Genomic DNA, 144,179 nt, shown 5'->3' on the forward strand with positions numbered 1-144,179 from the left:
ATCTTGAGGGAATCTAGGAATTCTACATAGTGGAGTCAAAGAAAGATATATCCTAAACAAGAAGAACTAGAACTAGAACAAAGTTTTGAACAAAATAGATTCTAGAATCATGTATTTGGAACAGCAATTAGTACTGCTGGATCACAAAGAGTAAAGCATAAAATTAGAAAAATAAGAAGGAAATTTTAAAAAGAACCTTTGTGGTTATTCTGATGGAATTGAATGGTGTTACTAGGCTATTCAGAATTGCAAATAAAGCATATGACTGTTAGAGACTCATCTATTTTATAACAATTAGCTGGAGATAAAAAGGCAAAGACCCTAGGTCACCTTTAGAAACTTGTACTTGGTCTTTAGTGAAGACAAAAACCATTAATCACTCTTTGCATTGCTTTCCCTTTTTCTAGTGTTCCTGAAGAAGAGACAAGCACAAGCTTCTTGTTACTGAATTCTTAAAGAACTTTCCAAGCTCCGGATATTGTCAATGTACACCCTTTACTCCTGACTTTTCTATTTAAAAAAAAAAATTCAAACTTAGATACAAAATGAGAAAAGAAAACAACAACAAAACATTGCCATGTATAAAATCGACCATAAGAGAGAACTCAAGATAAAATAATAAACTTCCATTTCAAGAAAACCTATATAATATAAACAATACATATTGTTTTCAAAGCTGCCCAGCTTTTCTTCACTTACTTGTTGGTTTTCTTTTGTTCTCTGCTGTTCACTTTTTACTTTATTTTTCCCATTAATTAAGCATGGATATATTTATATCTATGTCTTTATATAGATAGATAATACATAAATACATATATATATGTACATATATATAAACATACACATATATACTTAAACACATATATGTAAGATCATACTAAGTTTATTTCCACCTTCATCTGTTTTTCTGAAGTTGGATAACAGAGATTCATGTCCTTCCATGTTTTCTAAGTCAACCAGTTCATCATTTCCTACACTGCTATAGTGTTCTAACCCAGTCACATCTTATCTGAGAGACTGTTTATGAAAGTTTCCTCCAATTTTCTGCATTCCTTATATTTTTGGTTACATAGATTTTATTTATATAAGAAGATTTTAATTTAAAATAATCAAAATTATCCTTTTTACACTTTAACAATGCTCTCTCCTATAATATAATTTAATACCTAATACTTCTTAATTTACTTCCTTTACTTTTTTCTCCTTGTTTCTTTGAATTTCCTAATATTTTACTCTTTCAAATGAACTTTTCTATTCTTTTTTTCTAATAGTATTTTTTAATTTTTGGTACTTTAATTGGGATGTCATTGAATAAGTAGATGAGCTGGGTAAAATTGTCATTTAAAAAAATAGGCTTTACCTATCCATGAATAATAAATATTACTTCAATTATTTAAATCTGACTTTATTTGTATAAAAAATGTTTTATGTTTATGTTCATATAATTCCTGTGTCTGTTTTGGCAGATATATACTCAGGTATTTTTACTGTCTTGGTATTTTAAATGGACTAATACAATATTGAATAATATTGCTGACAGTGTAATTTCTCTATTTTTCACTTTTGTTTAAATCTATTTTAATTTTCTCTGAGATTGTAGTTATCCCATTCACATTCTAAACTATTATTTGTTGTGTATTTTCATTTTTCCTTCTTCTCCTCACTATTCTTATCACCCTATTTACCTTGTTTCTCCTCACTCTTGGGCTTTACTCTTACTCTTTACTTTGCCTTCTTATTTCTTAACCAATCTATTCCTTTAAGAATCCCTTCCTTATCTTTTCCATATCTCCTTGTCCTTTATTTCTTTCTAAATTTAAAAGTATATGTGTACACACACACACACACACACACACACACACACACACACACGCAATATTTCCCCACATTACCCCAATCCCAGTGAAAGTAAGATTTCAATAGTCTTCACCCCTGCTCCTACAAGCTTCTTCTGTATCAATTTTTCCTTTTATGCCTTAGTTGTATGAAATAATTACTTCTTCTTATTTCTCCCTGCAGTTTTATTTTTTTGAATCACCCTATTATACTCAGCTCAACTGGTCTTTCTTTCAAACTATCCAAATAATGACAATCATAATAGTACTAATAATATTTTTACATATATAAAGCAAACAATTTAACTTCATTGAGCCCCTTATAATTGGTCTTTAATGTTTCTCTTATATTTTTCCTGGATATTTTATGTTGAATTTTCACTTAATTTCTGGGTTTTTCCTTCATAAAAAAACCTGAAAGTCTTTCAGTTCATTAAATATCTTTTTTTCTTCAAGATTATTCTCAATTTTGCTTGGTAAATTTCCTTTGGCCATAATTCCAGCTTTTTTTGTACTACACTCAACACGATATATATCTATGGTCCTTCATTAAAGTATCTGCTAGAACTCGTATAATACTTGTTATATCTCCATAACATTTATTTGCTTATTTTGTTGCTTTCAATATTCTTTCTTTAATCTGGGAGCATTGAAACTTGGCTTCTGTAAGTATTTCTCCTGAGATTTCTTTCAGGTGGCAATTGGTGAATTTTTTAAAAAAAATTTCTGCTTTGTTTTCTTATTCTAGAACTTCGGGGAAATTTTCCTTAATAATTTCTTGCAATATTGTATTTTTAATCATATTTTTAAAGTAGTTGGACTATTCTTATTTCTCCTCAATTTGTTCTCCAGATCTGTTGTTTTTCTATTGAGATGTTTCACTTTCTTTTCTATTTTTTCATTCTTTTGATTATATTTTATGATTTCTTGGTGGCTTAAAAATGTTATTAGTTTCCTTTTGTCCAATTGTAGTTTTCAAGGAATTATTTTCTTAACTGTTTTATTCTCTTTTCCAAGTTGGTTGACTTTCTTTTCATGATTTTATTGATTTTCTTAGATTGCTTTTATTTTATTCCTACTTTTCCCTCAATTTCTTTTATTTGACTTTTAAAGTCCTTTTAAGTGCTTTAATGAACTCTTTTTGTGCTGGGGACCATCTGACATATCGTATTGAAAAATGAATAACTTTTTAAGCTCCATTATCTTCCTCTGAATGCGAACACAAATCTTCCCTATCCCCATAATAATTACATAGAGTTGGATTCTTTCTCCTTTGCTTACTCATTTTTACTTATTTTTTGTTTTATTTTGTTTTTAGCAGTTATTACTGTAATCAAGTTATAGAACTGAAGTATGGGGAATGATGCCCCAAATTTCTAATCCTTTTTACTGTTTGAAGTCTGTCTTAGGGTCCAACCTGTGGTGCACCTCTTCACTCCTAAACTATGGGTAGAGCCTTTAGCCATACTGTTCTGCAATTGATCTTGCTTCCTGTAGTCCCTCCAGTGGCTGCAAACTACAGCTATCTGCTCTACCCTTTAATTGAAATTAGGGACTTCCATAATGAAACATCCTTCAATCTTCTCCTATTTACTATCCCACCCACATAAGCACTCTGCAAAATTTATGTTTGTAAGGCTAAGGCTGCCTCCCAACCCCAGCAGGCCCCAGGACTCCTTGTTTGTTGATTCTGCAGTCAGCCTAGAGGTATTTGCACTTCATTCAGGCTGAACCTCTGATCTATCAGGTTATATCTTTGCTACCATCTTTTTAAGCTGTTTTAGGAGCACTTGTGCTTTTACCCTGTGTTTATTTCTGCTTCTGTGAGGCAATGTTCTATCTTTTTTTTTTGAGGAAAAAATTTGGAAAACTAAAAGTTTTCTTATGTATTCTGCCATCTTTCCCCCTTCTGGCTTTTCAAGCACTTTGAGAATGCCATTAATTCTCACAATACTTCAATGAATTAGATCATCTTTGCCAAAGATTACTTTTTTCAAGTAACCTGATTTTCATTAAGTTGTGTCACAAAGGAGATCCTCTAGCTGCACAACCTTAAGAGTACTGGATGGTTTGAATTGACAAGGGTTTTAGAAAAAACTTCTTCATTTTTACAAAGAATATTGAACTAACTAGCTAAAGTATTACAATATGGTCAATTATATATGGTGAGATTTTAAGCTAAGAAGGCTGACTTTTTAGCAAACACATACAAATGAAAATCAATTTTGTCTTCTTCAATGTGAGACTATATTCTGATTCCAAAAATTCTTTCTATAGAAGAAAGATCAGAAATAAAAATGTTCTCTGTTGTCAGGCTATACCCTGATTGTGACAATTCTTTCTATAAAGAAAGAATCGGGGGGAAATTTTTTTTTAGACTTGTTCTCAGAGATCACAACACAAAAAAGCAAAGAAATTTAGACTTGGACCAGACTTTAGAGATTAGCTCATCCACTTCAACTCCACTCCTCCCCACCCTATCTTATTATATAGTTTTGGAAACACATACCCAGATAAGTTAAGTGGCTTGTCCATGGACAAATAGCTGATGTAAATAAATCATCCCACTCTTCAAAACCTTACTTGAGCATATGCCAGAATAAGGTAGATCAAAATAATCTTTATTTTCTCTAGCCACTCAAAAGAAAATGAATTTACAGTTCACATGTCATATATGATTTTTTCCCCCTATCTATATCATAAAATTAGCATGGAGGTAATAGTAAGAGACTTCTGTATAACATAATTTAAGAAGCTGACTTCAAAATCCATATCTCTTTCCTGAATGTATGTCACTCCCTAACTCACTAACTAGCAAAAGTGGTCTTTATCTCTCAAAACACTTGACAAGTAATGGATTTAAGGTAGGAAAACTTGGCTAAATTTCTATGTGGGGTGACATTAGCTGTTATAGTATGTTAATCTGAAAATAAATAAATAAATAAGATCAGAGTTCCCTGTTTTTCCTGACAAAAGTTTTAGTTTTCTCTAAATGACAAGAAAGCTGTTGAAAACTGATGGGTCTCTCTCTGCTTTGATGGTTTCCTGGTTACCTAGGGACGTATAAAGTTCCACCCACCAGTAGTAGTCAGGTCCTCCAACTTGATAAATATCTGAAAACCAGTCAGGCTACCCATATATCCTATCGGGCTCATCAGCTGCATTCCATATCCAGAGTCTAGAGCTGCTAACTGCTGCCATATTCTTCTTGAGTATCCCGATTGTACTAGGGCAAAGTAAACTTCCTCTAGCTGTTAGTTGTCTTATATGCAACTTATTTCAACCCCAAATCAAACCTGATCTAATAATAGGCTGAGTCCTAAAAAAAAAAGGGGGGGGGGAAGGTGGTGCTGAAAGATGGGATAAAAGAAGTTTAAAGAAAAAGAAAAAAATAAGTAATCTTTGCACAATGTTCTCCAGAGCTAACAAAAGTATATATTTGTTTTAAGAAAAAAAAAAAAAAAAAAACAGAAGTTAGGGGCAGGTAGGTGATGCAATGAATAGAATGCTGGGCCAGGAGACAGGAAGACCTGAGTTCAAATCCAGCCTCAGACACTTACTAGTTATGTGACTCTGAGCAGATCATATAATTCTGTTTGCCTCCGTTTCCTCATCTGTAAAAATGACCTGCAGAAGGAAATAGTAAACCACTCCAGTTTCTTTGCTGAGAAAATTCCAAATATGACCATGAAAAATCAGATATAACTAAAAAATGACTAAACAATAAAGAAACAGTAAACTTACAACTAATCAAATGGAAAAAAAATAATATTGAAGTATCTTATATATGAAATAGCACATTTCTGTTAGAAATACTTTGACCTGTAAGAGTTTATTGCCTTATGACTATATCCCTGAATCTCCCTATTAGTGTGCCAGGGAGAGTTGTCTTCTTTTCACATGCTATATGCTTTCTACAAGAATAGAATAGGGAAAAGAAATTGATGATAGACTTTTCTCTCCTTAAAGTCTACTAGTCAGAATGAATTACTATGGCAAAACCTATAGCAATAATGTAACTCAGAAAGGGAGTTATCCCTTAGTGCTTGAAAGGTTAGGAAAATGAAAATTTAAAAATGACCCCGAACAGCTTTGAAAGTTACATGTTAAATTTATTATATACTTAAAAAGAAAAGCAAGCTGTACATACTACAGACTCACAGTTTCATGTATAATCAATCCTTCTTTTCATTCTATAGGTTTAGTATTAAGTTCAGAGTAAAAATTTAGTTAAAAAAATTAATGGACCTCAAGTTGCCTTTTTTTTTATTTGAAGACTATTACTTTAAACTTAATGGACACAACACAATATCATTTTATTTATTATAATTACAAAGAAGTTGAATTGAAATCTTATGTTACTCTCACAAAGTTGATCATTTCACCTGACCAAAGCTCTCAATCTTCCACTGTATTATGGTATTGCATGATTTACAGTCATATAACATCAATAGGCCACCCCACAAAACAATGAAGAATAGAGTATATTTGAGCGAATATCGCATACTATAAACAAAAGTATTATAACATAAGAGAAGTTCAGTATAGGATGTCATTGATGAAATGTATGGTTAAAAGAAATGGCCAGTTACATAGCAAAAGCAAGATCATCAAGGGAATAGCTCTTGTACTCCTTTGGAACCCACTCAGTGTCCAGAGAATAGAAAGAAGATCCCTAATACACTGATGGAGCTTCTATGGCAAACATGTTAGAATATAGGTCAGAGATGCATAGGATATGTTGAATGCAGCTATCAAAAAGGCTATATGTTCCTGACTTTATAGTTGGAGCAGGTTTGAACCAGTTGGAGCTGGTCTTGTGGTTACTTTGAAAACTCCCTATTACTGCATCTGGGGCCTACTGTTTTGACCAGATGTCACCATTTCCAGAGCTCAACTTTCTCTATGGATTTTTGGTTATTTTACAAAACAACTTAAGCAACAGCTTCAAGAGGCTGTGATTTCCATAAGACTCTCTTCCTATTGAAGTATATTTAACCTTTCTTCTTTTGCTTCTTCTTCTAGACACTCCAGTATTTTGGTATTACGTGGTATTCTGAATTGCAATTCCCTTGTTTTAAATAAAGACCCTTGGTGCTTTCATTTATTTCAATTTGACAGATAAATATACCATGGATTGACCCTTGCATTATTGGAGGAAATGCTCACATTGATAAAGTCTCAAACACTGGAATACAACAATTTCTAGATATCAGAGACTCATACCCTTTTTACAAATGTTGTGTGTCACTGACTAATTTCGTTAACATGAGTATCTTCCACAGCAATTTATGATACTGAAATCTATACTTGTTAGCTATAATTTTGTATAGACTAATGATTATATAACTTGGATAACAATATAGTTCGGGGTGAAAAGTGCTAGATTTGAAGTCAGACAACCTGGGTTCAAATTCTACCTCTATTATTGATCTGTATGAGAATGGGACAATTACTTGATTTCCCTTTATGCAATTTTCTCTTCTCTAATATTAATAATTAACATTCATATAACACTTTAAGCCTTGAAAAACACTTTACATTTTGTTTCATTTGATCTTTACAACAACCCTGCAAGATAGGGGCTACTATTATCTCAGGAAACTGAGGATGAGAATGGATAAGTGACTTTCACAGTAGTTACTAGGTATCTCAAGCAGGATTCAAACACAGGATTTCCTTACACTACATGTCCTTTGCTCTATACAATTTACCTGCTCAAAATGAGAGGTTGGTCTATTTGATCTCTCTTTTAGCTCTAAATCTTGTGATCTTTCTCACACTTATTCTTCTTCAGACAATCAGGTTACATTCATTTTATTGTGATTTGGATCAATAGATACATTTAAAAGGAGAACACTAGATTTGTTTGAATGATTCCCAAATGAACTTGCAAGTCAAGGCTCAATCTTCCTACTTTGCTTTAGTCTTTTGTAGCATTGTAAACTCTGTGGAGAGCTTATTTAAGTTTTTAAAATTCCTTTCCATACACAGCATTCTACAGAATTAACATTTCTTTTATTAAATTTATCAGAAGATGATTGAAAAACTAAAGTTAAAACCTTCATTTCAGATAGGTTCTCTCACCTGACTTTGAGATTTGAATCAAAGAAAAGTTGTTTCTTAAATCTGGGCAGAAAGATATAGAAGTTGCCTATGATTCACTCAAGAGAGAACATTCTCTATTGTAGTTTAGAAAATTAAAAAACAAAACAAAACAAAAACTACTTTATTTTCTAGGGATGTTCGCTCTGTTGTTCCCAAACGCCATCTAGTGTTCCTTTGATGAATAATGATCTAAGCTATTTATCATCCATACAACACTATCTTACAAAAATTAGGGCCTTTATTTTTAACATTTTTATTATTAACAACCACAAAACGAATATGCCAATTAAATATAATTAATAGAGGAAAAATATATTAAGGATGTAGAAATAGGCACTCAAGAGTTTGATCCTGAAAGTGATCAAATGAGCATTTCACCAAAAAGAATTCCTCAGGGGCTCACAAACACTTAACTATAGATTACTGCCTGTCAGGAAAAGTCTAAAACTGTTCTTTCTGCTCAGTGGATAAACAATTTTCCTCTTAATCATTACTATCTCCACTCTGAATTCACATGTAAAGTTTTATCTGTATTTTAAAAAGAAAGTGTGTTGAAAATTATGCTATAGGAGATAAGGTACCTTGCAATGATTGCTAGGCTGGGATTCAGTAGTCCAGAGACCTAAGCTCTGGTTTGCCATTAATATTTGAGTACAGCTTTTAAAGGAGAGTTATAGCCTATTACTATTGACTGAATTAAAATTCCATAAATATCCAAATGCAAAACTGCAGACTTCTAAAATGAGACTAATTTTTTTCACAATCTATCAAGTGGGAATTAATCAAAAAGCATCTCTACATTTTAAAGGAAATCAACATAGACAGTTTATGAAGTGTTTTTAATTGGCTTTCTGATAATTGATCAATCATCTCTATCATAACTACTGTTGTTTGTTTTATTGTGGGTAAGTAATATAATTCAGCAATCAAAATTTCCTTGGGAATACTACATACTCTCACCTGGTTTTATGGGTATTCTATATTTAACTTACATTTGTATTTGTTCAAATTATACCTCAAATAAGTCCACTTAAAATTCTTTATATAGGTTTCAGTATGCCCTATTATTTTACTAAGACACTCAGTAGTATTAGAAAAGGTTACTGATTTACAGTGGATAGAGTTTTGGGCTTGGAATCAGGAAGACCAGAGTAGCACATACATGTTTATGTAATCCTGGACAAGTCATTATTCTGTGCTTTAGCTTCTTCATTTGTAAAATGAAAGTATTGGACTTAACAGACCATAAAATTCCTTTTAGCTCTTAGTAAATCACATTTTTTCCCCATCTAGAACCATCTTCAACCATCATGTTCTCTATCTGTCCACTGGATCCAGATGGTTCTGGAGGGGAAAGTGAAGCAGGTGACTTTCCACAACCTCATTCATTTAAATCCAATTCACTTGAATGTCATGGCATCACCTCCTTGATGTCATGGTCCTCTTCAAGAACAAAGGACAAACAACAATAACAAATGATATGATCCTAAATTATTTAACCTCTATGTCCTGATATGCTTCAGAGAACTCTGTTAATCTTTCATCTTAAAGCTCACCAAGCTGAATAATTCACAGATTTGTGGGCATCTTATAAGAGTTATTTAAGATAATTAACACATGATGATAATAACAATTTTTGTTGTTATTATTCAATCATATTCAATCATATCTGATTTTTTTGTGACCATATTTGGAATTTTCTTGGAAGAGATACTAAAGTGGTTTACCATTTCCTGCTCCAATTCATTTTACAGTTGAGGAAACTGAGACAAACAGGGTTTGAGTGACTTGCCCAGTCACCTAATTAATAAGGGTCTGAGGCTAGATTTGAACTCAGAAAAATGAACCTTTATGCCTCCAGATCATCATCATCTATTTATTTATTTATTTGCTTAAAAGATAAATAAACGCGCTGCAACTTTTTGAATGTGCATTTTTTTTTCATTTTTTTGAGTCAATTGACTTTATCTTTAGGAGATAAAAAGGAAGAAAACAGCAGAAAAACACTAACCCCCCCAAAAAAAATTTCCCATAAAACTATTGCTACTGAATTTTGGCAAATTGTACAGTGCTGGCATAATGTCTGCTTGCAATTTTCTGGTCTATCCTGAAGGCCAAAACCAAATTAGGTTTATATATGTAAACATCGAGATACTTCAATTATGCAGGTAAAATAACAAGTTCACAGAAACCTTTGAATCTCTCTGTAACTCAGTGATAGGAGAGAATTAAGCTCTAATAGAAAGCAATATAACAGGATAGGAAAGATAATGTGAGAGGAATAGCAAACTAATACTCCCATATCATTCAAGAGAATATTCACTATCCACCCCAATTTTCCTAATCTTTAACCTCTTCCACACACCCCCACTCCCACCCCCACACACATATCCACTGATTCATTGTCTGTTCCCTACAAATATGCCCAAATTTCCCTTTCCTTAAAAAGAATCTAAAAAGGTCTAACCAATCTCTCCATTTGGCCCTGCTTAGTCCTAGAGCTATTATCCCTACACATTTCTCCATGTTTCCTCTCTCTTTAACGGTCAGAATTTTATTAAAAGCTATCTACTATGAGAATGCACTTATTTCTTTTCTTAGTAGCTAGGAGGCACAGTGGATAAGATTTAAATCCAGTCTAACTGTGTGAACTTAGGCAAGTCACTTTTAATCTTGTTTGTTTTCTTTTCTATGAAAAAAGGAATAATAAGAACAGCTTCCTCCTAAGGTTGTTGTACAGATCAAATGAGATAATACTAATTTCTTGTTTATTTAATAATTAATTAAATATAATAACAAATTAAATTAATTATTATATTATTAATAATAAATTAATAATTGATAAAATTAAATGAAATAAAATTTAAAAATAATTAATTTCTTATTTAATACTCTTTCTTTCCTTCCTTCTTTCCTTCCTTCCTTCCTTCCTTCCTTTCTTCCTTCCTTCCTTCCTTCCTTCTTTCCTTCCTTCCTTCCTTCTTTTCATTTCTAGTATTTTCCCCCTAGTTGGTTGCAAGCAATTCAATATAGATTATACATGTGTAGTCATATATTATAAAAGAACACATAGACCAAAAAAATTTTAAAAGACCTCAAGAAAAATAAAGTAAAACCAGTATGCTTTAATCTGTATTCAGAAACCATCGGGTTTTTTTTTCTCTGAGGATGGATAGCATAAGTCCTTCAGAGTTGTCTTGGATCATTGTATTGCTGACAATAGTTATATCATTCATGGTTGATCATCTTATAGAATTGCTATTACGTTGTACATAATACATTTTGCTTTGCATCAACTCATGGAAATCTTTCCATGTTTTTCTGAGAGTATCCTACTCATTATTTCCCACAGCAAAATAGTATTCCATTCACATACCACAATTTAGTCAGCCATTTCCCAAATGATGGCTATCCCCTCAGTTTCCAATTCTCTGGCCTCAGAAAAGAGCTGCTATAAATATTTTTTTAACACATAATAGGTCTTTTCCCTTCAATTTTCCATCTCTTTTAGGATAAAGATCCAGCAATGGCACTACCAGGTCAAAGGACATGCATGGCTCTATGGCTCTTTGAAAACAGTTCCAAACTGCTCCACAGAATGGTTGAATCAGTTCATAAGTCTCTAATATTGCACATCATTTTTTGGAAAAGTACTTTTAACACAATGCCTGGCACAATAGATGGTTGTTTTCTTTCTTCTTTTCTTTGAAGATATTGGCATGTATAACTGTCGCCATCTCCTTTTATTTTTCTTTAAGAGATGACTATATGACATGGGAGAAGGAAAGTGTTGGGAAATGAAGGCGATTTAAAAATAAAATGTAACAATAAAAATGAAAAAATGAAAAAGAAAGTCTTCTCTTTGCCTCTTCTTTATCTCCTACTCTAATCTCAATCCTTTGCAATAAGGCTTTTATTCTCATTATTCCTAATTAGGTTAGAAATTACTAACCTTTCTTCAGTCTTCATCCTTCTAGTCTTATTTGCAGATTGACATTATTGACCACCTTCCCTCCTGGCTACTATTTCCTCCCTCTGCTCCTTAAATCAACTCCTGCCAGTTTCTCCTCATACTTCCTCATCACTCTGTGTTTTATTTTGTGGAATCATTCGAGCCCCAATTCTAATTGTGAGAATACTTGAGGCTCATTCTGGGCCCTCTTCTCTTTCTATATACTTCTTTGATGAACTTGTCAGTTTCCATAGATTTAAGTGGCCTAGTGGATAAAATACTAACCCTGGGGGGGAAAGACCTGAATTTAAATAGAGCATCATACATTTATTATTTGACTCTCAACAAATAACCTCTTTCTATCTCAGTTCCTCACCTATAAAATTAGGATAATAATAGCATCAATTTTACATGCCCATTATAAGGATCAGATGAAGTAACATCTGTAATTTGAAAACTTTAGAGCAGTATTTAAATTTATTTACTACTTTTATTGACTTCTCTAAAAAAGATGACTCCCAGTTTTTTTATATCTAGATCTTATTTTTTCTCCTAAACTTCATTTTAGCATCACTATCTGCCTGCTAAACCTCTCTATCCAGGTAGGTATTTTAAATGCAACATGTTGAAAACAGAACTCATGTCCCACCTTGAACTCTTCAACTAACTTGTCTATTGAAGGAGCTACCATCTTTGAAGTCATTCAAAATCGCAACCTTAGTCATCTCCAACACTTCATTCTCTCTCTCCTCTCATAGCCAATTGGTTGATATATACTATTAACTCTCTCTTTTTTCTCAATCATTACCTTTTTTAGTTTCTCATTGCCTCTTACTAAGACTCCTACTCTATCCCTTTAATTGGTCTTGTTTCTTTTAGCTAACTTTCTCTGCAATTAATCTTTCACATGGCTGCCAAAATAACCTTCCTAAAGTACAAATCTGGCATTGGCACCCATGTGCTGAAAAAACAGCATGGTACAATTTTTAAAAATGTAAAATTTAGAATTAAGACCTTAGTCCAATTCCCAACACACTGCCACTTAACTAATTCTGTGATCTTGGGCAAATCATTTCACCTCTGGGTTTCAGCTCTCTAATTTGTAAGTAGAACAGATTGGACTACATAATCTTCAAAGTCTTTTGAAGGTTCTTATGGTCTCTAAACTAGATTACAAAGTCCTTTGACATTTAAAATTCATCATAATCTATTTCTCTCTTATCTTTCCAGACCTATTCTCTATCACCTTCTCTCAAAAATCTATCCAACAGACCATCTTTTTATTTCCTTTCGATGACATTTCATTTCCTGCCTCAGTAACTGTGGTCTATGCCTGGAAAGCTTTCCTTTCTTGAAATTCCCCTAGCTTCTTAGATACTCAGCTCAAGTTCCATTTTTTACCAAGGCTTTCCTGGATTCATCCTTACTTATTAGTGTTCTCTTTCCACCTCAAAATATAAAATATATGCAATGAAGTTTATTTATGTATCCTTGAAATCTCTATTATAGAATGCAAACTTATGGAGAAAAAGAATTAGTATTAGTTCAATTTTTGGACTTTGTACACATAGCATCCAGCCCAATACCTTGTACCAAGTAGAAGACTTAACAAGTAGAATTGAATAAGTTACAGTCCCTGAGCAATTCTAAATTCTTTTTCCTATAAGATCAATGGGCTGAATGGCTAGGTAGCATTTTGGAATTAGATACCCCAATAAATTTGATTCAACTAAACACATTTCTATTTTTGAATGAGAACCAAGTATTCCTTGTTTACATTTCTTTTAGGTACTAATCAATGGATTAATTATTAAAGATCTGTCCCATCCCCATACTAGGGGCAGCTAAATGGTGGATAGAGCACCAAGCAGGAGTCAGAAAGTCCTGAGTTCAAATGTGGCCTCAGATCTTACTAGTTGTGTGACCCTGGGCAAGTCACTTAATCCTATTAGCCTCAGTTCCTCATCTTTCAAATGAAGTGCAGAAGTAAATATCAAACCACTTCAGTATCTTTGTCAAGAAAATCCCAAATGGGAGTTGGACAAGACTGAAATGACTAAACAACACCTCCATTCTAGACTGAGCTCTGAGTGCAAGCATTTAGCAGTGTTCTGTACACACTAGATATGAATAAATGTTTGTTGAACAAAAAACAAAACAAAAAAACCCAAGTTAAGCCATCTAAAATATTATCTTTAAAAAAATGTTATTTCTCACTTCAACTAATTCAACTAATATGTCTAAACAGGACCACCATGATATCATAATTTCTCCTTTCCTCTACCAAGTCTCTCTATGGTTGTGCTTAAAATATCAATGAAAATGACTGAGCAAATTAACTTTAATCCTCTTTTAGTATTGGGGTCTTCCATGGCTCCATTCTTTCTTCTCTTATTAAATGTCAATTTCAATAGCCTTTTGATAGGATTACCTCTAATACTTACAAATAAATAGGAATAAGGACAAAAAAATTGAAAAAGGTGGTTGGGCCTCAGGCTCAATATTTGAGGAAAAAATTGGTGAGGTGTAGTAGTTCAGGAAGAAGAAAGCACAACAATTGATTTTTATCTCTACTAGATATAGATTTGAAGGATATTTTTACATGCCTTAGTTTTTAAACACCTTAATAGAATACTAAATAATGACAGTTTCGTTGAAGGCAGTTGAGTTGAAACTTGCATTTATCAACCTCTTAATAAGTGAACTCCTCCACATTTTGGGATATTATTCTTGTTAAGCCTCTTGACAAATCTCTTATTTTGTATTTCATGTTGGTGATCGTCAGGAAGATTTACTTGCACAATATGGTTTCGTGTAGTTTTGAGAGCTTGATGGATATTTGGTTCAATGAATGTATGTCAACATAATTACTGCTGAGGCACTTCTTTAAAAGCCTGGAGAAAAAACTATGAAACTTCATAAAGAGTATCCCTCTTAGATTTTTGGCTTCTGAAACCCCAAATCTAAGCTTTACTTGTAAAAGTATAACTATCCTTTTAATTCCTAAAGAATAAAAAACATGCAGACACAAAACTATAACAAAAATGCTATCCTTTATAAACAGCACTATATTAGAAAATTTCTTTGTTTTGCTTAAAAGTGTGAAGGTTACTCTATTAACTGCCAAAACATTTGTTTCTTCAGCCTGAACTATTTCTCTCTTGTTAATTTTTTTTTTGACTAAATTGTTTTCTGACAAAACTTGGCTGCAGAATGTTACAAGTAACAATTGACAGAAAGAAAATAAACATGCCCATAAAATCCACTGCTGTAAGAAAGGGGAAAGAAACAAAAGCTTGAACAAAACATAGGTTTTAAATTGTTTTAAAAACACCTTAAACAAATGCCTATTTTTCTCTGCAAAGGAAAGAGGAAGAGCCACAGAAAAACAACTGTGTAAGGCAAAGGGAGAAAAAATCAGAAGGAAGGAAGATCATGTTAGTCTTATAGCCATTTTATAAAAGGTACATGTACATTTGAACTGGTCACAAAAAATTGAAAAAGAATCTCAAGATTTAAGTCATTTTCTCCCCACCTTGACATCAAATCCTATGAGGCTCCAATGGAGGAGAAACTAAGAAAAGATATCCAATCTAAATATATTTGAGTATTACAATCACAGCAGACAGACAGACAGCAGATGACTGGTAATTGTAACAAAAGTCACAGATAGCTAACATTATTCTGATCAAATTTACCATGAGAGACAATCTCATTTCTCTCAATCTGCCAGTTTCCTTAACCAATGTAGGATATTTTATCTCTACCACATGAGTTTTAAAAAAAAAAATCACATTCCATTGCTGAATAAATCAAGGAATCCAACCTGAATTTCAGTGTGGTTGACGGCATAAAATTGTCACATTTTTTTTTCCCTTAAAACTTGCCATTAGATGAAATTTGCCAATATTGTATAAAAGTTCTAGATAAACAATCTGGATAAACAACATCTCACCAATGCAGGAGTCTTAAACATCTTCCATTTAAATTTTAGTATAAATTCCAGTCAAGGTGAGTCAATGTCTCCTTCACAATGGCTACAATTGTGCAAATTATTCAGGATAAAGTAAGATAATTACATTTATTATTTTATACAGTATATCTTACAACTTTTTACCTCTTCAAAAAAGATGCAACATAACATCTTTTAGCTATAATCAGTTGTTTCACTTTATTTGACATTGTGTTTGAATGTCAGACTGAAGTATTTCTGAAGACTGAAATATTTAATTCCTTAATATTAAAGTACTTATATTGAATATTAAATATATTTCTGATTATTTATTTTTCAAGTCTAGCCTTAATTATAACCCATAGATTTTTTAAAATTAAATTTTATTTTCAAATGAAGATTTACCTTTTATCCCTCCTGCTTCCTCCATCCCTTTGAGAAAGTATGAAAATAAAATCCATGTTACAGACATGTATAGACATACTGGACATATATATATATTTTTAAAGTCTCAATCTGTATTTTGAGCTGAGAGCTGTATAACCACTCTCTATCAGAAGCTAGGTTTCATCATGAGTCCTCTAGAATTTTGTTTGATCATTGTATTGATCAGAATGGCTATCTTTCAAAGTTATTTTTACAGTATTGTTGTCATATAAAAAGTTTTGCTGTTTTGTATAAATAATGTAATTTGAATAATAGATAATAGTATATTATATAAGTTGAGTAAATAGTTTCTAATATTCTACTTGCTTCATTCTATATCAGTTGATATAAGCCTTCTCAGTTTTCTATGAAATTACTCTTTTCATCATTTATTAAAGCACAATAATATTTCATCATATTCATATATCCTACCCTTGTTCAACTAGTCCCCAGTTGATAGGCATCTTTTTTTTTTGAACCTTTTTGTGTCACCAAAATAAAAGACTGCTATAAATATTTTTTGTATAAATAATTCTTTTTTTTTTCTCTTCCTTTGATCATACTTGGAGCATAAACCTAGTAGTGGTAGTCCTGGGTCAAAGGGTATACATAGTTGAATATTTTGGGGTATATATTTCCATATTGATTTGGCTAGATCAGTCCATAGTTCTATCAATTATGCAATGTGCCTATTTTTTCTACAGCTTCTTCAGCATTTGTCACTTTTTCTTTCTTTCTTTTTCTTTTTTTTTTTTTTTGTCAATCTCATGGGTATGAAGAAGAATGTAAGAGTTGCTTTTATTTGCTTTTCTCTATTAACAATTTAGAGCATTTTTTCACATGGTTTTCAATAGCTTGGGCTGCTAGGTGGCAAAATGGATATAGTGCCAGGCCTGGAACCAGAAAGATCATCTTCCTGAGTTCAAATCTGGCTTGACACTTACCAACTGTATAATCCTGGGTAAGTCACTTAACCCTGTTTGCCTCAGTTTTCTCATTTATCAAATGAATCAGAGAATGAAATGGCAAACCACTACAGTATCTTTGCCCAAAAAAAACCCTCAATTGGGGTCAAAAAGAGTTGGAAACAATTTTAAAAACAACTGATTAATAGCTTGGATTTTTTTTTTCTTTGAAAACTGCCTGTTTATTTCCTTTGGCCTAGTCACTTAGGGAATTAATCAATAAGCTTATGGTAGGGTTTAAATCTGGTCATTGATAGGACTTTGAAGCATTTTTATCTCTATCTCTTAGCTAAATTTCTTAACTTTTTTTGTGACATGTAGTATGGTGCAATGTCATGATGTAGCTTCAATCTCTTTTTGGGAAATTTTGTAATTCTAAAACAATTTTGTTTCTCAGTGTGCCAATATATTTATCAGAGTCCATCACTTCCTCAATGAGAATAGAATTTCCAAGCCCATTGATTTCTTTTTCTTTTTCTTTTTTTTTTTCTTTTTTTTTTTTTCTTTTTTTTTTTTTTTTTTTTTGGCCCATTGACATTTAAGAAGCCACAAGACTTTTTCTGGTTAATTTATTGTCTGATAAAGATTCTTCTTCTTCTTTCTCTCTTCTGCTTCTTTCTTTCTCTCTTCTGCTTCTTCTCTCTTCTGCTTCTTCTTCTCTCTTCTGCTTCTTCTTCTTCTCTCTTCTGCTTCTTCTTCTCTCTTCTGCTTCTGCTTCTTCTCTCTTCTGCTTCTTCCTCTCTCTTCTGCTTCTTCCTCTCTCTTCTGCTTCTTCTTCCTCTCTTCTTCTTTTTCTCTTCTTCTTCTTCTTTTTCTCTTCTTCTTTTCTACTTCCTTTCTTCTTCTTTTCTTCTTCTTCCTCTCTTCTTCTTCCTTCTTCCTCTCTTCTTCTTTTCTTCTTCTTCCTCTCTTCTTCTTATTCTTCCTCTTCCTCTTCTTCTTCCTCTTCCTCCTCTTCTTATTCTTCTTCCTCTTCCTCCTCTTCTTCTTCCTTTATTCTTCTTCTTCTTCTTCTTCCTCCTCTTCTTTTCTTCTTCTTCCTCTTCCTCCTCCTCCTCCTCTTCTTCTTATTCTTCCTCTGTTTTTCTTCTTCTTCTTCCTCTCTTCTTCTTCTTCTTCTTCTTCTTCTTCCTCTCTTCTTCTTCTTCTTTTCTTCTTCTTCCTCTTCTTCTTCCTCTCTTCCTCTCTTCTTCTTCTTCCTCTCTTCTTCTTCTTCTTCTTCTCCCTCTCTTCTTCTTCCTCCTCCTCTTCTTCTTCCTCTCTTCCTCTCTCTTCTTCTTCCTCTCTTCTTCTTCTTCTTCTTCTTCTTCTCTCTCTTCTTCTTCCTCCTCCTCTTCTTCTTCCTCTCTTCCTCTCTTCTTCCTCTTCCTCTCTTCTTCTTCTCTTCTTCTTCTTCTTCTTCTTTTCTTCTTCTTCTTCCCCTCTTCTTCTTCCTCTTCCTCCTCCTCCTCCTCCTCTTCTTCTTCTTCTTCTTCTTCCTCTCTTCTTCTTCTTCTTCCTCTCTTCTTCTTCTTCTTCCTCTCTTCTTCTTCTTCTCCTCTCTTCTTCCTCTTCCTCTCTTCTTCTTCTTCTCTTCTTCTTCTTCTTCCTTTATTCTTCTTCTTCTTCTTCCTTCTTCTTCTTCTTCTTCTTCCTTCTTCTTCTTCTTCTTTTTCCTTTCTTCTTCTTCTTCTTCCTTCTTCTTCTTCTTCTTCTTCTTCTTCTTCTTCTTCTTCCTTCCTTCTTCTTCTTCTTCTTCTTCTCTTCTTCTTCTTCTTCTTCTTCTTCTTTTCTTCTTCTCTTCTTCTCTTCTTCTTCTTCTTCTTCTTCTTCCTTCTTCTTCTTCTTCTTCTTCTTTCTTCTTCTTCTTCTTCTTCTTCTTCTTCTTCTTCTTCTTCTTCTTCTTCTTCTTCTTCTCTCTTTCTCCTCCTCCTTCTGTTTTCCTCCTCTTCCTCTTTCTCTTCTCTTCTTTCTTCTTTTTCTTGTTCTTGATTTTTTCATCATTCTTCTAACATGAATTGCACTACAGGAGGATTAATATCAGATCATGTGGACTTAAATAGTCATTGAAATAGTTAACTCTCACAAATCAATAGCTAGTATAAAGGCAATTAAATAATACAATTGGTCAAGTACTGAACCTGGAGTCAGGAAAAGCTGAGTTCAAATTCAAGCTTACTACCTGAGCAAATCACTTAACATGTCTGCCTCATTTTTTTTAAACCTGTGAAATGGGTATAATAATAGCATTTAACTTATGAGGTTATTGTGAGGATAAAACGAGATTAGTAGAGTTCTTTGCAAACAAATCTCTAAGTGCTAGCTATTATCATTGTTATTGCTTTTTTATTATTATCATATACTATTCAAGAGCTATAACTGACACATTTTTTTGGAGTAATATCCATTCTCAAAAAACTATAGACTTAGAAACACAACAAAATAGAGCAATGGGACATTTGCATATGGCACAAAATCATCTAACAAACAACTAACTAAAGTTGGGGAAGTTAGCTCAGTCCAGTTTCATCTGACCAAAACTAAAGTTTTTTTAAGTTAACCTAGAATTAGAGATGTACACAGTAATGACCATTGTTTTGTTGCTGGATTTTTTTCCCCTGGCATATAGTAAATACTATATAAATATTAGTTTTCTCATTATTGATTGTCTCCTGGATTTATTACTTTGCATACTTTTTTTTTTCTCAATGCCTACAATATATTTCTTCCTTCTCTCTGCCTCCTGGAATTTCTACCTTTATTCAAGATTCATCTTCAAGCAGACTCTCTCAATTTTTTTAGTTTGAATTGCCCCTTTCCCACCAGAAATGACTTTATATTTCTTTTCTTTTCTTTTTCTTTTACCTGAGGCAATTGGGGTTAAGTGACTTCCCCAGGGTCACACAGCTTGGAAGTATTAAGTGTCTGAGACTATTTTTGAACTCATATCCTCCTGACTTCAGAGTTAGTGCTCTATCCACTGCACCAACTACCTGTATTTATTTTCTAGATTTTTTGTGTTTACCTGTATGTGGACATATTTGCCTAAGAGAATGAATATTGCTTTCATTTTTGTCTTTCTATCCCTAAGATCTGGCACAGCGCTTGACAGATAACAAGCATTTAATAAGTATATATTGAATTGATTCCTTTGATAGATGATAAGTCCAAAGTATTTGTCCTTCATGTACAAGGATAATTTACATTCTCAACAAGGCATGCATGCAGTATAAAGTGATGACTGCAGTAATGGCAGCCATGAATCACTTTCTACTATTTTCTGGACCCTCAAAAGCATATTGGCATAGTAGTTTTACTAGCTATTTGTTTCAATATAAGGCAAGTTATTTTTTCTTCTCAGAGTCCTGGTTTCTTATCTATAAAAAAGGAAATAATATTAACATTCTTATTTTTAAAATTTTCAAGTGATATATAAATATGGACTGGTCCTATTATTATTAACAAATTAATTTTTGAGGTATTTAATTCTTTATTTTGTGTCAAGCACTGTGCTAAATGATGGTGACACATTAAGAAAAATTGTCAACTAATCAGGTCAGCAAATAGCATGTAACGCACTGTGCTTAAAGTGCTAAGGTTAAAAAGAGAAGCAAAAAGTAGTCTCTGCTTTCAAGAAACTCATAGTCTAATGGGAGAGGCTATATATAAACAACTATGTACAAGCAAGACATATACAGGATACACTTTTGATAAATCAGAGGGAAGGTACCAAGATTAAGGAGGAAAATCTTCTTGGAGAAGATAAGTTTTTTGCTGAGACTTGGACAGAATCAGTAATCCAAAAAAAGACAATCTATCCCTGCCTAAAGAGCATAAATTCTACTTTATGGGGATTCTACATAGGGTAGTGGTAGAGATGAGCCATGCTGAAGATAGAGAACACTGAAAAAGAAAGTTCAGCTATGAAGAAGATAAAAAGGCCCAAGTGTATATTAGTGGGTCACATGATAATGCTTACGAATCTCCAGAGTTAGGAACAAGTCTGCAGCAGTTGGGGAGATAATCAGTAATAATATTAGCTATTATTTATTTGGGCTTTAAAGGTTTACATCATAATTTATATACATGTTGCTAAACATGATAATAGTAGTAGTAAGATGATTAGGCAGCAGTGACTTTTGTTCTCTTTGGGAATTTGCAACAGAGAACTTCTGCACCTAAAAAAAAAAATCAGATATTCTGTACAAGGCTATTATATGGGACATTTGTCCATATAATATGACATCCTGAAGCAAACACTCAAAATAGAATGTCTACTTATTTTTCATTAATAGTATATTTAATTAGTTGACCAATAGTCTACAGACAAAAATTGACTAATATAAAGAGAAGTAATTTAATAGTGTTCAGTGTTTTATAAAACACACCCAATTTAAAAACCAGAATATTAAAGAAGAAAAAGAAATGGGTACATTAATGTCTGTTGGAAGAACTATATTAAGGAGATTAAATATCTATTTCATTCCCTGCTTAAACCTCTAATTTAAATATCCACACTGCAAGATATACAGTAAATAGAATTCTGTCTTGTTCCGCTTTCCTGTAGAATATCCTCTAAATGAAGAATTCTCTTAGACTGATATAAGTCCAAATTCATTTTAGCCCCCAAAACTGGAGCAAAGGATTGTGGGCAGAAATAGGCTAGAATTGATCAATTGTTAAAATCTCAGAGTGAGCATTTCATACTTTGGAAATGAGCAAATGTAACAATCAGGGCTTTATGGTTTTGCTGATTGTCTAGACTTAAGAAAGTGATGGAAAAATGTTATTATACAAATTAAACCTTTTCAGGGAGCTGCTTATTAAATATTTTACCAGCAAATGTGTAGATCTGAGCCACCTCAGTTCTGGAAGACTCCTCAGTTCTGGAAGACTCCTAAATCTATATTACTTCCAGCACTAATCCACCTAATCCCGAATTTTCTTCCAGAGCAAGAATATTAGAGACAGAATGAGCCAAGGCTTGATGAGTTGTCAAAGATTCTTGGAGTACCTATCCTTCATTCCTGACCTCAATACAATTTTGTATTCTGAGGGTTTGGAACTGGCTCGTTTAATTCCAACACTGGTAGAATTAGACTTATTTATATTGACTTCCCATGACCTTAGATCTATATTTGGTGGGGACCCCAAAGGCCATCTAACTATTCCATTGTTTTATTGGGAAGGGGGGAACTGAGGGCTAGAGAAGCTAAGTGTTTTACCCAAAGTCACACAGGTAGGGATTTGAATCCCATTAGAGATTTGAATTGAATCCAGAGGCAGGGTCCTTTCCATTCTAATATATTACATGCAAAAAGTAGTGTTCTACAAAAGAACTTTCAGGACTTCCTGGCAGATATTTTCATCTGAGATAAATCCTAATTCATGAGGTCATAGTCATTTTTTTTTAAACAATAGCTTTTTATTTTTCAAAATACATGCAAAGATAGTTTTCAATATTCACTCTTGCAAAATCTTGTGTTCCAAGTTTTTCTCTTTCTCTCCCTACCTCCCCCATCCTCTAAGCAACAAGTAATCAAATATAGGTTAAACACATGCAATTAAGTTATTTTCTTATAGAATATGAGATTCAGCATCGAGTAATGTTGGGGAGATCATAAATATGTCAGTTTTTAGGTCTGAAAGGTCTTTGTTAAAAAAAAAAACTTTCAAATTCTTTTCATGATATTCATTTGTAAATCAAGATATCATCTACTTGGTATTATTGGTCCTCTTTGAGAAAGAAGGACTACCATCACCAACAGATCATATTTGAGGAAGAAGATGCTTCCAAGAATTGAGGGAAGAAATCAAGCATGGTACCTTGAAATCAGAGTACATGAGTATCTTATTGTAAAATAATTTAATCAATCTAAATATCAAAATACTAGCTAAATATATATCTACTAAAGTGCAGAATATTTTTAGGATGGGGCTCTTCATCTTGGTTCTGTGAACTTGTTTAAATTATACATATATACATACATACATAGAGCACCAGCCCTGCAGCTGAAGGATCTGAGTTTAAATATGGCCTCAGACACAACACTTTTTGGCTGTGCAACACTTGGGGAAGTCATTTAATCCCAATTGCTTTGCAAAAAGCAGAAAAAAATACATACACATATATAACATATAAAATGTTATTTCAATATAATTGTTTCCCTTTGTAATCATGTGTTTTATTTTCTGTTTTAAAAAACATTATAAAAAGGTTCCATGGGCTTTCTAGATTGTCAAAAGTGGTCTGTGACACAAAAAAGTTAAGAAGCTCTGCTCTACAATTTGGGACTATGCTCAAAAAGTTATCAAACTGTGCATACCCTTTGATCCAGCAGTGTTTCTACTGGGCTTATACCCCAAAGAGATACTAAAGAAGGGAAAGGGACTTGTATGTGCCAAAATGTTTGTGGCAGCCCTGTTTGTTGTGGCTAGAAACTGGAAATTGAATCAATTTGGAAAATTGTGGAGTAAATTGTGGTTTTTGAATGTTATGGAATATTATTGTTCTGTAAGAAACGACCAGCAGGATGAATACAGAGAGGACTGGCGAGACTTACAAGAACTGATGCTAAGTGAAATGAGCAGAATCAGGAGATCATTATATACCTCAACAACGATACTGTTTGAGTATGTATTCTGATGGAAGTGGATCTCTTCGATAAAGAGAGCTAATTCAGTTTCAATTGATCAAGGATAGACAGAACCAGCTACACCCAAAGAACTCTGGAAATGAATATAAACTGCTTGCATTTTTGTTTTTCTTCCCGGGTTATCTATACCTTCTGAATCCAATTCTCCCTGTGCAACAAGAGAACTGTTCGTTCTGCACACATATATTGTATCTAGGATATACTGTAACCTATTTAACATGTAAAGGACTGCTTGCCATCTAGGGGAGAGGGTGGAGGGAGAGAGGGGAAAAATCAGAACAGAAGTGAGTGCAAGGGATAATGCTGTAAAAAATTACACTGGCATGGGTTATGTCAATAAAAAGTTTAAAAAAAATAAAAAGAAGCTCTGTTCTAGAGGAAGTTACTTTGTTAATTATTCAGAATTATATCAATAAAGAAGAAATATTTTCTAACCTAACCATGGTTAAAAAAGACAAGCATGTCAGTTCTAAGGTCTGAAAAATCTTTATTTAAAAAAAAAAAAACTTTTCAAATTTTTTTCATGATATTCATTCACAAATCAAGATATCTTCTCCCAGATGTCATTGGTGTTCTTTGAAAAATAAAGACACACAGCAACAACAGATCAGTATATTAAAAATCTACATATTTATAGATATGGGGGCCTATGAGTATATAATTTTGCATATGCTGTCATAATGGTTGATGAGCACATCATTTTTATTTATTGGGGGAACACATCAACTTTGCAGAATTATTTTTTCCCTTAAAACTTTTTTTTGTTGTTGTTAGGAGGGTTTACTCATAAGTAGTAGAAGAAGAAGAATATATCTGAAATGAAGGCACTGTAACAAGCAATATTATTTTCTTCTTTTTAAAAAATAACTTTATTCAGTATTTTATTTTCCTCCAGTTACATGTAAAAACAATTTTAGCCTTCGTTTTTAAAACTTTGAATTCTTTCTCTTCCTCCTTTCTCATCCCTCCCCAAGGAGAATGCAAACAATTCAATATAAGTTACTCATATGTAGTCATGCAAATCATTTCCATAATAATAATGTTGTAAAAGAAAACATAAATTTCACACACACACACACACACACACACACACACACACACCAAAAAAAAAAAAAGCCTCAAGAAAAATAAAGTAAAAAGTAAGCTTGCTTCAGTCTGCATTCAGATACTATCAGTTCTTTTTCTAGGTATGGCTAGCATTTCTTTTAATCCTTCAGAAAGTCAGAAAGTCCTTCAGAAATGTCTTAAGTCACTTTCTAGCTCAGGATAGTTATACCATTTACAACTGATTGTTTTTACAATACTGCTGCTATTTTGTACATAGTACATTTTACTTCATATCAGCTAATGGAAGTTTTTTCTTTCCAAAATTTTCTGAGGACATACATCATTGTAATTCCATTATAATCACAATCCACATTTTTTTTTCAATTATTCCCCAGTTGTAGGACATCCCATCAATTTTTAATTCTGTGCCCCCAAAAAGAGCTGCTATAAAATATTAATTTTAAAAAACAAATAAATGTGAAAGAAAAAAGAGACAAGAGACACAAAAAAAGGGCAATTCTGGACCAACTAAATGAGCCATTTAGAATAAAAGTTATTTTACATATACTGATATAGTTATACATAACTGACTATATATATATTAGTTTGGCTTTCAATGTAGACAAATTCCATTCAGAAATTAATATTCTACTTGATTTTTATCTCATTACCAAGAATAGGATATGGCAAGAAAAGTTGAAAAGCTGTAAGTTTTAGGAATATTCAGATTAAATTTAGCATTGAAAGACAAATTAAGATGAATACATGATAGCTAGGATTTAAACATTTCTTTGATCTTTGCAAAGCCCTTTATAAATATTGTTTCATTTTATCCTCACATCAACCCCAAAAAGTAGATGTATCAATATTTTCATTTTATAGATTAAGAAACTGAGGTAGACAGAGGTCACACAACTAGGTCTCACAAACATCTGAGGCAGACGCAGGTCTTCCTCACTCCTAGTCTAATACTTTATTTGGAATGAAATGGAATTTTATATAGAGGGGACAGCAGTCTAATTCCACTTTCCACCTCCAACACTCAGCAATGGGATCATATGGCCAAGGAATGAGAGACTGACCCTATCATAGTTTGTATCTATCTAATTTGAAAAAAGAAGGGGGGACAGAATATTACATAAGGGATAAAGTAATTAATTCATGGATCTGGTTTCAATTCTGCCTTCAAAGGTTTACTAGAAATATGACAAGTCATATAATCTTTGAGCTTGTTTCCTCATTGGATAGGGAGAGGATATGGTATTACTAGATGGCCTCTACTGTACATCTAGCTTTAAATTTAGAATATTATTGTGATCATATGATTAGGGGTCAGAAAATGTATCTCAAAGTATAATTATGACACTCATTAGCATTATGATCAAAATATGGTGTGGTATGAATTTAGTGAAAATTAATAGTGGATTTGTATAATCAGAGGGGATCCCAGTTAAGTTTGTTAATTGTGTGACCTTAGGCAGGTCATTTGGGGTCTCCAATTTCTTATCTAGAAAAAGAAGGCACTTAACTAGCTAATCTTTATTGGATCATTTGAACTTCAATATTCCAAGACTCCTTGATTGAGTGATTTCAGAGATGCTCATTAGAAAATAAGACAATTCTTTATCTCTTTCACTATAAAACATTTTACAAAGGAATAGAGAATTATTAAGGACTGTTCTTTTCCTGTTTTTCAGAGTGAGTAGAATCTCAATCTCACAGAAGTTATTTCTTATGTTAATTCTCAATAAAAGAGGCCATATATAGAATAAATAAACCTGTTCTCTGCTAAATAGGTCAGGCACATAAGAGGCCATAACAAAGACAATGGAAGTTCTTGACTCAGCTTTTGTTCTGCAGCAGGTCAACTAAGAGACTTGGGGCCAATAAAATATATATACTATCAAAGTAAAGAAGTAATAAAATGTTTCCTAAAGAGTCTTCCAGAACAATGACTAAGGATGATTAGGGTCTAGGTAATAAAACACAGAAAGCCTCTAAACACAGAAAGCTTTCTAAATAAAGTTAGGTTTTCTTATTAATTAATTCATTTATTTGCTATGTGAAACAATACTAATAATTGGCTCAAAATTTTTAAATTGGATTGAGTGTTTCAAAGGTGAGGAATTTCTATAAAAGATCCTCAGGTTTGTTTTTTCTTCCCTTTACTGTCTTGCATTGCAATGTCTGAGATGAATAATTAATAATACTCAAAGCATTGCTAGTAGTAGTGGTAGTAGTAGTAGTAGTAGTAGTAGTAGTAGTAGTAGTAGTAGTAGTAGTAGTAGTAGTAGAAAAAGAAGAAGAAAAAGAAAAAGAATTTAGTATTACTGATATAACACTGGTTTGAAAAGCTCTTTTATTTATTATATTTAATTTTATTTTTATTATATTTATTATATCACTTTGTCCTACAACAAAGATACTATTGTTATCTATATTTTTTACAGATGAGGAAGTTGAGGCAAACAGAAATTAATGACTTGTCCAAGTTACACAACTAATAAGTGTCTGAATCAGGATTGATTTAAACTCAGCTCTTTCTGACTCCTGGTCCACTGATCCACCTAGCTTCTGTTAGCTAACCAAGATTACTTCCAGTCCTTTTAATTAGGCACATTCAAAGACTGGTGAAACTTTTATCAATTCTATTTATATATCTATCTGTAAATATATTTATCAAATGATTTAGTTTCATTATTATAATTATAAATGCCAAACTGTGCTATGTCAGGAACAAGTTAATGAAGTTGGGAACCTCTAGCAAGTTTGTTTTATAACTTCTATTCAAATTTTGCTTATAGAGATTTTTGAAACTTATTCTAAAAACAACATGTGCCCAACAAGGGAACCTAGACACAAACCCAAAAATTTATTAGACAACTATTTAAAAATTTATTCTTTTTCCTTTTTGAAAGAATTTGTCTGGCTCAAATTCTGGTCGCTTACTATAATCATGCTAACATTTTAAAAAGTCAGATGTGGTGGGGGAAGGGTGGTGATGGATTTTTATCTTTTCTCCCTTAACAGTATTCTTATTTTATTTTAAAATTTAAATTAAAAAAAAAGCTGAACAGACTTCTTCTTTGTTATCTAAGTTTTGCCTTTCTGTCTGCAAAACTTAATTCAAAAGTTGTATCTATTGAATTTATCCTTAGATTTAGCACAGTGCTGTTCATGTAGGAGCTTCTATATAAAAACTTGTTTTCTTCCTTTCTCCTTATCTAGACTAGATAAGTTAGGGAAAAGTCTCATTTAATGTAATATAATATAAATGTAAAGTATAATAATGAATACATTTTCTTTCATTTACAATTTCTTCCAAATAATCATGACAGGTATATAGTAAAATTATTACTTTTAAAGGTATGGAAACTTGATCTTGGTTAAGTCATTTAAAGGAAAAAGAATAGCACCTACTTCACAAGGTGGTAATAAGGTAATAAGGAGCGAAATAATATATGCAAAATGTTTTTAAAAACGTTAATGGCTGCATTAATGTAAACTATTATTATTCTTAAATCTCTAAGGACATCAGTTTCCTTAAATATAAAATGAGTTTTAAGGTCTCATTCAACTCTAAATATGTGATTCTACTTTTCAGATAAGGAAATTGAGGCTTAGATAAGTTAAATGATTTGCCCACTGTTCCTAGCTTGTGATAGATTCAGAATTAAAATTCTTGTTTTCTGATTCTAAAAACAGTGATCTTTGAATAACACATGTCCTCTGCCCCTTCTTACCTCCAACTGGTTAAAACATTTTTGACATTTGGCACCATGTTTGGCAACATATTTTGGTTGGTAAAATATTAATCTAATACCATTTATTGAGGTGTCATTTTAAAAAAAGATATTTCAGTGGACCTCAAAAGATGACTAGCTTCATGAAGATAATATGCCTATATATTTTGAAATTGTATAGTGTTTTCAAGGATCCCAAGCTGTTCCCTGTAACAAAAGTGCAAACAAACCAATATTCTCCCAGTGAAGCTGCATACCTTTGAATTTTTGAACTCTATGATCTCCAAACAATTACAAATTACAAGATGAACTCTCCACCCACTCAATATGACTAATATAACACAATGGAAAGAGAAAATGGGGTCAAGAAAGCTATATGCATTAATAATCAAAGACCCCAAAAATAATTTAATGTTTAAAACACTAGGATTATAATAAAACACTCATATTTTTATACTGTTTGTATGAACTCCAAACACAATTCAAGACAAACCTATATTTAAAAATTTTGAAACCATATGTGTCATAGCCAGAATTTTCACTTGAAAGTATCCTTTTGAAATAGCTCCCCCGACCCCCATATGTCTCTGTTTCATTAAAAAAAACCTCACACTAAATTACTCAATATCTAAAGGAAAATGATAAGTGATTATTTTTGCCATTACCCTGTACAATCTCATACTTAGCATGGTATCTACCTCCTCCTGATAGCTCTTAAATAAGTAGTTTTGCTACATTCTTTTCCCATACATTTTAAAAGTGAAATTCATTGTAGGAAGTCTGTCTGAAAATGGAACTTGATGTTCAATAACACAGGAATAGTTTTGCCTAAAACAATTAAGTGCTTTATGGAGGGGCAATAGCAGAAAGGAATTATGTCTAATTTCAACAGCTCCAAATTTTTTCCTTTCTTCTTCTTCTAAAGAAACAATTATTATCTCTAGCACAGATATTACCTGACTTTTCAGTCAGTTTTTAGTATCGGGAAGTCCTTCAGAAGCAGTTTTAACCCCCTGCCTGAAGGGATATGAGAAGGGAAAATATCTTTCCCTAAATAAACCAGAGATAACATCTTGCCCAAATAAAATAAATCATGTACAGAAAGGTCCTCTAAAGTTCCTGGCTCTCCTTGGAGAGCACATCTATAGCTTTAGAAGAATTTTTTTCCTTAGTCACTTGAGAAAACCTAGCTCAGTTGTCAGTTATCAGTTCTTGAGATAATAGACCTTTTCCCAGAGAAAATACAAGGATGCTTACTTTCTCTTACCTGAAGTGAAAGTAATGGACCAGCCTGGTTACTACTGTGACCATCTCTTCCAATTCCACAATAGGCAAGGAGTGTCAAAATCAGAAACAGAGAAGGAAGCAAAAATAATCCCACTTCCCCAAAGAATCCTTCCAAGGAAGTTCCTTTATTTTTCTCCTCTGCACCTCCTCTTCCCTCTAGACATAAGAGTTCAGTGGCTCTCCCTGCTCCATCTGTGTAGCAACCATAATCCTGTCACTTTTCTCCATCATTATGGCAGCCACCAGATCAGGACAAGGCTGGAAAGGGGACAGAGTCCATTGTAGGAGCCCTGAACAGGGGTTGGCTCTTGAGCTGTCTGTCTCTTCAGGCTGTTGCTATTGCTGCAGCAGCTGCTGCTGCATAGAGTGACACTGCTGCTGCTGCTGCTGGGATTTCACATTAGATTTCCAGGCTCAGATTTAGCACCAAAAGAGGCACTGGCAGGGTTTGGATTGCCTCACCTCTGTCCCCGCTGATGGAATACGGACAAGAGCTTCTCATTTGTGAATAAACCTGACCTGTTTACTGAGCATGCCCAGCTTCACAGCTGGGGACCTTGCTAAGGGTGGCTTCTCCTTAACCAGGTTTCAGTAAATAAGACAGGAAACAGGGTCAGGTGGGAGATACTCAGGGGAACTGGTTTAAAGAAGAGTTTATAGTTAAAAATGTGAAAGGACAAGCAAATGCTTAGCCTGGTGATTTGAACATAGCTGAGATTCAATAGAAATTTGTTGACTGATTGATTGAAAATTGGCTCTGAGAAAAACATTAATAGCATTTGTCAACCACTGTTAATCTCAATCAACAAGATAGGACTGAATGGATCTCCTGTGACTATCATAGAATCAGCAGATATATGTTTATTCATCTGTCAGCTGAGAAGCCAGTACTAAGACCAAGTAGGAATGAAAGGAGAGTTATTAAATTTGAAGACCCAGTCTCTTTACCCAAATATGTATCCTGTGCTATAAAAATCAGCTTTCATTTGTTTTATTTAAATGGATATCACACAGGTGTCCCATATATAGGAATTCTTATTATGTTAAGGGGCATGAGTTCCACAAATTACTGAAATAATTTATGGTGATTTAATGTCTGCCCTTCCCTCCAAGGTCCCCAATTCATTTTTTCCATTGTTTATCCTTATTTATTTTTAAGTTTCTCTATCCTCTGAGGGTTTTTTTCCACCAATCAAGAAATTTTTATTGATCATCACTGGGTTGGGGACTGTACTAGAAACAGAAGAAACACAAGGTCTTCAGAAAGTCTTTGTAAAATTTAAAAATTTTTAACAATATTGTCATGGTGGAAATTGAAAGTTGTATTTAGAGATCAAATTAAAATTCTTATTGATATTAGAGATTTAAACTCTATTAGCCACAGCACAGATTCATATATTTGTTTATTATTTAAATTATAGACCTTTTTCTTTGTTTCCATCTTTCCTGTCTCTTTTGTCTTTTTCCTTTCTTTTTTTCTCCCTCTCCCTGCTCTTCTCCATCCTCCTCTCTCTCTGTCTTTCTGTCTCTGTCTCTGTCTCTGTCTCTGTCTCTGTCTCTGTCTCTGTCTCTCTCTCTCTCTCTCTCTCTCTCTCTCTCTCTCTCTCTCTCACACACACACACACACACACACACACACTCACAGTCACAGGCACACTGATAGACACACATTTGTTTATAAAAATATTTATTTGACCTTTTTCTAAGCCCCATCTAGGCCCTTCTTTTTCTTGTGTTCTTTTCACATCTTCTACCACTATATATACTATGAACCAGTGACATTATCCTCCTTGTTGCTCTACAGGACAATCTTACAGGCATTTTTACATCTATGCCCATACCTGAAATTCTCCCTATGGCCATCTTTCACTTTTTCATGTCAGCTAAAATCCTACCTTCAATATCTTTACTGATTCTCCTTAAATCAGTGCCTTCACTATGTTGATTATCTCCAGTTTTTGCTCTTTGTACCTTGTTTGTATATGTTTAGGTATTTTTTTCAGTTATGTCAGATTCTTTGTTATCTTTTGGGGGATTTTTTAAATAGATGTACACATATATACAATAGTTTTACACATATGCATGGGTTCAATTCAGTTGTTTCTAATTTTAGTGATCCTGTTTAGGTTTTGTTTTGTTTTTGGCAAAGTCACTGGAGTGGTTTGTCTTTTCCTTCTCCAGTTCATTTTACAGATGGAAACTGAGGCTTATAGGGTAAGTAACTTCTCCAAAATCACACAGCTAGTAAGTGTCTAAAGTCAGATTTAAACTCAAGTCTTCTATCCAATGCACCATTTAATTTTTTGCATGTTGTATTCCCTGTTAGATTGGAGTTCCATGAGATCAGGGGCTGTTTTTGTCTTTCTTTGTATCCTCAGAGTTTAGCACAGTACCTGGAATATAATAGGCTCTTTATAAATGTTTATCATCTCATTTTCTGAAATCCCCAACTGTCTGCCTTCAACAACAGCTCTACCTGAATGTCCTCCATTAGTTCAATCTCAACAAGTCAAAGCTAAGTTTATTATCATTTGCCTTATACTTATTTTTCTTTCTGATTTCCCTATTTCTATAGATAGCACCACAGTTCATTTGGTATTTCTTTTGCAATTTTATTTTTGGTTTCCTCATCTGTTGTATCCAATCAGGTCCATTGATTCTATCTTCACATTTCTTAAATCTAGTCAACTCTATTTCTACTATCATCATTTTCTTGGTCCACATCACCCACTTGGATTCCTGCAATCACTTCTTCACAGGTCTTTCTACTTCTCTCTCCCTGCTCCAATCTATATTTTATTCCAGAATAATTCTTCTAATGAAGAAATCTGGTCACACTTCTCTGTTCAAAACCTTCTTAGTAAATTCAGCCTCTTTTGTCCAACATTTAAGACTTCTTACCAGCTAGCTGAATTCTACTTTGGAATATGCTTTTTTCTTTCATATACTCAAAATCACTGCTAAACTGAACAATTCCCAGTCTCCTCAACATGCACTGGGATGTCACCTTGCCATACTGTTGCTCATACTGTTCCTTATGTCCTTCTTCCCCTTCTTTATCTGTTGAATTTTTCCTTTCAAGCCAAACTTAATGCCTTTTCTTAGATATATTTCCTGATCCTTGGAAATTATTTTTTTTAAGTAGATTGGCTTTTTTGTTTTGAGTAACTTTTTAATGCCTATCTAATGTAATACTGTGCATTACAGTTACTTATACTGATATCTTATCCTTTTGGTAGATTTTAAGCTTCCAGAAATCAAGAGGAGATTTTTATCTAAATTTTTGTATCTAACTCCTGCTATGCTTAGTACTGTACTTGATCACAGTAGTAAGAACAGACATTTCAAGTTTGCTTTATATTGCTGTTGTAGGAGTAAAATCCTAACCCCCTATACCAAGTTAGGTGGCTGTTTAGTCATTTTTCAATCATGTCCAACTCTTCATGACCCCTTTTGGGATTTTCTTGGCAGAGATACTAGAATCCAAAAAAATACTGGAATTCCAACTCATTTTACAGATAAGGAAACTGAGACACATAGGCTTATGTGAATTGCTCAGGGTAGTCGCAAAGCTAGTAAGTGTCTGAGGCAAAATTTGAACTCAGGAAGAGGAGTCTTCTCATTCCAAGACTAGTACTCTCTTTACTGTGTCACTTAGATGCAAATTTTCCCCTAAAAGATATTGTGATCCTTCTTGAGACTTGGCTTTGAGGACTAAAGACTCTGATCTTTGATATCACTTCCTTATTGTTGGAGTACAAAGTTGACTTGAGGAATTTCAGGAACTCTGAAGATTTGCTAATGAATCATAATGGCAACTCAAGCAAGGGGGCTTTGCTCACTTAAGTCAATTTCAGGGTCTTCCATGATTATCCTCATTGAATCCCTTATCTTTTTTTAAAATAGCTTTTTATTTACAAGATATAGCATAAGTAATTTTTCAGCATTGACAGTTGCAAATCCTTTTGTTCCAACTTTTTCCCTCTTTCCCCCAACCTCTTCCCCCAGATGACAGGTTGACCAATACATGTTAAATATGTTAACGTATAAGTTAAATATAATATATGTATACATGTCTAAACAGTTATTTTGCTGTACAAAAAGAGTCCGACTTTGAAATAGTATACAATTAGCCTGTGAAGGAAATCAAAAATGCAGGCAGACAAAAATAGAGGGATTGGGAATTCTATGTAGTGGTTCATAGTCATCTCCTAGAGTTTTTTCCCTGGGTATAGCTGGTTCAGTTCATTACTGCTCTGTTGGAACTGATTTGGTTCATAGCATTGTTGAAGAGGGCCACATCCATCAGAATTGATCATCATATAATATTGTTGTTGAAGTATATAATGATCTTTTGGTCCTGCTCATTTCACTCATCATCAGTTCATGTAAGTCTCTCCAGGCCTTTCTGAAATCATCCTGCTGGTCATTTCTTACAGAACAATAATATTCATAATATTCATATACCACAATGTATTCAGCCATTCACCAATTGATGGGCATCCCCTCAGTTTCCAGTTTCTGGCCACAACAAAGAGGGCTGCCACAAACATTCGATGCAAAAAGTTTAAATAAAATATTGGCAAAGAGATTGCAGCAATATATTACAAGGGGCATACATTATGACTAGGAATGCAGTGCTGGTTCAATATTAGGAAAACTATTAGCATAACTGACCATATCAATAAAAAACAAGAGAAATAATATGATTATCTCAATAGATGTAGAAAAAGCTTTTGACAAAATATGGCACCCATTCCTGTTAAAAGAACTAGAGAACATAGGAATAAATGGAGCTTACCTTAAAATTATTAATAATATGTATCCAAAATTATCAGTAAGCATTATAAGTAACAGGGATACGTTAGAAATTTTCTCAATACAATCAACAGTGAAACAAGGATGCCCACTATCACTTCTATTATTTAATATTGAGCTAAAAATGTTAGTTATAGCAATAAAAAAGGAAATAGAAATTAAAGGAAGTAAAATAGACAATGAGGAAGCAAAACTATCAATTTGCAGATAATAGGATGGAATACATAGAGAACACTGGAATATCAACCAAAACTCTACTTGAAATTATTACCTTCAGCAAAGTTGCAGGATTCAAAAGAAACTCAAAAAATCACCAATATTTCTATATAATACCAACCAAGTTTGGTTATAGGAGATAGAAAGAAAAACTACATTTATTATAACTGTAAACAATATAAAATACTTGGCAGTCTACCTGCCAAGACAAATTTAGAAACTATATAAACAGAATGATAAAACACTTTTCACACAAAGTCAGATCTAAGCAATTGGAAAAATATTAATTACTTATAATAAACCTAGCCAATATAATACAATAGCAATTCTACTTAAATTAACCTATTTATGCAATACCATACCAATCAAATAATCTAAAAAAAATTTATAGAGTTAGAAAAAAATAATAAAATTCATCTGGGAGAATAAAAACTCAAGGATATCAAGGGAATCAATTGGGTTGGGGAGGAAGAATGTGAAAGAAGTTTGGTCTAGCTGTACCACGTCTCAAACTGTATTATAAAGTTGTAATTATCAACACAATCTAGTACTGGCTAGGAAAGAGAATGATGGATCAGTAGAATAGATTAAATACAAATTACATTATATTAAATGATCTTAATTATCTACTATGTGATTAATCCAAAGATTCAAGCTCTTTGAATAGTCTTTTTTTGGGGAGAAAGGGGGAACTGCTGGGAAAACTGGAAAACAGTATAGCAGAAACTATGTATAGACCAAAATCTCACATCATATACTAAGAGAAGGTCAAAATGGGTACATAATTTATACAGAAAGGGTAACAACATAAACAAATTAAGAAAGACTGGAATAGTGTTCCTGTTAGATTTGTGGATAAGGAAAGAATTTGGGACCAAAGAAGATATAAAGAACATCACAAAATATAAAATTGGTAATTTTTATTATGTAAAATTAAAAAGGCCTTACACAAACAAAATCAATCCATCCAAAATTATAAGGAAAGCAGAAAATTGGAGGGGAAAATTGCAGCAAGTATCTCTGATAAAGCCTTCATTTATTAATTATACAGAAAACAGAGTTAAATTTATAAAAAAAATACAAGTCATTCCCCAGTGTATAAATGGTTAAAGGGTATGAACAGGCAATTTTCAAACAAAGAAATAAAATATCTATAGTCCTATGAAAAATGCTTTAAATCACTATTTATCAGAGAAATTCAAATTAAAATAACCCTGAAGTACCACCTCAAATCTATCAGAGTGACTAATATGACAAAAAAAGGAAAATGTTAGATGTTGGAGGACATGTGGGAAAACTGAGACACTAATGCACTGTTGTGAACTGACCCAACTATTCTGGAGATCCATTTGGAACTATGCCCAAAGGCTACAAAACTGCATATTCTTTGATCCACCAATATGACTGTTAGGTTTATATCCCAAAGAGAGACAAAAAAAATGGAAAAGTATTTAATTGCACCAGAATAGTTATAGCAATGAATTTTGTTGTGGCTAAGAACTGGAAATCAAAGGTATGCCCATCATTTGGGGAATGATTAAGCAAGTTATAGTATATCATACTATATTTTTTGCTGTAAGAAATGATAAGCAGGATCTTTTCAGAAAAACTTTGAAATATTTATTCATTTGAAATGATGCAGAATGAAATGAACAGAACATTGTACATAATAATGGCAATGTTCTTCATTGAAGAAGTATTGATTACTTAGCTAGTCTCAGCAATACAATGATCCAAAACAATCCCACGGGATTAATGATGAACAAATTATCTGCCTCCAAAGAAAGAGCTGATATTGATTGAATACAGACTGAAGTATGTTATTTTTCACTTTCTTCCTTTCATTTTTTCTTTTGAATTTCTTGTACAAAATGAAATATGGAAATGTATAATATGGAAACATTTTAATCGCACATGTATTATCTATAGCTGATAGCTAACTGTCTCAGAAGAAAGGAGAAAAATGAGTAAGGAATAGAATTTGGAACTCAAAATGTTAAATAAAAATTTTTAAAGAGAAAAAGAAGGAGGTTTGGTTCCATCTAATTCAATGCCTTACTTTAACATATGAGAAAACAAAGAATTAGAGAGATTATATAATTTAGGTAAGATTATTGAGTAATAACTGATATCTGTGGAACACTTCAAAAAATGTCATGAAAACATTTTCCCCCAGGATGCTTCCTTACCAGCATATCCCTGGCCTTAACCTACAAATGGTTCCATTTTCCTGATCAAAAAAATTGACATTCTTCTATCTAGAATCTTGTAATGAATATTATAATATTAAATTTAATAAGGATAAGTATAAAATCTTGCACTTGGGTAAAAAAAATAACTTCACAAGTATGTTATAGGAAGGCATTGCTAGACAACAGTTCTGAAAAACACCTGAGCACTTTACTGAACTGCGATCTCAATATGATGTTGGAATATAAAGTATCAGCCAAAAAGTTAATGTCATCTTGTACTATGTTAAGCAGGGAAATAAGGAAGCAATAGGGAGGTAATACTCAACTTTTAGAACATTCTCTGGAGTATTGCCTAAACCAGAAAGTGTCCAGAAGACACATGCAGAACCTTGAGTTCATGTCTTATGATAATCAATTAAAAGCATGGGGGCTATTTAGCCTGAAGAAGACAAGATTCAGGGGGTCATTATAAGTCAAGTATTTGAAAGGCTATCATATGAGGAGGGGATTAGAATTGTTCTGCTTGATCTCAGAGGGAAGAACAGAGGGTATTGAAGGGAAGAAGCTAATTTTGGTTTAATGTCAGAATAAACCATTATTATTGCTATCTAAAAGCGGAATGGACTGTCTGAAGAGGAATTGGCTTCCTTCTTCTTAGAGTTCATCAAGAAAAGGCTGGATAAAGCCATGCTAGCTCTTCCTGAACTACAGTTTCTTACTATTTACTGGTTCTTTTACTGCTGCCTTTAAATAAAAACTTTATGTTGTTTAATATTATAATGATAAGAATCAGTATCTAGACATTTACCTTAAGTGGTCCTAATATTCATAAAACATATAGGCAAAGACAAATGAAGTTTGTATTTTCCTACTTTTTTGATCTATGTTTATTAATTATTATTACTAGGCAGATAAAGCTCATAGTTTTTGACTGGATGAAACTTTTTTTTTTAATCAGAGCATAGGTTTTATTTTTTATAAAGCTTTTTATTTTCAAAACACATGAATAAAGTTTTCTATATTTAAAACCCTTGCAAAATCATGTACTCCAATTTTTTTTCTCCCTTCATTCCCCCTACTCTTTCCCCTAGATGGCAAGTAATTCAATATATGTTAAATATGTGCAATTCTTTTATACACATTTCTACAAATCATGTTCTCAAGAGAAATCAGATCAAAAAGGAAAAAAAAAATGAGAAAGAAAACAAAATATAAATAAAGAACAACCAAAAAGTGAAAATACAATATTGTGATCCACACTCAGTTCCCACAGTACTTTCTCTGGGTGCAGTGGGTGCAGATGGCTCTCTTCATCACAAGACCATTGGAACTGGCCTAAACCATCTCACTGTTGAAAAGAGCCACTTCCATCAGAATCAATCATTTTATAATCTTGCTGAGTACAATATTTTCCTGCTTCTACTCACTTCACTTAGCATCAGTTTATGCAAGTCCCTCCAGGCCTCTCTGAAATTTAAATGAAACTCTTAAAGAACTGCAAGGATTTTAAATAACTCTTCTTTTGCTGCCCTGGTAGTTAACTTAGTTTCTGGTTCCAATAAAGAAAATTTCCCTACCCTAGCCTCACCCAAGCCTGATATTGATAAATGATCCTGAGAACTTTCCCTCCACAGCTGGGTCTATTTAGGAATGGCCCCTCCCCACATCTGGTACTGATTAGCTGTTCTCAACCAATTCCATTCTTTTTTTTATTTAAAAAATATTATTTTTATTTATATAATTAGCAAACCAAACAGTATAACAAAGAATAAAACTAAGAATATATATGAAGCTACTAATTTTTGTTACTATTTTAAAGTATAAATTAAATTTAAAATGGTAGTAACAGGACTTTATCCCAAAGAGATATAAAAGGAAAAAAACCCAAATGTACAAAAATATTTACAGCAGCACTTTCTATGATAGCAAAGAATTGAAATTGAGGGAATGCCAATCAATTGGGGAATGATTGAGCAAGCCGAACCAACTTCATTCTTAGGGTGTATAATTATGCTACCTGAACCCTAACTTTAAGCAGATTTCCTCCCCAATGTGTTTCCTTTCTCTTTGCTCTTGATAAGTTTCTTGAATCTATGGAGATGAAGCTCTATTTATAGTGCCATATAACATGTATATATAGATATAGATAAAGATATATGTCTATATCTATATGTGGATATATTTTTGTTTGCTTGTTTATTGTGCCACATAATAATAAAGCTCTTGTTTAAATCTACTGTTATTTAAGTATGCACTGTTGTTGGATTGTTGGATTATGTATTATCAATAAATTTTTTATAAAATTAGACTAAAATATGGCTTTGCTATTATTCTTTGAAATATAAAATGATATTAATTTTGTTATAGGAGTGATATAACTGATGTCAGTGAGAACTAATGACCAGAGATATATAATATTAATAGCCTTTTTATTAGGATTCTATTTACATGGATCCTGAGCCATCTCAGTTTGCTTATAGAAATAGCATGGGGCAAAGAAAAGAGCTTTGGCTTTAGAATCATAAAAAAGTCAAATTTCCCCTTTGCTACTTTACTACCTATACATGTAGTACTTACTACCTGATTAAGTTATTTCTCTAGGGTTTTAGGTTTCCCAAAAGTAAAATGCAAGGATTCTTCATCTATGGATCTTCAAGTGTTGGGTTAAATTTCATTAGAGTTGGGTGTATTTACCCCCTGAGGCTTTCAAATTCTTTGTTAAATTAATTATATATTAGGTTTTTCCATCTTATGAAATAATTTCTTGTGTCATAATAGATTCTCTCTTCTCATTCAGCATTTTAGATGATAGGAAAATGCATCTCTGAGAATCTCAGAGGTGCTAGGAAACAAGCAGAAGAAGATTACATATTGGGGAAATTATCCTTGATCTCTTTATATTTTTACATGAATGAAGTGCAGTATAGAAAGAAGAAGGTGAATTAGACATAGCTAGGATCAGGAGACCTGATATTTTAATCCCAAGTCAGCCATTCATTAATACTACATATCTCTTACCCTTTCCAAAGTCTTAGTGCCCTCATTTGAAAAATGTGATTCATAATACCTATTTTACCTCTTAGAGGTATTGGGAGGAAATAGATTTGTGGCATTTTGGAAAAAGTGCTGAACTTGGATCAGAAGACTTGGATTTGATCCCCTGAATTGTTACTTACTATTTCTGAGATGTGTGGTTTTCCTCTCTGACTCTCAGTTTCCTCATCTATTAAAACAGGGGAGTGAGACTAAATACCTTCCAAAATACCTTTAGGTTTTTAAGCTCATTAGAAATAGGAGGGGTTTTAATTTTTAATTTTTTTTAATTTTTATTTTCCCCAGTTACATGTTAAAAAAACCCATCATTTTTTGTTATGCATGTACATTCCTTTTTTTAAAAAAAACATATTTCCCCATGAAGTACATTGGGAAAAAAGAATCAGAACAAAAGGGAAAAATCATGAGGAAAAAAACAGAAGAAAAAGAAAAAAAAGTGAACATAGCATGTGTTGATTTACATTCAGTCTCCATAGTTTTCTCTGTGGATGTGGATGGCATTTTCCATCCAAAGTTTATTGGCATTGCCTTGGATCACTGAACTGCTGAGAAGAACAAGTCTGTCAGAGTTGATCATTGCATAAACTTACTGCAGCTGGGTACAATGTTTTCCTAGTTCTTTTTGTTTTGCTCAGCATCAGTTCATGTAAATCTTTCCAGACCTTTCTAAAATCAGACTGTTTATCATTTTTTTATAGAACAATAATATCCCATTACTTTCATATAACATAACTTGCTTAAGCATTCTCCAATTGATGGGGATCTACTTCAGGGGTTTTTTTTTAAATCAAGTTTCCATGTATTCTATTTATTTTCAAGTATATTTTTCAGGAAAAGGAAAGGAGAAAGTTTGCTAGTTATTGCTCTAGGGCAAAAAAGGTATAGAAACTGCTTGTTTAAGGCACTACATCTAATTCAGAATATTTTTTTAAACAAAAGTAAAACTTTTACTTAATATAAGTAATGCATGTGAGTTCATAAATAAAAGAATCTGCTGTACCACACTTCGTATGATTATTGTTCTATGTAGGGTTATAGTTTTAGATCTGGGAGGAGCCATAGAAGTCATTAAATCTAAAACTCTTATTTTCAGATAAGGAAATTGAGGCTCAGAAAATGACTTGCCTAGGGTAGCACAGCCAGTATATGCCTGAGGCAGGATTCAAACTCAGACTTTCCTACTCTAGACTTAACACACATCTACCACCAAACTGCCTGAATGTCTTGGTTTACATGTTTAGATCATGATGAACGAACAGTGATGTTTAAGCTGACATATGTCCATGTAGAGTACAATATGTAGAAGTATCTGTTCTGGACCTGAAAGTTTTATATAAATCATTTGTCCTGTTTTGTCCCCATACTCACTTAATTTGGAAAATTAGATGCAATGGCAGATACCATTATACATAATTGATCTGAGGAAGTGAAAGTCATATGACTCATGCTTAGTACTTCATGTTTCCTCAGAGTCTGCAGTCCTGAGAAGATTTCTGCAGCTTAGTTTATGCATATTAATCCCAATGGAAAGTCCCTAACCACATATAAAAATTATATTCTTTTGAGAACAAGATTTCTGTGCAATAGCAGGCACTTAATTAAGGGAAAATGATAATTTTCTTAATTAGGTTGGTGATGCCAAATTAATCATTTTTGGTGAAAGTTAATAAAAACCAACCTTTCAATAAATACACTAAAATCATAGAGCAATAGAACTAGAGGCGGAAAAGATCCTAATGTTGTCATTTTTCAGAGAAGTTAAATAATTTGCCCAAGATTACTTAGAACAAAGCCAGAAGGTGCACTCAAGTCTTTTGAATGAAAAGCCTGGCCTCATTCTGTTTTATCATGTTATCTAATTACAGGTGATGGAATGTCCTAGGATATGAACTAGCAAGTTTCATTATAGCACCAATCTCCTTTGAGGATTAACATTGGGTAAAGTCTAAATTCTTTAATATTTCATTTAATGAACTTCACATGAAGGAAACAACTTGCCTCACCCTTCTAGCCTTAATTCATGGCACTTTCCTTTTCATATATTTTAAGCTCTGGGAAACCACATCTAGGATATTTTGTTCAGTTTGGGGTACCATATTTTACAAAGGAAATTAATAAGCAAGAGAGAATGTAGAATAGGAAAACCTAGCTAATGTACCTGAAATTAATATTTTGTGATACTCAATTGAAGGAACCAGAATTGTTTTTTTGAAAAGAAGATTTAGAAGATGCATGCTGATTCTCTTCAAGTATTTGAAGGCCTGACTCACTAAAGAGAAATTAGATTTCAAAGATATAACTAGGAGCAACAAAAAGAAGTTCTGGCAACAATTAGTCCTATCCGAAAGTGAAGTAGCTAAATCTCAGAAAATAATGAGTCTATTCTTAGGGAGAATTTTCAAAAAATTAATACTTTATTTTCCCCCAATCATTTGTAAAAGTATTTTTTTTAACATTTCTTGTTCCCTATTCAACCCATTTCTGATGTGAGTAGGTTTTTAGAACTATAAGCCCTCACCCATCTCTAATGCCTTTGTATCAATTCGTCTATACTTTATTTGTATAATGTAATTACAATTTTAACTTTTTCTAGACAGTATTGTTTTTTTTAAACAGATCATACTCAGTTTTACCCCAATCTTTCTTTTGAGCTAGCTAATTACTGATGTTCATCTTAAATATATAGTATACATTTCCATGCATAACACATAAAGCATTTGTCCATGTTGAGTTCCTTGAAATTAATCTTTGATATTGGCTACTTATATGTTAAATTTTATAGTAAGTTCATGTTTGGTTGAGATAAAGTCCTGAAAATCTGCAAGTTCATTGAATGTCCATTTTTTCTCCATTCAATATAATGGATAATTTTGCTGGGAATATTTTTGGTCATGACCTAGGGTTTTTTTTTTTTATTTTTATTACCAGTATGTATTATTACAGCACCTGCAGTCTTTTATTGTGCCTACTGATAAGTCCTGTACAATTCTAAGATGAACCCTGATTTTCCCTATTCCCATAATAAGTTTCCGTGGTTGGTTTTTTCTTCTTTGTCAGTTCATGTTTTTTTTTTTTTTTTTTTTTTTTTTGGGGGGGTAGGGGAGAAGTATTAGTGTAAGCACTTCTAATTGTGGGGTGGAGGGATAGTGCCTCAAGCTTCACTTCAGTTTTCCCCTCAGACCAGGAACCCCAATCCAACAGTGACCCCTCCTACAAGTGTCCAGAGCCAGCAGTATCCCTGCCTCCCTACCTCTGCACTCAACAGGTGTGGTTCCTTCTTGCCCAAGGCCATCTCCCAGCACAACTGGTCCTGGCATTCCTAATCAGCTGAGATTCCTCAGTCTTTCTGGATTCAGACCCCTGACTTTTCATTCTGCCCAGAGGTGAAAGTTTCTGTGATTCCTGTTTAGTCTCCAGCCAAATCTAGCTCGAGTATTTTTGCAGAGGTAGCCTGGAGGTGTTTGTACTTCACATAGGATTAATCCCCAGCTTGGTGTCTTTCTTCTGGTCTTCTTGGTTGTCCCAGGAGATTCCTTCCCAAGTCTTTATTTTTCACTAGTCTAAATTTACCTTGAGGCGAAAACTTCTCCTGGTGAAATAACTGAATGAGAACAAATTGTTCCAATAGCCACTAAGGTGACTGAAGTGGGCATTTTGGAGTACTTAGAGATTAGTTAGCTAACAAAGATGCCAAGGACATCTACTGCTTCTTGAAGCCATCACAATCACCTTGACTTTTGTTCTGCCATTGAACTCCAGTGACTCTGGAAAGAGATGGTGAAGCTGATGATCATAGAATTTTTCATCACTTAAATCCAATTCACATGAAAGTCAAGATATCACACATTACATTGCCATGTCTTTAGTCCTCTTCAAAAATGAAGAATCAACAACAATTCCAGTGATTTGCCATTTGATTCTCCAGCTAATTTTAAAGATGAGGAAACTGAGGTGAACTGGAGTAAGTGACTTGCTTAGGGTCACGCAGCTAGTATCTGATGTTAATTTGAACTCAGGTCTTCCTGATATTCTAATCTACTTTCCCAGCTAGCTGCTCTCAAAGTCTCCTCTGGAAATCAGGTTGAAATAGAGTGATTAATAGTAAGGACACTCATCTAGATGTCAGGAAACCTAGGTTCAAGCCTCTGCTTGAACTTTAAGACATTTAAGTCTCCCTGAGTTTTAATTTCCCCTCCTTCACTTTTTATCTGCTTTTCTGCCTAGTTTCAACTCCACAAAACAAGATGCCCCTTGCACAGAGTATCCCCAAGATCTGTTCTCCCCTCCACTCTTTTTTGTTTTCTTTGTATATTGTTTTTCCCTCATTGGACTGTAAGCTCCTTGAGGGCAGGGTCTGCCTTCCTTTTTTAAAAAATTGTATCACTAGCACTTAGTATAATACCTCTCTAGCACATAAGTGCTTAATAAATGTGTATTGGATTGTAATGAATTATCTGCAAAAGAGGGGAGAGTATAAAAGGGGAATTTAGATTTTTTTCCATATCTAAGATTTCTTCTAATTCTAATATTCTATATTATTATTATTATTATTGATGCTTTAACAACTGAAAAACTGAGGTAAAGAAAAATGAATTGCTAATCAAATCAAGAACCAATCACTGACAAGTTGAAATAAGAATAAACAGTTCTATGTTTATTATTTTTTGCTTAATGACCCATTGCCTTATTCTAATATGGGGAAATTCTTTGTCTTTTTAAGTCTTAAAATTCAGTAGCATTAGTTGAAATAGGGTTTCAATCTGTGATTTCATTGGGGTTGGACTCTATCTCTCTATGAAGAACTTTTCCAAAGACAATTACTTTCATCTAAGAAAGAAAGAAAAAACATACTGAAAATTTGGTCATGCAACTTCAAATGACAACAATCTCAAAAGTTTGAAAATCTACAAATTATAAAGAAGTGCCAATTAAAAACTAAAATAGAAGAGATTTTTAAAAGCAGATTATCCCTTTCTGCAATGTAAAATATTAGAGAGTTTAAGCTTTAAATGGAATTAAGCAGGGTGACAGCAAGTATGTGTTAATAGTGGCACTTCCTGTCTCTGAAGTAAGCTCTCCCTTTTTTACATCATGTAGCATTTTGATAGTGGCATTAAAGGAAATACATTCTCTTAGATGGAAATGAACAGAAACATGTTAACCTCAAGCTTGATTAAATAAATATTTGCAGAGCAAAATACTACTCTAAATAAATCACAGGGCTAGATGTTGACCCCCATCTTCCTTCTGTTGATTATTTTTCATATTTCCTGCATATATATTATTTACATATAGTTGTTTACATGTAGGCTTATTCAACTGTAAGCACCTTGAAGGTTGGGATTGCTCCCATTCTCCTCTCCTCTCCCCCCCTTTCTTTGTGTACAAGTATAACTCTTAGCACATAGAATAAATGCTTTTTGCCTTGAAGGAATTAGATTAAGGGAAGACATGATTCTTGCCTTCATAAAATATTTAGCCTTCTAGATATCTGGCTTAGTCAAGGAAGCAAAATTCATCATGTACAAAATTCATTATAATCCATTTAAATTCCATGAACTACAACCTTGAAATGAGAAAAAGCAAACAAGAATTACCATTTATAAAGCATTTACTATGTGTCAGGTACTATACTATAAGCAGTTTACAACTATTACATCATTTGATCTTCAAAACAATCCTAGGAGGTAAGTACTATTTTTTATTCTTATTTTATAACTGAGTAAATTCAGACAGACAATGGTTAAGTGACTTCTCCAGAGTCACATAGCTAAATCTAAGATTGGATTTGAACTAACATCAGGCCTAGCATTGTAACCACTGTACCAACTAACTTAATCTCTTTATTTTTAGCAATGACAAATTCATGCATTAGGGGAAACAAACCAAAAATAGATGTAAAGATTAGTGGAATATACAAGATTTCCATTTGTAGCTTTCCAACAAAATTTCTGAGAATTTTAAGTCTGTCTCACAACCAGAGCCTTTGTGTAACCCTGCAGGCAGGGTCATCTTTGAGAATAGGGCCATGTACATTTGCTTATGGTTGATCAGGTGCTGTTTTTATATTTTAAATTGACCAATCTTTCTCTTTTTGATCACTTAGATGCTTTAAATATGCCCAATTCAAATGTCCACAGATGTCCGAAGCTCACCAAATTGGCTGGCAAGAATATGTGCTAGCATTGGCCCAGAATGAAATAAAACATCAAATTCTGCTCCAACATATTTTAGTTTCACAGTGTTGGTGTTTTCCTTATAGATCACATGGTCAAGAAGGGAAACCACAAGTCTGCATAATGACTCTACACCTTAATGGAATTTATAGTTGGTTTCAAGGAATTTTTCAAAAGTGGGTGAGTGGGGGAAAGGGAAGGAGAGATTCTGCCTTCAGAAGAAACTTCCTTTTCTGACCTAAGGCAATTTCTATCACCTGGAAGCCCCTTAGATTTGGGGTACCAAGTGTATCATTAAGAGCTTTTTGGGTTTATGTGCGATTTAGGTGAGGTATTTACTGAATTTGAATGGATTTTTAATAGGGATTGTGGATTTCAAAGTAGAAGTAAACAATAACCAACAGCCTCCTAAGATACTATTTTAAATGCATCTTTTTTGTCCAAACAACAAATGTGGTTTCGAATGTAATAGCATGGTGAGCTAAATTTACACCAGAATGTGGTATTTATGCTATTGTTAACTTGTTTAGGGAAATGAGCAATCTCTTCATGTTTTTACTGAGTTTCCCCATACACTATAATTATTTGTAAGGTTGAATTTGCAGTGTGATAAGATAATACCTATAGATCCTAATCTTGTATGGTGTTTATCAAATAAAATAGTTTATATATACAATTAAGTCACATTCCCCCCACATCACCCTCCCAAATAAGTTTCAAGGTACTTGCTTACTTGGTTGCTTTTGAAAAATTCATTTGGTTGCTGCCTCTTGCCATTACATCCTAGTCATTTCTGGAAACAACTCCCCCTTTTCTCCGCCTTCCCTTTGAATTCTTTCTTATAACAATGAACAAAGGAAAAAAAATAAAACAAAACAAATACACCAATCAATGTGATAAGTCCTAGAAAAGTAAAGAACATTCTGAACTAGAAGCATCATTCCACCTCTATCCTATTTTAATTTTCATTTTCAATCACTTTTTCATTTACATGATTAAAATCATTGTCGTTTGCCTCTTTTTGTAATCATAGCACTTAGAAAACTGCTGGGTAGATAGTTGGTGCCTATTCTTTGATTATTGATTGATTGTGTATAATATTCTTTGGGCTCCTCTTCTAACTTCCTTATCTTTAAAATGGTGAATAACAATATTTTTACTCTTTGTCTTACAGGGTTGTTGAAACGAAATTTTATCTACTATTAATTAGTAGGTAGCTAGGTGAGGCAGAGATAGAAAGCTGGGTCTGAAATTATCTTACTGAGTTCAAATCTGGTCTCACTTATGTTATCAAAGTGGAACTCAATAATGTTGGAGAGTAAGCCTTGGGAGGGGGCTGCCACTGCTCACTGCTCCCCAGTTGCAAGCTAGTCCAGGAGTAGAATTATAATCTATAATTATAATATTTTAGAATGAGAGAAGAATCCTTTATTCAGCAATTCTGATGAGAAGTTGGTATGTTCCTGAATGGGACACATGCCAAATACAGAAGCGAGAACAAGTTTTGTACTGTTAGTTGGATACTTTATCCATCCTTCAAGGCTCAGATTGTTCTGAGTTACGATCTGTGTTACAATTGGACAAATTTATAATCTGAGTTACATTTGGTTGGAGTTACAATCCTCCTTATTTGCCCATTCCATATGTCAAAAGACTTGTCATTGACCCTAGCTGATTTGGGCCTGTTTAGGCTTGGACCCCTTTCTTTATCAGGAACTTTGTTGTTAAGTCAATTTCTTGACTCAGAAGGTGATTAGTTGGAGATACCTCAACAAGATATTTTATTCCTTCCTTTTGGCAATATCTGTGGAAACCTAACTTCTCATACTCCTCACACTTACTAACTGTGTGACCCTAGGTTTATTCCTCACCCCTATTTATCTCAGTTTCCTTGTATATAAAAAGGTCTGGAGAAAGAAATACCAAACCATTCCAGTATCTTTGCCAAAAACAAAATAAAACCCAAATATAGTTAAGAAGAGTCAGACATAACTGAATAACAACAAACCTTGGCATATATATGCACATACATATATATGCAGATGTATAAAATATTTGCAAAAGTACATCCATAAATATTTACATACATGTAAGAAACCATGAAAAACTCTAGGACACATCCCAAAACTTTATTTTTAACAATCTGATCATATTTACTTACTATACAAAACAATAAACTATATCCATTAAAAACTTGCAGTTTCTATGAGAGAGATTAATATCTCACACACTATACTGAGTCTTTGCAGCCCCTGGTGTAGTTGCAGCAAGTGATTTACTGATTTCTTTTTTCTATAGTTCTAGATATGAAGATAATTTCAAGAGAAAATCATACGACACAGTCTAGATGGTAGAGAGATAAAGAAGAGGCATTTCCAAGGAGAGTGTAGGCTATAGTTCTTTAATTCACTGAAAATTTTAACAAAATTTGATTGTTTATAATAAATTTATGTATGTATATTGTATTTAACATATACTTTAACATATTTAACATGTATTGTTCAACCTGCCATCTGGGGGTGGGGGAAGGAGGGAAAAAATTGGAACAAAAGGTTTTGCAATTGTCAATGCTGAAAAATTACCTATGCATATATCTTGTAAATAAAAAGCTATAATAATACATTTAAAAAGTGAAGAAAAAAATTTATGTATGTATACTTAATGGTAGTAAATGACAAAATAGGTTAATGGTTAATAAAATAGATTAATAATATAATATTTATGACTTACTAATTTTGTTTTTTTTTTACCTATGTAAATTGTAAACCACAAATGTGAAACCTACGAATGTCAAGGGATGATTGTATATACATAAAAAGTATACATAAATGACTCCCTTAAACAAATGCAGCATCTTGATTTATTATAAGACATCAATGCCTCAGGAAGAGGCATTCTTTCCACTTTAGTAAGCTCCACTTCACTTAAATCATGCTTTTGTAAGTCAAGACATCACCCCATGATGTCACTGGTCCTCTTCTAGAATGTAGAATGAACAACAACAAACAAAAAAAAAAGTTCCTGAAAACAAAAGTTATCTACTTATTAGATTCATTATGTGATACTCTTGTTCATCCTTTGTTTTTTGAAGATGATCAATAACATGTCAGGTGAGCTTTAAATTGGATTTAAATGATACATAATTGCATAAAGTCTTCAACCTTACTCTTTTCCTGAGTCATTGAAGTCCAGTGGCAGGCAGAAGTCAGGAAAACCAGTGATGGCCCAGGGTATGGTGGATGATCTTGGAGTTTCTCAGTGCTTGATCAAACTCTAAGCACTTCACAATTCCTTTCTCGGTTCACCTTCACTGGGAATACTTTGTTCTCATTTGCCCATTCAATCATCACATACTTGGGCTAGACATCTTTTTAAATAACATCCAACTGTGGCCTGTTGGTTACTCTCAATCTGGTTTAGTCTATCTGTAGAGACTGTTTATAGGGCTGTGGCCATTGCTCATTTTACAGTTTCTTTGAGTCACAGGTCAGAGCAGGGTACCAGGTGGATACTAAAGGTGGATGAACAGTCCTGAAAAAAATTCAGCAATTCTTCACACTGGAGGTGCTAGTACTTTATCAAAACCTCACATATCCCACACTACACTAGATGCATAGGGAGATGCACAATCCTGTCTTCATCTCTTAGCTTCAGGAATTTTTTTCTGACTGTCCCCCAAAGAACTGTCTTTCTTCTTCATTTCTACTTTGGATTTCACCAGCTTTAACTTACAACTAAAATGTCCTTTCCCACAGGAAATTTTACCCAATCCCTTATAATTCTAGTGTCTTTTCTATGTTAAATTTTCCCTATGTATGTATATATATTTATTTGTATACTGTTCCCTCATTAGATTTCAAGCTCTTTGAAATCAGGAACTCTTTTGCTTCTTTTGTTTTTTCCTGAAGCAATTGAGGTTAAGTGACTTGCCCAGGACACAGCTAGGAAATGTTAAATGTCTGAGATCAAATTTGAACTCAGGTCCTCCTGAATTCAGGGCTAGTGCTTTATCCACTGTGCCACCTAGCTGCCCCTGCCTCTTTTTTTTTTTTTTTAATCTCCACTTAGCACAGTACTTAGCATATAGTGGGCACTTAATAAATTAGTCTTAGAGAACTAATAATCTCTTAGAAGTGATGAGATGTAGGAAGCAAAATGGATTCTAAATCAGTAAAATAAATGTCTTTAAAAGGAACAACCATAATTATTCACACTTTTTATTGCTCTTTTTTATTTACATTTATTTACATACATATCATATCCCTAAATTGGAATAAAAATTCCTTGAAATCAGAGACTGTGTCATTTTTAATCCTTGTATTCCCAACATAATAACTCACAAAGATAGACAAGATAAATTTTTTGGGAAGGAGGGCAATAACTTCTAAAGGGATAAGAAAAGATTTTGATTAAAAGGGGTCCTTGAGATGAACTTTGAAGAAAAGTGAAGGAAATGTATGTTTATAGTTCCTCCACTATTTGTGGCCCTCTATAGGAAAAGAAAAATTCTAAGAGGAAGAAGAAAGTATGCATTGCAGGCATGGGGGACAACTAATACAAAGGTATAAAGACAAATTGGAGTATCATGTATGAAGAGCAAAATGTCTAGTTTTGCTGCATTATAGATTATGATGCAGGTGATATTGTATATTAAAACTGAAAAAGTTGGCGTTATCCAGGTAGTAAAGGACTTTAAATGCCAAATGGATCAGTTTGTGCTGGATTCTAGAGATAGTGTGATGTCTAGCCCTACCATAAATCTGAAGATGGAAAAAAAAAACAAATTTAAAAAAAAAAGGATTCCACCATAGAAGAGTGACAGAGACGCCCAAGACAAAAATCTAAAAAAACACATATTCTCAAAGAAAATCACCACTCGGAAGAATTTCAGCTACAATTTTTGGTAGAAATGAAATGAATTTTTAAATGAATTTAAAATATTTCTTAATGAATGAAATGAAAGTTTTAGAAGAAAATAATGGGAAAGAAATAAGAGCTATGACAGAATTGGAAAGATAATGAACAACTTGATCAAGAAGATGCATAAAATCTTACCCCAAAACCAAACTTCCTAAGTATTAGAATGGAAAACAAATAGCATTTTTTAAAAGTCAAAGACTTAAAAAAAATAGAATATCTCAGAACAAAAACAACTGACCTGGAAAATAGATTTAAGTATCAAGTAATCACAGCAGGGATTACATATGATTTAGTCACCTCCATTATAAAAGAATGGAGATTGGAAGGGGGGGTCTAATATTCAGGGATCAAAGCATACAGGTTTACAATGAAGAATATCTTATCCAGAATAATGGAGTATAATCCTATAAAGGAGAAAATAGACTTAATGAAACAGAGGCACTCCAAGAATTCCTGATGAAAAGACCAGAACTACAGAACTACAGAATAATTTTGAAGTATAAAAACAAGAATCAAGAGACTTACTTTTATAAGTAAGTAATCATAAGGCACTAAACATAGATAAACTGTTAATGTGTTAATACCAGAAAATACATGTCCCTTTAAAATACGATCATCATCAGGGGTCGATGAAAAAAAAATCTATTTAGAGAGAACGCTTGGGAATGTTTTTGTTATGTCTGAGAATCTTAAAAGAAGAATAAAAAAAAAAAAGGAAAGAAAAATACATTAAGGGAAAATTGAAGATGAGGAAAATGATCTCATAATTTTGCTATACAAATAGAAGTCTATACAAACAAGAAGAAAGAATTGAGAGGCTAGTTGATTCCTAAACATCATTCTTATCTGAACTAGTCAAAAGATAAAAAAAACACAGAATTAGGTGTAGAAATACATTTTACCCAATTGAGAAATATAAGGGAAAGAGAAGGGGGAAAGAGGGAATAAGAGGGAAGGTATATTAAAGGAAGGTGAGAGATTAGTCCTAAGCAAAACAAACTCTAATTAAAGATACAAAAATGATTATAGTAGCTCTTCTTTTTTTTTTTTTTTGATGGCAAAAAATCAGAAACTGGGGTGGGGGTATCTAACAATTAAGGAATGATTGATAAAATTATCTTATATCAATATAATGGAAGCTGTGGATGAGGGGCAGGGGTTTCAGATAAACCTGGGAAGACTTATAGGCACTGAAACAGTGGAGATGAACAGGACAAAAAAAAAGGTTTATATAGTGACAAGAATATTATAAAGAAAAACAACTTTGAAACACTTAAAAACTCTGATCACTATTCCATAGGACTCATGATGCATGATACTACTCACCTCTTTATGGATAGAAAGTGTAAATTGAGGCACATTTATTTTTGGACATGGCCAATGCAGAGATTTATTTTGTTTGATAACAGGAGTTTGGTTTTTCTCTTTTCTCTTAGTAGAAGGAAGAGGGGGGCTAGGAGGAAAAGGAGGAATATTTTCATTCATTGAAAACAGGAAAATTTAATTTTAAAAATATTAACTTACATTTCTTTCACACAAATTTAGTCAGTGGTGCAGTAATTTAAGTGCTAGATTTGATGTTACCGGGTCTAGGTTAAAAATCCTAACTCTACTACTTAATGGTAAGTCATTGAACTCTGCTTGTTTCCTCTGTGAAAATGCTTTTCTACTCTAATATGTAATCATATGATTATAATCATAAATGGAAATGATGAGAGAAAAATCTAAATTAGGATTAAAAAATCAACTGGAAAATACAAAGAGGAGGAAAAGAAGAAGAGAATGGGAATGGAAAATTTAAGTTGGAGATGATCAACAGCAATACTTTAAAGCTTCAGGAAAATACTTTGGAAGAGCAAACTATTTGATTATTTCTGACAGCTCTATCTTTTCCCCATTAGACACACTAAAGAAATCCTTTATTTCTATTATATCCAGGAGAAGATTGGACATTATCCAAAGACATGCAGATACTTTGAAAATATGTATATCACATTATATTTGTGCTATATCTTCATATCAGAACTACATACAATCATCCTTTGCTATCCATGGTGGTGTTAAGGGTGCAGAACCCCTGCAAATGTGAAAAACTGGTAATAACTCCAGGTCTCACCCCACACCTTTATTTTTAATAATTCTGATCATTTTAAACTCAAAACTGCAGCCATAAAATTACTGTTTCTATAAGATTAATGTCACACACTATGCAGAGTCTTTACAGCTGCTTATATAGCTGCAGCAATTGCCTCATAGATTTTCTTCTGAAAAGCTCAAGATACAAAGATCACCTTGGGAGAAAATATGGGGCTGATGGCAAAGAAAAGAAGAGACATTCCCAAAGAGACTGTGTATTTTGTAGTTCTTTAGCACACTAAAATTTGTAAGAAAATTTAACTGTTTTTAATAAAAGCATGTATGTATACTTGGGAGTAAATAATAAAATAGCTTAATAATGTATTGTACTTATTGTAATGTCTGGGCTAGCTCTCTGGTAGCCTCAGGATCAGCCTGAGGCCTTGGGCTTAGTGGGGCAGTGAAGCGAAGGAGGAAGGAGAGCAGACACATGACTGTTCAAAGATGGAGTCTGGCCTCTGGAGTCTAGACCCTGAAGTCTTCTCTGTGGCTGCAATCACCATGGTCAAGAGAATCCTCTGTCTCTGGGACTTCCTTAAATACCGCAGCACAACTACATTACACCACCACACCGGATATGCACAGCTATAGAACATCACATCACCACATTACCCTAAATATATTCCAGCTAGATGGACCACATCATTATATTACATCAAGTATGTGCTTAGAGAACCACCATTTTACACCAAGTAGGTACTCAACGACAAGCACTTTGTTGTCTTAGATTCAAGTACACCCTTTCAGAGTTCCTGCCCACTACATCTACCACTTTCTTTTGTTTTGGAATACAGGTGATCACACCCTCCCTAACTTTTCATGGAGGGAGTGAAAACACCAAAAAGAAATGGGGAGTCAAACCAGATATTAACTGGTTTCCTCTGGGCTGAAGGGTACTTGAAACAGGTATACATAAATCTATCAACATGGAAGGTATTACACAAGCATATAGTAATATAACACAGGCTAATAGTGATGATGACTCTCCCCACATCTGGTGCAGGCTCAGTATAGTGTAACAAACCTGAATTGTACATGCAAGTAGTGATATAACAAACAATATGAATCAACATGGTATTGTAAAAGATTTCCAGAAGTTTTAGATAGAGGGTATATAAATAATAATCATGCATACGCCTCCTTCAGCAGTCAAGAGATAGTCCAAAACCAATCTATTGTCCATTACTTCATGTGTCAGGGAGTCCAATGATTCCTGCACATTTTGAAGTTCTACAATAGTCTCATCATGTGTTAGGGAATCTAATGATCCCTGAAGATTTTCAAGTCCTGCAACAGTCTCATCATGTCTCAGGGATTCCAATGATTCCTGAGGGTTTTCCAAGTCCTGCAACAATCTTATCATGTCTCAAGAAATCCAATGTTTCCTGAGGGCTTTGAAGTTCTACAACAGTGTTATCAACAATTTTTGATGTTCATGAGTCAATTGCCATAACTGCCATGCTTTTTCAGTGGTGGGCACAATCAGCAATGGAACCATCTGATGTTTCTTAGGCCTTCTCCTTTGTTTCAAGGGTCTGCTCCATCTGTTTCTGATGGACAAGATGAATATGGCTCATTGGCAACCATCTGATCCCTTCTCCATCTGTAGAGATACAAGCAAACCCTCTACCCCAAGCAGTTAACCTATCTAATCCCTTCCATTCACCACTTTCTGGATCTTTCCACATCACCTGGCGATTATCTAAAGATAGTGGAACTGCTTGCACTGGACACTGCCCTTCTGGTGGGTTATAAAACCTGTCTGCTGGAGTCAGTGCATCTTTATCAAAAATCAAAAAATTAATAGTGTAAAGAGCTAAATTTAAAAGTTCTCTAGGTTACCTGTGGCTCCCCCCTCTTTTTTGTTTTTGGAGGAGCATCTTGATATCTCTGTTTCTCCTCTCTATTATTGCCTGTCCTTGAGGATTAAAAGGTATGCCAGTGGTGTGTAAAATCTGATACTGTGCACATGGGTATGGCATACCCATAATTGCAAATGCTTGTATAAGGAATTCAGTGACCACTCGGGCTGTTTCTTTTGCTACTGGTATTGCAAAAGTCAATACTGAAAAGGTGTCTAACACAACATGGATAAAAGACTGGTGACCAAAAGATTTATAATGGGTCACATCCATTTGCCAGATTTCATTGGGTCTCAAACCACGAGGGTTCTTCCCTGGAGGCAGTGTAGGAGCATGGAAAGGAAGGCAAGCTGTACAGGCTTTTATTACGCTTCTAGCTTCCTCTCTTGTTATTCCAAATTGTAAATGTAAAGCTTGAGCAGCCTGATGATATTTAGAATGAGATTCTTGGGCTGCCTGAAATAAAGGAGTATTGGCCTACATGGTTAGAAGGTATCTGCCTTTGAATAGGACCTGGAAGTCCACTATGAGAGTGGACATTCAAAATATAAATCTTACCTGGATGCTTTCTCACTTGCTCTTGAAGTTCCTTAAAGACCTGATACATATTAGAAGCTACAAATTTTATTTGGGCTGTGGCAATTCTTTGTACCACACCTAGTGAATAGGCTGAATCAGATATTATATTTACATCTCCTGGATAGTAAGTAAGAGCTAGAATGATTGCATACAATTTATTCTGCTGAGTGGACTAAAAAGGCATTCTGACTACTCCCTTTATAGTTAAGTCATGAGAGTATATAGCACAAATGTTATGTTTGGATGCATATGTAAAGATAGTTGGTCCTTTAAGAGAAACTTTAGAAACTTTTCTTCAAGAATCCATTGGTAATTATATAATAGTCTGGTTATCTTTAATGGAGACCCATGTGTAAAATTTGGAGCTGTGACCAATAAAATTTGCCACTTTGGGATGGTTTCATAGCATATATTAATTTGTGCATTGGTATAAAAGTTGTATATCTTGTCAGGTCTTATTCCAGATATTTGTACTGCTTGCTTAATGGTTTTTAATAAAATTCTACCCACAAGCATTGGGTAAGGAGTAAGAATTTGTTCTGGTTGTGCTGGGAGGTTCACCCACTCTATCACACTATCTCCTTGATGACGGACTGCTTGGGTGCCTCTTTTGTAGCAAAAACTGATATTTCCAAAGGTTTTTGAGTGACTATTTCAACCAAATTGGATAAAGCCAGTTCAATTCTCTCAAAGCCTCTTGAGCTTTTTTGTAAGCTGGCATAGTGAGTTTAAAGCACTGTCTCCCCTTAAAATGTTATATAATGGTTGCAATTGATGGGTAATTAAGCCTAACACTGGACACATCCATTGGATATTTAAGTCATTGAAGGTGTTGAACTTCTCTGTTCTTAAAGAAAACTTTTGTAACTGTAATCACCTTAGGATATACTTCATATCCTAAATATTGAAAAGGAGGATGTCTTTGAATTTTTTTTTCCTGGAGCCATATGCAATTTGTAGTTCCTTAGTGTTTCTATGGTCTGTTGTAGATATGCTTCTAACATTTGCTCCTCAGGTACGTACCCCAATATATCATCCATGTAATGTAACAAAATAACTTTTGGGAATGCTTTTCTTACTGGAGTAAGAGCAGCAGCAACATACATTTGACACACAATAGGGCTATTTTTCATTCCCGGTGGCAAAATTGTCCATTCATCTTTTATAAGGTTCAGCTAAGTTAATGCTGGGCACTGAAAAGGCAAATCTTTTCAAATCCTCTTTATCTGGAAGGATAGAATAGAAATAATCTTTTATGTCTATAACCCAAAGAGGCCATTCTCTAGGCAAATGAGTAGGAGATAGAGGTCCAGACTGAAGAGTTCCCATTGTTTCCATCAGTTCATTTACTTTTCTTAAATCAGTCAACATTCTCCATTTTCTAGATTTCTTTCTTATAACAAATACAGGGGAATTCTAAGTACTTAGAGAAGGTTTAAGTGTCCTTGGTCAAGTTGCTCCTGTACTATATCTAATAAGGCCTGAATTTTATTGCTACCTAAGGACCACTGTTCTATCCACACTGATGTATGTTTCCCACTGAATAGCAACAGGTGAGAGTGTTGGCAGGCCTTCAACAGCAGCCCTGGCTAAAAAATTGAAGTACTCATTTGTAATCCAAATTGTCATAAAATGTCTCTTCCCCACAGATTGATGGGGATTTTTTCAACTACAAAAGGAATAAAAACTCCTATTTTACTTTCAAATGTCCATCTCAAAGGGATAGCACTAACTTCAACTGCTATTGATCCTGCTACACCAGACATATAGGTGTCTGCCTTAATGTTTGGCCAATGAGTGGGCCAGCTAGCACCGATAAAGACTATATGTTCTACACCTGTGTCTACCAACCCTTCCAATGGTATGCCATTTACATAGATAGTGAGCATAGGTTGGTCAGCTGTAACTGCTGCAGTCAAGAATATTCCTGTTTCTGTTGCTGGGAGTCAAAATCTGGACAAATATCACCAGATTGCCTATTAGGAGTCTGTATCAGTAAACTTGATGCTACTCCTCCTGGGCGATAAGTCACAGATTGTCTACCTGTATTCGTGACTGGGATATTATCTATACATTCCCCAGTTTCTCACATCAGTGTATGGATAGACACTGTTTTGTAAGTACTCTCAGGAGGCGAAATGGTTAAGCCTACTGAGTGTGGAGATAAGGGACCTATGAACTGGATAGAGACAAATTTCACCTCTCCAGGCAATATCTCAGTAGTCCCAGCTGCATACAACTCTATTCTCCCCAATTGTAATCCCTTTCTTCCACCAGATTGCTTCTTGGCTTATTGGTCATGTTTGAGTACTGAATTTCTAAAGACTCTCTGGGTGCAACATCATCTGCCATCATGCCCCAAGTGTTTTTTGTGTGGGGCCCTGAGGCTGGGCCCTGCATTTGGGTCTTGTTCTCCCACCTTGTTGTTTCACTTTATCTTTATGCGAACATTGAGCTTTCAAATGCCCTACTTTACCACAATGAAAGCATTGACGAGTCTCTCTGGAAGTCCCTTGCCAAAAGGGACCCTGTCTTCCCTTGAAGATCTTGAGAAGTCTGCATCATAGCCTGGGTATAAAAGGCATTTGTGTCCACTGTGGCACAGCATCTTATGATCTCATCTAAAGGAGCATCCTTGTGTAGTACTAGTATAACTCTTCTACAAATCTCTTTAGCATTTTCTTTAGCAAGTTGTCTTATCAAAATTTCTGTTGCTACATTTTCACCAATAGTTTGTATGACAGCTTTCTGTAGACATCCCACGAAATCAGCAAAGAGTTCATTTTGATCTTGGATCTTGGATCGTGAAGGCTTCCCCTCTATCTTGCCTTCCTGGGAGGGTGCCCCATGCTTTGATATTAGCAACAGTAGCAATTTGCTCATATGCTGCTATAGGGTAATTAATCTGTGCTAAAGTGTCTGCATAAAGACCTAAACCTGCTCATTGATCAAAGGTGACTGGTATATTAACTCCAGGTTGCCTATTTCATTTGGGCTTGTATCCTACAGAGTTCACCATATTCACAAAGCCTCAAGTTTTGTCCAGGTTCTAAACATGTCCAGTCATTAGGGGTTAAACTTCAAAAGCCAAATTCTCTAATAATATCTTAACATAAGATGTTGTAGGCCCATAAAGAGTATAAAGACCCATAAAGAAAAAAAGAAGAAAAACTCCTTTTAATCTAGAAATTATTAAAGATCTGGGAAAGACTTGTCCAGATCTTTAATAATTTCTAGATTAAAAGGAGTTTTTCTTCTTTTTTTCTTGACCCGAAGAGTTAAACTCTTCAGTCACAGGATACGTTTATGTTCTCAAATCAGCTGTATCCTGCCTTTCCTCTTGGGCTTTAAGTAATGCCTTTTGTAATGGAGGCATAGGGGGTGGGCAGGACTTCTGTATGGGCAGTGGTGATGGCGTCACTGTATTTCTCATTCCTCCTCCCTCCACTCAGGAAAGCCAAATTGATGGAGAAAGATCAGAATATGGGAAATTCAGAGTTCCTGCCCCTACAACTTATATTAATTTTTTAAAAAAGTTTTTAATTGCATACACATGCTACTTAAAAATTTCCCAAAATTTCCATTTAATTATTGATGGCCAAATCATTAATAACCACAAATATAGAGGGGTGAGATATCTGAATTCACACTTCCCTTGAAGCTCTTGGGGCCAGAGAGCATTATGGGAGAAAACCCATAATCCCTCTCTCTCTGCTCGGTTCCAAGAGCTCCCTCAAATGTCTCCAAATCCAAAGGTTTTGTCCTTCAGCCTCTGCCTCTGCTTTCTTTAGCCTCCAACAGCCAGCACCAAGTTGAATTTGTCTTGCCTCTGAGAGAGCCTTCTCAATCTTCACTGAATTCTCAACTGGTAGCTTCTTCCTCTGAAAACTCTTCTTCCACCACCAGCCAGCCAAGTGGAAAATATTCCAATGAATCACTCTTCACTGGCTTATATATGACTCTTCTGAGAGAGAGAGGGATTATGGGTTTTCTCCCATAATGCTCTCTGGCCCCAAGAGCTTCAAGGGAGGTGTGAATTCAGGTATCTCATACTTAACCCTGAAATTTCCCAAATGTGTGAACTCCAACGAGTAAAGGTGCAAACACAAGCATTGTATCAATTAGTTCTACTTAGTACCTTGTTTCAGGTTCTGGCCCAAAACATCTTATTGTAAGATCAGATCAATAATCTATCAACTCTAATGAGTTAGCAGTTTGTAAAGATTCCAACAGGGCCTTTCTGTTTCTGGACCCATGCATACAGAAGAACTGAGTTCAATCCTTGAGGATCTCAACCACCTAGAATAGTTTTTGCATTTTTACAGTATTGTGTACTCATTGTGCAGTCTGGTATAACCCATACAATGCCTTCTAAGAAAAATGTTTTTAAATGCATATAATATATAGGTTTATACAGAAAAACATATTGAAATGTGGTTATAAAATATATATTTTTTAAAGTTCATGAACCTCAGGTTAAGAACCCATGACCTCTAAGAGGAGTTGGACTCCCTCAGCAGGTTAGAAATAAGACTGAAGAAGATAGTGCATATAGAAACATGAATCACCATCATAATCACCTCCATTTGATTTGCTGCACTTGCTACCTAGCTAATTTTCCTGTTTCTGTTATTCATTCCATCCTCAAAGTTGCTGTTAGATTAATTTTTTTTAAATACTGCCTTAATGACATTACTTTTATTTCACAGAGCTAAAGTGACTTCTTATTGTCAATTTTATTAAATTTAAATTCTTCCAGGATTTCCAATTTTTCTAAAATCAAATCTAGTTTAAAAACACACACACACACACACACAAAACCCTAGAATTTTGCCACAAGTCTCATTTCCCCAAAACATGAAGAGTTGATTCAAATTTGTAAGAATAAAGGCCATTCCTCAATTGATAACTGATCAGAGTATGAACAAGAAGTTCTGAAGGGAAAAAATGTATAGTTGGATAAAAAAAAATAACAAATCACTAATAATTAGAAAAATACAAATTAAGCATCTCTGGGATTCCACCTTGCACCCATCAGATAGGTGACCACTAACAAAAATGGAGGATGATAAATAGTGGAGGAACTATGGTGAATCAGGCAAATTGATGCATTGTTGGTAGAGTTGCAAAGTGGTACAATCATTCTGAAAACCAGTTTGGGACTATCCCTCCAAAGCTGTCAAACTCTGTGTACCATTTGGTTGAGTAATATACTATAAGACCCATACCCCAAAAGATGAAAGCAAGAGAAAAAGGTCCTTAGGTGTAAAATTTAATGTTTTTATGGGGACAAAGACAAAGAAAATAAAGAGGTGCTCATGAAATGAGAAAGAGTTTATGTATGTGAATAGAGATAGATATGAATACAATAGAATAAAGAATTGGAAATAATGATTAGGCTGGTTTCAGGGAAGTATGGGAAGATTTATATGAACTAATTCAGAATGCAGTGAAAGGAATCAAGATAACAATTCATATAATAATAATAATAATGTAAAAACAACCATCTACATAGCAACCATCCACAATTCTGGAATACTGTTGATGTAGAATGTTACTACTTGACAAAGACTAAATATAAAGAATGAGATTATTTTTAGATCTGGCCAATATGGAAATTTATCTCATGTTATTTAAGAAGGGTTTAGGATGTCAGCCCACAATGACATTGTCTTTCTGTAACTCCTTTGGCACTTACTATCTGTAAAATATAATTTATTATATAATATTTTATTTTCTACTTTCACAGACAGACACAGTGAATAGAGTTCTGGATATAATATCAGAAAGACATGAATTCAAATCTAAATTTAGACTCTTACTAGCTGTGTGAGTCTGGGCAAGTTACTTAACCACTCCATGCCTTAGTTTCCTTATCAGAAAAATAAAAATAACTTAGCACTTAATTTCTAAGGTTGGTTGTGAGGATAAAATGAGCCAATATTTGTAAAGTGCTTTACCAGAGAGTGTTATGTAAATGCCAGCTATTATTATTCTTTGCTCAGTTTAGCAGGTAATTATATCAGCATACCTTGTTTTATAGATTTCTTCTTCTGCAAATTGTTTTCCCTGAACTTGTCTTAACTTTTTTATCAGACTTAAAACAAATGTTAGTTGAATTAAGTTGAATTGAATTTAGAGGGAAGAGTTCTGCTCCTGGATCTGTTATTTATTACATAAGTGACCTCAGGACTCAGTTTTCTCAACTGTAAAGAAATTGCACTAAACAAATTTCAATGTTTTTTTTTTTTTCAGCTCTAAATCCTAGAAGATAAAAAAAGTATTTACTGAATATTCCTTGAATGAATTCTTAGAGTAAGTATAATTAGAAGCCATGATTAGGAATTGGAACACCTGTGGAAAATTTATTTGAATGGTATTGAGGAGGTGATAAGGAATAGGAGCAAATATTCCTACAAACACTCACTGCTAGGAAGGCCACAGTGCAATATCATTGTCTCTAATCCTACAAACTCCACATGGTACAGGCCTCCCAATATGTACTACTTTATCATGACACAAACAATCCAACCTGATTGGGTACAATCATTCTGACTTGGTGATGAAGATAGTTGGTTCCTGAGAAAGGGATGTGGTGGTGAAGAGATACCAGAAGTTAGAGTAGAGGCCTTGAGTGGGAATGGTCATATTAGATCATATTGGGTCAATAGAGGATCACTACAGGAATAAATCTTCCCTTTCTGGATGTTAGTATCCTTGGATCAAACCTTGCATAAATTAACATCTCTAGTAAATGTAGTTACCTTTATGTGTTTCCTCCTTCCTTCCTTCCTTTCTTCCTTCCTTCCTTCCTTCCTTCCTTCCTTCCTTCCTTCCTTCCTTCCTTCCTTCCTTCCTTTCTTCCTTCCTTCCTTCTTTGGCAATTTCTGTTTTTCTTATACCTTACTCCTTGACACATATTCTGATTCAGTGACATTAATCTCCTGGCTGTTCCACGAACAAGACACTTCATCTCTCAACTCCTGGTATTTTTTCTGGCTATCCCCCATGCCTGGAATCATCTACTTCCTCAGCTCTGACTATTGTTTTCCCTGACTTCCTTTAAGCTAATCTTTTACAGGAAGTAACTTCTCTTGATTTTAGTGCCTTTCCTTTGTAAATTATTTCTTTTTTATTCTATATAAAGTCTATTTGATATATTTGTTCGGAGATTTTCTCCCTCATTTGATTATGAGCTCTTCCAGGGTGGAACTATCTTTTGTCTCTTTTTGCATCCTGTTACTGAACATAATTCCTGGTTAATAATAGGTGCTTAATAAATATTTATTGAATGAATGATAGTTTTAGAATGGATGACCTATAGTTATGGGCATGCTGGAGCCACCATCTCCATCAACTATCTCATGAGAGTCAGTTGTTACATTTTCAGTGTGACCATTTACAATTCAGAATTATCAAGTGCTATAAATTATGGATTGATTTATTGTTTTGCTGGTTATCTAGACTAAAGAAAGTTGATGAAAAAAGTGTTAAGAATGTAAATTAAACTTGAAAGTATGTTGTGCATATTCCCTTCCCCCCGCCCAGAGAGTTATTTGTTAAACATTTACCAGCATACTATGGATATGAGTATAGATAATGAAGGTGAAAGAGAGCCTAGTTTACTGGCCTAAAATCTAAATCTTCTATACATTGGCACCAAATTGTAACCAACTGATTTTCCACTGTCTTTACCCTCAAATATATACACAATGGCATATTATACTGTCATTTGCTTTTTAAATTAGGTACATGATAACAACAGAACAACAACCAACCATTTCTACAGAGTTTTAAGTTTCAAAAAAACACTTTTCCCATAATGACTCCGTGAGGTAGAGAATAAGAGAATTATAATCCCCATTTCACAAATTAGAAAGCCAAAATTCAAAGATATGAAGGATTACCAGTGAAAAAACATCAGAACCAAGAATTTCTGTTAGATTTTTTTACTCCAAGTTCAGTGTATAATAATGAATTATCTGAAGACCAGTCAACCAATAAATCTACAAGCATTTATTAAACACCTACCATGTGCCTACTAGGCCATTGCCAGTTATCTTGATTTATGTCTTGCCACTGAACTTGATGCCTCTGGAGGAGAAAATGAGGCTGATAACTTTGTGCAGCTTTGCTTCCACTTAAATCCAATTAACTCTCAAGTAAAGACATCATTCTCATGATATTATCAAGCCTCTTAGAGAATGAAAGATGAACAGCAGCAGCAACAATGTATCCAATACTATACCAGGTATTTGGTAAAAAGGGGATAAAAACAAAAAGATGAAACAGTTTCTACCCTCACAAGCTTACATTTTATCATGGGAGACAACATGAATAAATAAAATAAATTCAAAATTGTAAGGCATAGAAGTGGAAAGAACATTTGGAGGGATCAGGAAAGCCTCCTTTGGAGGTGGCATCTGAACTTAGAATTGGAGGAAAATGATTATAAGAGGAGAAGGTATGGGCTAGTGATCGGGCATTACATATTAAATTGATTAATCAACTAATTAATTTATTTATTTTGGTGAGGCATTACACTTTTAAAAAGTCTGTATAAAAAAACTCTGACTTCAACCAATTATACAAGTACAGCCTATAAAAATTCAATTGAATTTCATGCTGTATCTGTATCAACATAAGCAAGAAAAGAGCAATGTGGTGTCTGAGTTTCAAAAAAAGGCAATCCCATAGGGGGTTATTTTAAACAATGTGAGCTGTAATTCTTCTTATTTGTACCACTTTAATTTGAAGCTGGTTTGGGAGTTTGAATTCCTAAGGATTAGTAATTCTAAGGATTCTTAAGTTCTGGAACATTTTCAACAGTGTGGTAGAATCTTGGAAATTGCTCTTCTTTCTGACTGTTCAGATAGTCATAACCTTGAGTTTCATTTTCAGAGTTAGAGCTGTTCTTTGGAAAAGGTTGTTTGAATATGTATTTCATATTTTCAATTTCCAAATGGATATTTCCATTAAGAGACCCTGCTACTGCTGCAAAAGCCAAATCTAAAATAAAATCCATTATCTCTCTACAGATCAACTTCCTATCTTTGCTTCCATTTTTTTTTTTTTGACCAGGTAGTCACTATCTTAATCCTATATATTAAATTAGTCACCAAATACTGTTAAATATTACTTTAAAGTGTTCCATACATTTATTTGTCCTTTCCACACTATTCCTATTGCTTATACATAAATTTTAGGCCTCATACACTTATGTATCAGTTCCTATTTCATAAGACCTTATCTCACTTCTTGAAACCTTTGCTACTTGGTATTCTGGAATAATTTGAATAATCCTAATAATGCATGTAAATTATAGATATTTTTAGCACATCCTCTATATAAACAGATCTCACAGAAATAACAAATCAAATAGTAAAATATTTAATTGAGGCCAAACTAGGAAAATAGAAGGCAAGAATTATTCTCACATCCCTCAAACCCTAATTCGATATCCAGAAAAAAATGAGTCCAAGTTCCCATAAGCTTATAGAGGAACAACTAATTTCTTTTGATCAAGAATCTACCAACTTAGTGCCTGTAGAGAAGCAACTAATTCTGGGGGAAATGGAGTTGATGATAAAACTTGTAGTGTTGATGCCAGCCTTAAAATATGCTATAGTCTTTTGGGTGAGGGTCTTTATGTTCATCCATATGAAGTTATTCTTAACAATCCCCTTTTTCCATAATCACCCCCAAAAGAAAAAGAAAATCCTTATAATAAAAGTACATACTCAAGCAAAATAAATTCTTAAATTGGAAATATCCAAAAATATGTGTCTTATTCTACATGTGTGTTTTACTTTCTAGAGCCCCCACACTGGGGTGATTAAAATATACCATCCTAGTACAGAAGGGATGAGGTGGGACTCCTGAGTCCTGGTGGGAAAGGGAGGTCCATTTATTTCAAGGACTTTCCCCTTTTTATATCCTTATACACCCTTATGTAACAAAAACATTGGGCATGCCCCCAGCATATACTGCAAACATAGGACCACAATTTGCTATTGTAGGCAGTTTGCCACCTGGTATCACTTTTCCATTGGGTATTCTCTCTGCTTCAATCTCAGCACAGGTTGTCATCACCCCCAACTTCTCAGGAAGGCCTAGAGCCCATAAGGGAGATGAGAAGCTGAACCAGACATTGTTAGCAGGTTCCCTATGGGCTGAAGGATCTTATACCTCACCCAGAGTTTCCCCACTGATGGTGACCCTCTTCAGGTCTGGAGGTGATTCTGTTCCTTATCATGGACCTTCTGGAATTATAGTTGATCGTGGCCTTGATCACAGTTCTTATTTTTATAGAAATTGTTCTCTTGGTCTTATTTACTTTGCTTTACATGAATTCATACAAGTCTTTCCAATTTTTTTCTGAAAGTGAACTTTAATAATTTCTTATAATACTACAGTATTCTATTATATGTATATAACATGATTTATTCAACCATTTCCTCCTTCTCTTAGATCTGGGAATTTTCTCTGGCTGTATCCCATGTTCAGAATGTTCTCCCTCTTCTGCTCTGACTACTTACCTCCCTAGCTTTCTTTAAATGCCAATCTTCTAAAGGAAGTCTTCTTTATTCTAGTGCCTTCCATCTTCATTTAAAAAAAAATTTCTCCTGTGTAGCTTGTTTTATATATATATATATATATATATATATATATATATATATATATATATAATTCTTTTATACATGTTTCCACAATTATCATGCAGCACAAGAAAAATCAGATCAAAAGGAAAGAAATAAGAAAGGAAACAAAATGCAAGCAAATAAGAATAAAAAAGGTGAAAATACTATGTTGTGATCCGCACTCAGTTCTTACAGTCTTCTCTCTGGGTATAGGTAGCTCTTTTCATCTCAAGACCTTTGGAACTGTCCTGAATCACCTCACTGTTGAAAAAAGCCATGTCCATCAGAACTGATCATTGTATAATCTTGTTATTGTATACAATGTTCTCCTGGTTCTATTCACTTCACTTAACATCAGTTCTTGTAAGTCTCTACAGGCTTCTCTGAAATCATCCTGCTGATTAGGATGCATAACATTTAAAAAATGTTATGGCTAAAGAAAATTTTAAATTTTTAGCACATTCTCCAACTGATGGGCATCTACTTAGTTTCTAGTTCCTTGCCACTACAAAAAAGGGCTGTTACAAACATTTTTGCACACACATGTTCTTTCCCTTTTTTTATGATATCTTCAGGATACCGACCCAGTAGAGACACTGCTGGATCAAAGGGTGTGCAATTTGATAGCCCTTTGAGCATAGTTCAGAATTGCTCTCCAGAATGGTTGGATCAATTCACAACTCCACCAACAGTGTATTAGTGTCCCAGTTTTCCCATATCCCCTCCAAAATTCATCATTATCTTCTTCTGTCATTTTAGTCAATCTGAGAGGTATGTAATGGTACCTTACAGTTATCTTGATTTGCATTTCTCTGAGCAAGAGTAATTTAGAGCATTTTTTCATGTGACTAGAAATGGTTTTACCAGTAAATTGTCTATTCATATTCTTCAACCATTTGTCAATTGGAGAATAGCTTGAATTCTTATAAATTTGAGTCAATTCTAAATATGCTTTAGAATTGAGGACTTTATCAGAACCCTTGGATATAAAATACTTTTTCCCCAGTGTATTACTTTCCTTTCAATCTTGTCTGCATTGGTTTTATTTGTACAAAAACATTTTAATTTAATATAATCAAAATTATCCATTTTGCATTCCATAATGTGCTCTAGTTCTTTGGCCTCAAAATCCTTCCTTCTCCACAGAGTTGAGAGGTAGACGTTCCTTTGTCCTTCTAATTTGCTTATAGCATTACTCTTTTTTTTTTATAGCATTACTCTTTATATCTATATCAAATACCAGATTATTATAGTCATTGACAATTGTGTCTTGTGAACCTAACCTATTCCACTGATCAACTATTTCTTGGCCAGTACCAAATGGTTTTGGTAACCACTTCATTATAATATAGTTTTAGAACTGCTATAGCTAGGCCATCTTCATTTTCATTTTTTTTTTCATTTATTCTTTTGAAATTCTTGACCTTATGTTCTTCTAGATGAACTTTGTTATTATTATTTTTAAATAGTAAAATAATTTCTTGGGAGTTTGATTTGCATGGCACTGAATAAATAGATTAATTTGGATAGTACTGTCATTTTTCTTATATTACTTGGCCTATACATGAGCACTTCATACTTTTCCAATTGATTAGATCTGACTATATTTGTATGGAAAATGTTTTTTTTTTTAATTGTGTTCATTTAGTTCATGACTTTGCTTTGCCGGATAGACTCCCAAATCAATTTATCTCATATGATCAGCTATATCTCTTGTTTAATCACACACTTCTTTATTCATAGATGTGAAAGTTATCTTCCTTTCTGAAGTTCTAATTTGTTTATAATATGACCCTTTATACATAGGTCATGTATTCATTTAAAACTTTCTATGTTATGAGGTGTGAAAAGTCTAAGCCTAATTTCTCACAGACTGTCTTCCAATTTTCCTAAAATTATCTGTCAAAGAATAAATCCTTATCTCAATAATTTATGTCCCTAAGTTTATTGAAAACTATGCTCCTTCATTCAATTCATCTGAATCTTGTATATCTAATCTGTTTTAATGATTAACTTTTCTAGTTCTTTCTAGTAAGAAATTGTTTTATTGATTACTAATTTGTAGTTTAGATTTGGTATTAGTGCCCATTTCTTTTTATTTTTTTCTTGCTTTTCCTTACTTATGCATTTTTTTCTCCTATCAGATAAATTTTGATTCCCCTACCAGTTTTTAAATGTAATAAATTAGTTTGATTGGTATTGCATTAAATAACTAAATTAAGTTGTGTTGTTATTTTTATTATATTGACATGGCTCAACAATAAGCATTTAATATATCTCCAATTATTAGAAACTATATTTCTGAAAAGCATGCTTCATAACAGAATTCATATAGTCCCTTGGCAGGTAGCCTCTCAAATATTTTACATATTCTGTAGTTATTTTATTGGAATTTATCTTTCTATTTCTTCCTGCTAAAAACTGTTGATAATATATAGAAAAGCTTTCCCTTTTTGTGGTTCTAATTTATATCCCCTTACTTTGCCAAAATTATTATTTAAAAATTTTTAATTAACTTTCCAGTGTTTTCTCAATTAACCATTGTATCATCTGTAAAAAAAAAAAAGTGATGATTTAATTTTCTATTGGTCTATGCTTTATTCCATCAATTTTTTTCTTGTCTTATTTATGTAACTTGCAATTCTGATATTATATTAAACAATAGTGATGATAATATGTCTGCTTTAACCCAGATCTTTTTGGAAAGGCATCTAATTTATCGCTATATTACATATAATGTTGGCTCTTCATTTTAGATATATTCTATTTAACATATTAAGGAGAAATCCATTTATTTGTAGACTTTAAAATTTTATTTATTTTGACATTGTTTTTATTATATATAACTTATATATTGTAATATAATAGCATATGTACATGTAATATAAAACTACAAAAAAAATGAAAAATTTATGCTAGATTCCATCAGTTCTTTCTCTGAAGTTAGCATTTTTCATCCTAAGTTTAATGCTAATTAAAAATTGTTTTTGATCATTGTACTAATCAGAATAGTTAAGTCATTGAGAGTTGATCATCATTCAAAATTATAATAACTGTATATATGGTTCTCCTGATTCTTTTCACTTTACTTTGTATCAATTCATATAAACATTCCCAGTTTTTTTGAAACCATCCTGCTTGTCATTTCTTTTAACATAGTAGTATTTCACCACAATCATATACCACAACTTGTTCATCCAGTTCTCAATTTATGGGCATCCCTCTACTTCCAATTCTTTGCCAACAGAGAAAGAAGCTGCTATAAATATTTTTGTACATTTTCTTTTTTCTTTAATCTCTTTGGGATACAGATTTAGTGGTATTGTTGAATCAAAGGGAATGCAGTTTTATAGTCTTTTGTTCATAGTTCCAAATTACTCTCCAGGATGGTTGGAACAGTTCTCTATTCTAAAAGTGCATTAGTACCCCAATTTTTCCATATTCCCTCCAATGTTTGTCATTTTTGTTTTTGTCATATTGACCAATGTGAAAATTGTTAATTGATATCTCCAGGTTATTTTAATGTGCATTTCCTTCATCAATAATGATTAAGAACATTTTTTCATATAACTATAGCTTTTATTTTCTCTTCTGAAAACTGTCTTTAACCATTTATCTATCAACTGGGGAATGACTCATATTCTTATAAATTTGACTCAGTTTTCTATATACTTGATAAATGATACATTTTCCAGAGAAATTTGCCATAAAATGCTCTCCCTTCCCTCCCCACTCCAATTTCCTGCTTTCCTGTTTTCCTTGGTGGTATTGGTTTTGTTTGTGCCAAAACTATTTAATTTGATGTAATAAAAACTATCCATTTTATATCCGTGTATGCTCTTGATACAAGGAGCCTTGATGTCTATTTCTCTCTTGATAGACATCCTCTGATGTCTATATCTATGCTTTTAAATGATTTTTAACATTGGAGGTACTGTATTTTGTCAAAAAAATTTTCTGTACTTATTAAAATAGTTATATATAATTTTTATTGTTTTTTATTAATATAATTTTTGTCATTAATGTGGTCCATTATGTTGATACTTTTCCTATTGAAAAAATTTAGAATTGCTAGTTTAAATCCAGATTTTTCATAAGATGTTAATGACTACTTGATGTCTTGTCTATTTTGTTGCTGTTTTTTTAAAAAAATGTTCCTAATTTTATTTATCAATTCAATGGGGTTTTTGTTTTATTTTTGTTAATTTTTTCTTTGATTTTCAGAATTTCTATTTTGATATTTATTTGGAATTTTTTACTTGCTACTATCTATTAATAATTGTGTGTGTGTGTGTGTGTGTGTGAATATTTGTTAGGGATATTGGTACATAGTTTTTTTTTTCTATTTTGTCTTTCCTTAATTTAGATAATAAGACCATACTTATATGATAGGATTCTTCCATTCTTATTTTTCTTCATAGTTTATATAATATTGGAGGTAATTATTCTTTGAATTTTTGAAAAAAAATCACTTGTAAATTAATGTGTTCTTGGTTTTTTTTCTTTAGCAGTGCATTTATGACATGCTCAATTTCTTTTTCTGAGATTGGATAATTTAAATAATCTATTTCTTTTTCTGTTAATCTGGGCAACTTTTAAAAAAATAAACATTCATTTCATTTGTCAATTTGATTAGGATATACTTAGGCAAAATAGTTTCATATGTTTCCCTTTTTGTTTTCATATGTCATATAGTATCTTTCTTCATTTTTGATGCTGGCAATTTGGTTTTTTTTTTAAATGACAACCCAATGTTGTCATTTTTTAAAAGAAAATTTTCTAGTAATTTATCAGTTTAATTTTTCTTCTTTTAAATTTGTTAATCTCTTATTTCTAGAATGTCCACTTTCGCATTTAATTGGGATTTTTGATTTGTTAGTTTTATAGTCAATTAATCTGTTTCTGCCTTAATATCATTTTTTTTCCTTTTTTTATTAAAATAAAAAAAATCCTTTCTTTGTTGGACACTTTTTAGGTGACTAAGTAACTCTTTTATATTCCTCCTTACTTGATCTTGTTTCTATCCTTTATACATATGTGTGTCATCATAGCAGATTAGTACTGTTTAACACTCCCTCACCATTACATGTATCTTTTAAAACTGTAGTTTTATAAGTTCTCTGTAATATTTAGATACAGTGTGACAGTGACCACATGGCCACAGTGGAGCAACTGTTCTTAATTACTTTCTAGGAGACTATAAAGAAAAATGCCATTTAAGGCAATGTTATAGTCCCACTTGGTGATGGTGATCAACAGACTGGCCCATGCAAGTCTGGAGAAACCACAGGGATTTTATTGTTCCATCCCAGAAAATTACAGCTCAGGACATTGAGACAGGATCACACATCTAGATAGCTTTGGCTCCAGAGTTGGTCTGGGCATTCAGCCCTATGTCCCTATATGTGAGCATTTATAAATCCTTATTGTTTTCTTCAGAGTTGAAAGCTTAGTAAGTTTTTCTTCTGCACTTGTTTTGAGGGGAAGTGGGTCCTTCTAGTCTGAGGCTTGTTATAACACATCAGTCTATTAGATGTAGAATTAAGTTAGGGAGTGGTTTAGCCATCTTTTTAGGTCACAGAGGTAATGAGACTGGGAGGTGAAAAAGCCTTAGGCTCTGTTAAGAAATGCATTATGGAAAAGATTGACTGAGTCTTTCCCTGTTATTAATATAATAATAGCAACAGCTCACACTTTTGTAGTGCCTTAATATTTATAAAGTGAAGTATGACTCTAGGGAGGTAACCTCAAAGCTCACAGTTGAGGGCAAGATAATGACATTGAACACTAGCAAACAATAGAACACAGTTTATTTTTTTCTTGCAATGCAATAACATATTTTAATGCTAAAATCCAGACCTCAATTTTATTTCCCAACACCAGTTTGTGGTAGGCAATATCATCATCATAATAATATACTGCCATAACAATGAATAGAAAATGAAAACCATAGCTTGTTCCTCTCATTGGCAGAGGGAAATATAAGGAAAGATTAAAGCATTAGTAATTACCTCCAAGGAATAAATTAGCTATAGGAGATATAGAATAACTCAATATTAAAGTCATTTTGTGTCTATGCAGAATAACATTCCTGTTTACTGGTGCTGAAGGAGGATGAAGTCCCTACTATGTGCACAATACACAATGCACAATTAAGAAATGAGAAAGATATAAAGATATTTAAGACTTTGTACCTACTTTCTTGGAATTTACAATATAATAGTGGATGAGATGTACACTTACATGCAATAACAATACAATAGCTAACAGAAAGGCATGTTGGAGTTATAGTACAAGTCAACCTTACAGTTAGGAAGTTTTGTTTTTGACATATCTTAGCTATGTGACAATCAATGAGTAACTTTACCTTTTGGTGCTTCTGGTGATTCTCTAAGACAACTTAAAGAAGAGTTTCTGATATGTGATGGTGGAAGGAGATGCCACACTTGGAGTTTCCTACACCAATGGGATCATACTTCTGGAATTTTAACATGCTAAGTGCATATTCATAAGGACCATGAATTTTTGCTATTGTGAAGAGTTCCACCTTTCTTTTCTAGGCCATTCTGAAGCTTCTAAATTTCAAAATAATTAGATAATCAAAGATGAGGAAACTGAGGTTACAATTTATTAAGTTCCATTCAGCATCCTTGGTGGTAACAGTTCTAAAAAATGTCTCCTCTCTTGAACAGGATAATGCCACAGAACCCACAGGATCCCTGTGTTTCCTCTACCCACTCTGGTTAAGTGCTGTTCCTCACTTACATACCTTTTTATTGCCTATATTTATCTTCCCTACATTTCCTGTAACTGATGCTTCACTGCTGGCCCCTGAGTTGTACTTGTTGAAGATTTCCAGTCAGTTCTTCCTCCTTACCTCTTCCCAGGAGACTCCTGTTCATCATCATGAATTCATTATTCTCCAAAAGTCTGTCTTTATTTCTTTCTTCTGGCTAGAAGGTTAATTTCAAGGCTAATCTGGAAAGATTTTCTTTTCAATCTGAGAAAAATCTTTTCTTGATCAAAATGGTAAATAAGTAATACTCAAGACTACTATTGACGAGTTACATATTCACTGACAATATCAATGTGAATTCAATATGTTCAGGAAGCAAAAAAGACATAATGAAGCAAAAAAATTTAATTTTCATTTAAATATATATACACACCACGCACACCCCTAAGTTGTGTGTTTATGTGGGATATGCGTATATGTGTGTGTGTATGTAGTGTGAATTCAAACTATACAGCCACTTCACCGGATTCATTATTTGTACTAATTTCTACTTAGCTGTACACACACATACACATACACATACACACATGTATACTATGCACACGTGAATATACATATAAATATATATTAGGAAATCCTCTCTACCAATGCAGATGGATTTGTGTTCTGTATCTTAGAGTTGCTGAGAATTGCTGAGTCACTGAGTGATTGCTCAGGATCTTCTGGCCAGTCTTGCCCAGAAATAGGAGTCAAGTTTTCCTGATTCTGAAGCTATGTCTTTTTTTCACTCTAGCATTCTTCCTCTCTCAATAAAATAATAATTCATATTTATATAGGACTTTATCATTTTCAAAGCATTTTACTCATAACAACCCTGAGAGACAAAATAGCTACAAATATTATTTTCTCTATTTCAAAGATAAAGAAACAGTTCATAGGAGTTAAATGATTTGGGCAAAGTTATAGCCATTAAATGGCAGAATTGGTACTTAAATATAGATCCTCTGATTCTACTTTCCAATTCTTTTTTAAAATATTTTTTAAAAATTCCTTATACATAGCTTAGAAAAAGAAATTTGTATGTGAAACTGTGAATCTTGGTCATATAGAATTTAATTTTTAATGTATAATAAATTGAATATATGACTTTCACCGCTATCCTACTTATCTATACTTCTTTCTGATCTTTAATACATTAAAAATGCTTCAATGACCTTATTTTCTTTCTTTTTTGGGAGGTAGACTAGTCTATTCTACCTTTAATTCTTCTTTCCCTTTTATCTATTTTCTTGGGAAAAAAGAAAGCAAAAACTCTCGTAACAGATGTTGTTGTTCAGTCATTTTTCAGTTACATCTGATTTTTCATGACCGCATTTAAGACTTTCTTGGCAAAGATACTTAAATGGTTTGTTATTTCCTTCTCAATTCCATTTTACAGATGAGGAAACTGAGGCAAATAGGATTAAGTGACTTCCCCAGGATCACACAGCTAGTAAGTGTCTGAGCTAACATTTGAATTCAGGAAGTTAAGTCTTTCTAACTCCAGGCCTAGTATATTTTCCATTGTATTATTTAGCCATCCTTGATAAATATGCATGATCAAATAATATAAATCCCCACATTGCCTGTGTCTAAAAAGATATTTAATTCTGCATCTTGGATCCATACCTTCTTTGTTAGGAGGTGAGCAGTAGGATTTGTTGGTCATCTGGAATCATGATCGGTTATTGATCAGAGATCGTAAATCTTTTAGAATTGCTTTTCTTTCATACTTGATATTATATGAATCACTCTAAGTTCTATGCACTTTATTCTGGATCGGTTCATATAAGTCTTGCCAAGTTTGTCTGAAATGCTCTTTTTAGTTATTTTTGTGATGTCATAATGTTCCATTAAATTCATATGTAATAGTTTGTTCAGCTATTATTCAAATGATGAACACTATCCTAGTTTCTAGTTCTTTGCCACTACAAAATGACCTGTTAAAATATCCTTTCCTCTTCCTTTAATTTCCTTGGGGATAGGCCTAGTTGTGACATTGATGTTCAAAATTATGCACAGTTTAGCTGGAATTTTCAGACATACTTTGAAATTGCTTTCCAGAATGGCTAGGCCAATTTGCAACTCTGTAAATCTTGCACTGCTGTGCTTGTTTTTTGGCAATCTTTCAAAATTTATCTTTTTTTCTTACATTTTTGACAATCTAATAGATGTAAGATGGAACTTCAGAGTTATTTTAATTTGCAGTTCTTAATCAATAGTGATTTTGAACATTTCTTCATATGAGTAGAATTGACTTTAATTTCTTCATCTAAAAATTATTAATATCCTTTGACCATTCTTCAATCAAGGAATGGCTTGCATTCTTATAAATTTGAGTCAATTCTCTATATATTTTAGAAATGAAGCCTGTAAAAATGATTTCCTAACTTTCTGCTTCGTTCTAATCTTAGCTGTATTGGTTTTGTTTGTACAAAACCTTTTTAATTTCATGTAGTCAAAATTATCAATTTTGCGTTTCATAATGTTCTCTAGTTCTTCTTTGGCCATAAAATACTCCTCTCTCCACAGATCTGAGAGGTAGACTATACCTTGTTCTCCTAATTTTCTTATAGTATCGCTCTTTATGTCTAAATCATAAACCCTCTTTGACCTTATCTTGCTATAGGGTGTTAAATGTTTGTCAGTGACTAGTTTCTGCCAAACTATTTTCCAGTTTTGCCAGCAATTTTGTCAAATGGTGAATTCTTATCCTAGAAACTGGAGTCTTTGAGTTTATCAAACAACAGATTGTTATAGTTATTGAACATGGTGTTTTGCAAACCTCGCCCATTTCACTAATCGATTTCTTAGCCACTACTAAGTGGTTTTGATGGCTACTACTTTATAATGTAGTTTTAGGTCTTGCATGGTTAAGTTAACTTCATTTGCATTTTTCCATTAATTCCCTTGAAATCATTGTCCTTTTGTTCTTCCAGATGAATTTTGGCATTATTTTTGCTAGCTCTATAATTTCTTGGGAGTTTGATTAGTATGGCACTGAATAAGTAGGTTAATTTAGATAGAATTGTCATTTTTATTATACGAGCTTGACCTATCCATGAGCACTTCATATTCTTCCAGTTGTTTAGATCTAACTTTATTTCTGTGAAAAGTGTTTTGTAATTGTATTCTTATAGTTCCTGGCTTTGTCTTGGCAGGTAGACTAATTTGAATCATTTTTGATCACTTGTATTTCTTTCTTTGAAAATTTCTTGATTATATCTTTGACCATTTTTACCTCAGAAGAATGGCTCTTGTTATAATAAATTTCATAAATTATAAAACTATAAGTTGGGCACAGTGAATAAATGTATAACATATCTTGAATATGAGTCCTTTCCAGAGATATTTGCTACAAAGATTTGTTTTTCTCCAGTTAACTGTTTCCCTCATAAAATTAACTGTTTTGTTTTTGTTTATGCAAGCCCTTTTAAATTTGTGTAGCCCAGATTACTTATTTTAATTTCTGTGATCGTCTCTATCCCTTGTTTGATCATGAACTTTCCTTTATTCATGATTACAAAAGATGTTTTCTTTCTATTGAGGAATTAGATAGTAGAGTGTGTAATACAATGATGAACCTAGAGTCAAGAAAACATGAGTTCAAATCTGTCATTAGACACATATTAGCTGTGTGACCCTGGACAATTCACTTAATATCTGTTCACCTCAATTTCTTAAATTGCAAAATTGGGGTAACAATAGCCCTCCCAAAGTTTTTCTGAGAGTAAAATGAGATAATATTTGTAGATCTTAGTATAGTGCCTGGCACATAGTAGATACTTTATAGCTCATTGGTTTCCCTTTCCTTGCTCCTCTATTTTGTTCATGGTATGATCTTACATATATCCAAATAGATACATGACTTAGGCATAATTATTTTGTCTTAGTATATGGTATGAAGTGTTGATTTAAATCTAATTTCTTCCAGTTCTAATGGGAGATTTTTTTGTTAAATTGTAAGTTTTTTATCCTAATAGCTGGGCACTGTACTACTTTGTTATATATATATATATATATATATGTGTGTGTGTGTGTGTGTGTGTGTGTGTATTAAAATCTGTTCCATTGATCAACCTCTTTTTTTTTTGCTCAATCATTGCCAGACAGTTATTATGATTACTACTTTGTAGTATTGTTTGAAATCTGGTACTGATAGTTACCCTTTCTTCACTCTTTTTTCTTTTCATTATTTCATTTCATTTTTACTCCATTTTTTAAAATTTATTTTACATTCTTTTTGAGTTTCTTGAACTTTTTGTTATTCCTGTTGAATTTCAGTTTTTTTCCTAAGAAATACTTTTGAAGTTTGGTAATACAAATATGGATAATACTTCAGATTTCAATTCTAATATGCTTTCCATCATTCTACCTTACTTTCCATAAGAATAGGGGACAAGACAAGACAGTATAATGGACAGAGAACTATGTTTTAGAGTCAGGATGAAATGAGTTCAAGTATTGCCTCTAACCATTTCATCTGTAAGCCACTTAATCTCTCACCACTTCCAGGCAACTTTCTATCTCTTCATTGGTAGAGGGAATTTTCTCACTCAGAGTTATGTTCACATGTATCTTATTCTGCAGGAAAATAGAAGGGGAATATGATATGGGAAGAGTGAGTTGATAAAAGAGAGGGTATATTTGGGGAGAGAACAGTCAGTAGTAAAAGTAATCAAGAGGGACAGAATGAAAGGAGAAAGAGAATCAATGGGGAAAAATATAATTAGCAATAGTAACTGTAAAAATTGTTTTCAAGCAAGTTTCTCTGATAAAGCCTAATTTCTGAAACATAGAACTGAATCAAATTTATAAAAATAAGAGCCATGCCCCAATTTATGAATGATCAAAAGGTATGATCTGTGCCCAAATGGCTATAAATTCACGCATATTTTTTGACCAAACAATATTACTACTAGGCATGAATACCAAAAGAGATTTAGAGAAAACAAACAAACAAAAAAAAAAAAAAGAAAATGACCTATATGTACAAAAAAATATTCATAGCAGCAGGGCTGCTTCTGAGGGCCAAAAAATTGGAATTTGAGGGGATTCCCAACAACTGGATAATGACTCAATAAATATCAATAAATTGTGATGGAATCTTTTCATTCTCTGGGAAATTATGAGCAGGATGCTCTCAGAAAAAAAAACCTGGAAACTTCTCCATGAACAAAGTGAAATGTATTGTATACAAAGTTATAGCAATGTTCTGGAATGGTCAGCCACAAATGGCTTTGCTATTCTAAGTGGTATAATCACCTACAACTACTTTGAAGGATTTATGATGAAAAATACTATCCATATCCAGAGATGGAACTGATTGTGTCTGAATACAGATTGAAGGTTTAATTTAATTTTTCTTGAGGGTTTTTTTTTAATTAGGGTGGGAGTTCTATGTTTTCTTTCATAACTTGACTTTTATAGAAATGTTCTGCATAACTTCACATGTGGTTTCTTAATTGTGAGTGGGAATAAGGGAGAGAACCTAGAAGTCAAAAATCTTAAAAACAAATGTAAAAAAAATTATTTTGAATGTAATTGGGGGAAAATGTCAAACAAACAAAATTATGTTCACATATCCTTGTTCAATTCTATATTTAGCACATTTTTTTTCTTAAATGTGTGCTAAATATAGAATTTTTTTCTAAAATAGTGGTCCTGATTTATATCCTTTTTATATTTAAAAATAATTGGTTAGGCAGTTAGGAATTTTTGATAGTCAATTTGCCTTAGAATAGAATTTGGAGTTTAAGAAAAAATGAGTATTTTTAGTTAAAGGAATTAACATGCCTTTTCCACTGGTGCAGTGGCAGTAAAGTTTTGGAGTTTAAAAAATAACCTGGGAAGAGATAATGATAAATGTTGGGGGGGAATATGGGAAAACTGAGACACTAATGCATTGTTGGTGGTGATGTGAAAAGATCCAAACATTCTAGAGAGCAATTTGGAATTTTGCTGAAAAGACTATAAAACTGTGTATACCCTTTAATCTTGCAGTGTCACTACTGGATCTGTATCCAAAAAAATCATAAAAGAGGGAAAAGAAGCTGCATGTTCAAAAATGTTTGCAGCAGCTCTTTTTGTAGTGGCAAGAACTGGAAACTAAGTGGATGCCTGTAAATTGGGAAATGGCTGAATAAGTTATGGTATATGAATGTAGTGCAATATTATTGTTCTATAAGAAATGATGAGATGACTGGAAAGACTTACATGAACTGATGCTGAGTAAAGTGAGCAGAACTAAGAAAACACTGTACAAAGTAACAAAATTATGTGATGATAAAGTTTGATAAATTTAGCTTTTCTCAGCAATGTAAAATCCAAGTAAATTCCAATAGACTTGGGAGGGAAAATGTCAACTGCATCCAGAGAGAGAACTATAAAGACTGAATATGGATCAAAGCATAGTATTTTCATCTTTTGTTTACTTTTTTCTTTTTTTATATTTTTCCCCTTTTGGTTTGCTTTTTCTCATACAACATGACAAATATGGATTATGTTTGAAAAGATTGTATATATTTAATCTATATCATATTGCTTACTATCTTGGAAAAAGGCAAATAAGGAAGGGAGGGAGAAAAACTTGGAATACAAAGTCTTACAAAAATAAATGTTGAAAAACTATTCTTACATGTATTTGGAAAAAACAAAATACTTTTAAAAAAAGTAACTTGGGGCATGAAGAGTTTGACTGATTTGACCAGGGTCACTATGTCAGTATGTATAAGAAGTGGGCCTTCTATGAGGAAGGCCTTAATAAATGCTTATTGGATTACATTGGATCTGTTCTACAATGGTTTCACGTTCTAAATTTTTGTCAACCACTAAAGGAGATATAACATAGACTTTAGAATAGTCATCTTGAGTATGCCAAATGAACACACAAAAAATGAGGATTTTTGATGAATGGATAAATGGATGGATTTTTTATAAACGCCTGTCCCTACTAACTAAATACCCAGTTTGAAATCCCTGCTAAGGAAAATGAAGGCAAATATCTGACAAGTTCAGAGATTGAGGTAATATTCTTATTCGATGAGAAAGGAGATGAGCATTATGCTTTTAAGACAGATTCATTTGACTAGCCTCAGTTTCACCAAATCTATCGCAAACTGTCGTTTCCTTTATCAAAATCATTTTCTTTGTACTTCCCTTCATTTGTGGGGAAGATGAGGGATTATGGGTATGAAATGTTACATATACTTAATGCATATGCATAATGTATCACATCAATTGATTTGAGGTTGATATGACAATATGATTAAACTTTTTTAAACAAGGAATGGCTCACTGGGTAGGAAAATTATTTATTTGGAAGTGAATTTTAGTATAGTAGAAAGTACACTGGCTGTGCAATCAGGGAACTTGAGTTCAAATATTGACTCTGCTACTTATTACCAATATGGAGTTAGGCAAATCATTAGCTTGTTTTTGGTGCAGTTTTTTCAACTGAAAAATGAGGGAGTTAGAATAGCTAGCTACTGGTATCCATCCCTTCCAGAACTAAATCTATGATTCTATGAATATGTTGGGGGAAAAAAGCTATCAACAAAATTTTACTTTATTTTTTTAATGGCCATAAATTTTATTTGACATAATAAAGAACTGAAAAATACAAATAATCCACATCATTTGAGGATTTAATTTATAAATTCTTATTTTTTATTATTAAATCTTTTAATTTTTTTAAAAATTAAAGCCTTTTATTTTCAAAATATATATGGATAATTTGCATCCTTGCATTCACCCTTGCAAAACATTGTGCTCCAAATTTTGTCCCTCCCTCCCCTACATGGCAAGTAATCCAATATATGTTAAACATGTGCAATTCTTCCACAAATAACATGCTGCACAAGAAAAAATCAGATCAACAAGGAGAAAAATGAGAAGAAAAAAAAAACAAGCAAACAACAACAAAAAAGGTGAAAATGCTATGTTGTGATCCACATTCAGTTCCCATAGTCCTCTCTCTGGGTGCAGATGGCTCTCTTCATCACAACATCATTGGAACTGAATTGAATCATCTCATTGTTGAAGAGAGCCATATCCATCAAAATTGATCACCATATACTTTTGCTGTTGTTGTGTATAATGATCTCCTGGTTCTACTCATTTCACTTAGCATCAGTTCATATAGAGTCTCTCCAATTCTCTCTGAAATCATCCTGCTATCAACAAAATTTTAAAACAAGACAAAGCTGAAATCATTTTTTCTCCTTGACCTAAGCTTCAATATATAATTGGTCTATTGTTCATGAATATGATTTAGGATTTCTGCTCTTCTTTTAAATTCAAGTTCTATAGGGTGAACTTTGTATATGGATATAAAAAGAAGTCAAGTACAGTAAAAAGTAGAACTAGATGCTGAAGCAAGAATCCTACCTGTCCTATTAAAAACATCCAGAACAAAGTGGATAAAGTTGTCTTTGAATAAGCAGTGTCTAGTGTCTGGCCTCTACAGATCATTAAAATTAGGCCACAACCTGCAAATAAATGACAGGAAAATTTTTCTATTAATTACGATGATGAATAATTGTTGGGTGAATTTATGATTGCAGAACAATAGCAAGAGCCTAAGATATATCTTTCAAACAGAGATTACATTTTAAATAGTGTAGTAGATAATTTCTAGCTATGAGAGGATGAGAATCTATCTTGAAGGAAATGAATTTTGGAAGCCCAAAGAGTCTTTAATGGGATAAGAGCAGTGGATCAAGTTAATAGAATAACTTGTTTTGTTAAAAATATGCCTTAATTTATTTAGTCTTTGAAACAGTCATTTTTAAAAAAATAATGATAGCCTTTTATTTTTCAAAATACATGCAAAAACAGTTTTAAACATTCACCCTTGCAAAACTTTGTGTTCCAAATTTTTCTCTGTCCCTTTCCATTTCCCTCCTCCTCTAGACATCAAGTAATCCAATTTAGGTTAAACATATGCAATTCTTTTTTTTTTTAATTATTGTATTGGAAAAAAGAGTAAGAAAAAAAGAAAAACTAAATACAAAGCAAAATAAAGCAAAACAAAAGAGAATATTTTCAAGTGCCCAGAAGAACATCAGAGAAGATTTAAAATATATAACAACAAATTACCAGATCAAGAACATATATATACATACATATATATATATATATGTATGTATGTATGTATGTATATATATATGTATATGTAGAAGAAATTATATTCAGGAATGTCTATTTTTCTTTACTTCCTTATAAACTGTTCCTTTATTCTCTGCTACACATCTTATTTACTTTATTCTTTTCCCCCTTCCATTCCCAAGCAAGCTACAATTAAGAAATAACATTTATATATACATATATATGTATATACATAGATATATGCATACATATACACATATGCACCTCACACATACACATATCTTTTCTATCGCTGCTGAATCTCTAATTAAATTCTGCTCGATAACTTGTCTTTCTATTACTTAACTTCCCCCTACCCAAGGATCCTTCCCTTGTTTTCTTCCCTCATCTTTTACTTTCCCATCCATCCATCCTTCCCCTTTATTTCTGTAAAGATTTTGGAGGGTGCTACACTTTTCATGGTATATATGCAATGTTGCCTATTGAACCCATTCCCAATATGAGGTTTTCAGAACCCTCTTTTCCCCTCTATTGCTTCTTTTCTGTACCTCATTTGTGTAACATGATTATTATTTTATCTTAACTCTGCCAATCTTTTTTTTTTAGCTACACTATTGTTGATGTGAATTTTAAACATACATTTCCCATGTAGAAAAAACATAACAATTTGTCCATGTTTAAAGAGTATGTTCATATTAAATTCCTTAAAATTGCACTCTGGGACAGACACAGAGCACTCTGTGAGATACAGAAGCCCACAAGCCCACTCTCAGAGGTAGAGTCAGATTCATTCTGACTTTCACCTTGGTATTGGCTGGAGACATTTGGAAGAAGAGAAGCCGAAGCTGGAAGAGGCAAAAGATTAGCAGCTAGAGCTCTAGGAACCAAACAGAGAGATAGGCCTCTAAGAAAGCTATCCGGGCCCCAGGAAGAAGATTCAGAAACCGGAGATAAAGGATTTGAACTTTTAACACCTAGCTGTATTTGGAGTGATTATTACTCAGAGCTGAAACTAAGGCTGCCTCCAGAAAATCTCCCCAAGAAATCTGCTCCCAGAGGGAATCATCTTATATTATATGTTAAATTTTTTGTTAAGTTTGTGTTTGGCTGATAAAAAGTGCTGAAAATCTGTAAGTTCATTGAATGTCCATTTTTTCTCATTGAAAATTATAAATAATTTTGCTGGATATGATATAATTGGATATAGGCCTATTTAGTCAGTAGATATGATTTCAGAACTTGTAGTCTTTTATTGTAGCTGCTGATAAGCCTTATACAGTATTAATTGTAGCTCCAGCATATTTGAATTGTTTTGTTTTTATGGGGTTTTTTTTGGTGTTTCTTGCAAAATTTTCTCTTTAATCTGGGGGTTTCAAAATTTGTCAATAACATTTCTGTGTGTTTTCCACAAAGGATCTCTTGGAGGTGGGATCAGTGGATTTTTTTTTCTATTTCTATTTCCCCCTCATATGTTACCACCCCAGGACAATTTTCAAGGATTATTTCCTGTATCATTGTATCAAATTTCTCTGTTTTGTTCACAGCTTCTTGGCAGTCCAATTATTCTTATATTTTCTCTTCTTGATCTGTTCTTTAGATCTGTCATTTTTCTTATTCTGTTCTATTTTCTTATTCTTTATAATCTTTTTTGATATTTCTTGGTTTCTCATATCTTCACTGACTTCCCCTTGCCCAAATCTAGTTTTCAAAGCATTATTTTCATCTTTGAGATTCTGTACCTCCTTTTCTAGTTGGTTAACTTTTTTTCATAATCTTCTTTTTCTTGGGAGGTTCTTATTATTTTTTAAATTTTTCCTTAATGGGACTTCCAGTTAAGATGGCGGAGAGGAGGCTCACAACTGCATAAGCTCCACGCTTTCTCTCACTATCCATTTCATTACAAGCCTCTGAATCAATGCTTGACTGAAAAAAAACCCCACAAATAGTTACCAAGAGAAGCCATCCTTGAGATCCGCCACGAAAGGTCTGTCTTTACTGGAGGGCTGGGGCAGTTTTAGATCGGGCACAGGCAGTGAGAGCACGGGAGCAGACTGGAGAGGGGGTGGAGAGTGATCGCAGCCATCTCTGCGGGGAGAGCTTCGCTACAGGTTTGGAACCTGCAGCAAATCAGCAGCCCAGCAGAGAAGCTAAAAACACCGGGGCTGAAGAATACAACCCCAAACAGCTGGAGTCTCTCAGGACCTGGCCGCCCCCCCCTTCCCCCCCCTCAGTGACTCAGCACGCTTTGGGATCTCAGAGCGCAGGCGCAGCACAGTCCTGCTAGTGCCTCACTGCTGCCCCCTGCAGTCTGTAGAGGAAGCTCGATAACACACCCAGCCCCCCCCCCCCCCCCAAAGAAAGACTCCAGTTTTTTCTGTTTTTCTTTGGTAGTTTGTCTCTGATTAATAGACAGAATGAGCAAGAAGCTGAAGAGGACTTTAACCCTTGACAGCTTCTACACAGATAGAGAGCAGACTTTAAATCCTGAGGAGACTAAAAACAGGCAGTCCCCAGGTGATTCCCCAAAGGAGGAGATCGTCTGTTCCTCAGCACAGATGAACCTCATAGAAGTGATTAAAAAGGCTCTCACAAGGGAGCTAGAAGAAAAATGGGAAAAGGAGAGGGAGGCTTGGCAAAAGAGCCTGGAGAAGTCAGTTAAAGAGAGAGTGGATAAAGAAGTAAAATCCTTGAAAAATAGGATTAGTGAACTGGAAACAGAAAACAGCTCTCTAAAAAACAAAATTGGCGAAATGGAAAAAAATTCCACAGAACAAAAGAACTCAATTGGACAATTAGAGAAAGATTTTAAAAAAGTGAGTGAAGAGAATACTTCACTGAAAATCAGAATTGAACAAGTGGAATTGAATGACTCGAGGAGACAAGAAGAATCAGTCAAGCAAATCCAAAAAAATCAAACAATGGAGAAAAATGTGAAATACCTTCTGGGGAAGACAACAGACCTGGAAAACAGATCCAGGAGAGACAATCTGAGAATCATTGGACTCCCAGAAAAACATGATGAAAAAAAAGAGCCTGGACACTGTCTTCCAGGAAATTATCAAAGAGAACTGCCCAGAAGTCATAGGAACAGAGGAAAAAATAAACATTGAAAGGATTAATCGATCACCCACTGAAAGGGATCCTAAAATCAAAACACCAAGGAATATAGTGGCCAAATGCCAGAACCCTCAGATGAAAGAAAAAATATTGCAAGCGGCTAGAAAAACCCAATTCAAGTATCAAGGAGCCACAATAAGGATCACCCAGGATCTGGCAGCATCCACATTAAAAGATCGAAGGGCCTGGAATATGATATTCCGAAAGGCTAAGGAACTTGGTATGCAACCAAAAATAACTTACCCAGCGAGAATGAGCATCTTTTTCCAGGGAAGAAGATGGACATTCAACGAAGTAAGCGAATTTCATCTATTTCTGATGAAAAAACCAGAACTTAACAAAAAGTTTGATCTACAAATATAGAACTCAAGAGAAATCTAAAAAGGTAAAGATTAATCTTGGGAACTATATTTTGACTATATAGATGTATAAAGAATACATGTATACCTTGTTCTAGAAATTGATGTGGAAAGGACATTGTACCAGAAAAAGGGTAAAGTGGGGGTAGTACATCTCATGAAGAGGCATAGGAAACCTATTATATCTGAGAGAAAGAATGGAGGGGGATGAATATAGTGGGTATCTTACTGCCTTCAGAATTGGCTTTAAGTGAAAAATCTTAAGACATATTCAATCTATGGTGAAACTTCTCCCATCTCATTGAAAAGTGAGAAGGGAAAAGTGGAAAGGGAAGGAATAAGCTAAGCGGAAGGGAATACGGGAACTGGGAGGGAAAGGGGTAAGATAGGGGGAGGAACTCAAAGGCGGGGGGAGGGACACTAAAAAGGGAGGGCTGTGAGAAGCAAGGGGTGCTCACAAGCTTAATACTTGGAAGGGGGGGAAAGGGGAAAGAAGGGAGGAAAGCATAAACCGGGGTTAACAAGATGGCAAGTAATACAGAATTGGTCATTCTAACCATAAACGTGAACGGGGTAAACTCCCCCATAAAGAGGAAGCGGTTAGCAGAATGGATTAAAAGCCAGAATCCTACAATATGTTGTTTACAGGAAACACACCTGAAGCGGGGAGATACATGCAGGTTAAAGGTAAAAGGTTGGAGCAAAATCTACTATGCTTCAGGTGAAGTCAAAAAAGCAGGGGTAGCCATCCTGATCTCAGATCAAGCTAAAGCAAAAATTGACCTAATTAAAAGAGATAAGGAAGGACACTATATCTTGCTAAAGGGTAGCATGGATAATGAAGCACTATCTATATTAAACATATATGCACCAAGTGGGGTAGCATCTAAATTCTTAAAAGAGAAACTAAGAGAGCTGCAAGAAGAAATAGACAGTAAAACTATAATAGTGGGAGATCTTAACCTTGCACTCTCAGAATTAGATAAATCAAACCACAAAATAAATAAGAAAGAAGTCAAAGAGGTAAATAGAATACTAGAAAAGTTAGATATGATAGATCTCTGGAGAAAATGTAATGGAGACAGAAAGGAATATACCTTCTTTTCAGCAGTTCATGGAACCTATACAAAAATTGACCATATATTAGGATATAAAAACCTCAAACTCAAATGTAGTAAGGCAGAAATAGTAAATGCATCCTTTTCAGACCACGATGCAATGAAAATTACATTCAACAAAAAAGCAGGGGGAAGTAGACCAAAAAATAATTGGAAACTAAATAATCTCATACTAAAGAATGATTGGGTGAAACAGCAAATCATAGACATAATTAATAACTTCACCCAAGAAAACGATAATAATGAGACATCATACCAAAATGTATGGGATGCAGCCAAAGCGGTAATAAGGGGAAATTTCATATCTCTAGAGGCCTATTTGTATAAAATAGAGAAAGAGAAGGTCAATGAATTGGGTTTGCAATTAAAAATGCTAGAAAAGGAACAAATTAAAAACCCCCAGTCAAACACTAAACTTGAAATTCTAAAAGTAAAAGGTGAGATCAATAAAATTGAAAGTAAAAAAACTATTGAATTGATTAATAAAACTAAGAGTTGGTTCTATGAAAAAACCAACAAAATAGACAAACCCTTAGTAAATCTGATTAAAAAAAGGAAAGAGGAAAATCAAATTGATAGTCTTAAAAATGAAAAGGGAGAACTCACCACTAACGAAGAGGAAATTAGAGCAATAATTAGGAGTTACTTTCCCAACTTTATGCCAATAAATTCGACAACTTAAATGAAATAGAAAAATACCTCCAAAAATACAGCTTGCCCAAACTAACAGAGGAAGAAGTAAATATCCTAAACAGTCCCATCTCAGAAAAAGAAATAGAACAAACTATCAATCAACTCCCTAAGAAAAAATCCCCAGGACCAGATGGATTTACATGTGAATTCTACCAAACATTTAAAGAACAATTAACTCCAATGTTATATAAACTATTTGAAAAAATAGGGATTGAAGGAGTCCTACCAAACTCCTTTTATGACACAGATATGGTACTGATACCTAAACCAGGTAGGCTGAAAACAGAGAAAGAAAATTATAGACCAATCTCCCTAATGAATATTGATGCTAAAATCTTAAATAAAATATTAGCAAAAAGATTACAGAAAATTGTCACCAGGATAATACACTATGACCAAGTAGGATTTATACCAGGAATGCAGGGCTGGTTCAATATTAGGAAAACTATTAGCATAATTGACTATATCAATAACCAAACAAACAAAAACCACATGATCATCTCAATAGATGCAGAAAAAGCATTTGATAAAATCCAACATCCATTCCTAATAAAAACACTTGAGAGCATAGGAATAAATGGACTTTTCCTTAAAATAGTCAGGAGCATATATTTAAAACCATCAGTAAGCATCATATGCAATGGGGAAAAACTGGAACCTTTCCCAGTAAGATCTGGAGTGAAGCAAGGTTGCCCACTATCACCATTATTATTTAATATCGTATTAGAAACACTAGCCTCGGCAATAAGAGTCGAGAAAGATATAAAAGGAATTAGAGTAGGCAATGAGGAAACCAAACTATCACTCTTTGCAGATGATATGATGGTATACTTAGAGAACCCCAGAGATTCTACCAAAAAGCTATTGGAAATAATTCATAATTTTAGCAAAGTAGCTGGCTACAAAATAAATCCCCATAAATCCTCAGCATTTTTATACATCACCAACAAAACCCAACAGCAAGAGATACAAAGAGAAATTCCATTCAGAATAACTGTTGATACCATAAAATATTTGGGAATCTATCTACCAAAGGAAAGTCAGGAATTATATGAGCAAAATTATAAAAAAGTCTCCACACAAATAAAGTCAGACTTAAATAATTGGAAAAATATTAAGTGCTCTTGGATTGGCCGAGCGAACATAATAAAGATGACAATACTCCCTAAACTAATCTATTTATTTAGTGCTATACCAATCAGACTTCCAAGAAAATATTTTATTGATCTAGAAAAAATAACAACAAAATTCATATGGAACAATAAAAAGTCGAGAATCTCAAGGGAATTAATGAAAAAAAAAATCAAATGAAGGCCTAGCTGTACCTGATCTAAAATTATATTATAAAGCAGCAGTCACCAAAACCATTTGGTATTGGCTAAGAAATAGATTAGTGGATCAGTGGAAAAGGCTAGGCTCACAAGACAGAATAGTCAATTATAGCAATCTAGTGTTTGACAAACCCAAAGCCCCTAACTTCTGGGAAAAGAATTCATTATTTGATAAAAACTGCTGGGATAATTGGAAATTTTTATGGCAGAAATTAGGCATGGACCCACACTTAACACCATATACCAAGATAAGATCAAAATGGGTCTATGACCTAGGCATAAAGAACGAGACTATAAATAAATTAGAGGAACATAGAATAGTTTATCTCTCAGACTTGTGGAGGAGAAAGAAATTTGCGACCAAAGATGAACTAGAGACCATTACTGATCACAGAATAGAAAATTTCGATTACATCAAATTAAAAAGCCTGTGTACAAATAAAACTAATGCAAACAAGATTAGAAGGGAAGCAACAAACTGGGAAAACATTTTCACAGTTAAAGGTTCTGATAAAGGCCTCATTTCCAAAATATATAGAGAACTGACTCAAATTTATAAGAAATCAAGCCATTCTCCAATTGATAAATGGTCAAAGGATATGAACAGACAATTTTCAGAGGATGAGATTGAAACTATTACCACTCATATGAAAGAGTGTTCCAAATCATTATTGATCAGAGAAATGCAAATTAAGACAACTCTGAGATACCACTACACACCTGTCAGATTGGCTAAGATGACAGGAAAAAATAATGATGAATGTTGGAGGGGATGCGGGAAAACTGGGACACTAATGCATTGTTGGTGGAGTTGTGAACGAATCCAACCATTCTGGAGAGCAATCTGGAATTATGCCCAAAAAATTATCAAATTGTGCATACCCTTTGATCCAGCAGTGTTTCTATTGGGCTTATATCCCAAAGAAATACTAAAGAAGGGAAAGGGACCTGTATGTGCCAAAATGTTTGTAGCAGCCCTGTTTGTAGTGGCTAAAAACTGGAAAATGAATGGATGCCCATCAATTGGAGAATGGCTGGGTAAATTGTGGTATATGAATGTTATGGAATATTATTGTTCTGTAAGAAATGACCAGCAGGATGAATACAGAGAGGACTGGCGAGACTTACATGAACTGATGCTAAGTGAAATGAGCAGAACCAGGAGATCATTATACACTTCGACAACGATATTGTATGAGGACATATTTTGATGGAAGTGGATTTCTTTGACAAAGAGACCTGAGTTTCAATTGATAAATGACGGACAAAAGCAGCTACACCCAAAGAAAGAACACTGGGAAACGAATGTAAACTATCTGCATTTTTGTTTTTCTTCCCGGATTATTTATACCTTCTGAATCCAATTCTCCCTACGCAACAAGAGAACTGTTCGGTTCTGCAAACATATATTGTATCTAGGATATACTGCAACATATCCAACATATAAAGGACTGCTTGCCATCTAGAGGAGGGGGTGGAGGGAGGGAGGGGGAAAAAATCGGAACAGAAACGAGTGTCAATATAATGTAATTATTAAATAAAAAAATTAAAAAAAAATTTTTTTTTTCCTTAATGTCTCTCTTTTGATTTTTAAATTCTTTTTTGAGTTCTTCTATAAATTTTCTCTAGGCAGTGAGCCATTTTATATTCCTCTTTGGGGTAGAAGCTTTTTTTTTAACTTCAGTGTCTTCCTCTGAAGATGAACCCTGGTCTTCCTTACTCCTATAATTTGTTTCAATGGTGGGGTTCTTTCTTCTTTGTGGGTTCATTTTTCTTTTTAATAAGCGGTATTAGTGTAAGCACTTTTAATAGTGGGATCGGAGGATGGTACCTCAAATTTCCCTTCAGCTCTTCATTCTGACTAAAAATCCCAAACCAAGAGTTCCACCCTCTTGCAAGGACCCAAAGTGAACAGCATCCTTGCCCCACTGCTTCTGCACTCACAGGTTCTGGTTCCTTCTCACCCAGGGCTGCTGCTCTGCAACATAACTGAGCTTGGACTCAGCTGAGGTTCACTCAGTTTTCCTGGGACTCAGATCCTGACTGAACTCGACAAACAGTCTTCGAGGTGAACGTCTCTGTGGTTCCTGCTCCAGACACATCTAGCTAACCCAAGGAACCCCACTTGATATTTCTCTGGAGCTAGCTCGGAGGTGCCTGCACTTAATAGAGAGTTAATCAACTGCCTGGGGTCTTTCTTCAAATCTTCTCTGGTAGAGGACCCCTGTTCTGTCCCAAGTCCACTTGATTTTTCAGTTTATGTTTTCCCTGAGGTGAGAATTTGTTCTATTTGAGGGTGAAATTAGGAGAGTTGAAATTTATCAACCTACTCTGTCATCTTCTTCCCAGAATCCTTCCCATATATAATTTTTCCAAACATATTTCCATGTTTATCATGCTGCACAAGAAAAATCAGATCAAAAAGGGGAAAAAAAACTAGAAAGAAAAAATCAAGCAAACAACAACAAATTGAAAATACTATGCTGTAATCCACATTCAGTCTCCATAGTTTACTCTCTGGGATGTGTATGGCTCTTTCTATCATATGTCTATTGGAATTGTCTTGAATCACCTCATTGTTGAAAAGAATCCAAATCCATCACAGTTGATCATCATATAATCTTGCTGCATAACAGTCATTTTTGATCTATTATTTTTTTAAAATTTATTTTGCATATGGTTGGATTAAAGGAACACCAAGAATGCATTCAAAGTTAAGATTCATAGTGTTGAATGAATGACCAGATCTAAACCCTTATTGACTTTCACACTCTGATGAGAACTTAGGAGGTCTCTAAGGAAGTACAAACAGATCTGTGCTTGGTCCTATGCTGCTTACAATATTTCCATAATTGGATAAAAAACATTGATGACATGATTACTAAACATGCTAATGACAAAAAGCTGGAAGGAATAGCTAATATTTGTGATGACAGATTTGGGACTCAAAAAGATTTAACTAGACCAAAAGGCTTGGCCAGAGGAAATAAGATGAGATTTAATCAATTATGTTCTCTTATTTCTATAGGAACCTTGGGATCATTACAAACAGCTTTGCAATTTCTTCAAGCCAATCCTGTTTTTTCTTCTTCTTGGGGGCTGAATCTGTCCCATCTACTCAGACTGACACAAAAGTTCAATAGTATTGCCATGGATATGGCTGTTAGAAATGAGGAACTAATAGGCATTCTTTAGCTCTCCTGGTCTCCTGGTGTCTCCTGGCTTTTATGGATGGTTGAGCCAAACTTTAAAAAAAAATTAAATTTGTTAATTATTATATCTTTTTATTTACAAAACATATACATGGGTAATTTTTTCAACATTGATCCTTGCAAAACTTTCTGTTCCAAACTTTCCCCTCCTTCCCCCATCCCCTCCCCTAGATGGCAGGTAGTCCAATACATCATAACAGTCATTTTGAAGAAAGAAAAAAAGAACCTTTAATAAAAAAAATGAACAAAAATATTTGATTATGTAAACAATCTTTTTTGTCCTAGTAGTTCCCATCTCTCTGCTTTCTTTGTTTTGTCATTTACTTAGAGTTCAGAAAACCTTCTTTTTAATTCTCTTTTTCTCAATAATATTTTTCCAAATACATATAAAGATAGTTTTCAACATTCATTTTTGTAAGACTTTGTGATCTAATTTTTTCTCCCTTTCTCTCTCTTCCCCTCCCCAAGACAGCCATCAATTTAATATAGGTTAAAGACCCCAGCTTTTGGAATAAAAATTCACTGTTTGACAAAAACTGCTGGGAAAATTGGAAATTAGTATGGCAGAAACTAGGCATTGACCCACACTTAACACCATATATCAAGATAAAGTCAAAATGGGTTCATGATCTAGGCATAAAGAAGGAGATTATAAATAAATTAGAAGAACATAGGATAGTTTACCTCTCAGACCTGTGGAGGAGGAAGGAATTTGTGATCAAAGAAGAACTAGAGATCATTATTGATCATAAAATAGAAAATTTTGATTATATCAAATTGAAAAGCTTTTATACAAAAAAAAAAAAACCCAATGCAGACAAGATTAGAAGGGAAACAATAAACTGAGAAAATATTTTTACAGTCAAAGGTTCTGATAAAGGCCTCATTTCCAAAATATATAGAGAATTGACTATAATTTATAAGAAATCAAGTCATTCTCCAATTAATAAATGGTCAAAGGATATGAACAAACAATTCTCAGATGAAGAAATTAAAACTATTTCTAGCCATATGAAAAGATGCTCCAAGTCATTATTAATCAGAGAAATGCAAATTAAGGTAACTCTGAGATACCACTACACACCTGTCAGATTGGCTAGAATGACAGGGAAAGATAAGGCGGAATGTTGGAGGGGATGTGGGAAAACTGGGACACTGATACATTGTTGGTGGAATTGTGACTACATCCAGCCATTCTGGAGAGTGATTTGGAACTATGCTCAAAAAGTTATCAAACTGTGCATACCCTTTGCTCCAGTGGTGTTGCTACTGGGCTTATATTCTAAAGAGATCTTAAAGAAGGGAAAGGGACCTGTATGTGCAAGAATGTTTGTGGCAGCCCTCTTTGTAGTGGCCAGAAACTGGAAACAGAGTGTATGCCCATCAATTGGAGAATAACTGAATAAATTGTAGTATATGAATATTATAGAATATTATTGTTCTGTAAGAAATGACCAGCAGGATGATTTCAGAAAGGCCTGGAGAGACTTACATGAACTGATGATGAGTGAAGTGAGCAGGACCAGGAGATCATTATATACTTCAACAACAATACTATATGATGATCAATTCTAATGGACATGGCCTTCTTCAACAATGAGATGAACCATATCAGTTCCATAGAGCAGTAATGAACTGAACCAGGTACCCCCAGGGAAAGAACTCTGGAAAATGAGTGTGAACCACTACATAGAATTCCCAATCCTTCTATTTTTGTCTGCCTGCATTTTTGATTTCCTTCACAGGTTAATTGTACACTATTTCAAAGTCCGATTCTTTTTGTATAGCAAAATAACTATGGATATGTATACATATATTGTATTTAACATATACTTTAACATATTTAACATGTATTGGTTAACTTGCCATTTGGGGGAAGAGGTGGGGGGAAGAAGAAGAAAAATTGGAATAAAAGGTTTTGTAATTGTCAGTGCTGAAAAATTACCCATGCATATATCTTGTAAATACAAAGCTATAATAATAATAAAATAAAAAAGAATATGTTGAATTTACCATAGTAAATTAAGTGGATGAATAGAAAATAATATAATGATGTAGCAGGAAGAGTATTTTATTTAAAATCAGGAGACCTACATTAGAACAGCTTTGCTACTTATCTGTGTGAACTTGGGCAATTTAATAAACTTTTCTAACTTGTATTTTGAGCATTTGCACAATATGAAGATTTGTTGAGATATTCACTAAGTTCATTTCTAATTCTAAATAGCTAATCTGTTGGAAAATCTCTAAAAAAAGAAGACATTAACTGCTGAAGGTATTTCACCTCATTTTTAAGTCTGACAAATAGCTCTACATTCTTGTCTTACTGAGGACAGGGGAAGCTACAAATGTGTCTGCAATCCAGATCCAAATCAAGATCGGGGGAAAGGCTATAGAAAAGATCACTTTTATTCAAGTTATTAATGTGACATAAATAAGAACTTTCCAATTGCTGATGCAAAATTATTCATTATAGAGTGAGATATTCCATTGGAGAGAAATTTTAACAAGGACAGGTGATCACTAGAAAATCCTAACAGTATAAAATTTTAAAAAGCTTATCTCTGTCCTCAAGAAGCATTATTTCCAAGAGGAAAAACATGTCAGGAAAGTATTGCTAATATGCAGCCACTTCCCTTGGCTCTTAGGATCACAGAATTGAAAATGTTTTTGGAAGATTAGTGACCAGGTAAGAAAATGCCTAAGGTTTCCAGAACAAATATTACTTTTATTTTAAAATTCCATTTTCACCTCTTGTTAAGAGTTCAAATGTTGGAGTTTGTTCTCAGAGGACAGCCGGTTTAGAGGCTTAGAGCCCTTCGGATGTCTCCAAATCCAAAGGTTCTGTCCTTCAGCCTCTGCCTCTGCCTTCTTCTGCCTCCAACAGAGATGGAAGATCTCTCTTATCTCCTTCTGGGGAGCCCAGCCACCAATTTGCCGCGGAGAGAGGGCTTCTGGCGTTCTGGCGTAGCTCCACTGAAGTCCGTCAAAAGTGTTCTCTGCAGCAGAGTCGTTTCTCTCGAGTCTAGCGCGATCAGCCAGCCAAGAGGAAAAAATGTGTTCTGGAATGGCTGTATCGCCTTATATGTGAACCTTCTGAGAGAATGGGATTATGGGTTTTCTCCCATAGTGCTCTCTGGCCCAAAGAGCTTTAAGGTGTGGACTTTGAGTAAAGGTGGGAACACAAGCCTTGTCTTGATTAGTTCTACTTAGTACCTTGTTTCAGGTTCTGGCCAAAACAACTTCTTGTAAGATTAGATCAACTCTAATTACTTAGCAGTTAGTAAGGATTCCAACAACCTCTTCCATCTTTTGGCACTCACTGACACTTGCTCTCTTCTGATGATGCTGCATCTTTGACCATCATTTCTAGTATGGTCAGACTTTCCTTTGTGTGGTGATTCCCTAGTCGTGATGATGTTGATACTTCCTGCTTCTCATTTATTATTGCTTCCCAGTTTGCCCTCTATTAAAGTCTCTGAGCCATAACCTGCCCTCCTTGAGTTTTGATCAATCCAAATTTATCCTATAATTCATCTTCTAGTATGCTATTTTTTTCTTTTTAAATAATTCCTTTCCCCCTCTCTCTCCTTTTTCTTCTTTCCTTCCTTCCTTTCTCCCTTCCTCCCTTCCTTCCTTCCTTCATTCTTTCCATTGGGGTTAAATGATTCGCTAGCAAGTTCCAAGCATCTGGGAATTTGAACTCAGATTCTCCTGACTCCAGGGCTAGTGCTCTATCCACTATATTACCTAACTGCCCCTGTTCCACTTCTAAACCTCCTCAAAGGGATCTCCAGTCTCTCTATTCTTCAGTATGATCTCCAGTCTCTCTATTCTTCAGTACTAACTTGCAATATTGTGTCCTCTTGAATTCCATGTTCCGTAGTCACATAGCTGATTATCATTTACCAAATCCCAACCCTAGATTTCTTCTCCCCTGTATTGCCTTCATTCCTATCCACATGTTGCTGAGTTTGTGCTGAATGGATCCACTATCAGTGTGTAGTCTATAGATCATCTTAATTAGCAATTCCTATCTCAGACTTTTATTCCTCCTGTTTCTTATTTGGAATACATTTTGCCATACATTTCTACCAAATCCTACCTGTTTTCAAGGCCTGATTCCATTTTTGATGCTTTCATGGAGTTTTATCTCATCAACCCAATTTGTGGGACATCTTCCCCTGAAGTCCTATTGCACATTATTTTTCCCATCACACAAACTCAATTCTGCTATGTATTATAGTTTTTGTATACATTTGTATAAATGTATTATTTGTATACACATTTGCATACATTTAGATTAAATAAACCTGAAGCAGAGATTGCTTATCTACCACATAACACATTTTTGTATCCCCCACGTCACACACAAGCTGTATACTCAATAAACCTTTTTACAGAATGAAGGATAACAAAGTACTTTCCTTCTTTTAAATATGCCAAGTGAGTCATTAAAATGAGTGACCGAAGTTGTAGTACATTCTGATCTACTCTCCTTGCTTATATACAAAGAACATTAGACAAAGCTCATGTCTAACCAGAATTACAAAATTGCCTAAAATAACAAAATTATCTTTATGCTTGGAAAAACAGATGCAATGCACTTAAAAATAAGTGATTCTCATATTATGTAAATACTGAAGCCTGTTAAGAAACATCCAACTTGGTCTTATGGGACAATGGGGTGGTTGCTTCAAGTAGGTAATTATTTGAGCAAAAACAAGCATGAAAAAGAAAAGAATACTCATGGTATTTGCTTGTTCCTCTCTAGCTAAATTCCAAATTATTATATGACAAAATAAGTTGGAGGCAGGTTTTGTCACTAAATAGAAATAAGACAAAAAGAAAACAAAAAATAATCAGTAACATATTTCTTGGGAAATTTTCTTCTTCTAAGTGTCTGTCATTTTATTAGACATATGGATTCTTTCTACTTTGGAAAAACGAGTGCTAGGGAAAACAGAATGTTAAGCCTGAATTGTACATTTTTATGATGAATCATGAACTGATTTGGATTGGATCTCTCCTTTGAAAGGACCCTAGTATTTGTACAGCATCAGGAGAGATTAAAGTTAGACATCAGAAAGAATTTCTCAGTTGTGAAGACTTTTGGAAACTGAAATTAGTTTCTAATATTAGAAATTGGGATCTCTGTGAGAAATGTATTAGAGCAGACCAGAAAAGAACATAGGACTGTTTTTTTCTTCTGTGAATCCCTTAACCCATCTATAGCTATCATTGGTCATTCTGTAACTTAGTGCCAATTCAGTTAAGTTAGGGGAACACAAAAAGTATGAAAAGATAATTAAGATATGAGTAGTCCTGGGAGTGTGGGAAGTAGACTGGAGGTAGTGGTTAGGGCAAATGAAGAAGTTGGGTATTCAAAGAGAATAGATAATGGAGTTAAGACAATGGTGAGCCAGGTTGGATTTAGAGGAAGCAGAGCAATGCAGAGGTCCATAGATGATAGCAACAAAAATCTGGACTGGAACGTTAAAGGAGCAGAAACTAGTCTTGAAGAGGATGCCAAAAGATATAGTGTCTTCTAGCATAATCTAGGTTTCAGAAAATGCCAAAGGTAGAAGGAATATGAGAGGAAAAGGTTTATGATTATAGCTTTATAACCAGAAGTGACTTTTAAAGTCACCTAGTTCAGAGCTTCTTACATTTTTTTCTATTTATGACCCCTTTTCATCTGAAAAATTTTTGTGCAATCCTGGGCATATAGGTATATAAAATAGGTCTAGAAACCAAACATTTGCTGATAATGAATCACAATTTCACAATTGCCACATTCAGTTACATGACCCCATATGAGGACACAACCCACAGTTTAAGAAGCTTTGATTTAGTTTAATGTCTTCATTTTATAGATAAGATAACTGAGCCCAGAATGGTAAAGTGATTTGCCTTGGGTCATACATGTAATAGGATTCAGAATAGAACTAAAATTTGTCTGACTCTAAATCTAGCTTCAAAAAAGAGGTAAGTTGTCATGGAAAGGAAGGACAAAGAAGGATAATGTATAATGACAGAGTAGGACTTATCTGACTTTAGTTATAGAGGCTTATGTGGCCAGTGATAAACCTCCTTTGCTGTTGACCCCACATTGATCCTAGTTATTGTTTGGCGTTCCCAGACTATGTGGCTTGTGGTTGGGGTTAGGGAAGTGCAAACTACCTTGCTACAACAGATGAATTTGACAATTATGAAGCCCTATGGCAATGGCATCCTAAGGTTTATAGGATCTTGTCCTAACTTATGATTGTATAAAACTGGCTTGTCATTAATCTAAACAATTGAAACATTTTTATAAGGTGACCAAATCTACCTTGAAAAAGTAACCACTCATTAATAATGTTTTGTTATATTTTTAAGTGGGGTAAAGGAATCCAAACCTAAACAATTATTTAAGTAGAGCAATTCACCAATGAAGTGCAAGAACAATCCCAAAATAGCTGCAATGAAAAACAACAACAACAACAACAACACATTACATGTTTTCAAAAAAAATACATTTCCCTTCTTTCCAGAAGCCATAGTTACTGAAGAGTTCCCCCTCTCCCCTGAAAAAGAAAATTGGTTTCACAACAAAAGTACTTGGTATTATCAAATGGTTCAGTTTCAAAAATGGATATAGTTCTACCAATGGAAAGACCTTGAAGGAATTTATTACCAAAGGCTTTACCTCATACCCACAGGATACCTGGTTTTACATTTGGTTCACAGCTGAAACCTCCTATATATTGTATTTCCTCTCTGCTAAAATGTAAACTACTGGAAAACCAAGATCATCTTGCTTTTATATTTGTGTCTCCAGTGGTTATCATGATGTTTTGTATATGGTAAGTGCTTTAAAAATGTTTTTCTTTCATTCATTTTGATTGGAGTGGAGATCTCAAAATATCAGGGTTATTGAGGAGAAAGCCTGTGAAAAGGTAAACTGGGGATTGTGAGGGGTGAGAATTGGGATAAAAGATGTTACAAATGGAAATGATTGTCCTTAAAAAGCTTTCCTTCCTGCTTAAAAAACAACAATCTATTAAATGATTTGATGACCTTAGTTACAATCCATCTCTTAAACCTGTATCCCATTTCCATCTTATGCCACAGCAAAAGTTATCATACCTCTCCAACCCTACTCAGAACTGAGAAAGACAAAAAAAAATACATTTGTCTTAAACATGAATAGTTAACCAAAATTAATTTTAACATTGACCATAGTTCCCCTCCTCACGCCCCCTCCCAAAATGTTTCATTTTGTAATATGAGAATTTTACCTTTCAAGAGATAGCATGTTTCATTGTTTGTGCTCTAGAATCCTGGTTGATCATTTAACTAATCAGAGGTCTTAAGTCTTTCAAAATTATTTAATTTTAGAACAGTAATATCATTGTAGAAATTGTTCTCCTGTTTCTGTTCATTTCACTCTGCATCAGTTCAAATAGGTCTTCCCAGGTTTTTCCATTATTCAGGCATAATAATATTCTACAACATTTATATATCAGTATTTGTTCAGCAATTCTTCTATTTTTTTTTTGTTCAGTTATTCTTTGATTTTTAATGCTACATAGGTAGATTTTTATATACTCATGGCATTTTTGAAAAGTGATCCAAATTAAAAAAAAAACAAGTTTGACAATACATTTGCATATAATTTAATACCATGCTTAAAAGCTAAAGTTATGGAGATATAAATCATAGTAACCATTAGAGTAAAATCCTTAACCTGCTCTTCAACAATCAGACAAACATCAGTTCAGAAACAATCTAGATGACCTCTGTTGAGGCTAATATAACTGAAAATAAAAACAGAGCATAGCTTCATGGTATTTGAAATGAGTTAGTTCTGAAATATCAACATTCATTCAACATTTAGCAATCAACTATTAAGGAGCTATTTTGTGTAATGTACTAAGTTATACATCTGAATATATACATAGATAAATATTATGATTCCTACTCCTGTATAGTTACAATCTAGTAGAAGAGTTAGGAAGTAAGTGTAACCCAAATTAGAATAAAAATGCACAAAGGAATTTTTAAAAACCCAAACACAAAACTTCTGGCTCACCTTTATTTATCCCTTTTATGGTTTGCAAAGAGTTTTTTCTCATAGTAACTCTAGAAAATATGTAGTGAAAATTACTTACTTAAAAAAATAAAGGCTTAAAGAGGTTGATGTCCAAGGTTACTTGGACTTCTGAAACTGCAAGCCAATATCTTAAAAGTGGTCACTTAAAATTTTTTTGTGTTTATTTATTTAGCAAATCCTCTTTTAATCTTCAGACCTGTAAAAAACAGAATTGTGACAAAAAATTTTTCCCTTCAACTGAAATTATAGGGAAAGTCATAGAGTCACTGATTGAGGGCTGAAAGGGACCTTGGAAATCATCTGGCCATCATCTAGTAATCTTTGTTGGTAGCTATATTGTACAATTGATAGAGAACTGGACATCTTCATAACTTCAAATCTGACCTCAGACTTTTGCTAGCTGTATAATCCTAAGCAAGTCATTCAGCTCTGTTTTCTTCAGTTCTTTGTCTGGGAAATGTGTTGGAGAAAGAAAAAGAACTCCCTTACTCCCCAAAAGGGGGTCACAAAGAGTCATATTTGATTGAAATGACAACCACAAAGTTTCTTTATTACAAGGTTTGGTTCACTTGTGCAGGTGAGTGGGATTGGTATATTTTGAAATAAAGATGATAGAAAAAGAAAAGATATAATAAAGAAATATAGTAATAATTTTAGAGTTAGAATTATAAGGGAAAATGAGAAGAATTACAGATACAAACCCTTCCTTTTAGAGAAGAACCAATGTCCTAGAGAGGAATAAATGATTACTTAAGGTCACATGAGTAGTAAATGGCACTATCTCTATTCTTTGTGTGTCTGTGTATATGTTTGAATATAGGCAGGAGGTGAAGCTGAAATAGAAAATTATTTGTTTTCTTCTGTGACTCCCATTTTTGGAATGTGGGTATTGCTGATCAGATATGGCTACGTCTTTTCTTCTTGTACTTGTCAGTTCCTATACTCTAACCATGATACTTAATTCTGCTCCCGAAGTAAGCTTTCTTTTTATCCATACTGGAAAGAAGGAAAGAAGCATGAGTAAGGGAACATGACTGAGCAGTTTTACCCTTGTCTCAGTTAGTAAAATGATGTATGATTCATTTTTAACATAGGGCAAAGGAAAGAAAACCTCAGATCTAGTTCAGTTCTGCCCTTTAAGAAATTTATCAAAAATCACTAATAACCTAAAACTAGAATTCCTTTCAATTTTCCCAGCCAAGAGAAAGTCTGGCATATTGGGAGATGAGTTTGGCTCTTTCTCTAAATCAACATAGATACACAAAAATTATTTCTCCCTGCTGCAGCACCTATATTTGCAAATAAAGCAATACACAAATCAACAGCAGTTAGATTGACTGGATTTATCTATCAAAAAAAAATTAAACTATTTAAATATCATTCAGAAGAATAACTTCACAGGACAGAATAAACTTGGAATTAACTTTGGGGAACTTATACTTCATAGTCTGGTGCCATTCTCCTTACTGTAGAGTTAACAACTACCATCCAATTCTGGCCTCTGAAAACAGTGAAAGTTGTCACATTCTGGGCTGAGACAATAGTTCCAAAGCTATTGTACCCTAACATGTAGCTCCTCAGACTTTAGTCTCTGTCCCTGGCTACTATTCTCTCTTCTTGCTCACTATGTTAAATGCTGCTACCACAACAAATTTTGTGAACTCTTGTAGCAGTACTTCTGGCATGTAAAAGACCACTCTGCTCATGTCTCTGTAGTCATGCACTGCTTAGAGCTCATAATAGTCTTAGTCTCTCCCAGGATGGGAAGAAAACTATAATTTGTCTAAGACTCTGTCTCTTAGAAACCAAAAAGTCAGATTGAACTCTTCTTAGATGCCAGCAAGAGTCTATTGTAAAAGCCAGTTAATTATATTTGAAATTTAACAACAACATGGTAATAATAATTATATAGTCCCTACTATATGCCAGGCACTTTGCTAAATACTTTACAAATATCTCATTTGATCTTCATAGCACCCCTGGAAAGTAGGTGCTCTTTTTATGTCCATTTTCCAGATGAGAAAACTGAGTGAAACAAAGGTTAAATGATTTTCTCAGGCATACAGTGAAAATTAAAACACAATAAGGAAAAGGGTCAGTGTCATCATAGTTAACTGTGCATTGTATTGGATGACCTATAAATTTCACTTTTAGATATCATGAGTTAATAAAAAATAAATGACTTCTTATTTTTCAAAAATTGTCACTAGCATCCATTAACTGATGACTCATTAAGTACCTAACAGGTGGTAAGTATTAAAAATGAAATATATGATTCCAAAGAAGTCATTTCCTGCTCTTGGAAACTTGATGTTGTCATCTGTAACAAGAAATGTTGGATAAAATGATCTCTCAAGTCTCTTTCAAACCTGTCTTCATGTCTATGAATCTATAGGATATAGCACCTTCCCTGAGATAGAATTATTGGTCTATTATGCATCCTTGGTCCCAATGATAGCCTATTGTGGAAATTAGTTCTTTTGTGTTGATGTTGAAATGTTATGCCCAGTGAATTGTCTAGGGAACATATGAAATAGCCATTAACAAGATAAAGCATCATCAACATCTCATGTGAACTTAGACAAACTAATTGCTGAGCTTTTATAAAATGCACATAATTTACAGGGTACAGACACAAATCTCTCAATGCTCAGAGCATCTGAAGGGTCAACATTTTAGCTCTTGTTTCTAATGAGATTTTAAGACTAAAATGTTTTAAAAAGATATTCATCAGGAAGATAAAATGAAAAACCATAAGAGATAAAAACAAAATCTTTTTTTTAATTTTTTGTCACTGATATAGCCTTTCATCAAAATTATACTTTTTTCTTTTCAGTATGCATTAAATTACTGGTATGATCATATCATTCAAGAACTAATATACTCAGGTAGATGGAATAACTTCTTCAAAGCAAAAAGAAATTCATGATCCTCATTCATGATTCATTTGATAACATTCACTTAAATATTTAATAAGTGATTATGCTAGGCACTGGGAGAGATATTCAGCAAAGATAAGATAGTTTCTATCCTCATGCAGCTTATAGTCTAGGGTAGTCTGAAGGTTCTGTATACACCTACATACACACACATATGTATGCACACATACTCACTTTGCCTTGCTCACCTGAATCTGTCCTTTAAGGGGGTAACTCTGTTGTGAGGGGAATATACTCCTTTTATTAGCCACTGTGCTTTCTAAGCTCCAATGCTGCTTCCTATTTACATGAAATCAATTATCCATGATACCCATGCCATTTACTCTTAAAACACAAATCATTGGTGATTCAGGCCAACTCCAATAGAATTGTGATGGACAGAACCATCTGCATCCAGGAAGAGGACTGTGGGGAGTGAATGTGGATTACTATATAGTATCTTCACTCTTTTTGTTGTCATTTGCTTGCTTTTTTATTCTTTCTCATTTTATTCCTATTTGATTTGATTTTTCTTGGCAACATGATAAATATGGAAATATGTATAGAAGAACTACACATGTTTAACATATATTGTATTATTTGCTGTTTCAGGAAGTAGGGTGGAAAGAAGAGAGAAAAATTTGGAACACAAAGTTTTACAAGGTTGAATGTTGAAAACGATCTTGCATATATTTTGAAAATAAAAAGTTGTTATTAAAAATTTTTAAAAATTAATCATTTACTTAGTGATATGCAAGAACAGCCATAATACTATATTTATTCAATAGAGGACAGATGCATAAATAATCAAAACATTTCAGAGCATATAAACATTATAACTCTGAATTGTGGGTCTTGATGGCCTTGGTCCTTTCAGGAACAATCTATACCACACAAAGCCCTTTCTCTGACAATTGATCTTCTGGTCTACAGTGCTCTCTTGCTGTTTAAATTTATTCCTCTTCTGCTTCCAAACTGATGAAGAAGTGACAAACTTTTTTGAATTATAGCTACCTTTAAGAGAGCACTGAAGCATAATGACTGGTGGTAGTTCCCTTAAAGAAGAGAACTGCAAAACTCAGGTTAGCAATCTGGACCTTGCAGAGAATCCCCAGCCAACTCTTTTCTCAACAAGATTCTACTTTGTCCAATTAATTCTTAGTCATTCAAGTTTTTTTTTTCTCACAGAAAATAACAGCCCTCGTAAAAGACACAAAGCTTGTTTTTCCCTTTTAAATCAAGTCAAATGGTTAAATGTGATTACATATACCCAATACTTTGCAAATCTTAAAGAGCAATATAAATGCTTGCTATTATTATCAAATCAGAGAAGGTTGTAGAGAGAAACCAAGTATCTCAGAGAGGTTTGCCTTTTCGTAAGTTGTAAATAGCATTGAAGAGCCAGAGGGTCAAATAGCAGCAGAATTCAGTGCTGTTCCAATCAATGAGTTTCCTAGCAACAATCCCAGCCTTTTCTCCATCCAGTTGGCAAAGAAGTCTCTCTCTTCCTATCAGTAACTCCCAGCAAAACAGTTGAAGCCTTCCTGTCAGCTTAAATTCCTGCAGGTTTATTCACAAATATATTTTTTCATATTTCCAAAACCTCATACAGCACCTCTCATCTTTATTTAAGATAGAACTCAAGACTTTGACCTTTCTGTCAGACATCAGCATAACAGTCTTTAATCTTCCTGTAGTCTCCAAATAGTTATTAGATTTGAAACTCTGTAGATACCTTTAAAGCTCTAAAAATAATCAAATGCAACCAAATGCAAGTGAATTGCAGCAATTATTATTTTAGTCAACTTTCTGTCTTCAAGCAGGTCCCTTCATTTGAGAATTTTATACTAAAGAAGCATTATTAATTATGCTAGTACAAGGTACTTTCCCTTTCATATATGAACTATGTGAATACTTAGATTGCTCTAAAGAACAGGGGAAAAAAATAAGGTTTTTTGTGAAGAAAAAGAATGAGATCAACTTGTAAAGAAACATTGCCTGCCCCATGAAATGGTAATAAGAGACACTGTTAGGAGCACCTGAGTTCAAATGTGAACTTAGACACTTACTACCTATGTGACCTTGGGCAGTCATATGACTTCTGTTTGCCTTAACCCACTGGCGAAAGAAATGTAAATCACTCCAGTGTCTTTATCAAGAAAGGCACAAATGGTGTCATAAAGAGGTAGAAAGGATTGCTGTGATTGCTGGTACACAGGGTCATGAAAAGTTGGACATTATTATGTGCTGCTCACTGGAAATACAAAGACAATATCAAAATATTAAGACCATTCTTGATCTCAAGGAACTTGAGGGGAGACATTTCTTCTCCTCTTCCTTCTCCTCCTCCTTCTCTTCTTTCTTATAATAATTAGAATTCATATAGTGTTTTAAAGTTTTCAGAATGCTTTATTTATGTTGTCTCATTTGATTGTCACATCTCTGAGGTGGGTCCTACTATTATCTCCATTTTACAAAAGGGGAAACAGTCTGACACAGGTTAAATGACTTGTTCAAAGTCATGTAGTTACTTGTCTTTCTGTCTCAAGTTCAGTGTTCTATCCACTCTGTCACCCAATATATAAAAAATAAATACATAAATATGAGTAAATTCATTGAAGGCACTAGCTATTAGGGGACACATGAAAAGCATCATGTAGAAGATTAAGTTTTTGCTGACCCTTGAAGATTAAGTTTTTGCTGACCCTTGAAGGAAACTGATATTAAGAGAGGTTGTGACTTGTGGTCACTTAGTTGGAATTCAGATTCTGACCTTCTTTCAGTGACTACAGGTCCAGTTCTTTTCCCTACTTTTGACTATTACTCTTATATTGTGGCTTTGCACTAATCTGGAACCCTAAAACTAGCCAATGAATTAGCACATTCATCATCATTCTCAAGTCTTCCCACAGGAGTCCTCAAACTTTTTAAAATAGGGGGCCAGTTCACTGTCCCTTAGACTGTTGGAGGGCCAGACTATAGTAAAAACAAAAACTTTGTTTTGTGGGCCTTTAAATAAAGAAATTTCACAGCCCTGGGTGAGGGGGATAATCGTCCTCAGCTGCTGAATCTGGCCTGTAGGCTGTAGTTTGAGGACTCCTGCCAGCGCTTTTGGTCTGAGAGAAGGGGCTAATCAAGGTTGTGGTGGCTGATTGATTTGCTTGGTACATGTCACCACTTGCATCTCATTCAGGGTGCAGTGCTGCCCTACTCTTTATCTGTCTCGAGTCCCAGTTTTCAATAAAGGCTCAGGTAGCCTCAATATTGCATTACTATGAGTGTCAAATAGTAGATGTCATTGACACCTTGTCAGAATATATTATTTTACAGAGTAACTTTTCAGCTGTCTAAAATAGCTCGTTTTGTCATACACATTTTACAACTGCATATGTTCATAGATAAGGGTGGTATTGAAAACCATTAATTATTTGATTCTAGACTACCATTCTATATTTGCTTCCTATCATCTTCTTTCACATATTCCCATCATTTGTTGTTTCATGAACATGGCATTCTATCTCCTCACTCTTTGTTTTTACACAGACTGATCTCATTCCTGAAATCCATCTCTCTTCTCCAAAACTTCACTTTCTTTCAAGGTTCAATTCAGAGGCAATCTTCTTTGAAAAGACTGTCTGAATCCCCTTCTATGCTAGTTGTCTCTCTCTTCATATTCTCCTGCACTTATTAATTGTATTAATTTATTATTAAAAATCTGTATAGAATAAAAGTCTCCTTGAAGCCAGGGAATGTTTTCCATTTTAAGTAATTAGGTACTTAAAGGTTTATTGAATTGAAAGATTCAAAATTGTATAAAGAAATACACGAAATATAATCTTCCTCATGATCATTTCATAGAATACTATCAAAAATTCCCTATTAAAGAAAGATCCAAGGCTCTTACTTTACCTTTATATTAACTTTATTTCTTTATATTTTATATCATTCATTATATATTATATTATATATTTATTTATATATTACCTATATTTACCTTTATATATATCTACAAAAACAAGTCTAAACTCTTCAGCAATAAATTTAAAAAACTTTGACTCTTATTTCCCATCTCTTTTTTAAAATTCTTGCAGGCCAGTTAAAAGGTATGAAACTGAAATTAAAATACCTTAGTTTAAGGATTTATTTATGTCTTCCAATAATTAATAATATTTTATTTGAAAAGACAATGATTCAGATAGGTCCAGATACACAGTATCCCATTACTAATCTTCTGGCACTTTAAACAGAGATCTAGTCACTTAATGACTGAATATTTTGGTAGAACATAGAGTATAATATATTCCTTGGTGGACAACGAGGTGGCACAATAGATAGAACACTAGGTTTGGGATCAGGAAGACATCCTCATGAGTTCAAATCTGGCCTCAAGCACTTATTACTTATGTTACCCTGGGCAAATCACTTAACCCAATTTGCTTTGTTCTTCAACTGTAAAATGAGCTATAGAAGGAAATGTCAAACCATTACCATATCTTTGCCAAGAAAACCCCAAATGGGATCGTAAACAGCTTATACGCAGAGTATATTATATGAAATGTCAGGCTGAATGAATAAAAAGCCATAATTAAGATTGCTGTCAGAAATATCAATAATCTCAGGCTTGTAGATGGTACCACTCTGATGAAGAATTAAGAAGCTTCTTGATGAGAGTTAAAAGGGGAGTGTAAAAACTTAATATCAAAAAAACCTAAGAGCTTGGCAAATAGTCCCATAGAAGGAGAAGATGGGAATAGAAGGAGAAGAAATGGAAACAGTATCAAATTTTATATTCTTGGGCTTAAAGATCACTGCAGGCAATGACCATAGCCAGGAAATTAAAAGATGCTTGCACTTTGGAAGGAAAACTATAACAAATCTGGACAGCATACTGAAAAGCAGAGACATCATCACCTTGCCAACACAAGTCTATATAGTCAAAGCTATTTTTTTCCCAAAAAGTGATGTATGTCTATGAGATTTGGACTATAAGGAAAACTGAGCACCACAGAATTAATGCTTTCAAATCATGCTGCTGGAGAAGATTCGGAGAGTCCCTTGGACAGCAAGGAGGTCTAATCATTCAATACTTAAAGAAATTAATTCAGACTATTTATTGAAAGGTCAAATACTGAAGCTGAAATTTAAACATTTTGGCCACATAATGAGAAGACAGGACTCACTGGAAGAAATCCTGACTTTGGGAAAGTGAAAGCAAAAGGCACAGGGGGAGAATGGAAAATGAGATGAATAAAGAGTGTCATGGAAACATTGAACATGAACTTAGACTTTGAGACTATGTCTTCCAATAATTAGTAATATTTTATTTGAAAGACAATGATTCAGACCGGTCCAGATACACATTATCCCATTGCTTAATCTTCTGGCACTTAAACAGAGACCTAGCCACTTAATGACTAGTAGAAGATAGAATGGTGATCCATGGCCATTGATCCATGATCCATGGTCATCATGAGTCAGCACAACTAAACAACAACAAATACTCTCCTAGAGGGTAAGGATGTTCTTTTGTGTGTAATAAGGCATCCAGGAGGCCTGTGATGGATACAGTGGATACCTGTAATCAATAAGACCTGAGTTCAATTTAGGTCTTGGCTACTTATGATCTTATACTTATGGTCTCAGATATAGGTACTATCTGTGTGACTAGCTCTGTGATTCTGGATAAATGTTTTAATCTCTTCTCTACCTCAGTTTCTTCATCTGTAAAATGGGGATAGTGAGAATACCAACTCCCAGAACTGTTGGAAAGGTCAAATGAGATTATATTTATAAAATACTGAGCAAGCCTTTAAAATGCTATGCAAATGCAAGCTACTAATAATAGTATTATTTAATATTTGGCATATGTTATAACATAGATTTAGAATTGAAAGGGTCATTAGAAACTCTATAGAGCAACTTCCTCATTTTTCAGATAAGAAACTGAGATGCAGAGATAGTAAATAATTTGCCATGTTCACAATGATAGAAAGCAGAGCTAAGATTTAAACTTAAGACTTTCAAATATACTCTGTACAGAAGAAAAAGTGGGTACTTAATAAACTCTTGCTGATTTAGTGATTTACTATATTTCTTCACGACTGACCCCAAAGATAAACATTTACACAAATATTATGTTCAAAGAAAACAAACCCCTACTTCATCCCTCCCTTCTGTCAATACTTGTCATTTGTGCTTCTTGTTAGCAAGGAAATACACAGATATTACTCCTTCTTATATGACTCATTCCTATAGGGACTAAACCTTCAAAAGGCAACAAGAATAGCACTTTATTCTTCTATTGAGTTAAATACCTTTTGTACATCTTCCACAATGTTATCTTCTAGTAGTGGAATCTACTTGTTCATAGAAAAATAAATCTATTTTGATTCTGAATAATGTTCCAATAGAATTTATGTTTGAAAAAGATGATTTTTTTCCTAAAATTGAGTTCTTTTGATTGATCCAGTTGGAAATAATATTTCTTTTAATTTTGCATGATTGTTTCAATTTTATATTGTTTTTATACTCTATTGTGCACTGTGATTGCTGCATAGTATTGCCTATTTATATATATGGTGTGTCTCCACCTTTGTAGTTTATAAGGTGGTTGAGTCATTATCTTTGTGCCTCTCCCTCAGGACCTAGTAGCAAGTTTTGTAAAATAGTTCATTCAGAAAGAAAAGATGAAAAGAAGGAGGAAAAGAAAGAAAAAAGGAATAATGGGAGAGAAGGAAGAGGGGAAGGATAGAGACAAAGAAGAATAAATAAATTTGGGTTTATTTATTCATCCAGATCTAAGTTGTTAGCTTCCTCCCCCTTATTTCAAAAGAAAGGTTGTCATATTGAATTTCAAAATAATTCTATTTTACTAAAGCATACCGTATACTGCTACATTTGACCTACATTCAATACAAAGATGCATACGGTGTTTCTATGAGCAATAACTTTATCATGTGATCATGTGAACTTTATGTTCACATAAGAAATAAAGGTCTCTAATCATGAGAGGCATTAATTGGGGGTGGGGTATTCTAAGATGTACAAGAGGACAGAGGGGGCAAGTTACATGGCTTTTTTTATTCATAGTACAAACTCAGTATATTTTTGGAAGAACTTAGTATTCCCAATTTGACAGAAATGGAAATTGAAAGAGAATTACCTTTGTAATTTGTTTTGAACTAGGAAGGATTTGTCTTGAAATCAAAGGGTGCCAAAATATCCAGCTTTTTCATCCTGGAGAAATCACAAAAGAAGATGTTTTTACTATAGTAAAGGCAATTTCTAAGTCATTTAATCACATAGATATATTCATACAGGAGGCTAAAAATCCATTTGCTACAGCTGAGCTGTGTTAAATTTCAAGTTTGGGTGCCCTGGATTGAAACTACAAAGCTCTTTGAATGAATGACTAATCTCACACTGTGCTCAAACTCTCAGCTGTAACTTTGACAGCCTCTTGTATCTGTTAATCAGTTTTATTCTGACTTGTAAGCTTGGGAAAGATTCTCTACTTAAACAGAGGGTAAGATAGATTGAAGATGGACATTCAGCTGGCTGTCCCCTGCATCTTCAAGCCTTGTTCACTTCAGGTATCTGAGAAGGAAACAGTTCTGAAGCTTCTTCACAAGTGTAATGCAAAAAGCTGGCCAATGGTCTGCAGAGAGAGGCTACAAATGATCCTGAAAGACTGCAAGACAACAGCATATTTGTGCCTCCTTCTCCTCTGCTGCCCAGCTGGCCACACCTCCTTTCAAGGCCGGGAAGCAGCTGGGACTAGGCCTGAGCACAGGCCCAGTTTGTAGTGGCTTGGTCTCCAACCACACAGAAGAGCCTCAGTATCCAACTCAGTGAGCCAGACCAAGGCAGAGTCTGTGTATTCATTTGCTTAGGGAGCCCAGAAAGGCCTAATTCAGAGTATGTGAAATGAAATTAATTAGTTCAACCTTCTGAAATTATGTTTAAACCAAGGACTGTGGGAATTATACATAGAAATGCAATCATTTAATTAAGTCACTCATTTAATGACTTCCCAGGTTCTTTCTGGAGTGAAAACTCCAAGTCATCAGTTCTGACTGTAATGAGACAGAAAACACTGTGACTTTTATGCCTAGAAAATAATAATGATATCTTACACCTGAATAGTGATTTAATAGTATATATATACATATAAATATGTATATATTATATACACATATAAGTCATGTCTGTACATTATTAAATAGGAAACATACATATATAAAAATGTATGTATCATAGGCTGTGGAAAGTAGTAAAATGGAAGAAAAATACAGCTATAGAGATTTAAGAATCAGGGTTCAAATCTTCTTTCTGATGTTAACTACTTTCGTGATTTGGGGTAAATCATTTAATCCATCTTCAGCCTGTTTCCTCCCCTGTAAATTGCTTGGGTTGGATTACATGGTTTCTAAGTTCCCTTCTAACATAGGAAACTATAATCCTAAAATTGTGTTGCTTTCTACTTATGGTATGGGGGTTCCCTCCATGAACACTGCATGTAATATTTCTATAACTAAGGAAATGATCTTTGCTAGCCTGCTAATTAACTTTCTAAACAAATAAACATCTTGGAATCAGCAAGAGTGAGCTCAAATTCAGACTCAGATACTGTTTGTAATGCTAGATCATTCACTTAATCTCCCTGCCTCAGTTTTTTCAACTATAAATCAGAATAATAATAACACTCTCCTACAGGACTTTTGTGAAGATAAAAGGAGAGAAATTTTTAAAATACTTTGCAAATCTTGTCCAAATTTTTATCTGAATTTTTCTTTTTCTTCTTCTTTTTTTAATAGCCTTTTATTTACAAGTAATATGTATGGGTAATTTTACAGCATTGACAATTGCCAAACCTTTTGTTCCAATTTTTCCCCTCTTTCCTCCCACCCCCTCCCCTAGATGGCAGGATGAACAGTAGATGTTAAATATATTAAAGTATAAATTAGATACACAATAAATATACATGATCAAACCATTATTTTGCTGTACAAAAAGAATCGAACTCTGAAATATTGTACAATTAGCCTGTGAAGGAAATCCAAAATGCAGGCAGGCAAAAATATAGAGATTGGGAATTCAATGTAATGGTTCTTAGTCATCTCCCAGTATCTGAATTTTTTTAGGCTGATCATCATATAGGAGAACTATAGTCTGTCACCAAACATATTCTACAACTTATTAGAACCTGCTAAAGTTCTTGATCCCCTTCTATAACCTTAATAATAATAATAAGGATGACAACAACAACAACTAATATTAACTCTCTTTGAAGTGTGCAAAGCATTTTTTAGATATATCCTCATTTAAGACTTACAACAACCCTGAGAGGTAAGTAGTAGTATTTTTTTTCATTTTACAAATGAAGAACTCAAAGTTGAGAGAAGCTAAATAACTTTTCCAAAGTTCACACCTAGGATATATCTGAGAGAGGATTCAAAATCAGTTCTTCCCTATTTCAAGTTGAGTAATTTATCTACTATGTTACTTGTCACCCAAGAACTCAGACTTCCCTCACATTCAAGTAAGACATCAAAGTAGGACTTGAGCTTGTTTCTGTGTATGTACACACACACACACACACACACACACACACACGAAAGGAGAGTATGTACATACTCATACATGAATAAATGTACATATGTACATGTGTTTATATAATAATATATAAAATTATAATTATATGGATTACATAGAATTATACATAATTGTCTTTTTTTCTCATAAAAAATATGAAATATTTCTGTTCCAATTTGAAAGATTATGAAATGGAGGCCTAGGAAGCTAAATGATTGATGAAGGTCACAAAAGCTAGTTAACGAGAGAACAATATTAGAACCTAAATCTTCTGATTCTTAGATCACTGGTTCAAATGAAATATTTTACTTAGTACAGTGCCTTGCACATAATAATTATTCAACAAATACTTGTTCCATTTTATTCCATTTATTCATTTTATTCTACTATATGACATTTGCCAGGAGCTCATTAGATAGATCAGAAATGTTTAACACCTAGCCCACAGCTGGAAGTGGCCCACAATACTCTGTAATATAGCCTAACCAGATTAAAATGTAACTGGGAAATATTTATTTATTTTATTTTGATTTTTTTAATGCAAAATAAATGATTTTAATTATTTTACTTTACTTTTTTTTTTGCTTTTTTAATTTTTAAAAAGTTTTTTAAATAGTATTTTACTTGCCCAATACATGGAAAGATAGTTTTCAACATTCACCTTTGCAGAACCTTGTGTTCCAAATTTTTCTTCCTCTAGCTCCCCTTTCTCTCACCCCAGACAGCAAGCAATCTTATAAAGGTATTGAGAAATTTTTTTAAATAAAAAGAAATACAATAAAACAGATAACATTAATATGTTTTTCTAAGTCAGTGTCATCCACCGGAATTCTTATATTTTTATTTGAGTTTGTCACCCTTGGTGTAGACTACTTCTGGGCAGCCCTACTACAAATTTGAATAGAAAATCACTAGGTATACTTCTTTACTGATCTAGGGAAGATTTCCTTTAATGTTCATGAAATGAGAATCTCATCCACTCCCCTGTCCTGCAAATGTATTAGAGCTGAGCTTCTTGCAGATACGTGAATTCAGTCTCAAAATGATTTTTACCATTGCCCAAGGAGAAATATTTTGCTATTTTTACTTCAAAAAAGAGCAAAGTACCAGACTAACAAAGCTTTTGGTAGTGTTCCACTCCAGATTAACAAAATAATGTTCTAGATACATAAGTCATATAAACTCAGATTCTGAGGTAGAAGAATAACATTTAATTCAACTCCCTTATTTTATAGACGAGGAGGTCAAGAGAATTTAAATGATTCACCTAAGATTACAAAGTTAGTAAATGAGAGAGCAGGGATTTGAACCCAAGTGCATTGCTTTTTCTTCTTTATGATACTACTTTTCTTTTGATGTCTTGCTTTTTAGAGACTAAAGAGATACTCACAGGTTGGCCATCCAACAAATTCTCAGAACCAAGTAATATGAGGTATGGGAAAGAACCAAACATATAAGAAGTTTTAACAGAATAACTTGTGAGAGAAGAAGAGAATGAAATTGAAAAGTTAAACCTTTCAGCTTTAGGGAATAGTTTTAAACACCTATTGCTTATGTAGTAGGAGGAATCAGAACTAACAGTCCCTGTCCTTGGGGAGCCTACAGTTCTATAATGGGATACATAACATATTGTCATGACAATAAGTTATATGCACAAGAAGGGGGCAAATCAAGTGTTTTTTGAAAAAGAATTGCTCATTTAGAAGGTAGTACATAATAAGGGGAATGCAACATTACATAGATATGTAGATAAATGTATGTGTATACATACACACACACATATTATACTATTTATAATGCTATTGTTATTATTATTTGTCCTTCATTCTTGAAAAGGACATGATATCATGGAGGTAACACCATGACAGGCAAATAGATTGGATTTGAGTGAAGGAGAGCTCTGCAAGGTCACCAGTCTTTCTTTCTCCTCCAGAATCACCTAGGTCCAGTGGCAAGATATACATCAGGATGGCTGGAAATGACTCTGGATGCAGTGGGAGACCTTGACTTTTTAAAAATTAAGATTGTTAACAGGTGTGATGACCGTGTATTTAAAATCATCTGGAGTCAGGAATTCAGGTTAAGGGAAAAATCTTCAATCTTTATTGAAGTGAAGAGGTGAAAAAGGATTGCGATAGCAATATGGGCAAGAAGGATTGCGATAGCAATATGGGCAAGAAGGATTGCGATAGCAATATGGGCAGCTTCGACAGGAAGCCAGCTAGCAGAGGGGGATTGGAGATGAAGGGCCCTTGCAATAGCAATGTGAGCAGCTTTGTCAAGACGTCAGCCAGCAGTCTCTCCTCCCCTTCCTTTTTCACTCCCCTGCCTCCACCCACCAAAAACATCATTTCCTATACAACACATCAGGACTTGCACAAAGAGTGGGCAGGGGCCATTCTTTCTCCAAGCATATATATTAATAGAGTATGGTCCAATTATTATTTAGCCTCATGTGCTTGGGACCTCAGTGCATCAACTCAAGCCTCAGCTCATTACAAACAGGTCTCAATTTTTTTTTAATAACTTTTTATTGATAGAACCCATGCCAGGGTAATTTTTTTTTACAGCATTATCCCTTGCATTCACTTCTGTTCTGATTTTTCCCCTCCTTCCCTCGCCCCCCTCCCCTAGATGGCAAGCAGTCCTTTACATGTTGAATAGGTTACAGTATATCCTAGATACAATATATGTGTGCAGAACTGAACAGTTTTCTTGTTGCACAGGGAGAATTGAATTCAGAAGGTAGAAATAACCCGGGAAGAAAAACAAATGCAAGCAGTTTATATTCATTTTCCAGTGTTCTTTCTTTGGGTGTAGCTGTTTCTATCCATCTTTGATCTGAATTAACTATCTTTATTGAAGAGATCCACTTCCATCAGAATATATCCTCAAACAGTATCGTTGTGGTTCTGCTCGTTTCACTTAGCATCAGTTCATGTAAGTCTCGCCAGTCCTCTAACAGGTCTCAATTTGACTGAGACAATGTCCATTCAGTGATTAAGGAGGGCTAGGTAAGAAAGAAATGAGCCAAAACTCAAAAAACAAATAAGTGAAAATGAAAAAGAAATCAATCTTGAGATCAAAATAGCAACGATTGCTGTAGGAAGGAAAGAAAGAAGGAAGGAAGAAGGAAAGAAGCAAAGAAGAAAGTTAGCTGTGTTGTCCAGTCTTCAATGGGGACATTTCCTACTGGATGTTGTGGTTAGTCCTTTGTTCTCAAAGACAACATTGAGATCAGGGAAGTGAGGCTATGCTTCAGGCACTTACTAGCTGTGAAATTCTGGACAAGTCACTTATTTATATACAATGGGATTTCGATTACCTACTTAAAAAATTTATTGCTGCCTCTTCTTTTTGAACCACAAATTATTTTTCTGAAATTTGTGCTCTAATGAATCCTTCCTTATGTATGAAGGCTGATTTTTCCCCCCATTGGCCAAAATACAATGTCAGTGCAGGTTTTCCTGATGACAGTTGGCCATAATATAGGACAAATATGGATTTCCCTTTTGTTTGGGATCAAATTCGTTTGCATTCAAGTTAGAAGCTTGAAAGTACCTAACTCTATATTAGATCTGGAACAGTGGACTTTGGTCTATACCCAGACATAGGGCCTAAAAGAAATACTCACTCTTTTGCCGGTATGCATTTTGCCTAACTTTTGTTAGCTGGATATGATGACTATTACTAAAGAATTGTCAGCCTGCTATAATGAGAGAAATTTTAGTTACTATATTCAAACATGGAGTTTTTCAAACTTTTTTGATTTTGGACTCTTAGCAGAAAAAAGGTTTAAGCATGTAATCACTAATTAAATATATATACATATATTTAATTAGTAATAAATCAAACACACACACATACATATATATATATATATATATATATATATATATATATATATATATATATATATATACATATACTCCCATAATCATAATTATGGACATTATAAAACTTTTAAAAATAAAGATAAAAAGGGATAAATCTTTTTTAAAAAAATTTGATTCCATAGTTTATAGCTCTGTGATAAAATCCATACTTGAGGGAGTAAATATGAGAAATCAAATATGAAGCTTTTAAAATATTGAAGGTAAGAAGGATGGATAACTGAATTAGTGTAGATTGAAAGAGAAGGGGACAGATGTGAGAGATATTGTGGAAGAAAAGAATTTAGCAACTAATTAGATATATGGAGTAAGGGAAAATGAAAAGTTTAGGATTATATTGAAATTGTGAAGCTGGGTAAACTGAAAGGAAGACAGTACGCTCAAAAGAAACAGGGACTTTGGAAGAGAAATGAGGGATTTCTTGTTTGTTTTGTTTATTTGTTTGTTTGTTTTTGGGGGGAGATATAATGTATTGAAATCTGCAATTCAGATCTATGCTCTCTCCTGTTGTGTGACTCAAATTGCTTCACTGAAAATGAAGGAAAGGAAAGGAAGTTCTTGTTTATTAGCCACTGTCTCAGTTCAGTCCATCACAAACCAAACAAAAGGGAAACTTTTTTCATGTACAACTGTTTCCACAGTCCCGCAGAGAATATAGGCTTAGCCATCAAAATGAGGCCAAGTGAGATATGGTGCACAGAAAGAAACCCGTCCAAAGAAAGCAGTGAGATGACATTACAGAAGACATCGTTGGTTTTGTAGGGCCAGACACGAGTTGCTCTTTGACACATATAATCTCTTCAAACATTCCTCATGTGTGCACTTTAAATATGATTTCTACATATGTTCACTCTCCCCATAAATAGTGGATATATTTGTGAGAAACTGTGTCCTGTGATTATGGGATAATGTTCTGTTGTGAAAAATCATGGCATTCTATTTTATGAAATGTCTTTGCTTTTGTGTATTTACTTTTTTTTGTCAGCCAAATGAAAAGTAAATACACAAAAATGGTCTCATGAGTTATGGGTTTGAGTGGATTTTTTTCCCCACAGAGAACTTTGGTCGTTATTCTGTGGCAGGTAATGAGTATGAAGAGAAAATATAAACAATCTACTTTGAAAAAAGAACTGACCTAAAAAAATCCCCACAGATCACGTATGAATGCTATTTTTGTAACAAAGATCTCCCATGATTTTAAAGCAGTTGGCCAATCCAGAAATACTGTCAACATAGTCCACATGCCACAATCTATACTCCTTACTCTCTCTACAAAGAGGAATAAAGTAACTTTTTTTCTCAGATAGTATTTGCAGTAACTTTGAGATAGACATTAACAAATCTCTAGTTTCAGGTGATCAGAGTGCTTAGCAATTTTATTGTGACATATCAATTTTCAGCATAAGCTTATCTGAAGCTAAAGAAATGTACTTTCCCCCATTCTTATATATTCATGTTTTATTTCAACAAATCCTAAAAAGTATCTGTTCCACCTAATGATATCTATATTCAGAAACAGATCTGGGTATTCCTGGAGTTTCTCAACCCTACTTTGACTGTTAAAAAGGCAGAATAAATGTAGCTACTGTATATATACATAGTCCTGTATAGCATACTTATACATATATACAGTCCATGTATATGTTATATGTCTTTTGTATGCGTGTGTGTGTGTGTGTGTGTGTTGTGTGTATCTGTCTAGCTTAGTGAACCAGAAGGACTTAAGTTCAAACTCATGGGAGACAGGAGAGCAGGGACCCATGGAATCTCCCACTGAGAGGACTGACCTGCACCCTAGGGCAAGAAGAGATATTTAATCTAGTAGAGGAGTCTGATGCTGTGCAGAGAGAAGGAACAAATACAAAATGGCAGCTGTGTCAGTCAGATCCCAGGACAAGGGTAAAGACTGAGGAGCTGCTGACATGGCAGTGCATCTTGCCAAGGAAAATTCATGGACAAGAAGCAGGACCAGAAGAGAGCAAATCAGCTCTATGACTATGACTATGACTTTAAGAGCAGTATGGGGTCAGACCATTCTGAATCTGCACCAATAACCAGCCCAAAAGATCTCACTCTGAACCTACTGAACTTTCTAGCTTGTTGATGGTGGGAGTGCAGTAGCAGTCAGTACTGTAACTTGAAACAGAGGCAAACCCACAATTATGTTGCTCAGACCCAAACTCCAGGTTGGGAACTTGAAAAACTAAGAAGGAGGAAAGGAATCAGATTTTTAGTACACTCTAGGTACACTAAAAGATTATAACTCTCAAGCCCAAGCGGTCCCTGAGATCCCTAAGTAATATAGCAATCAATATCCAAAGAACACAGCAGCAGATTCAAAAGGATTAAAAACAAGATGATGGAAAATCTAAACATTCATTTTATAAGTGTACAAAGTCTAGCCCTAACACAAAGAATGAGATAGAAGTAGAGAATCCCATCATAAAAAATTATTATAGTGACAGAAATGCTTAAAACACAGAGCTAGAAAAAAAGGACTTCAAGAATTTAAAAAGTTTTAAAAGAACTAAGTCATAAAGGAAATAAATGGAAAAGAAATGAGAGTTATGGAAGAATGACTTGGGAAGAGAATTAATAGCTTGACAAAAGAAAGGCAAAACCTATGCAACAAATTCCTTGAAAGTTAGAATGGACCAAGCAGACACTAATGATTCCATAAAAGAACAAGAAATATTAAAAGAAAGTAAAAATAAAAGAGAAAAAGAAGAAAATATAAACAATCTACACTTAAAAAAGAACTAACATAAAAAACTCCACAGATCATGGAAAGATAATCATTAAAATAATTAAACTAACTGAAAATTATGATAAAAAAGAGATTAGATATCATATTTCAATAAATCCAAAGAAAACTCTTCAATTTTTTAAAACCAGAAGGTAAATCAGGAATAGAAAGAATCTACCAGCCACTTCCTGAAAGAAGCCTCCAAATCAGTATAGCCAAAATCTTCTAGCTAACAACACAATAACAACAAATACTTCAAGCATTCAAAAAGTAAGAATTCAAGTACCACAGAAACACAGGCTCACACAAGAGTTAGTAGTTACTATAAAGGAGTGAATAATTTGGAAGATCATATTCTAAAAGGCAAAAGAGATAGGTACCACAACAAAGAATAATTTGACTAGAAAAACTAAATATAATCTTATGTGAGGGGAAAATGGAACTTTAATTAAATAGAAACTTTAAAGTACAAACACAAGGGTCAAGAGAAACACAAGGGGTTAGAGAAGTCAAATGATACAAAGGGAATAGTCATAGTTTGCTTATGTTTTGATGATTCATTAAAAAGGGAAAAGTAGGGAGAAATGCACTGGAAGAAGGAAAAGGAAATATGGAGAAAAATTAACAAAATTGGAGTAGACAAATAGATGACTATATAAACAAGAAGAAAAGTGTAGTGTGAGTAGATAATATGAACTTGACTTTTTGAGCTGATGAAAAGCAAGAAGAACACACAGAACTGGATGAATAAATGCACTTCACTCAACATGGAAAGAAGATATTAAAGAGGAAGAAGAATAGATTTAAGAAAGAACTAATCATAAGCAAAACAAAATCTAAACAAGGGATTGTGGAGAGAGGTTTAAAAAGAAAGAAAGAGTAAGCCTCTCAGAGAGAAAAGAAGAGAAAGGGGGACAAAAGCAGATTGCATCAAACTTAGAGAAATGGTGCAGAACATACTCTTTTTTTTTGCTCCCTATACTCTTTGTTTTTATAAAGAAAGGATGGAGGGAAAAGAGAGAGAAAAGAATAAGAAAATACACAATTTGTGGCCATAACTATGAGTAAAAATGAAATGAAATCACTCATAAAACAGAATAATACAGTAGAATGTATCAGTGGAATCCAACAATATATTTTCAAAAAACATACTTGAAACATAAAGATTAACAGAGTTTAAATAAAGTGCTAGAGCAAAATATATTATGCTTCAGTTGAAGTGAAAAAAAAGAGGAGTAGCAATCATCTCAGATAATGCAACAATCAAAATAGATTGAAATAAAAGAGCTAAACAGGAAAATTATACTTATACCAAATGGTATCAGGCAATAAATCAATATAAATACTAAATTTGTGTACTAAATAGCATACTATATGAATAATAAAAGAAAAAAAATTAAATGAATTACAAGGGGAAAATATAGTAAAACCCTAATAGTGAAGCAACTTCAATGTTCTTTTTTTTTTCAGATCCAGTCAAATCTATCAAAAAAAAAAAAAAAAAAGAAAGAAAGAAATTAGGGAGTTAAATGGAATGATTTCAAAGGCTTTGGGGGTATATTAAATAGGAAGAAAAAGTATACATATTTCTCATCTGAGTATGGCACTTTTACAAAAACCATATTTTAGGGCATAAATTCCTCACAAATAAGTGCAGAAAACATTTTTTATGAGCCATAATGAAATGAATATGGTATTCAATACAGGGCTGTTGAAGGAGAATTAAAATTACTTGCAGGGTAAATAACAGTCCTAAAAAACAGATGAGTCAAAAAATCATAGAGCCAATAGTTTCATTAGAATTAATAATAAGAAAGAGACAACATATTAAAATTTTGTCAATGCAGCCAAAGCAGTAATCAGGGGAAAATTATATACCTATATGCATTCATATATTGTGTGTGTGTGTGTGTATATATATATATATATATATATATATATATATATATATATATATATTTCCAAAACATTCATCAAAAAGAAAAGAAAAAATTGATGATACAACTAAGAAGTACTTATCCAGTTAAATTGAGTTAAACACTAAAATAGGCATGCTAAAAAGTCATTGAAGAAATGAACAAAATTGAACATAAAAATCATTGAATTAATAAATAAAACTAGAAGCTGTGTTTTTAAAAATAAAATCTAATATCTTCTGTTCATTCATGCATTCATTTATTTATTTATGAGGCAAATGGGTTTAAGTGACTTGCTCCCAATTACCTCCAGGGTTGGTGCTCTATCCACTGTGCTGTCTAGCTGCTCCTTAATTTTACCTTAAAAGAAATAAAACAAATAACCAACATAAAAATGAAAAAAAAAATGAGTTCACAAAAAAGAATAAGGAAAATTATTAGAAATTATTTCCCCAAATTATATATGATTATAACTGACAATCTAAATAAAATAGATGAATATTTACAAAAAAATGAAAGCTCAGATTTGCAAAAATATAGGACTTCAACAATTGTCTCAGAAAAAGATTTTGAACTAGTCACAAATAAGCTCTCAAAGGAAAAATAAACAAACTCCAGTGCTAATTGAATTTATAAATGATTCCTATCAAACCTTTAAAAAATTATTGTGATTTTTATATAAGTTAATTTAAAAAAGCAAAAGATGTCTAGCCAAACATCTTATATAATACAATTGTATTACTCAAACCAAGGAGAATCAAATCTGAGAAAGAAAACTATAAATCATTATGTCTGATGAATGCTGATTCAAAAATTATAATAAAATATTATCAAAGTGACTACAGAAACAAATTATATATATTACACCCTATTACTAGATGGGATTTATGCTAAAAATGAATGGTTGATCCAACATTAGGAAAATTATAAACATGATATGAATAGATGCAGAATGATGTTTTTGACAAAGCTTTTAAAAATATTGTTTAAAAACACACATACATTAGAAAAATAAGAAAGACTAGATCTTAATATAATAAAAAGTATCTATCTAAAATCAAAAGCCAGAATTATATATAATGGAGATAAATTAAAGATCTTTTAAATAAGTTCAGGGGTAAAATAACCATATCCTTTATTGTCATTAATAGTTCATATAATATTGCATATTTCAAGCACAATTAGGGCTAGAAATACTAGGTATAGTATTACAGAAAAAAGAAATTGAGGGAATAAGAATATAAAAGAGGAAAAAAATGATCATTTTTTCAGGTGATATGATAATTTAGAGACTTCTATGAAGTTAACTAAAAAATTATCTAAAGCAATAACTTCAGCAAAGTTGTAAGACATAAAATAAACCTTAATAAATCATCAGCATGTCTCTATATTTGCAACAAAATCCCACAGCAATTCCATTTAAAATTGTTACAATATGTATTTGCTTAGAAGCCTACCTTCTAATTGCACAAGTTTAATATATTTTTGGATTATTTGTTGTCTAGGGGAGAGGGTGGAGGAAAGAGAGGGAGAAAAATTTGGAACATGAGATTTTGCAAGGATAAATGTTGAAAACTATCTTTGCATGTATTTTGAAAATGCAAAGCTATTATTAAAAAAAAAAAGAAACCTACTTTCTAAAACACTTATAGGAACTATATAAATGTAGCTGTAAACGTTCTTTACATAAATACAAATCCAAATAATTAGATAAATACAATTGATCATGAGTAGGTCAAATTAAATTAACTTATTTCTCCAGCATCCTCCCAACCAATCAAGTTACCAAGAGATTAATTCGTGGAACTAAAAAAAAAAAAAAAAAAAAAAAAAAAAAAGAATCCTTCACCTCAGCATAGAATGGGTTACAGCAATATATTCAAAGATGCTGTGTGATTTCAGAAAGTGAAACCTTGCCAGCTACAGGGGAGAATTAATGCTACTTATCCCCAAACCTGTGCAGCCAGGGGGTGAGAGACAAAATTGCAAACTCTCCACATTGTCTATGATGCCTGCCTTTGGAATTATTCCTGCATGGCTGGAGAACTCATGAGATTTCCTGCTTCAAGATCCCCTTCTTTCTCCTTCTTAAGATTGCAGATATTACTTTCCATCTCCAGGCCCAACACACCAAGATCTTATCTATCACAGGATTCTCCTGAGGCAGTGAAAAGAGACCTGGATGGTCATTGTAAGGCAGCCACTCCTCCGATGATCCTTTGACAGCCACGGCCGTGGAAATGTGAAACCTCTTCTCATCACACATATGTTATCCCTGCAGAATGAAAGCATGTCGATATCGGTAGGAAACATGTCACAACTGGGTAGAAGGGATTTGAAGTTCCAAGAAGCAACATACTTGTGTTTTGAACGCTTAACCAGGAGTCATCCGAAGTGGGCTCTGTTCCCAGCTCTGGCACTGACTCACCAGGTGACAATTTAATTAACATCTTTGTGGCTTTGAATGTTTCCACCTGAATCACCCAGTCTCTTTTCCATCCTGAGACAGGATGCAGTCACTGGATGTTTATGGAGCACACCAGAGTCTTCCAAGAAAGTCACGATCATTAGCACAATTAGTTTATTTTATTAATTTGTGAATATCAGGGAAGAGTTTTAGACATACCTATAAGAGAAATGAAGAGTGACATTTGTCTCATGCTTGTTGATTCACAAAGTGCTTTACATTTATTTGATGCTTTCAGCAATTGCTTGTGTAATGTGTTGGGCCTGCAAATGAAAGGTACTATGGCCTAATCAGTTTATGGCTGGCTTTGGAATCAGGAAGGCCTAGGTTAAAGTTTTATCTGGCACATACAATAAGAGTGATTCTAAACAAATCATTTAATATCTCAATTTTTCAGATGACTAGGGGAAGCTAAATGGCATTGTAGTTATAGCATTTGTGGGCTTGAAATCAGGAAAACTCATCTTCATGAGTTCAAATACAATTCCAGATACTTAATTACTATGTGACCCTAGGAAGGTCATTTAACTCTATTTGTCTCAGTTTCCTCATCTGTAAAATGCAAAGACCAACTTCAATCCCAGAAGACACACTTTTACCCCACTCTATGATACACTGACACTGATTTCTTTGCTATTTCTTGAATAAAAAAACTCCATTCCCTGGCTCTGCACATTCTCTCTGGTTCTCTAGTAACTTACTGGTTTTCCTGGTTTCCTTCAAGTCCCAACTAAAATCCCACCTTATGCAGGAAACTTTTCTTGATTTCCCTTAATTCTAGCAACTTCTCTCTATTGATTATTTCTTGTTTATTCTGTACATATCTTGTTTATGTGTAACTTGCATGTTTTCTTCTTGATTAGATTGTAAGTTTCTTGAGAAAAGGGATTGTCTTTTGCATTTCTTTGTATCCCTAGCATTTAGGAGAGTTCCTGGCATGTAATAAGTGCTTAAGACATGTTTATTGGCTAATTGACCCCGTCTTTAAAAAGAAAAACAACTCAAACATTAAAACCAATACATTTTTTCCAGTGCTCTAGTCTGACATATCTTTCTATATGCATATACACATACATGCACACACACATATCCACACAGAACTGTACTCCATTATATTTTAAATGATAATTACTTTCATCAATGTGACACTTTCTTAAACTGTTGCAAAGAACAATCCCTGCAGTGAATAGATTGTTTCATGAGTTGTGAATTTAAAAAAAATCATCCCTTGGTGGTCAATCATTTGGTATGGAACCTTTCCATGCTACTCTTGGTCAGTACTCAAATTATGTCTTCCAGAGCAATCTCTGAAGTCTTTCCACCTTAGTTGTAATTTGTGCCCTACTGGTTTCTAATTTTTGAGAACCTAGGTCAAGGGTCCTTTAGGATATGCTTAAAGTCACATACCTACTGTGTGTCAGAAGCAAAGCCATGATCTTTCTTATTACAAGGTTCTGCATATCAGTATTATATTGCTTCTCAAAATAATCATGAGAAGTTAAATTTTATATTTTTGGAAAAATTGGACTTTCTAAGAATGTAATTTCTAAGAGGCTTCATCTGAAAATTTAGGCCTTAAGCCTTGCTAATTTACACAGCTGCTTTGGATATTTCCAAACATTTTCAGTGCTTTGATGTACAAGGAGATATTTTTATACTCAAAATGCAACTTTTAGCACAAACCTCAGAGAAATATAGACCATCAAACCTATAGCTTAAATATTTTTAATACTTTTCCTTTAAATCCTCCTGTGTTCATTAGAAATAATAAACAACGACCTCTGCAAAAAATAAATTAATCAATCCAGAGGAGCAGTGATGGAAAGTTTATTTATACAAAACCTTCAGGAAATGAGGGCAGAAGTGGAGATATTAACTTAGAAAGTTTGTGGGTTGGTAGCTAAGTAAAACTTTGCAACTTTGAAGTGTTCGAAAATCTCTTACCAAATATCTCTGTACCCATGATCTTCCCCTTGGTCTCAGGAAAAATAATACAATTATTTGGCTTTTGCCCAGAATACTGCCATTTGGGAAGTTGTCACCAATTGGCTGGCAGGTCATTAATAGGATTATTAGTTAATCTTTCAGTAATAGCCTAAAAGGTAATATAGATAAATAATCTCTTCTTACTTAAGGTTGATTAATTCTGATCTTGAGGGCCATGTATTCATCTTGTTTAATGGGAAGGAGGAGCTATAGTTCTTGTATTAATAATATGTAGAAAAAGAGACAATTTTCCTTATGAGCTATTCTATCACTCCTAAATAGTAAACATAAGATCTAGTAACATGGGTTGATTGGATTATACTTAGCAGCAGCAGAAACCATCTGGGAGTCTCGCATAAGCTGCCGAATGCCAAGTTAACATCCTTATTAGACAAGTAAGTTCTCATACTATTTGTATGTCTGGCAAGATTTATTTTTCACATTTTAGTTTTTTTTTTTTTTTTTTGTCTGAACCCAAATCTATTTTCTCTTATTCTTGGGCCCCACCCTCCTGGGGAAAAAAAAAAAGGGAAAACAAGTTCTTCATAACAAACACACATAATTAAGGAAGCCAAATTTCCTTATTGGTCATTTTTTAAAAAAAATACAAATCTATATCTTATTTCACACTCTGAATCCTTAGTCTTACTATCAAGGTGTGCATAGCATGCTTCTTCATTGGTCCTCTGGAATCATGGATAATCATTGCAATAATAATAGTTTTTATAATTTTCAAAGTTGTTTATATAGTGTTGTTCTTATTGTATGAATTATTCTCCTGGAATTGCTCATTTTGTCCTTCATTAGCTTGCACAAGTCTTCAAAATTGTTTATTTTTGTTGAGTTGTATAGATGTAGATTGTTCTTATGATGCTGCTGATTTTATTCTGCATCCGTTCATATAACTCTTTCCATGTCTTTGAAATTTTATCTTGCCTCGTTTTAACAACACAGAGTATTTCATCACATTCTTATGCCATAATTTATTCAACCATTCTTTAATTGATATATGTAAAAAGACGTGATTATTTTGATACAAAACAAAAAATAGGCAGTGACTTAGAAACACTTGTTTCTAAAACCACATGGAAAAGATGCTGCCTGATCAGACAGTGAAAACCAGTGGAAACAAAAACAAATTTATGGAAAGCATGGCATAAGGCCCAATTGAGCTGCATCATCCTAGAAACATAAAAAAATACAACTGACAGAAAGACAACAAATAAATGGTAAATGAAGTAGATGTGTCACCATTTCCAGAATGATCTGATTTAATCATTGATAACAGTGGAACCATACACATTTGGAATCTAACATTCCAGTCCCTCATGTGTTATAGGAAGAAGCTGAAATGATACTTAACAAGATGAAGTCAGGAAAAGTGAATGGCTAGAGCAGATCAAGTATATGTTAAGGAAATCTATGCTATGACAACATCATTTTGAATGCACTGTGATAATTTTACAAGATACTTCAGGGAAAATTGACAGAGGAATGGAAAAAAAATCAGAAATGACATTTTCTTTAAAAGATTTCAATCCACATTTTTATAGTCATACAAATGACTAAAAAAAAAAAGAAGAGTATAAGATTGTATTGTATTTATTTTCTTTAGATTATAAGAGTGCTATACCTTGGTAGAGTAAAAATCAATCTTAAAGATTCTCTTTTTAAAAAGAATCTCTTATTCATATATTAAAATCTCAAGAGATTCCTTGATAAATGTGACATTAGAGATCCTTAAAAATGGACAGCATTGTACATTCAAGGAATGCTGTGCTAATCAGAAATCAAAATGGAAATGGGTCCAGCTAGTTAACCTTCTTTCCATTCTTCTCTCCTTCCCTTTGTCTCCCTAATTCCTTCCCTCTGTTCTTCCCTCCATCCTTTCTCCCTCTCTCTTTCTTCCTCCCTCCTTCCCTCCCTTTCTCTTTTCCTCCCTCCCTCCCTCCCTTCTTTTCCTTCCTTCCTTCCTTCCTTCCTTCCTTCTTCCTTCCTTCCTTCCTTCCTTCCTTCCTTCCTTCCTTCCTTCCTTCCTTCTATTTAGTCATAGTTAAAGACAAATTCCAAAGAATAATCATCTGTTATGGGCCAGAACTTGAAACATGGTGTTGACTCATTAGAGTTGATGGAAACTTTGCTTATATGCTTAGGATTTACACCTTTGGGAGAATTCACACATTAGAGTTCATACCTTTGAGAGTTCACACATTAGCTCACACATTGGAGTTCACAAGTTTGGGAGATTCAGAAACCCACAATCCCTCTCTCTCAGAGGAGGAGTCAACCTTTGGGTTCACACCTTTAAGAAATCATATATAAGAAGCTCTTAGAGCTTCAGTCAGTCAGTCAATTCCGAAGATTGACAAGCTAGAGACTGCAGTCCGGCAGAACGAAGGATTCGAAGGAGGAGAACCAAGATTCAGAAGGAGCTGGAGGCGACAAAAGACAAGTTGCAAGAGCTCTTGGAAACAAGGAGGGAGATAGCCCTCTAAGAAAACTAACCAGGCTATTTTGGAAGAGACAATAAAAGATTGGATGTAACTTTAACTCCTGGCTATATTTGAGGTGATTATTTACTTTGAACTGAAACTAAGGCTGCCTCCAGAAACCTCCCCAAGAAATCTGCTCCCAGAGAGAACAATCATATTTTAGAAAGGAAGAACACCACAATCATCTAAATGCATGTTAAAATTTGTGCAACAGGTATTAATCATTTAGTCTTTGCTGTGTGAATGAATAGACCAAATTCTTTTGAAGGATTAAAGAAATTTTCAATGGGGTTTGGAAATTCTGGGACTTGGTGGAATAAGCACAAAATCCACAACAGGAGTATCTAAAGGACTTCAACATTCATTGAAAATGCTTCTTCAATTTGGAATGCATCTAATCACAGAAATGAGTAACTGACAAATATTCATCTCTGTGTTTTACATCTCATAGGATGCTATTGATAGAGATAAATAAACAGGATTATTACTGTTATTATATTTTCCAAGAAATCTTTAATGATCTTCATATGTGGATGGGAGATACCCTCTTGGAAAAGAAACTACATATAAAGGGATATTTTGTTCTGCAGAATCAAATGTTTTTTTTTTCTAATCAATTAACAACAAAATGTGTTAATAACAGCTTTTCTACTAATGAAATGGCAAGATTCATTTTTAAATGTTGTTGTCTGATTTTTTTATTAAAATAATTTTAATGCCCATTGACAGTGCCAAAAACATAAAGTTGAACAAAAAAAATTTTTTTTATGAAAGCACATCCTTATTAATCTATGGCCCATTATTCAAACAGTGGGTTTATATAGAGTGACTAACTATGGAAAATATGTTTGTTTTACGTTAATAACTTCATCAAAGATGCTTTTCACTCAATAAGCATTTATTAAATGCCCACTATGCATCAAGCATTGTTGCTCATAGTCATTCATCATTCTACTTTTTAAGATTTTACAAATACATTTATATTTTAACTTGGTGTTGTCTTTGGGAGCTATCACTCTCCATTTAGCAACTCTGGCAGATGCTTGCTAACAAAGTTTTGGGGGCTCTTTTGGACTCCTTGTTTTAACAATTAATTTATGTTGGTTAAACTTTTGGATAGAGTTAGTGTTGATGTCATTTCTGTTGTCTATTTTAAATTTGCAGTTATTTGTTTAAATAGTTTAGGATTATGTCAGTTGTATGCCATATCTTTTTCTCATTATTTTTCTTTTTCTTCTTCTTCCTCATTTTTTCTTTCTTACTTTTTCTCTTTCTTATGTTGTTTCCTTTTTAATAATTCTGATCTTAGCACTGATGAGACTATGGTCCAATTGTACACAGATGATTCAGAGGTAGCTCTGAATCCAAAACAAATCTTTACATTATATTTAAAAGCAATCAACTTTGTCCTTTATGATTTTAAATTTTTACTCTATGGTCGACTTTTATTAATTTTTTTCTTGAAGAAAGTTCTTATGATATAGACTCAGGGGGCTTTTTCATGACCTACATATCTTTGACCTCTCACATTGCTTCTTCCTGAATCATATTTTTCCAAATATTTCTCCCTATCCTTATTTTTTCATATCCCAATTTTGCATTTAAGTCACCAAATATTATACTGTATGTTGATTTAATCTAGAAGGTTTTATAAAATTTTTCATAGAATTTTTTACCACAATTTTCATGAACCAGTGTTATTTAAAAACTATAATTATTTTAGAGTGTCTTTTCATACATAGCATTAATACTAAAATAAGTTATGAATAAATAAATGTAAAATAAATAGATGAATTTAAGAGAAATTCTAATGGTAGAATGGATAAAATTTGGTAAACAAGGGAAAAATAAAGGACAAGGAATCACAACTGCTGAAGGTTAGAGCTAGGCCTTTGAAATTATCTAATTCAATCCTTTCAATTTATAGATGCAGATACTAAAGAGCATCATGGAAAAGTGGTCTACCCACAGATGAGAAAATGTGAAAAATATTTATGAGATAAGTATATTTATATCCATCAATGTATGTGTATACACACACACACACACACACACACACACAGAGAGATGAATACTATCCATTTAACTGCATAGTATAGTCTGAACAAAAGGCATTCTTTATCCACTTGTTTCTTTCTGTTTGGATGGATAGACCAAGATTTTTCAATGACTTCAATGACATTTCATGCAGAAGACCCTATAATATCCATAGTTTGCTGTAATGAGCACAGTGTCATCCACAAACAAAATCATCTATAGTACCATATCATTTATAGAGAAGTCTTGTCTTGAATTCTATGTTAACTCTTCAATTTAAATTCTGTGCTGTATCAGTCCCATAGGTTTGGAAAACAATACAAAACTATGAGAGAAAGGTCCCTAATATGATTATATATTTTCTTTCTCACACATCTATAGTCTTCTCTCTACTCATGCTACAACCATTCCAGTTCAGACTTTCATTATCTCTTACCTAGATAGTAGCTTCCTAGTTGCTCTTCCTATATTTAGGTCCACACCCCTGCTCCCTCCCCTTTCTTCTCATTGCAGCTGCCAATCATATTCCTTAAACAGAGATTTGATCATTTTATTCTCCATGAAGCTTCAATGGTTCCTTATTGCCTCTAGGCTAAAATACAAATGCTTCAGTTTAATATTAGAAGCTGTTCACAATCAAATTCCATTCTGTTCCAAGAAGATTACACATTACTACTCCTAATTCATTCTATATTTCTGCCAAATTGCCTACTTCCTATTTTTCAAAACCAACATTCCATTTTGGACCCATCCACCATGCCCAGAATATTCCATCCTCATCTCTGCCTTAGATTTCCTTCCATACTCTGCTCAATCATCATTTATTGATGATGATAATAAATTACAATTTCATAACCCGCACATTCAGTTATAAGACCAAATATGGGGTCATGAACCATAGTTTAAGTTGTGTGGAGTTGTGTGACCCTATTTATCTCAGTTTCCTGATCTGTCAATTGAGTTGGAGAAGGAAATGGCAAACCACTCCAGTATTTTTACTAAGAAGACCCCAAATGGAATAAAAAAAACTTGGACATGACTGAAATAACTGAATAACAATAACTCCTATTTCACAACATTGCTATGAAACTCAACTGAATTTAAGTATGTAAATTGCTTGGAAGATCTTAAAATGCTACATAATACTTGATGAGTGGTTGATTGAGTCTCCTTTCCTCCTTTGTTTCATTGCTTTTACACCTATTCTTAAATTCTTAAAGGGTATTTAGAAGTTCTTGACAGCCCCTTAGGAGTTGGCAAACCTGCCAAGAAGTGTTTTACGGGACAATGTTGTTTTCCAATCTCTTTGGAAGCCAAGTAGATTTATTATTAAAAAAAAAAGAACTTTAGAACACAGTGAAACAATGAGTGGAAATATTGATTAGACAATTGGATAGCCTGTAATCATAAGGAAGCTTTTTCCTATCATCAAGCTGAAATCTGCCTCTTGGCACATTCTTTCTAATACTCCTAGCTCTATCTTCTGGGGCCAAAGAGAACACGTCTGATCTCTCTGCTATGTGGGAGTGCTTTGGATATTTGAAGTAGCTATCCTGTCCCTCTTCTTTGCTCTTTTCCAGACTAATTTGTTCCCAGTTGGTTCAACTAGTTTCCTGTGAAGAAATGGCCAGCAACCTTCACCAATTGCCAACTAATTTCCACCCACATGATAGACAATTCAGTTTAGCTTAAGTAGCAGGCCCCTTGAGAGAGAAACAGTAGGTAGCATATGCCAGGCAAGTTAAAACTACCTTATCCTGGACCATCTATCACCTCTTCTCAGATCTGAGGAAGACTGCCTAGAAACCTGAGCCTGAGAATGCTTGAAAGAGCAACAACTCCTCATTCTCAAATTCTATATGGTAGAATAGAATCAAGAAGATCTCACCAACTCTTTGACTCTAGGGAAAGTCACTTAACCTTTCTTAACCTCAGTTTTCTCATCTGTAACAATAGCACCCTACAGAGGTGTGAGAATCACACCTCTGTAATTAGTTCTGTAAAGGGAAGAGGAAAGAGAATAAGCATTTATGTAAAATCCTACTATGTACCATGAATGTATTAAATGCTTTTATAAATATTATGCTATTTGATCCTTGTTGTTGTTGTTTGTCCTTCATTCTCAAAGAGGACCATGACATCAGGGTGGTGATGCTATTACATGCAAGTGAATTGGATTTAAATGAGGGAGGGATGTGCAAAGTCATCTGCCTCATTTCCAGAGCCATTAGTGTCCAGAGGTGAGATACTAATCATGATGATTGGAGATGGCCCTCATATGAATCCTGCAAGGTAAGTAGTCTTATTATTCTCATTTTACAGTTGAGAAAACTAGAACTAAGTGACATGCAAAATCACTGGGTATTTCAGCATATAAATTTAATGAAATACTATGGTAAAACTCCAATGAAAGGATAACTGTGCAAAGGAATCAGAGCAACCTCGGAAGATTTGTATGAACTGATACAGCAAAGTGAGCAGAACTAGAACAATATATAGAACAATGATGTAATAGAAAACAACAATGAAAGGTGGGTGACCTCAGATTAACTGCAATGACTAATTTTGTTCTGAGGAAGAGATGAAATATATATCTCTTCTTTCAGTAGGAAGGTGTGGGACTGCTGAAGTGGAATGTTGCAATATAATATCAGAAAAAATTGTTTTGTCTGATAGTTTTGCATTTAGCCCATTTTTTGGCACCTAGTGAGCACTTAATAAATTTTTATTGATTGAGTGAATAAGTTCTCTGAGAGATTACAAGAAAAACATTTTTTAATCTAAAAGATTTCAATAAAATCTAGAAAAAAATGAAAATGTAATGCTACACTGCTTTAAATTTTTTTCTCCTGATGATTACAAGTTCTCTACTCTTTCCACTATTCCTTACCACCCCTGAAAATCATGTTTTATATACCCCATGTTCCCAGTTCCTTTAACTTGAGAAAGGATTGAATGAAAAATAGCAATAACTCACATTTATGAAGTCCTTGATCTTTCTTTACAGTTTCTGACAATGGGAAGCATATCAAGCACTTTCTAAATAAAATCTGTCAGATCCTTAAAAAGGGAACAGGTAAAAGGCAGAGTATGGCTATCCCCACCAGAGAAACAGGGAGAGCATAAAGTAGATAGATATGGCTGATATGGGAGACAGATTTGTGTAAAGAAAGATCAACAAGCGGTTAGTACCTGACTCTACAAATCCTCTGCTTTCCAAAAGCAATCTCTGAGGTACAAAGTTCACTGGCAAAGATATTTCTTAATTACTGTAAGTACCCAGGTGCTGAAGTGTTGGATTTCCATGTACATACAAATTACTTCTCTATCCAAGCATATTTGTCAAAATCTAAATGAGTAGCTGTTGCCATTTAAAATTTAAATAATATTCTTGAGAGAATGCCAACCAGATTGCTTCAGCTAGAAGTGTGTGTGTGTGTGTGTGTGTGTGTGTGTGTATACATATATATATATATATATATATATATATATATATATATATATATATATATATATATTCTCTCTGTCTGTCTCTGTCTCTCTATATTTGTGATTTGTCAATGTGTGTGGTATCTTTGCATAGGCAAGCTTTTCACTGAACATTAGAGGTCTAAGTAACTTAATAGTTACAGCTGTGAAGATCCTCTTTAAAAAGAACTATGACAAACACATGAACACAATGTTATATTCAGACGATTCAAGACTTGGATGGAGCAACAGTCTCCTTGGATGAAATGTTCTTCTGAGAGCTGACACTGTCACTCAGAAAGGCCTTGGGACATGACTTAGCTTGTAGCATTTTGAAAATGGCAGGTTCAGATCCACTGTAGGACAAGCTTCCTTGAAGGAGTAATTCACAATGAGGGAAGTTTGCTTACAAACTCACAGAGAGGATGGAGGATTAAGGAGAGGAGTTTGGCTTTGTCAAGCAGGCTCCCACTGATTGAGTCAGCCTTATTTCTGGCAAGACAGCTGCTGGATAGAAATGTGCAGTCATTTTATATTCTTTATGTTCTGATTGGGGCTTGCTTCTAACTGGAATATTTGGAAACTAAACTGGGGAGAGAGGAGAAAAGAAACCTCAGTGAATTATCTTTTGAGGTTCAGATACTGCTTAATACTTAGAAAATGTAACTTCCTGGTTGGAGAAGGGTGTGTGTGGAGGGGGGGGGTGTGAGAGACTAAAAACAGATTATAAAAAGGGCCCCTAAGGTTTCTTGGACGAAAAATAGTTCTTTCAAAACAATATGATGAGTTAAGAGTAAATGAATCAGAAACATACGGATTAAATTTCCCCCTGAAATTTGCATGGATTTAGAAGTTAATGGGGAAAAAGTGCTTGGCAAAATTCATTTGGGATTTTACTGAACCAGAAATGTTTGAGAAATAGTTTGAGGTGCTTTGCTGGATTCTAAACTCTGCCAAAATTACTTATTCCAATTTACACACTTAAAAAAAAAGAAAAAAAAGTGTGGGGGGTGTTGAAGGAGGAAGGGGAGATATGCAGTTTAATGGTTATTTAATGAAGATATGAAATGTTTCTTGTATAGCAACCAGTAAACTCTAGGTACTTTTAGCTTTTAGAGAAGTATAAGTCTCTGCTTGGCACCTGAAAGAAATTAGACCAGCTTTGCAAGTAATCAGGCTGTGGGCAGCTAAGAGTAAATAATATAAGCTGAACTAGTACCAGAGTTCTTCAGGCTACTAAGGCTTCTTGCCATTAGACATATCAGCATCACAACCCTGGTATTCTGGGAATATTTTATGGTCTAGGAAACTACTCCCCCCTAACCCCTAAGCTAACAATGCTATTTTATGGAAAATACATTATGATATTTATCTCTATTCATTATTAGGATTTTTTTTAATATATGGGTGTGTCACTGTGATGTTGCCCTCAGGGTCCCTACCAGAGCTGTGTTAATGATGAAACTGAGTGGAGAAATTATTAAAAATACTGTTCTGTGAGGCAGGAAAACTGAGTTCTAGTCCTATCTGGTTCACTAACTAGCTGTATGATGTTGAGCAAATCACTTGATGTCTCTGGGCTTCAGTTTTGTCATTTAGAAAATAAAGAAAATGCCCATGATTAGTAATTCCCTACCCTGGAAGGGGGGTGGGGCAAAGAATTTTTGTAAAAGGTCTGAGAATCCATGTGCCCACCAGGCATTGTCATATTTATTTTATTAGCACTGATTAAATATGCTGGGAAAATGCAACTCTTGTGATGCCTCTGAAATTTTTGGATCTTAAAAAAGGTCTTTCTATGGAAAAAGTTGTGAATCACTGGATTAGTGCCTTTCATATCTAAAGTTCATAGGATCATAGAATTTAGACCTAGAAAGTATCTTAGATATATTTGAATTCAACCTCCTTCATTTCACGCTTTACAAAACTGAAAACCAAGAAATTAAGTGGCTTGTCTAAAATCACACAGGTAGTAAGTAACATAACCCAGATTTGATAGGGTAGCTCATCATTGATTTAGGCCTTTGGAGATCATCTTGTTCAACCTTAGGAGCATCTAGGAGGCACCATGGATAGAATGTTGAGTCTGGAGTCAAGAAAATTTGTCTTCCTGAGTTCAAATCTGGCCTCAGACACTTAGATGTATGACCCTGGGCAAGTGACTTCACCTTGTTTGCTTCAGATTTCTCATCTGTAAAATGAGCTAGAGAAGTCCAACAAGCTCAGAGAAAAGAGGTAATATCTGATTCTCTAAAACGGTTCTTTCAGTCTATCCAATAACCAAATGCCATTAGGCAGAGTATTTGAAATTAAATTCTGTGCCTCTGCCTGCCTCAGTTTCCTCATCTGTAAAATAATAGCAACTATCTTCTGGGATTGTTGTATATAACAAATGATATTATATTTGTAAAGTGTTTAGCACAATGCCTGGAACATAGTAAGCACTAATGAAATGTTAGCTATTATTATTGTTACAGTAAAGTTATAGGGTATACATTTTAAGAGTATTTTATATGCATGTGAAAAGCTTTTAGTAAGCACTATGATTTAAGAGGGTAATATAAACTAAAAAATAAAAACAACCTGTTTTCACTATCCTAATTAGACTAAACAAACTTAGATTACAGAAAAAATTCAATATAAAAGAGAAGAAAACCTTTTCCCATATCTGTTTTTGCGTGGTGTGGTATATTTAGGGACTCTTACACTAGAATTCAAATCCTGCCTCAGAGACATACTAGCTGTGTAATCTGGAGTAGGTTATTTAACCTTTCTTAGTCTCAAATCTTTATATATAAAATAGGTATAACAATATCACCTATATCTCAGACTTGGTTTTAAGATCCAATAAGTTCTTAGATAGAAGAAATGTTTTGCAAACTTACAGAACTATATGAAGACTAGGTATTATTATTATTACTAGCTGATTTTTTTTAAAAACACCCTGTCACTTCTCAATAACTAACACATCTTCCTCCAAAGTCTCCCCACAAAAAAACTCCCTTAAATAGCAAATGTAGTGACAAGAAAGCCTCTGGGGATATGGTGGAGATAGTTTCTACCATTTTATGAAAGCCCATTGTTAAATTTTCAGTGTGAACATTTATACTTCAGAAATCAGCAAGCACAATAAATGACTTAATTTATTGTTTTGTTAATTGTCTAGTCTTAAGAAAGCGAAGGAAAAAGTATTACTCATGAAGATTACATTTAAATGTGCATCAGCTTTTCAGTGAGTTTGTTGTTAAATATTACCAGCATGCCCCTGAATACCTCCCAATTCAAACACTAGTTTTGAATTCAGGTTCTTTAAAGGTATACTAAGAGTCTATATCTACTCAAAATCATAGTTCATAAGCCTTAACCAATGTGTTCACTTTAATTTATTAGATGAAGGATATTATTCAAAGTAAATAATGGAATTGTTAGGTGAATATAGTGGATAGAGTCTTGCATCTGGAGTCAGGAAGATTCATCTTTCTGAGCTGAAATCAGGTCTCAGACATTAAAGTAGCTGAGTGACCCTGGACAAGTCAGTTACTTCTGTTTACCTCAATTATCTTTGCCTCTGTTTCCTCATCTGTAAAATGAGCTAGAGAATGAAATGACAAACCATTCTAGTATCTTTGCACCAGACCACCCCAAAAGTCTGACATGACTGAAATGATTGAACAATGAAATAGAACAGGAAGAAAGACGTCCAACCACAAGCACAAGTGGAAAGAATGCATGTGAAGCTTGGCACTCAGGAGAGATCAGGACTAAATATTTAGATTTGAAAGTCCCACCGAATCTGAGTTGGCTAACTGGTGGAACTATCCAATCCAAGCCTGAACATGTCCATAAGACCCCCTACTCTATATCTTTTGTGTACTCATCCAGATTTTGCTGAAAGAGACAATTATCTCCTGAGATGGCCTATATTTAAGAAGTGGGAATGTTTGCACATGCAATGTTTGCACATGCATTTTTACATTTAAGCTGCAACAGTAACACTTTCTTAAATCTAGAAAATCAACAAAATAATCAAGCCCTAATTAATAGTTATTGTGGATTTCTGAGGAGTAAAACTCAATGGTGACAACTTAAGAAAGATACTAGTGGAAGTTTTCCTCATCTCAAACCTAAATTTGACTCTTCAATTTCTAGACATTGCTCCGAGCCTTGAACTCTGAGGACTCAGAAGAGTAAATTTGTTCTCTTTTCCATATGACAATTTTTCAAATCTATAGCCATAGTTGTATTTCTCTTCCATCCCAAAGGTCTACTATAGGTTAAACATCTGCATTTCTTTCCCTGTGGCATGGATCCGAGGCTCCACCCAATCAGGTTACCCATCACTAGATTCTCTCCAAATTACCAATGTTCTTCCAAAATTGTAGTGCCAAATACTGAACCTAATACTCCAGATGATTTGGTGAGAAAAGAGAGTACAATGGGACTAACACATCCTTAGTCCTTAATTCTCTCTTAATTCAGTCTAAGATAACATTTATTTTCTTAGCTGCTCTATCCTACTATTGACTTATATTGAATTTCCATTCCAATAAACATCAAGATCTTTCTCAGATGAGCTGATCTATTACTGTAGGGTAGGTAGATGGGTTGAGTGAATAGAGCTTGGGCTTGGAGACTCATTTTTATGAGCTCAGATCCAGTCTCACTTACTAGCTATGTGACTGGTCAAGTCTCTTAACCCAGTTTGCCTCAATTTCCTCATCTGTAAAATGAACTGGAAAAGGAAATAGCAACCTACTCCAATATCTCTGCCAAGATCTCTGCCAAATACTGTCATGAAGAGTCAGACATGACTAAAATAACTGAATAGCAACAATAAGTACTTGTGAATTTGATTTTCTAAATCCAAATATAAGACATTTATTTCTATTAAATTTCAGTTTGTTGGATTAGGTCCAATATTCTACTCAGTCAAGTTCCTAAATCCTGACTCAGTCATTCAAAGTGTTAGGTAACATTTTCAGCTTTGTGCCATCTGAAAATGTGATATGGATGCTATATATGTCTTTATCTAATCCCCTTTAAAAATTGCTAAGCAGTACAGGGCTAACCACAGAGAATGGGACATTCTCTTGGAGATTTCATTCTAGGCTATCAAATCATTAAAGACTACTTCTTGGCTTTAGACATTCAACTAGTTTTGAATCCATCTTATAAATATATTATCATTTAGTACATTTATCTTCTTTTTCTCTATAATGCCTCTCCATCATAGAAGAGACAGACAAATTATTTGCTAAAATCTATGCAAAATCATCTATGGCAGTGGTGTAAAACTTAAAGGCAACTAAATTATATATAAGGATTCCTGTTGACAATACAATTATTTAGAACACTGCATTTTAACATTATTTGTGTTTTGTTATATTTTTATTTACTTTAATATTTCCAAATAACATTTTAATCTAGTTCAGATCATATTGTAGAGTGTTGTGGTACATATAAGGCTCACGGATTGTATGTTTAAAACCTCTGATCTACAGCTCCCTTCTGACTTGCCAACAACAGAGTTTACACATATACCTCATTCAATAGACCATAGGGTTACCAGTGAAATTGAGATGACAGAGAAAAAGTTAAAGATTTGTCAGGGCATAGACATAATGTGATTCCTGGGAGCAGAAGATCAATCTGGTGAGGAGGAAATGCAGAAGTTTCTCCCCATGTCTTGTCTGCCCTCTATTTAATGCTGCGCTCAAGATGAATCCTCAGCAAATGTGTTTTAGAGTTTCATTCAACTTACCAATTAGTAAATGGCACTGAGAAACAGAAGGCAAACCAGCAAATTGAAAAGCAGCAACAATAGAGAGTATGGTCTGTCAGATTGGCTAGAATGACAGGGAAAGATAATGCAGAATGTCATTGTTGGTGGAATTGTGAATACATCTAGTCATTCTGGAGAGCGATTTGTAACTGTGCTCAGAAAGCTATCAAATTGTGCATACCCTTTGATCCAGCAATGTTACTACTGTTATATCCCGCAGAGATTTTAAAGAAGGGAAAAGGACCTGTATGTGCAAGAATGTTTGTGGCAGCCCTGTTTGTAGTGGCCAGAAACTGAAAACTGAGTGGATGTCCATCAATTGGAGAATGGCTGAATAAATTGTGGTATATGAATATTATGGAATATTATTGTTCTGTAAGAAATGACCAGAGAAGCCTGGAGAGACTTACATGAACTGATGCTGAGTGAAATGAGCAGGACCAAAAGATCATTATATACTTCAACAACAATACTATATGATGTTCAGTTCTGATGGACCTGGCCATCTTCAACAATGAGATGAACCAAATCAGTTCTAATGGACCAGTAATGAACTGAACCAGCTACACCCAGCGAAAGAACTCTGGGAGATGATTATGAACCACTACATAGAATTCCCAATCCCTCTATTTTTGTCTGCCTTCATTTTTGATTTCCTTCACAGGCTAATAGTACATTATTTCAAAGTCCGATTCTTTTTGTACATCAAAATAACTGTTTGTCCAAACATAAACAATATATATATTGTATTTAATATATACTTTAACATAATTAACATGTATTGGTCAACCTGCCATGGGGGGGGAGGGAGTAGAGAGGAAGGAGGGAAAAAGTTGGAATAAAAGGATTTGCAACTGTCAATGCTGAATAATAAAAATAAAAAGCTATAAAAATTTTTAAAAAAAAACCAATTTAACAATAGGAGTGTGGATTCCTGTAGTCTGACTGGACCTTGAACCCTTAGAGGACCAGAAGTATGAAAAATTAGATTTTTTTATAGGCAGGGCACAATACATAAATTTAACTTTGAAGATACCTGCTAGTTTCTAGAGAGGATGATTCTAAGCTTTTGCATTAGGAAACTTTTAAATTTGGGACATGCCCTTAGAATGATTACAAGACTAAGTCTAAGAGAAGACAGACTGTTAAATTTTATTTTTTTTCTTATTCTTTCTGCACATATAATTAAATAATGCATGTATTTGTGTGGGTATAAGTCAAAAACTATAATTAAAACATACTAGTATAATTGTCTTCATTATAACATGTATGTGTGATTGGGTTCTAGTGAAAGATGAAGGAGAGATACAAGAGTTTCCTAGTGGATGGAGATATGAGCCACTAGACTAATTAGATAAATCCATATAACCTATACCCTAGAGAAATGAGATTACTACTCCTATCAAGGGAGGAACAAAGCTGGGGGATAGAGCTAGCTACTTATTGAGAGCCATAGAATTTGGCATTTGCCAGAAGTGTTCCCTGATGTTAAGAAGAACATGTAACAACCTGATTAGCAATTACCAGTACTGCGGCCTTCATTGTGCTAAATGTTCCAATACCTATGAGTTGAATATCAGTCTAGTAATACCATCCAAAATAGAAATAAAATCAATGTGACATGACCTATTCTTGAAGTAAAAATGGCCCTCTGTGATCACTCAATTTTTCTTCATTAATCAACCCTTCAAATATATATTCTAGAATCTTGCTAAGAATCTCCAAGCTCACTGATCTATAGTTATAAGGACCTATTCTCTTCTCCCTTAAAAAAAAAAAAAAACAGAAGATTTTAACTTTATCCAGTCCTACAGTTCTATTCTATTTAATCTTTCAAGGTCATTGACAGTGGCTCAGTTGTCATAGTTACCCATTCTTTTAGCATTGTAAGATGGACCTTTGTACCATATGACTTGAATTAATCAAAGAAAGCTAGATACTCTCTCTTTCCTTACTCATCTTGTGTATCCCTATTAAGTATTTTAAGCTATTATTAAAACTATTCATTATTTTTGTTCAGATCTTTCTCATCCAAAGAACATTTTCCTTGGTAGAGAAATGGAAGCAAAATAAGATTTAAGCAGCCTCCAGCCAGAGGCACAAAATAATAATTAAAATCTTTTCATCCTTGAACTCTGGACTCCTGATTAGTAGGAGTTTTCCATATTTAGACTAGACCCATAACTGCTATGCCATTAACCCACCATATCCACTCCATACCTCCTTGCTCCAGTCTCTACCTACTTCCTCCTTCCTGGTATTCAAATTCTTACCCTGATGAAAGATTTCCATATTCCTCCTAGATCTGCCATGTTGCTCTTTGGCCATGTTTATCTCATGCCACCAAAGAAGAAAATCTTTCCCCTTTTCTTTTCTCCCTATATCACCCCCACTACTCTAACACCTCTACTTCCATGAGAAGTGATCAAGTCAACAAGTCCATCAATTTCTCCTATCTCTAGTGATCATCCTGTGATATTCCAGTCCAGAACACCCTTCCCCAGCCACTACCCCTATGAATGCATTGTCTTTTTTCTTTAGAATATAAACACTTTGGAGAGAGGATTCTGGCAAGATGTCAGAGTAGATCAGAAAGTTCCAACCTTTCCAGATCTCCCCCCACAAACAATGCAAAATAGAGTCTCAGAGTGAATGAAGAGCAGTAAAATCAATCAATCAATCAATCAATCAATAAATGAATGAATAAATAAATAAATAAAATAATAAGAGTTAGGACTGAAAAGCTCCTTTTGAGACAGAGAAGAGGTGAAAACAAATCCCAGGAAAGAGTGGATGCTGTGAAGTGTAAACACCTTCAGGCTAGTTTCACAGAAACAGCAATTGGTGAAGCCTGGGGCTACCTGGGTTGGAAGGTAACCTGGGTGACAGCCACAGGAATTTTCACTTCCTAGACAGGATGGGGAAATCTGACATCTGAAAAAATCTTAGCTAATAAAAGACACCAGGCCCAATGTTCTGCTGATGTGTACCAGCTTAGGCACAGTGAATAGAGAAGCAAAAGGCAGAGATGCTGCTGGCTGTAGGCAGGTATAGAAGGTCAGAATTCTTGATTTCAGTTCCAGGTCATAGGGAGAGAACTGAAGGAGGACTTGAGACCAGAGGCAATATCACTCATACCTTAGAACTAGAGATGATTTCACTAATAAAAATTGATACAATTTTTTTTTTTCCAAAAATAAGCAAAGAAGAAAGAACCCAATCATGGAAAGTTACTGTGGGAATAGGGAATACTGGAGTTGTTTTTAGAGGAAGATAATGAAGCAAAAAATCCTCCCCTACCAAAAAGAATAATGTCAAATAATAACCTGTCTTTACCCTCCCTCCAAACCATAAAACTCAAAAAAAAAAAAAGACTTTAAAAACCAAATGAGAGAAATTGAGGGAAAATTATAAAAAAGAACAATCCAAGAAAAACAAGATGATGAAAAGAATAATTCCTTGAAAACTACAATTGAGCAAAGAGAAATAAGCAAAGTTATAAGAAACCAAGAAATAAAACAAAATATAAAGATGGAAAATAGAAGAGAATGTGCAAAATCTCATTAAAAAAACAACTGTTCTGAAGAACATCAAGAAGAGAAATCCTAAGAATAATGAGATTATCTAAAAACTACAATCCCAAAAGAATCTTGAAGCAATAATACAAGAAATAAAGAAAATTGTCCTGAAATATTAGAACAAGAAGGGAAAATAGAAACAAACAAAAAAAAATCTACTGATTACCACCTAAAAGATATCCTAGGAGGAAAGCCTATAGGAACATCATAGCCAAATTCTGAATGTAGGAAACATGGAGGAGTTAGATGGGGGTGGAATACTGGAGACCTATTCTCATCAAGAATGATTAAAAGAGGGAATTACACACACACACACACACACACACACACACACACATATATCAATCATAATACATATATACATATGTATATATCTACATATATCTAGAAGGGTATAAAATTCTTCTAAATTCAGAAAGAAATAAGAGGGTAAAGGAATAAGGAGGAGGAAGATCATAAAGGAAAAAATTTTAGAGATAACCCCACTCACATCATATTAGGTTAAAGAGAGAACAACATACACATTAAGAAGAAAAGTCTTTTAAATTTATAAAGAAATAAGAGAGTTGGGTATAGGATAAGAGGGGGTGATATACAAGGATGTGTAAATTAAGGGGAAAGAAGGAAGTGTGTGTGTGTGTGCGTGTGTGTGTGTGTGTGTGTGTGTGTGTGTGTGTGTGTGTGTGTAAGGCTATAATAGTCTTCTAAATTCAAATAGGAACAAGAGGGCAAGAGGAAAGGGTAGGGGGAGAAGGTAGGGGAGGGGTCCTTGGAATCGGGGTAAGGTAAGTAATAGGAGGGCAAGGTCATGTAGAAGTAAAGCAGAGTCAGAAGGGATAAGAAATAAGAGATATAAACATAAAATAAAGATCAGGAGTAGAATTATGTAAAAAATTAGTAAATACTAAAGTAGGAGTAGTAATCATGATTTCAAAGTTAAAATTAAAA

Source organism: Antechinus flavipes, chromosome 4 (assembly GCF_016432865.1).
Source record: "Antechinus flavipes isolate AdamAnt ecotype Samford, QLD, Australia chromosome 4, AdamAnt_v2, whole genome shotgun sequence".
NCBI lineage: Eukaryota > Metazoa > Chordata > Mammalia > Dasyuromorphia > Dasyuridae > Antechinus > Antechinus flavipes.